Source organism: Notamacropus eugenii, chromosome 2, assembly GCF_028372415.1.
Source record: "Notamacropus eugenii isolate mMacEug1 chromosome 2, mMacEug1.pri_v2, whole genome shotgun sequence".
Taxonomy (NCBI): Eukaryota; Metazoa; Chordata; class Mammalia; order Diprotodontia; family Macropodidae; genus Notamacropus; species Notamacropus eugenii.
The window spans coordinates 367,462,946-367,607,124 of record NC_092873.1 but is presented as its reverse complement, the minus strand read 5'-3'; the positions used below and the strand labels follow the sequence as shown (position 1 = coordinate 367,607,124).

Sequence of the window (144,179 nt, the reverse complement as noted above, 5' to 3'; positions counted from 1 at the left end):
ACAAAAACAAAATTTGGTTCTTGGTCTCAAGCTCATATGCTCAATAACTTCCCAGTTTGATAGAAACTGCCAAACTTTTTCCTTCCCTGTATAGTCTTATAGAACTCAGGATAATAATCAGACCACAAAGGAGCATAAGAGGAGGACTTCAGTGGAAGAGCTATAGCTAAGAAATAAAGGGAGGAAATGCAGCACAATGTAAAGAATTTTTAATTAGAGAATGGAGGTTCAATCACCAACTCTGCTTTTCAGTAGCTGTGTGTGATACACCTTCTGCAGTAAACCCGCCCCCCCAAAGAAAAACAGTCACTACCTCAAGTTCTGGGATAGCCCTGTGGAGCTGTATTCCCAACACCATAGCTCATATTCCCACTGCAATGCTTCTGGTTAACACTTAGCAGGTAGGCACAGTTAGAGCTTGCAAAGTCATTTATTAGGTTGGTGTTATTTTTTAAAAGCAGTAGCTACAAAATACCTATTCCCTGACCCCCAATCAGAAGCACTATCTCCCATAAATATGTACGCATGTATGTACGTATGTGTTGTCCATGAGAAGAATAGACTCGAATTTAGAGAACTATGGTAGTGAGTGGGTTCATATAGGATACATTTATGACAAAGCTAATCCATAATTCCTAGTACTACAGGTTCTAGAAGTCCTTTCTTTCCTCATGGAGTCCTAACACAGCTTTCCTGGAAGACAAGGTCTCCTCTGGATGGTTTGCTTTCCAGGTTTCTCAGTGTCTGCTTCTTACCATAGTTCGCCATCTTCTTTGTTGCCAAGAGTCTCATTACTCAAAAACCACTTCCTCTCTTGAGTGATTGAATATGTTCTATATATGCCTGTCTGTCTGCAATGTGCATCTCCAGTCTCTCAACTGTGTCTTGAAATCTCTTGAACCAAACTCTCAAAAATCTAGGTGGAGTGACTGTGCCTCTGCTGTTGAGTGTTATGGATTATGGGGGAAGAGAAGAAAGAAATTCATTCCCTCTCACTCCACAAAGTTCAGGTGTCTGCACTCTCACTGTCAAATTGTAGAAATTCCTCAATGACTTGGTTTTCTTTTTTTTTTTTTTTTTGGTCTCCTGGGGTATGGATAATTTGTTTGCTCAGTCAATGCAATTTTTCTTTTCCTGCTTCAATCAGAGAGGTGTTTACACCTCATAAAAGGCATCACCGGATGTGGTCAAATTTTTGTAGTTAGTTTAACACTTTGTTAACACCTTAAAATTAGATTATGGGATTGTGGGGTAGGGTGGGGTGGGAATGATTTCCTTTATGGTTATTTAATATGATTGGACCTCAGTTTCATAATATGTAAAATGACAAATCCAGACTAGATATCCTCTGAGGTATTTGAACTCCAAAGGTATAATCCTATGAATTTTTAAAAAATCAATAGAATAATCATTGTTAATGAAGAAGTTAAAATGAATCTGTAACTGTAAATGTTAAAATGATCAATGAGACTATCCAGGGAGCTCTAAAAACAATTAATTGAAACAATAAATTACTTCAGGAAGGTAGACGGATATGACAAATATCATTTGTATTCTTATATACTACAAATAAAAACTAAGATAAATTAATTTTAAATGCAATAATATTATAAAAATCTAATATTTGCATATTATCAAGACATATGGGAGAGCTTTTAAAAATTATTTCAAAATACTTTTTGACAAATAAAGGAATAATAGGATATTTGGTAGGATAGCACCTATATGTGTTTAGAGTGATTAATATAGTAAAAATGTCAATTCTTCCTAAATTGTTTTATAGAATCTGTTCTGTTCTTACCCATGAGGGCAGATGCATCAGAAAACAAATCTTGAGATGAAGTAAGTTTAGGAGGTTCAGAAGTAATTCACTTTAGAAAAACCTTGAGACAACTGGACTGGGGGCTGGTAGGACTCTGCATTGAGAAAAAGTCTGCAGAAGAGAAAGAAGGCAGGTAGAATCCTTAAAGAAAGAAGTCAAATTTAAGGTAAGTTAAACTGATTGAGGTATTAGGAATAAGAAGAAGGGAATTCATGGAGTATATGAAAAACAAAAGATATATTCTTTACAATAACATCATCAATAACACCCTATATTTGGGCATTCAGTTATCTAGTTACACAACAGACCTATTTAAGGATAATTTCAAGATAATTTTGATGGAAATGAAGGAACAACTGGAGGACTGGCATAATATCACTTGCTCATGGCTACAGTATTTCAATATAATAAAAAAAACAGTCAATACTCTCCAAATTAATTTCTAGATTCTGTCCAGTCCTTGACCAGGAGGACAGGGTCATCCAGGCATCAAAACTTATGGATTCATTTTCATTTTAGGAACAGCATCTGAGGATGCAGAATGACAAGCCCTCTCCCTTTTCTGACATCTTAATGTACTACAGCTGTGTTCTGAGCTGCCTCTGCCAGATTTCATGCAATATCCATCAAAAGACCAATGGACTACTCTAAAAAACTCAATAAAAGTTATATGGAAAAACAAAAGGCAAGGAATGTCAAGGGGAAACTATTAAAATAAGCTGATGAAAAGGGACTTATCATGCCAGAATTCAAAACATATTATACAGCAGCTATTATCAAAATTATCTGATATTGATCCAAAAAAAATTTAAAAAGCAATAGAAGAGATTAGAGATTCCTTAAATAGAAGCAACTGTGCATAAAAAGTTAGTGTTCAATGCAAACCAAGGATATCAGACATCAGGAAAGCATTCCTTCTTCAAAAATAGGTTTTGGAGAGAAGAGACAACATCACTGTAGACTCATAACTTAAACAGTACATTCAAGTAAACTCCAAGGGAATGAATGAATATTTTTAAAATACATATTTAGTTGGGGGTGGGGAGGAAAGGAAGGAAGGAAGAAAGAAAGAAATGCATTTTCATGGTAATATGAAAGTGACCCATAGTTCTCAATGACTATGTCAACAGGACACACATCTTGGTAAGTCTCTTACTAAGCTTAAAAGATTTTGAGGTGGAGAAAAGGCAGAGATTTACCTGAGTGCTCTCAAATTCCCCTCCAAACAACTTTAAAATAATGCCTCAAAAAGAATTCTGGAGTGGTAGGACCAATAAAAGTAGAGGGTGAAACAATTTTCCAGCCCATGATAACTTAGAAGATTGGCAGGAAAGTTCTGTCCCACAGGGATAAGAGTGGAGCACAATTCCAGACAGGTAACACCTGCTCCCTCCATCAAGATAGCAATAGACTTTAGGAGCGACTGAATCAGCAGCAGCAGCAGCTTCGAGAGCTCACAACCTACAGAGGGTAAAGGGGTTGAACAACTGATCAAAAGGATGTTGTAGTGATCCCTGTGCTGGCATTGGCTGAAAGATTCTGTTGCATTGCTCATATGTAGATCTGGGTCACAGTTCTGTGTCTCAGTTCCAGTGTAAGGAGCACTGCCACATCAGAGCGTGTGACCACATGGAAGTAAGGACCAGGGCTACAGTTTCAAAGTTGAAAAATGTGATTGTGATCACTCATAGATGATAGTACAGGCCAGAAGAATAGTAAACACATCTTTCTTTTGATCATACCACCTTGGAAGGACTAAAACCTTCCAGGCCCCCAAAACTAGTTCTGAAAAAAACTACACAAAACCTGAAGTTTGGGACAGTGCCCTCTCCATCCCAGGATCAGAGCCGAACTATAACATCAAATTCAACATCAAGAATTAGGCTGGAAAAATGAGCAAACAGCAACAATAATAAAAATGAACCTGACCAGAGAGAGTTACTGTGGTGACAGGGATGATCAAAACACAAACCCAAAGGAAGACAACAAAGTCAAAACTGCTACATTTAAAGCCTCAGAGAAAACTGTGAGTTGATTTCAGGCCTAAGAAGAATTTCTAGGAGAGCACAAAAAGGATTTTAAAAATCAAATAAAAGAAGTAAAGGAAAAATGGGAAAAGAAATGAAAGTGATACAAGAAAATTATTTTTAAAAAAGAGTCAACAGCATGGTAAAGGAGGCATAAAAATACTGAAGAAAATAACACCTTAAAAATAGATCAAATGATAAAAGAGGGACAAAAATCCACTGAAGAGAAAAACTCTTTAAAAAGCAGAACTGGTCAAATGGGGAGGAAATGTACAAAAATTCACTGAAGGAAAGAACTCTTTAAAAAGTAGAATTGGTCAAATGGAAAAGGAGGTTCAAAAGCTCACTGAAGGAAATAATTACTTAAAAATTAGAATTGCACAAGTGGAAGTTAATGACTCCATGAGACATCAAGAAACAATTTAAAAAATCAAAAGAATGAAAAAAATAAAAGAAAATGTGAAATATTTCATTGGAAAATCAACTGACCTGGAAAATAGATTGAAGAGAGATAATTTAAGAATTAGTTCACTGCCTATAAGTCATGTTAAAAAAAGGAAACTCAACATCATATTTCAAGAAATCATCAAGGAAAATTTTCATGACGTTCTAGAACAAGAAGGTAAAATAGAAATTGAAAGAATCCACCTTGTTGGTTTTAGAAAATCATGGAAACATTTACATGAAAAAATGTAGAACCAAAAGAGCAGACCCAAGAGATTGCTGTGCACAGTAACAGCAATAATGTGCTATGATCAACTTTGAATGACTTAGCTATTCTCAGCAATACAATAATCCAAGATAATTCAAAAAGACTTGTGATGAAAAATCCACCAGATTAAAGTATACTTTTCAAATTTTCTTTATTTTTCTTGTTTGTTTTTAGTCTGCTTTCTTTCACAATATGAATAATATGGAAAATATGTTTTCATGACTGCCTATGTATAATCTATTTCAAATTGTTTGCCTTCCAAAGGAGAAGAGAGGAGAAGGAAGGAGAGAATTTGGAACTTAACATTTTTTAAAATGGTTAAAAATATTTTACATAACTGGGAAAATATTTTTTCAAAAAGATTTTGAGTGTATCTCCAGCAAAACAAAGCCCATGTTAATCAGTTGACTGAGGCCATGGGGGACATGGCCAATCATTAGGGAACATCATTCACTTGTCTCTCAAGATATCTTACCCACATGCAACATATTCACATAGAGCTCACCTCCATTTTGACCTTCATGGTTCTTACTTGAATTACTAGTGTAAAGCATGGAAGCAGTAAGTGTTTTGTCAAGCTCACTGAACCTTAAAGAATGAGGTTTTTGTTCTACCTTTGAAACATATCCTTAAGAATATCCTCATTAACTTCACATTGAGGTAGCTCTAATACAAGTTCTTAAATTTTTTTGCCTTGTTTCCTGTACTCCTTTGTCAATTTGAAGACTATGAACCTCTTCTCAGAATGATGTCTGTAAGTGCATAAAACAAAATACATAGGAGCACAGAGGAAACCAATTACATTGAAAGCAAGTTAATAATTATGAAAAGCAACAAAAAGTTCAGAGACCTCAAATTAAAAATCTCTACCTTAATGGATATAGGGAGCATCTTTATCCTAAGTACTTGTTTCCCCACTGACACTTCAATGAGCATGGTTAAATGCATCCTGACTTTCAGAGGTTATTGGATTACCAGAATGCCAATCTGAGCCACACTGTTGGATTTAAGCTTTAGAAAAAGGAACAGACAAATCTGGCAAGAATATGAGATGAAGATCTGAAATTAGGAGAAGAGCTAAATAAAAATAGGAGTCTGTAGACCAGAGGCATTTGATAAATGAGCATTTGCTTATCTTTCCTGGAACCAGGTCTCTATAGTCATTTTCATCTTATTTCTAAACCATACTATCTAACTTGTGACTCCCTTCTTTTCCTCCCTCTTATAGCAATATTTTATGTGTTTTCTTCCCCCATTAAATGTAAACTTCTTGAGTGCAGAGATTGTCTTGCTTGTTTTCATTTGTATTCCTATATATATATTCCTGTCTAAAACAGAGTCTGTCTAAGTGCTCAAATGTGCTGTCATTCATTCATTCAAACTTGGGTCCCAGGAAGGGGACAGTTCTTCCATAGGAAGGGAAGCCTACTCTTATGAGTAGCTTTCTCAATCCTTCCCTTCACTAAGCTCAGAGATGGCAGAAGCCAGAGGTGAGGCAGAATGTTGAAAACATTTAAACCAACTTGGAAAAACAGAAGTTCCACTAAAGTTTCTAGACCCAGCTATCTGGAGAGAAGATAAAAAGTTCCTCTCAAGTTGTTAAACAAACCTCTTAGAGAGAACAGGACCAAACGTTTCTCCCTTTGAATCAAGCTAGGGATGCTAAGAGGCAAAGCAGTGGAGAGTGTACATTGCAGATGTGATAGACAACCTATGCAAAGCTATTCTTTGTTCTTCATTTTCAGAGAGGACTAATGACATCACAAGGTGATTTTTGAGTTACACACAAATTGGACTTAAATGAGACTTTGTCGTCATTGGTTAGTTGTTTTATTTTTCATCTATGTCTGACCCTTTGTGAGATCATTTGGAGTTTTCTTGGCAAAGATACTAGAATGGTTTGCCATTTTTGTCTCCAGCTCATTTTACAGTTGAGGAAACTGAGGCAAATAGGGTAAGTGACTTGCCCAAGGTCACACAACTAGTAAGTGTCTGAGGGCAGATTTGAACGCAGGAATTGAGTTCTCTAACTCCAGGTCAGGTACTCTATTCATTTTAACACCTTGCTGTCCTTAGACTAAAATTGATCAGTATAAATCTCACAACTAGAGGAGCACCAAAAGCCTGGATGTGGAAAAGCAACTTGATCTGTTTTGGTTTTGTTTTTTTTTTTTTTGACACCAAGTTTCTCTGATAAAGACTTCATTTCTCAAGGGTATAGGGAATGTATGGGGAACTGAGTCAAATTTATAAAAATTATAAGAAATTTCCCAGTTGATAAATAATCAAAGGAAGTTTCTTTTTTCTGAAACAGGAAGTTAAGAAATTAAATATTTATAGTCATTTGAAAAAATGCTTTAAATCACTACTCATTAGGGGTGGAGCCAAAATGGCTCATAAGAGTCATTAGAAAGATGACCTACTCTAGCTCTCCCTCCGTAGCCCATAAAGTACCTGTAAAAAATGACTCTATACAAATTCTGGAGCAGCAGAAGCCACAAAGAGCAGAGTGAAAGAGATTTCCAGCCCAAGACAGCCTGAAAGGCTGACAGAAAAGATCTATTGCACTAGGCGGAGCGTAGCCCAGCTTTGACCAAGTGGCACAGACAGGACTGGGGCAGGTTTAAGAGCACCAAATCACAGGTAGAAGCTGTGGTTCCCAGATTTCTGAACCCACAAATACCAAAGACAACTCCAAAGGTCAGTGAGAAAGCTCTTTCACCTGGGTGAGAGGAGAGTGAAGTCTGGCCCCAGTCCCAGCTACAGGGCAATAGCAGTCACTGAGACAGCATCATCTACTTTTGGAGGCCTCAGCATAAAGACTCTGGGGGAATCAAGCAGCTGACCTGCATCTCAGTTCTAAGTGGTGGTCCTGGGGTAAGGAGGAGTACTGGAGTGGTGTAGCTGGTGGAGGCTCTAGAGAGGGAATCCTACTCACAGACCCTGGGCAGAAAAGAATGGTTGTGGTTGCTCCCAGATCAGAGTACAGGCCAGGAGAGGAGCAAACTCCTCTCCCTTGATTGTGCCACCTTGAAGGAACTGAGAACTTACAGGTCTCTGGAATATACCCTCCTCTCAACGAATGACTCAAAAGTCAAGTAACTGACTGGTAAAATGCTCCCCCAAAAGGGGGAAAAATAAGACTATAGAGGGTTACTGTCTTGGTGAACAGGTATTTTTTTCCATTCTTTCAGATGAGGAAGAACAAAGTATACCATCAGAGGAAGACATAAAGGTCATGGTTTCTACATCCAAAATCTCCAAAAAAATATCCAATGATCTCAGGCCATGGAAGAGTTCAAAAAATATTTTGAAAATCAAGTAAGAGCGGTGGATGAAAAATTGGGAAGAGAAATGAGAGTGATACAAGAAAATCGTGAAAAGCGAGTCAACTATTTGCTAAAGGAGACCCCAAAACTGCTGAAACCTTTAAAAATAGACTAACCCAAATGGCAAAAGAGGTCCAAAAAGTCAATGAGGGAGAAGAATGCTTTAAAAAGAAGAATTAGTCAAATGAAAAAGGTGATTCAAAAGCTTACTGAAGAAAATAGTTCTTTAAAAATTAGAATGGAGCAGATGGAAGCTAATGACTTTGTGAGAATCTAAGAAATTATAAAATAAATCTAAAAGAATGAAAAAATAGAAGACAATGTGAAATATCTCAGTGGAAAAGCAACTGACCTGGAAAATAGATCCAGGATAGATAATTTAAAAATTATTGGTCTACCCTAAAACCATGACCAAAAAAGAGCCTAAACATCATCTTCTAACAATTATAATGGAAAACTGTCCTGATATCCTAGAACCAGAGGGTAAAATAGAAATGGAAGGAATTCACTGACCACCTCCTGAAAGAGATCTCAAAAGAAAACTCCTAGGAATATTGTAGCCAAAGTCCAGAGTTCCCAGGTCATGGAGAAAATATTACAAGCAGCTGGAAAGAAACAATTCAAGTACTATGGAAATATAATCAGGATAACATAGGATTTAGCAGCTTCTACACTAAGAGATCAAAGGGCTTAGAATATGATATTCCAGAGGTCAAAGGAGATAGGATTAAAACCAAGAATCACCTACCCAGCCAAACTGAGTATAATACTTCAGGGGGAAAAAATGGAATTTCAATGAAATAGAGGACTTCCAAGCATTCTTGTTGAAAAGACCAGAGCTGAATAGAAAATTTGACTTTCAAATACAAGAATCAAGAGAAACATGAAAAGGTAAGCAAGAAAGAGAAGCCTTAAGGAACTCATTAAAGTTAAACTGTTTACATTCCTACATGGAAAGGTGTTGTTTGTATCTCATGAGACTTTTTCAGTATTAGGGTAGTTACAGGGAATACACACACACACACATGTGTGTGTGTGTGTAGGTGTATGGGCATGTATGTATATGTATATTGTATATGTGTAGGTATGTATATGCATATGTGTGTATGTGTGTGTGTAAATACATACACAGACAGAGGGCACAAGGTGAGCTGAATGTGAAAGGAGAATACTTAATAAAAAATGAAATTTACTGTTTAATGGAATGTACTACGAGTAAGAGAAAGGGAGAAGTAGAATGCAGCAAATCATCTCAAATACAAGAGGGAAGAGCTGCAAAAATGGAGGGGTAGAGGGGGGAGATGAAAGGAAATTGAGCTTTTGTCTCATGGGATTCCCTCCCTTAAGGAGGGAATGACACATTTTATTGGATACGGAAATCTATTTTACCCTGCAGGAACGCAAAGTGAAAGGGGATAGGAGAGAAAAGATAATAGAAGGGACAGCAAATTGGGGAAAGGGATAATCAGAAGGAAACCCTGTTGTGGGAGGAAAGGTCAAGGGAGAGAATGGAATAAATGAAGGGCAGGAAAGGACAGAGGGAAATGTGGTTAGTCTTTTACAGCATAAATATTATGGAAGTGCTTTGCATTGTTACACATGTATGACCTATATTGAATTGCTTGTTTTCTCAATGAGGGTCGGTGTGGAGGGAGGGAAAGTATATGAAATTCAAAGCTTTAAGAATGATTGTTAAAAATTGTTTTAGCATACAACTGGAAATTAAGCTATACAGGCAATGGAGTATAGAAATCTATTTTGCCTTACAGGAAAATAGAGGGGAAGGGGGATGGAAGAAGAGTGGTAATAGAAGGGAGGATAGATTGGAGGAAGGGGTGGATGGGGTGCATGCTGTCCTGGGGTGGGGGATGGGGAGAGATGGGGAGAAAATTTTGAATTCAAATTCTTGTAGAAATGAATGTTAAGAACTGAAAAATAAATAAATTATATACTTAAAATTACAAAAAAAATGTCACTACTAATTAGAAAAAATGCAAAGTAGAATAATTCTGAGGTACCAACTCATATCTATCAGATTAGCTAATTTAACAAAAAAGAAAAAAGAAAAATTTTGGAGTTGCTGTGGAAAAATAGGGACACTAATGCACTGTTCGTAGAGTTGTGAGCTGATCCAACCATACTGGAGAGCAGTTTGGAACTATGTTAAAGGGCTTTAAAACTGTGTATACCCTTTGAACCTACAGTACCTGAATACTAGATACTAGATATTACTAGGTCTGTATCATAAAGAGATAAAATAAAAGGAAAAGGATCTACATGCACAAAGGTATTTATAGCCATACTGGAAACTGAGAGAATGTCCATTAATTGAGGAATGGCTGAACAAGTTGCAGTATATGATTATGATGGAATACTCTTGTGCTATAAGAAATGATGAGCAGAATGCTCTGAGAAAAACCTAGGAAGACTTACATGGACTGATTAAAGTAAAATGAGCAGGACCAGGAGAACATTGTTTACAGTAATAGCAATATTTTATGAATAATCAACTGAGAACAACTCAGCTACTTGAATCATATACAATGATTCGAGACAATTCTGAAGGACTTATGATGAAAAATGCTATCCACCTCCAGAGCAAGAACTGATGGAGGATGAATGAAAATTGAAGCATACTTTTTTTTTTTTTTTACTATCTTTAATGTTCTTGAGAGAGGAGTTATTCAAGTTTTCTTTTGCAACATGGCTAATATGGAAATGTTTCACATGACTATATATATATAACCTGTATTCAATGGTTTGCCTTTTAAACTTTAAATTTCATAATTTTGAGATGTTTGTTTACACATAATTGAGAAAAAATAAAATAAAAATTAAATGTAAAGGAAAAACATTTTTAAGTATTTCAAAAATATATAGTGCTTATATTTTTTTCTCTTAACACATTCATTAACATTTACCAGCAAACAAACACATGAAAACAAAATATATACAAAGCAAATGCATGGTAATTTTAAGGATAGTAACAAGTGGAAAGAGAAAAAAGGATCAGGCAAGATTTCCTATAGGAAGCAATGCTGAGCTGAGCTTCAAGTGAAGCTAGCGGTGCTAAGAGGCAGAGTAGAGAAGAGTGTGCATTCCAGGTATGACGGATAACTTATGTAAAGGTACGGAGACAAGAGATGGAATATTCGTCTGTGGAGAAATAAGCTAAATGCTGATGTTGTTAAAGAAAATGCTGGATGGAGACACAAGGCAAAGATAATTTATGAGAAGCCCCCAAGATTGAAACTGGTCTGTACAAACCCAGGAGTCCATGAAGAATTAAACAACTTTGCTTGTTAGTACCATTTTCCTACATTTTCCTAATGCCCCACAGTTGCTGGACTCCCCCCAGAAGAGACATATACTTAGGTTTTATAAAAGAGCCCACTCTTCATCCTCTAGTGAGTCCCACATCCCTCCCCCACATTATCTAATCAAATATTCAACCACCAAATGAGATAAACAAGCTAGTCATGCAAAAATAAAATTGTAAATGAGTATCAAAAAATTTCCTATGCTCTTCAATAATGAAAGAAAAATGCAAATACAGTAAAAATAACTTTGTGATGCTATTTCAAGCCTATCCACTGGCAGAAAAATAATTACAAGTGACAGAATTCAATGTTGATGGTGAACTTGAAAACTGGTAAAAACTTCTCAGAAAAGAGTTTGATAGTACACAATTAATAAGCATGTTAAGCTAATCATACCCTTTGATTCAATGGCTCTGGTGTTTGTAGCCTGCCCTGAGAAAGTAACTAAAGGGGAAGAAATGTCTTTAATACTTCAAAGAGCTAGAATTCTTTCTAAAAGATGAATTCTTGAAGTATGGAGTTACATGAAATGTCACACATAGACTGGGGGGTGGGGGGAGTCCTCCTTTTCTATATTCACATAAACTGGATCTAGCTCTAAGGGTAGTTAACCCTAAAGAAAAGGAACCAAGCTTTTATTCTTACTCTCTGACTCATTATGACCCCACCCAGGAATTCTAGGGAAAGCCATCCAAAGCTCAAGTATGACTTATACCTAGGATATACTTTTATCCTGTAAAAGGATATCCATTATAGCATAGCTATTTCCCACACAAATGATAAAAAAATGCATGAACAAATACTTTAAAAATATGAAACAATAATGAAAATAACTTTTCAAGACTGCTCAACAAATATTTCACATTCACCTTAGAATGATCATCACTGTCCCATGAGCTTGTGAGTCTAGGTATTCTGGCCATCCAGGGATGACTTGGACCTTTGCAGACTTATTAGCTACAGTGTCCTCCTGCTGGTGTCAGTCATCTACCCTAGGAAATTATTGCAGCTTCTGCAATTGCCTTCCTATGGGCAACCAGATTAATAGTTTCCAACCTCCAGAAAAGTCCATTTCTCAGAATCCCTATGTATAAGGAAGCAAACAAACAAGCAAAGTAGAAGAATCAGCCAGATTTTTTGTTTAGGTCCAAGTTCAGTCTTGCCAAGGCATACAGGTGTTCTTATTGCCATGTGCATACAGTCACCAAGGAAGGGGAACCTCAGCCAACACTATGCTGCTGGTGACCTTCTCCTATTTGTTCACTACTTTTAGACCTAATATTTGGCTATTTGCCAGCTCACCTACCATTATTCATCTACTATAGATTACCTATTTTGCAATATGCACGGCTTTTGCCCATCTCAATTTGTTTTGCCCTCAAATATTTTATCTATCTTGATTTCTGTTGCTTATCTGATAGACACTGGCAAAATTCTTGCATTTCATGAATGTCTGGTGTCTTCAAGCTACTGTCATCCACAACCTGATAACTCTTCACCATGTCATCAGTGACCACCATGAATTAGACTCATTTATATATGACCCAGGCACAAATTGGAGCTCTGATTTATGACATATGTGAAACAAGAAGAGACAACTGGCTTTTGGGGCCAGAATACCCTACTTGGGGTCCCAGTTTTGCCATTTGCAAGTTATGTGTCTTTGAGCAAGTCCACTTCTCTGGATCTGTTTCCTTATCTAGAACAGGGCTTCTTAAACATTTTCCACTCATGACCCCTTTTTGCCTGAGAAATTTTTAAGTGACTCTGGGTATATAGGTATATAAAACAGGTATTCAAATCAAACATTTACTGATAATAAATCATAAAGAAATTTATTTTAAAACAATTTTTGGTATACATATAATTGTACCATTTATTCAAGACTAAAGCCAATTTGTATACTGAGATAGATGTGCTTGCTCATTTGCAAGTAAATACTTTTCATTGACAGTAACAAATTTCTCAAAATTTATTTATTCTCAAAATTTATCTTTAATTGAAGATTTGAAGAGTCATTCAAAATATTCCTTTGGTTTATTACAGTATGAGGCATGCTTGGTATTAAGATATCATTTTAGTTTGGCTGGTTTCATGCTCTCTGCAGATGAAACTTCAATTCAAATTAAACAAAGGTTTTTCCACACCATCATCATTATTGGAAGCAAATCCATATTGCAAAAATGATTTGACATATTTTCTTTTTCTTGACAATTTAGGTGTACTACAACCTGGTAGAAGACTCTGCTGCATTGTCATCAGTATTTTTACCTCTTCTATCTAAATTTAGCCACTAATACACAACCAAAAATATTTTGTCCTAAAATATAAATAAATATTGCTAATTTCTCAAATAAATACTAGGTTTAGTTTATGAAATTACATTTGTGCTTAATTTTAAAAATTGATACTCACATTTACATATACATACAATGGTGATAGTTGAGAAACACTATTAAATGGCCTTTGTCTTTACTTGTTGCAATTAAACACTTATGTTTCTGTAAAAGAAGGAGATAACAGCAATTTTTGAAATCAATCATTCTAACACAATACAATGCAAAGATATGTTAATCTGATACTTGGTTGGTTGGTTATTTGGTTGTACACATTGATGATAAGGTTGTCACATGCATTGCCAGCGCTAGCTCAGTGTTTGGGAGTCTCTGAAGGAAAGTACGGGAGAGAGTAGAGAAGACTGACTACTAAACTGAAGGTCTGCAGAGCCATTGTGCTGACCTCATTGTTGTATACCTGTGAAATCTGGATAGTATACCAATGCCATGCCAGGAAAGTGAATTACTTCCATTTGAATTATCTTGGGAAGATTCTGAAGGTCACCTGGAAGGATAAGGTGCCAGACACTGAGGTCCTTACTTAAACTTAACTGCCAAGCATTCACTCTACTTCAGAGAGCACAACTTGGATAGGCTGGCCATGTTGTTTGATTGCAAAACGTACACTTGCTAAAAAGACTATTTTATGGAGAACTCACATAGGGCAAGCAGTGACATAGTAGTCAGAAGAAGAGATACAGGAACACTCTCAAGGTCTCTCTCCAAAACTTTGGAATTGATTGTGTGACATGGGAAACGCTGGCACAGGACCACTCAGCATGGCATGCTCACATCAGAGAAAGTGCTGTGCTCTATTAGCAAAGCAGAATTGAAACAGCTCAAAGGAAACTTGATATGCATAAATTTGGAGTATCTACCCCAAATGTTCACACGGACTATTTGTAGAATATCCCAAGCTCATATTGGTCTAATAAACCACAGAAATGACTCTAGTATAGTGATATCATTTTCATCTTCTTTGAGAACAAAGGACAACAACCAACCAATCAATAAATTATGTTTCTACAAGAGCAGAAAACGTTCTACGTACAATAAAAACACTGTAATTCATAGCGTATAATATTCTCGAATCTGAGCTGATATGTTTCTGTCAATGTTTGTGGGTGTTGCATGTGGGGTGTGACAGCATGCACAGTGCAAAGTGCACATGTTGTGTGTTCACAACCAATGCTCTAGTGAAGTTGTGAGATGCGTCACGGGCAAGTGCTGCGAGAAACACTTCATATCTGTTATACGTCTGATTTTGAATTAATTTTTAGTGGTTACATGTTCAGAAACCTTTCACTGCTGACAAATTTTTTGGATTCCCCATATTCAGTTGTGAGATTCCATATAGAGATCTAGTTTAAAAAACTCTGACCTAAAATATGAGGGGACCAGACTATAGGATTTCTAAGATTCCCCAACCCAGAGAATGCAATACATAAGGAAACTGGGAATATAACATCAAGTCAACAAAAAAGAAACTCCATTTGCAATGACTATATCCCATGCTTGGAGCATTTTCCCTTCTCACCTCTAACTCCTACCTTCCCTAGATTCCTCCTACCTTCTGCAGTTGTGTTTTCCTGGTGCTCCCACTTTCCTATCCCAATCAGTCCCTTCTCTCTGAGATTACCTTCAAGTTACACTGTATATATCATCTCCCCCATTTGAATGTGAATTCTTTGAGAGAAAAGATTGTGGTTTTAATTTTTTTCGTTTTTGATTTATTTTTTGAGGAAGAGGAGGTATCCACAGCATTTGGAATAGTAATTGGTACATAGTAAGTAATTAATAAATGCTTGTTGACTTCATGACAGGTAAAAAGGAAGGAAATGACCACTCCCTGACTTTCCATACCAAGTCACATTCCTTTGTGTTTAAGACTTTGAAAGTTTACCTTTCTCTTTGCAAAGTAGGCTTTTTGTTCTATCCAGAATTGAATTTTCCCTTTGTTTTTGGTTTAGGAGTCAAGAAGGCCCCCCCCCCCCAAATCCTGGACAGATTTCACCCAACGTACAAGAGAAGTGACTTTTTAAGTAACCATCAGACAACCCAGCAATGGCATTGCAGAAATCAAAACATAGTTCCTTTTGTGTTCATATGGCCTTAAATGTTACACAGTGTCTATTCACTAACATGTGGTGCTATGGAAAAGGCAACATTGGGAAGCATAATCCATGGTTTTATGGCCTTGTTGCATGAGTGTAGGAGGATGTGGCTCAGACTGATTTGATATATTACATGCTATTTGTCATTTTATACTTTATTGATTTTATGATGCTTTCTATTTTAAGTTATTTTAAAAAATAATAATAACTCTGAAATGAAATAGCAAATGCTAAATAATGTGAAAGGAGGTTTGCTGGGGTTGGGAATTTGTGAGCATTAACTCAAATAATTTGAAACTGAAATATGCTTTAAAAGCTTGAGAGTATATAAGGAGGCTCTACTTGCCATGGCCAGGGATTGCCTAAAGAAATCATAGGCCATTTCTAAAGCATGGGGGAAGGGGAGGGAGGAGAGGAGAGAATCAAACTTTCATATTTCTCTTCAACCATAAAGTCCAAAAACCTATGTGATGACTTCTGGCTAAGTGACAGATTGGTGAAGTGAATCCACATGGTCAGAGGAGAGACTCATTGGGACCTTTGTTATAAACCCAGCAGTCTAGTTTCAGCCTAAAGCCTATGTGTTTCCTGCCCTATTAGAGGTCCATACAATCAAATGCCTGATGATAATGCTGACAGCTCCTGAAAGCAGTTCCCTCAAGAAAGAATACTGCCAAGCCTGCTCCAAGCACCATGAAGTCTCTGACTGGGCCCCTGTGTGTTATTTTCATTTCAAGAGGAACACTAAATAGCTGGATAATTTCTAACTGGGTCATCTGATAAGTCCATCTTTAAAGTGTGGTTTAGAAAAGTTACTCCAGGTCACTTGTCCAGCAGACTGTACTGACCTCCTTGTTCTCCATCCTTCTTGCAGCTCTTGCTCTTGTTAAAACTCGATCTTTTACCAGGAAATTCACTCAGACAGGGAAGTTCATTTGAGGTTAAAACTGTAAAGTGGCCAATTATCTTTCATTCATTGGTTGCATATGATCTTTAGCCCAAACTCTGGAAATAAGCACAGCATTTTGCAAAAATCTCTGCTCCAAAGCTAATGTTTTGGAAAGAAAAACAGCATATTGGGAATAAATTACATGGTCTTTAATCCATTTTAGTATTATTGCCTGTTAACACACCATGTAGCTTGCCAACACATGAGAAAGGTACAGTTTTTTAGCAACCAGCTTTCTGATTTGCTGAATTTATAGCATCTATGTCATATCCTTGAACTGAATAGGATCAGAAAGTACAACAGCCTAGGGTATTCAGCCTCCCTGGCAAGATGACCCAAAGGAAATCAGCAATCACATGGCTATGATTTCAGTTTGGTAACATCGCAGACCTTTAAGAACAGGGTCAGGTCATGTGGACATTGATCACAGATTAAGAGCTGGAAAAGATTTTAGAGATCATCCAGTTCAAGCTTTTCATTTTACAAATGAAGGAACTGAGCCTCAGATAAATAAGTAACTTTTTTAAGGTCATAGAATTTAGATTTAAAGTAGGAAAGTCAGACATTTATTAAGCACCTACTGTATGTGCCAGGCACTGTACTAAGTTCTGGGCATACATAAAGAGGCAAAAGACTGTACTTGCCTTCAAAGAGCTCACTCACAGTCTAGAGTGAGAGGCAACAAGCAAGTATGTCCAAACAAGCAATACACTGGATAAATAGGAAACAAACGTAAAGAAAACACTAGAATTAAGAGGGTTTGAGGAAGATTTCCTGTAGAAGATGGCATTTTAACTATTGAATAGAGAAATTTAAATTAAAACAATTCTGAGGTATCACCGCACACTGATCAGATTGACTATATGATAAAAAAGGAAAATGATGGATATTGGAGGGGATGTGGAAAAACTGGGATGCTAATGTACTATTGGTGGAGTTGTAAAGATCCAACCATTTCAGAGAGTAATTTGGAACTATAAAAACTATAAAACTGTGCATATCCTTTGATTCAGCAATACCACTGCTGGTTCTGCATCCCAAAGACATCCAAAAAAAGGGGAAAGGACCTATTTGTACAAGAATATTTATAGCAGTTCTTTTTTGTGGTGTTTAAGAATTGGAAATCGAAGGGAAGACCATCAATTGAGGAATGGCTAAACAAGCTATGATATATCATTGTAATGGGATATTATTGTGCTATAAGAAATGAGAAGCAGGATGATTTTTTAAAAAAGAAACTGGAAAAGACTTACATGAACTGATGCATAGTGAAGTAAACAGGACCAGGAGAACATTGTACACAGTAACAGCAATATTGTTTGATGAAGAGTGACTCAGCTATTCTCAACAATGCAATAATCCAAGACAATCTGAAAGGACTTGTGGTGAAGCATACTATTCACCTCCAGAGAAAGAACTCATATTGTTTGAATACAGACTGAAGCATACTATTTTTCACTTTCTTTCTTGCATTTTTTTCTTTTGAGTCTTCTTGTACAAAATGACTAATATGGAAATGTTTTACATAATTACACATGTATAACCTGTATCTAATTGCTTACTATCTCAGGGAAGGGGGTAGGGAAAGGAGGAAAGGATAGAATTTGGAACTCAAAACTGCAAATAAAAATGTTAATACAAAAAAGAAAGTAATAAATTTAAATATGGGGGGGGGGAAAGATGGGATTTTAAATAGGATGTGAAGGAAACCAGGAGGCAGAGATGAGGAGTAAGAGTATTCCAGGCATGGGGAACAGTCGACAAAAATGCCCAGAGCTGAGGTATGGAGTGTGTTGTTTGTGGAACATCAAAGAGGTCACTGTCACTGGACTGCAGAATATGTGGTGGGGAATAAAGTATAAAGACTGGAGAAGGTGGGGCTGAGTTAAGAAGGGCTTTGAACACCAAATGGAGGATTTTGTATTTGATCCTGGAGGTAATAGGGAGCCCCTATGGGCAAGGGAAGAAGGGGGGAGGTGGAAGGTGACAGGATTGGACCTGTGCTTTAGGAAATTTACATTAAAGACAGACTGGAGGATGGATTACAGTAAGAAAAGACCTGAGGCAGGCAGAGGCAGCAAGCAGCCAAAGTCAGAGTCAGAGGGAGAGATTGGGCATATCTGAGAAATTGAGCAAAGGTGAAATCAATAGAGTTTTGTTGTTGTTGTTAGATGTGAGAAGGGAGAAATAGTGAGAAATTTAGAGTGGTATGTAGATTGTGAGGGTGGGGAACTAGAAGGATGGTGGTGTCCTTGACAGTACTAAGGAAATTTGAAAGAGGTTTTAGGTGGAAAGATTGTAAATTTAAGTAATGGACATGTTGAATATAAGATGCCTATTAGACATCCAATTGGAGATGTCTGAAGGACAAGTAAAGACGTAAGACTGAAGAACTGGAAAGGATCAGCTCATTGAGTTTCTTTCCTTCTGTAGATGAGAAAACTGAGGCTCAAAGAAGTTAAACAACTTGCCTAAAGTCAGACAGATGATAACAGAGGAAGGCTTTGAACTCAGGTCCTCAGATTCCAAAATCAGAAATCTCTCCACTGAGCCATGCCACTCCCTCTAGAAGAGCAAAGCTCCAGCTTAAAAATGACTTTGTTTTGTTCCTGAGGTGCTAAATGTGTTTGTAATGTCTCCCCTCCCTTCCTCCTCCTGCTGCTGCCACCTCCACCACCCTCCTTTTAATGGAGTGGAAGGGAAATAGGAAATAGGGTGGAGAGGGAAGGAGATTTTTAGTAAAGTTAATGAAAGTGAGAAGTAGGGAGAGAGAGGCAGGAAAGAGCAGAACCAGGTTCACATTTAGCCCTTCTACATATGCATACAAGGGTAGATCCCAGAATGAAGGGTGAGAGCCTGCTGTCTGAGAAAAAAATTGTTGTGAATTCTGTGAATCCTTCTGCAGCCTCTTTTGGTCATTCACCATTGCCTCGGGAGAGCAGTCATTAATGATGAAAGGACAAGTGGACAATATTGTTGTTAAGTTGATTTAGTCACCTCTGACTTCATGACCCTGTATAGTTGTTGTTTGTTCGTTCGTTTGTTTTTTTGGCAAAGATACTGGACTGGTTTGCCATTTCCTTCTCCAGTGGATTAAGACAGAGGTTAAGAGGTTAAGAGCTAAGCAAGTGCCTAGCTAGTGAGGCCATTTTTGAACTCAAATCTTCCTGACTCCAGGCTCAGAACTCCATCCACCAAGACTTTTAGCTATCTCCAAGTGGACAATACAAAAGAGAAATTAAAAAAAAAAGATTCAGCCTTGCCTTTTAGTGACTTTGAGTCTAAAAAAAAGGACAGACTTTGATGATAAAACAAACTTTTTTGGCACATTTGAATAGGACAAATGGAGCAATAGAAAGAATGCTGAATTTGAAATCAGAGTATTTGAGTTCAATACCTTCTTCTGTCACTTTTTACCCTCATGATATTGGGTAAGTTATTCAACTTCTCTGAATCATAATTATCTCGTATGTAAAATGAAGGGTGACCTCTAAGCTTCCTTGATCCTGTTATCTTGTACAGTGTGTTGTAGGGCAGATATAGAAACCATATTTTGGTGCTGAGTTCTTTCTGGGTTTGTTTAAAAGGATCTCCAATATATTTTTAGGTAAAGAAGGTGTTAAGAAGTCTTCCTTTAACCTGAAAACAAGGCACAGAAGAGTATAAAGGGCATATCGATTTACAAAGTCAAAACTCCTCTGACTCAGAAAAAAGAACATTGATGGAGTAAACAAATATTTTTGTTTCTGTCTCTGCATCACCAAAACTGAGCATAGTGCTTGACGTAAAATAGATGCTTAATCAATGTTGATCAAGTTTAATTAAATTGCATTCTATCTGTACAAGGGCAATAATAATAATACATTGAAAAAATAACAGAGCTGGAATCAAAGGCTCTTTTGAATTCTGGCTCTTATTACCACTTCTTACCTATGAAATCTTGGCTCCATTATTTCCTTCTGCTGGCCAGTTTCTTCATCTATAAAAGTAAGAGGACTGGATTAGATTTTCTCTAATGTCCTTTCCAGTTGTAAGACCTCACAGAGTTATGGGGAGGGAGGCACTCCATAAAGGGCCCCATAAATGGAAATTACTCTCCAGATCACAGGCTTTAAAGGGAAGGGGACATAAAAGATCATTTAGCTGTCCCACACAGGTAAAGTGACTTACCTAGGGTCATATGTAGTAATAAGTAGCAGAGATTCAAGTCCAGGGCCTCTGATTCCAGATCCAGTATTCTTTTCATTCTTTTTCTGGGTTGATAGGTAAAGAGAACAGCATAACATGATTTCTATATTCACTTTCAACTCTGAAATCTTGTGGGTCTGTTTCTAAGTAGACCTAGGTCTGACCTTACCTCCCTAACAGTCATCGTGACCCCAGCCTCACTCCCTCTGCAAATATCACAAGGTATCATTTTGGGGAAGATAACTTCATATAAATTTGGCCAATAGCTGACCTATGGCCCAAAGACAGCAGGGTTATCAGGTATTACCTCAGCTCTCCAGAGCTAACCAGAGCCAGAGAAGGGTCCTTTTCCCAGGACACGCCTCCACCCACCTCCCTCCTGCTGAGCACTCACTTTGGAAAGATGCCTAGTCTCCAGTGTGGGACTTGAACCTTTGGCCTTCAGGCCAGAGGCAACAGAGCTACCAGCTGAGTGACACTAACCTATTTCCTGATTTGGGAATGAAATGGAGCCAAAGGTATGTGAGGCATTTCTTTTCTCTCCACCTAGCCTTGCCTCAGTAGGACCAGCAGAAGCAAATGTGCCCTCCCACAAGGAAGATTGGTGCCCTTCAAAGGAAGGGAAGGTATTTAGCTTGTTTGTTTTGATTTGCACAGCAGTTCTACATACCATGATATATACATACCATGTATGTATATTTGTATGTATATATGTGGAGAGTGAGAGAGAAAGCAAGAACGAGAGAGAAAGAGAGAGAGAGAGAGACAAAGAGAGAAAGAGAGAACAGTTGTTATAAGTAGAGAACAAGAATTTGAACCAGATCCTCTGAACTACAAATTCATCACTCTTTTCACTGAAAAAAATTATAAGCTTACTATTATATTACATACATAATATATGTTACTATTATAAACTTATAAACTTACTACTCCTAGACACTACATTGCTTACAATTATTTTGTACACTACATCGGTTACAATTATCTTGAGTATTGATTCCACTTGATGGTGCTGATAGAGAGGAAGAGTTCTTGTCTACTTTGTATCCTCTTGAAAGTCAGTTTAACAGTGTTCCTGCACTCCATTTGTAGCTTTTCTTTCTCCCCTATTCAACACTCCCTTCAAAATTGGTGACTTCAAATTCAATCATGAAAATAAATCCACACAGGGAATTTTAAACTATTTATTAAAATGAAATCTTTGATTTCAAACATCCTGAAATCAAGATAGCTGGGAGATACACCATATTGAATAGGCCTAAAGCATGTCATAACCTTTGTATTCGAGAATATGTCGGTCCTTTCCATTCAGTGCCAAGGTCCTATTAAAAATACAAATAAAAATAGGAGTCTGGCTGTGGTGACTCTGAAATAATATATACATCAGAGGTATTAAACATACAGCCCACAGGCCACATGGGGCCCTTCAACGTTTCCAAATGCTGCCAGAAGCAGATTTGAATGCAACTGGGAAATGTTTAACCAAATGAACATAAAACATAGACAATTTTAAATTTAAATCAATATATAGCCTAAACAAATCCTTTTGTATATATTAGTGGCCCCTATTTCTATTTGAGTTTGACACTACTAAACTACATTCATGTTGTTATTTGAGTGTTATTAATCTATTATAAGAATGGCTCCCAACCTACCATTTGTTTTCTCCCTTAAACATCATTCCTCAGGCCAGATAAGCTGGGTTGTATGGGCCCATACTATGGGATGGAAACAATCTCCCATAGAATTCCATTGAAAGAGCTGAATGATTATCCTTATTTTATGCAAGGAGCTAACTGAGACTCCGGGAGTTTGAATAACCTGCCCAAGATTACACATCTAGTTAGTAACAGAACCAAGGCTTGGATATTAGTCTTGATTCGGCCAAGTGTACTGTTTTAGTTTTTTTTTTTGGAGGCAATTGGGTGACTTGCCTAGGGTGACACATCTAGTAAGTGTCTGAGGTCAGATTTGAACTCAGGTTCTTCTGACTCTGGGGTCCATGCTCTATCCACTGTGCCATCTAGCTGCTCAGATTCAGTCAAGCATTCTAAGATAGTTTCACTAAAACTGTTTGAGCTGGTGCAAAAAAATGGCTGATGTTTAGAGAATGCTGTAAAGTTTCCAAAATGTTTTTCTTACAACATCCCAATGAGGTATGTGGTTCCCGATTTTACAGCTAACAAACTTGAGGCCTAGCACAGTTAAATGATATATATATATATATATATATATATATATATAGCTTGGCATCAGGGCTGGTATCAGAGCCTAAGTTTCCTAAATCAAAACTCTAGGTCCCTAAAGGTCAGTTATACATTCTCCTCATGATAAAAAGCTAATTTCCTTGATTCCTTTGGGACTCTGGCTTTTGGCTATTCAACTTATCACTTAGCCCTAGACCCCCACATAAAACATAAAGCACTCTTAACTCCCTAAACAACCTCATTTCTAGCAGAGAGTATCAGAACTTTAAGCCAAAACATTACCTAGTTCTTGGCAGGCTCTGGAGAGAACTTGTGGTCACAAGACCACCATGCAGGACTCTCACAGCTGAATGTGAGCATTCTGCTTATTCAAGCTGCAATACCATCCAATATTTTGGAGCCATTCTACTCATGTTCCAGCTGGATCAGGGAAATCAAGCTGTCTGTCCAGCTGGGTTTTCATTATTTTTATTTGAAAGTCTGAATCATCAACCGGCATCACTCTCCAGCCAGGTGGCCTGTTAGGATTCAACGTCAATGTCTGGCTCTTTGGCAGAAGAGTGAGTCAAAGGTACCTCTGAGAAATTCTAGGAAGGTTGCATATTTCCTCAGTTTTCAGGCAGTCCCCATCTTGAGTTATGTCATCTTTACATGACAAAGTAGAGGAAGATATTTCCTACTAATAACTGATTTAAAACACTGTGGAAACCAGTTGAAGGTTTTGGAAACAATCTATATGCCCAGCAATTGAAAAATAACTGAATAAGTTACATTATGCTGGTGTAAAGGAATATTATGGTGCCATAAAGAATGATACAAGCATACAAGGAAATATGGAAAGACCTATATGAAGTGAGGCAAAGTAAAATTAGAAGAGTTAGAATTGTAGACAGACTGTTTATAAAAAAGAAAGAAAAAGAAAAGAAGGAAGAAAAGAAAGAAAGAAAGAAAGAATAAAAAGAGAAGAGTGAGGGAGAAGAGAAGAGATAGGAAACAGAGAGAGAGAGAGAGAGAGAGAGAGAGAGAGAACCCATAGTTAGCAGAACTTGACAGACTGGGAAAAAAAACACCATGGAACAAAAACATCTCTTTGCTTACTGATTATTCATTCATTCCACTTTGTTAGCTTCTAAGGGTTTTCTGTTAATTGTGTGTGCTTGGTTAATTTTTGTTGTTGTTGACAGCTATTAAATTTATATTTTTTAAAGAGTTAGAAGTCATTCAGAGGGCTGCAAGGAATGCCAGGACAGGCTAGAGACTGACTTCACAAATCAGTCAATATTTTTTGAACACTTAAACATATATGAGTTCCTGGAGACAGGGAAATCTAAAGCTTGATCCCTGCCCTTTCAGTGTTTGTTTTCCAGTTGGAGAAATAAGACAAGAACATGAAAAAAGAAAAATAATAATGTCAGGCAGTATATGATAAGTGCTAGATGAGAAACACTTAGGTGTTAAGAATTCAGAGGAGGAAGAGATCAGCATGAACTTGGATAGTCAGGGAAGCCTTTGTACAGGAAGTGAGAATTGTTCTGGGAACTGGAGGAAGGACAGGACTTTGCTGAGCCATGAGGAGGTTGGAGTGTCTTCAAGGGAGGTAAGCTTGAGTAAAGGTTTGGAGTCAGGAGGACACTTACTTACTCTCTGCAGATGATAAGTAGGCCTATTTGGCTGGAATGGGCAGTTTGTGGTGAGGGCAATGGATTGGTGATGAATGATTTGCTCATTGTAGCCGCAGCCAGATATTGCACTTTCCGATAGAGAATAGTATTGACAAAAAAGCATACACAGAGATCCAAACAAGCCTCTGTCTAGTCTTCTTAGAAGAAGAGTGATAGAAATTAAATGTAACAAGATGGATTATCCAGTGAGGGCTCTGTGCTAGAAACATGTACCATTCTCCCTGACTATTGAAAACCCCCATGAGGGGAGTGACGAACCTGATTCTGAATGTGTGCGGTGATATGCAATGGGGAGAGTCCTGTCCCAATGAAGAGCATGGGTAAATAGTCTGTGACTGTTTTCTGTTGGCTTTGTGTAGTAACAAATGGCCTTTTGTTTGGCTGCAGAGCTGAAATAGTACATAAAAAATACTGTAGCAGGGAAATTCACTTTCTTCTGCCCATGAAGTATAAAGTTGGTCCTCAATTTATCACCTTTATGCAGATAATTCTCAGACCTACTTATCCAACCCTACCCTCTCTTCTGACTTCAATTCCACATCTCCAGCTTCTTACTGAACATCTCAAACTGAATATTCTGTAGATATCTTACATTCACCATGTCCAAAACTAGACCTCCAAATCCTCCCTCTTCTGAACATTTTTATTGTGATCTGTAATGTTAATGTAAGGTCAATGGGTAGGAGGGGAAGAGTTAGAGACCTTCTGCCCCATTAATAAGTTTCAATACCTTTTATTAATTTCTATTGAGGCACTGGATCAGAGGGTTGGACCCTCCAACTCTGACAAACATATAAATACTCTGAGGTGAAGTTTTCCTTAGGGGTTTACTCCTTGGAAATATTTGTTTGGTCAGATAAGATTCTGGGTAGCCACTAAGGAAACCCCAGGCTTTGAAAATCCAGATGTTGGTGCTTCTCTCTCTGGTAACTATGTATGTATACAATGGTTAAATAGCTGAATCTCTCTGCTGATCTGTGATGTATGTATTGTTTATGGTCAGACAGTTGGATGCCCTGCCTGTTGGTCTTTCTATTTGTAAGTTCTGCTCTTAAATTCTGTTTGTATTTTCCCTGAGGTTCAGGGTGCTGACCTTTTTCTCTGAACTAAGTAAACAATATATGTGCTTGACTGAAATAGATTATTGACCCCCCAAAGTTGCTTTCCTTTTAGAAAAGCAGATCTAAGAACCTGTACAGCAGGCCCTCTTGTGTTACATTATCCTTGCAGTTACATTGTCAAGGACACCATTATACTCCCCTACACCTTGCCATCCTCAACTCTCTCCTATCTCTCATCTCAAGCCCCTACCCCCATATCAAAACTGTTGCCAAGGCTTGTCAATTTTACCTTCAATAACATCTCTCACATGGGCCCCCTTCTTTCCTGTGACACTGCCAACACCCTGGTCCAGACCTTCATCGCCTCTTTCCTGGACTATTGCTATAGCCTCCTTGCCACAAATTTCTCCCACTCCAGCCCATCCACCACTCAGCTATAAAAGTGATCTTCCTAAAACACAGGTCACTCCCTACTCCATAAACTTCAGTGGTTCCCTATTACTTACAGAATTAAGTAGAAAATCCTTTGTTTGACATTCAAAGTCCTTCATAATTTGACTTCTTCCTACCTTTCCATTCTTACACTTTATTCTCCTCCTCATATTATAAAATCCAGTGACTCTGGCCCCCTTATTGTTCCTCAAATAAGATTCTCTTCCAACTCCATCCCTTTGTACTGGCCATCTCCTAGCCCTGGAATTCTCTTTCCTCTTCCCTTCTTCCTGACTTCCCTGGATTGTTCAAGTCTCAGGTGAAATTCCACCTTCTGCAAGAAACTTTTCCCAGACTTTCTTAGGACATGTGTCTTCCCTCTGAGTTCTTCCCTCTCTCTCCCATTTGCCATGTATATTATGATATATGTATATGTATTTGTATGCATATATATATGTACATGTACATACATATACATACACACATGTATTCCCTGTTCATAGTTGTTTGCATGTCTCTTCTATTAGACATTACCCTCCTTGAGGGTAGAGACTGTTTTTTACCTTTCTTTATATTCCATGTTTATCAGTGCTTAGCATATTTGTTTTATTAATAAATAATTTATTTAAAATGCTTGTTGAATGACTAATTAGGGAAATGATCTCACCCCATACCATCAGGCTGGTTCACATACTTCTGATCTCCTAGACCAATCAGTGTCTGGGATGGGGTCTTCTGTTTGTGCCTTCACTCCTGAGATCTTGGAAGTTAGAAGAGCCACTAGAGATGTAAGCCTAGGAAGGAGTCATGCTTCCGTGAAGTTTGAATTCAGTCAAAGGGCCACACTTGAGGACCTAGAGGACTACATGTGGACTCAAGACCACAGGCCCCCCACCCCTGGAATAGAGGGACATATCTGGGTACTCAATTTTCCCCACATGTTCACAACTACAGGATTCTCTTGTTCACCAAGATCTGCACTTTCTCCTTCTTGCTTAACCCCTGTCTGATTATGTTTCTCTGCCTAGTCACTCTGTCTCTCTCCATCTCCTTCTCTCTTCCGATTCTCTTCCTCTACTATCTGTCTCTCTTTGTCTCTGTCTCTATCTCTTTCTCTTTCCTCTACCTCCCTAACAGGGTCTCTAGGACCAAAGTTCTTCCTCAATCTTAAAGTACCCTTTAGAAATGAGCCTTTACTTTTATTGAGTAGGGTGAATCAAGTAATTTCAATTCGAACATTCTTTGTTAACCAAAATCTAGTACAACTAGGTGTTAATGACAAAAATAAAGGAATCTCTGCCCTTGGGGAGCTTACATCTTAATGTTTATAATAAATGTTATCTTTAAGAGGCCTTATGTCATCATGTGTCTCTAACTTTTAGGAATCCCAGTCCAGCACCACTTCAGGGTCCCACTGGCTGAGGAGAGCTTCAACCAACCATTCCTATATTCTACCCATTTGCAGTTGATGAGTTTTGCAACTATAAAGACTAACTGAAAAATGTACCATCCTGCTTAACAATGACAATAATGACAGCTAGCATTCATAGAGTGTTTTAAGATTTGCAAAGCAGCTTATGTATATTATCTTATTTGATCCTGAAAATGACTCTGGGAGGTAGGTGCTACTATTAGCTCCATTTTGCAGATGATAAAACTAAGGCAGATAGAGACTACTTGGGATTGGGTCATAGCAACTTGTCAAGGGTCATAGAGCCAATAAGTGTCTGAGGTAGGATTTGAACACAGGTGTCTCCTCCCTCGATGTCCAGCACTCTATCTAACCTACCACCTAGCTATGACTTATGGGATATTCTGTGATTCACTAGCCACTTCACTGTGAGACTTCATAAATGGATATTTGTAGTCTGGGAACCCTAAGTACAGAGTGATACAAGTGAACTCTACCCAGTAACTTTTCCATTAACAGTGAGGAGGAGGTTTAAGTTTATTATTAATACAGGATACATTCTGACCTGGGGAGTATAAGGGAGCAGAATTGAGGAGACTCATGATGCTAAGAGGAAATAGGCTAGAAATCAAAGGAAACCACACCACCCGCTTCCCTCATCAAAGTTTGTACTTTGCCCTTGTGACCAAGTCACATACAATGAGTTCAGAGCCATGCAAAATTGTGGCATTGCTGGTGCCCTGGGTTCTGCTTAGAGAAAGGCCACAGACAGTTTGTGTAATCTAGAAATCTCAGAACTGAACTCATTGGTTCATTCATGTGCTGATCACCCACTATGTGCGAGGCATTGAATACATATATGAAGACTAGAATGTAATTGATCAAACATTAAGCAACTACCACATACAGGTGACTGAGTGTGCTCAATCCTGGGGATCCAGATAGGAATAACATAGAGTTTATTCTCAGGGTTCACAATCTAATGGAGTTAAGTAAAGTGGGAGAAATAATTTAAGTGCAGTGGAGAAGTCTAAGAAAAATGCCATGAAAATTTGGGGAGATGGATCATTTTCAAAGGAATGGTGGAAATTGATAAAGAAGAATCATAGGATCATAGATTTAAAGCTGGAAGGGACTATACACACCATCAAGTCCAATGACCTCATGTTATAGGAAATGGAGGCACAGAGTCATACAGCTAATACCTATCTAAGGTAGGATTTGAACCCAGACCTTTCTAATTCCAAATTCAATGCTCAATCCAGTCTACCAAGATTCCACTAACATGAGGAATATCCCAATCAAATCAGAATTTATTAAAACATATAATGGTAACATGAAACAATGGAAAGAGTCTGATTGAGAATTAGGGGACCCAGGTCTAGTGCCAGCTCTGACACAAACTAGCTGAGTGACCTTGGACAAGTTATTTCTTTCTGGGTCTCAGTTTTATTCTTTCAAGATTAGCCAGAGCCAATAGCAAACTGGTTAGAAGTTGCCAAGAGATAAAAGTACTCTAGGAAGAAAGAAAAGAGCTTTGAGATCCTATGGTACCAGAAGCATGCGTTTACTTTACTCTCATTACCCTCTAAAGATGCTGTGTCTATCTGGGGGAAACTGTGCCCTGGGTTTGAGTTAATTGTATCTACTGAGTACTGTAAATATGAAACATATGGGAGTCAGGGCAGGGGGGGAGCGCTAGCCTACAGATTATCCCTTGAAAAATCAACATAATAGCTGCCCTCTGGAGAAGTAAGACAGAGGCAGCATTATAGGAAAAGAAAACTTTCCTAACAATTAGAGTTATCCAAGTGGGAATGCCTTTACTGGAGGTCATCAATGAAACAATAGATGGCCACTTGTTAGGAATATTGTAGAAAAGATACTTGTTCAGACACGGGTTGGACGTGATGGTCCAATTCTATAACTAGAAGACCTCCAAGGTATCTGAGAGAGTCTCAGACTCTATGGCATTAAAGTCAGTCTATTTAACTTGAGCATATCCTTACAGTGAATCATGGGCTGTTGACCTCAAAGGTAAGACTTCGTCATTACTGATATGAACTGGAGTGTACAAAAGTTAAGGGATGTACTCAGGATCACACAGATATAAATGAGCAGCAAAGACAGGAATCAAATCTGGGTTCCCTGGTTCCAAATCTACCATTGTCTACTACACTGTATCATATTGCCTCCTAAGTAGTTTTATCTCCATATATCACTACCAACTAACGTACCACCACCATATTGCAAATAAAGCCCCTCCTTAACAATATGCATAATTTAGCAAACTAAATCAGGATATTGACCATGTCTGAAAATGCACGTTTCCATCTGAACTTCTAGTCCATCACAAATCTGCCAAAGAGTAGATAAAATGTTTCATCCTCTGTCTTGAAATCTTGTTTGAAATCACTGTTTCAGATCAGATCAAAGCTCTGGACTCCTTCAAAGTTGTTTCCTTCACATGTCATTATTTTTTGGTTATCTTTCAAATTTTCTCCAGGCTTTGTGTGCATATATACATTTATGCATGTGTGCACATTTATGCATATTTTGCATACGTATATATGCTTATTGTACATGTATACATGTGTGTTGACACATTTGTAGATATATTCACATGTGTATCTATAATATAAAATGTGTACGTGTGTGTTTATATACATGTGTACACATACACATGTCTGTATATTCATGTGCATGTGTGTTCTAAATCTAACAAAGGCATTCTCTATACATACATGTACGTGTATATGCACATGTGAATGTGTGCATATTCACATAACACATGTGTGTAGTATATATACTCTACATAGTATATTACATATGATGTGATATAACAGAACATAATATACATATATAATGCAAGTATATGCCTATAAATACATATACATACACACACACTTCTTAAAGAAATAGAAAGAGAGACAGAGGGAGAGGGTATGTCACATGGTAAGAGCTTGCCTCGAAATCAGGAATTTCTGGGACAAGGTCCCACCACTGACACATTCCAACTTTGTGACCCTGGGTAAGTCATTTAAACTGTCAGTACTCTAGGCAATTCTCTAATACCAAGATTTGTAGAGAAAGTGGCAATCTGCCTTGGTAGAGAGAGTTTCCTCACCTGGGATTTCACTATGCTCTATGAAATCATAGGTCCATTCCCTATCTTTATGTACTTAATTTTAAAAAGCTATACATGATAGAAGTCCACAATTTCTTATACAATCTTCATTCTTGTTCTTTGTAAAACAAAATGTTTGCTGATTATTAAATTCTCATTTAAAAAAGAAATAAATGAACTACTCTGTCTTGCTGTGGCTTTGTTTCTCCTAGAACACACGTCCAATTCATAGATGCTCCCCCCTCCAAATGCTGCTGACCTCTGTAACTCTTCTGCACATGTGACTTGTCAGGCCTTGGACTGGGCTCTCAGATGATCCTCTCCTCCCCCTCAATTTGCCTGCCCTTTTCGGTCTTGCAGCCTCCAAGCATCCCTGCAAACTCCACGGGTTACTGCACAATACCCAGGTCACCCTGATAAATATTGACCTTGTATAAATTTCACGGGTGAGGCAGACGATGGTTCTCAGGGCAACTTGCACAGAAATCCCCCTTTATGCAAAGTTATAAATCAGTTATGAATAGAGTCCCACATGTTTGATGAATAAGTCTCTTGGATTCCAATGATGACTGATTCTTGAGTATTTTTTTTTCGGAGCTGTAGTGCAAAACTTAATTCAAGCAGGCAGTCACCCTCCCCCAAGCTACAATGTCTTTCTGTTGCTGAGTAAGGTGAGAAGCCCATAATAGGATTTCAAATGTAAACATATCATGTCTTAAAACAAACAACACTCGGTGTCATTGCATATTTATACCTCGAATGAACCTGACCTGGAGGAAAGCCCCCAGAAACCTCTAATGTTATGTTCACTTAACTTGAGGATTTAGGTGCTCGCTGGTAGAGAGAAGTGAGGGTGTTAGGGACTAGAGGTGTGGAATCCATTTTCTCTAACCACATTTTAATCAACTCTGGTTTCATTTGGAAAATTGTGTTATTCCACAAAGAAGGGTCTGTGTTGGGGGGGAGAGATTGGAACAAAGGACACAAGGAGGCTATTGGGGGTGAGAGTGCTGTCAAATGAACAATGAGAACTTTTAACCTTACAGGGTTTCACAGAATCTCAGAGCTGGAAGGAATTTTTTGTGTTTTACTAGTGTTTTTTTCTTTTTTCTAAATCATAGGCATATCACTCAACTCTCCTCCCTATAGACTTCTCTCTTGTAACACATAAGTGCAATCAGGCAAAGCAAATCGTTATCTCAGCCATGTCTGAAAAAGGTATAGCGGATTCCACATCTGTAGATCAGCATGTCTCTATTGAAAAAAAAGAGATATAGTTTATTATCAGTCTTATGAGAACATGATGATAAATGCATTGATCCCCAGTCTTCCAATGTTACTTTTCTTTAAATCAGTGTAGAGTGCACAATTTTCTGTTGGTTCTGATCATTTCTGTTCCTGCATCAATTTAAATGCAAGTTCCCAGCTTTCTCCAAATGCTTTGAGGTCAGCTGGGTGGTACAGTGGATAGAGTGTTGGGCATGGAGTTAGGAAGACCTGCATTCAAATTTGGCCTCAGACACTTACTAGCCATATGACCTTGCACAAGTCACTTTAACCTCTATTTGCTTCCATATCTTCATCTGTAAAATGGGAATAACCATAGAACCTACCTCCTGGATTGGTTGTGAGGGTCCAATGAAATAATAACTGTAAAGTGCTCACAGTGCCTAGCACGTGGTAAACCCTATGTAAATGTAAACTATTACTCTTATTTTATAGCCATGATATTCTTCCATTACATTCATGTAACACAATTTGTAATACAATTAGATCATTCCCTAATTGATTGGGAACCCACTTTGTTTCCATTTCTTTGCCTCCAGGCATACCAAAAAGTGCAGCTATAAACATGTCTTCTTTGGGGTATAGGTCTAGTAAAAGTACCATGGGACACTTCAGAAGACATATAGGCCAAATCATAACTGACCAAGGATGAATTCTATAAGAATCTCGTCTTTGAAAGCATCCTCAGAAGCCATCGGTTTGAATTCATGAACAAGTATCTGCTCAACATATTGGAAAAATCATCACAGCCTCTGCTTGGAGAACTTCAGTAAAGGAAAATCCAGTACCCCTCATGACACTGAACATTCCATGTTAGCATGGCTCTAAAGCTTAGGAAGTATTTCCTTACATCAAGCCTAAGTCTGCTTTTCTGTCACTTTCACCCATTGCTCCTGGTTCTGTCCTCTATGGCCAAGAACAAATCCGGTTCTCTTCTGTGTGAAGACCTGAAGACACAGTTATCCCATTATTTTTCACTAAGAAAACTAGGGAGATGGGTACAAGAAAAATTCAGAAGTCAGTCTAGTTTCTTTGATTGAATCTGGAAATTTTCAAAAGAGGAATATGATATGGGAGCCACCTGAAAAATAAACAATGACACATTCCTCATGCTTTCCTATTCACTTCTTGACTTTTGCTCATGTCCTTCCCGCTAAAGAGCCAAAATGCCCCTCTTTCTTGTCTTCTCTCCAAGTGTCTTCCTGATAACAAACCCAGTGTTCTATTTACTGTGCCACCTAGCTGCCTAAATGCTCCTTAATGCTTTATAGCTAATAATGATAAACCAAATGCTTACTGAAGTGGACAGTTCTTAGTACTCCTAAGGGCTTCCCTTTACCTCTGATATCTCAGACATCCAAAGACAGAAAGAGCTTGGAGGCAGGTGATCCTACAACTCAAGGCAAAAGGCTAGGGTCATCTATTTGCTCATGCATTAATTCAACACATTTATTAAGTACCTACTATATATCGATTATTGTGCTGGGTGGTATTCTGAGAAGTCAAATATGAAAAGTGAAAAAGTTCCTAACTTCAACAAGCATATATTCTGACAGATATAATATTTACCCAGTCAAGTAAGTACAGGGTAATTTGAAAGTGCTAAAAACTAGGAAGATCAGGAAGAATGTGGGTGGTGACAACTGATTTAAAAAAAAACTTTACTCTCACAAACAACAATTTTTTCCTATTTCTCAAAAATATGCAAATATTTATTTATTTCAGGTCATATAAAATAGGCCACTACATATATTTGTGATAGAAATAGAATATATTAGCTTTCATAATTCTGGAGAGACTCATCTGAAGAAACACCATAACAAACAATGCAACTGTTGGCTTCACTGTGATGTAAAGAATCTGTCATTTTTATCACAAAGGAATTACCTGTATGGAAATACCTTCTGTCAACACAGACTACAATCCATGACACGTTAGATGGGTCCTAAATAGCTTCCAGAAACATTTAGAACTTATATAACTAGGTGATACAGTGGATAGAGTGCTGGGCCTGGAGTCATGAGTTCAAATCTGACTTCACACACTTAATAACTGTGTGACCTTACACAAATGCCATTTAACCCTTTTGTCTCAGTTTCCTCATCTGTAAAATGAATTAAAGAAGAAAATGGCAAAACATTCCAGTATCTTTGCTAAGAAAACCCCAAATGGGGTCACAAAGAGTCAGGCATGACTGAAACAACTCAACAAAAAAAAATGACCATTTCCTCAAATATGTTGTTTGATCATGAAGACTCTGACAGTAAGCTTCTTGAGGGTAGGCACTGTTTCAGTTTTGTCCTTGTATCCCCAAAGCCTAGCAAAGTGCAAGGTAGGTGTAATAGGTCCTCAACAAATGCTTGTTAATTGATTGGTTAACTTAACAATAAATAATGAGAATTTGTACAATACTTTAAGGTTTGCAAAGCACTTTATATACATTATCTTGCTTGATCTTCACAACTTTGTGAGCTAATTGCTATTATTATCTCTACTTTATTGTTGTTTAGGAGTTCTAGTCATGTTTGACTCTAGGAGTAGTTGCCATTTCCTTCTCCATTTCAGAATAAGAAACTAAGGCTGAGAAGAGTTAAGTAATTTCCCCAGAATCACACAACTAGTAAGTGTCTGAGGCAGGATTTAAACTCAGGTCTCCCTGGTTCTAATCCCAGTACTCTATTTCCTGAATACTGTTCAAAACTAAGAACAGGAAACCTTTGGATGAAATTTCATTAAATGACAGAAGAGAGTGAGTAAATAAAATCATATTTTAACACAGACACCTACCTGCACAGGTCAAAGTAAGTTATCAAGGCAATTTGCAAAACTGTCTTCTCATACTCTGCTAACATTCTAGATCAGTCTCTTGTTTGCTACTTAGGATTTGAGTATTTGCCCCAGGCAGAACTGTACATGTCCTTCTGGAAAATTAGAAAACAGAAAAAAAATTGGAAAACAGAAAGAGAACAGAAAATTAGAAAACTTGTTAAACCTTTGATGCCATAACAACCTTATCCTATCTAAGGTACAAACCAAGCGGGGAGATAAAGGAAGAAGAACCATGAGTAGGAGTTTACATTTAGCACACAATTTGGTTGCCCAACCAGCATACTGCATCTACCTCACATCTTCCCTTTCCTGAACTATTACATTAGCTTTTTAATTCATGCCCTTCATCTCCTCGTTTCTCTCCATTCCATTCATCATACAACTACCAAAATAATTTTCTGAAAGTGTAGGTCTGATCATGACACTAATCTCCTATTGAAAAATGGCTCTTGGCCTTATTATAGTTGTACCAATTTTCTATTTTCTTATATATAAGCTTTTTACCAGTTATATTTGATGTGATAATTTTTCCCACTTCACAATTTTTTTAAAAAAATTCTACCTCCAATGGTTTTATCTCTGCAAAATTTTGTTAATTTTATGTGATCGAGATGACTCTTCAACATTTTTTTTGATTAAGAATCTCCCCCTAGGGCAGGATAGGATTGAGGGAAATATAGTTAGTCTTTCACAACATGACTATTATGGAAGTCTTTTCCATAACTACACATGTGTAGGCTATATTGAATTGTTTGCCTTCTCTGTGGGGATGGATGGGGAGGGAGGAAGAGAGAGAAGTTGGAACTCAAAGTTTTAGGAACAAATGTTGAGAATTGTTTTTGCATGCAACTGGGAAATAAGAAATACAGGTAATGGAGTATAGAAATCTATCTTGCCCCACAAGAAAAGAGAGAAGATGGAGATAAGGGAAGGGAGGGGTGTGATAGAAGGGAGGGCAGACTGGGGGAAAGGGCAATCAGAATACATGGTGTCTTGGGGTGGGGAGGAGGAGAGAGATGGGGAGAAAATTTGAAACTCAAAATCTTGTGGAAATGAAAGTTGAAAACTAAACATAAATTAATTAATTAGTAAAAGGAAAAGAAAAAAAGAAAAAGAAAGAAGAATATCAAGCAGAAAAAGAAAAAGTCATTTAAAGAGCTAAAAAAAAAAAAAAAGAATTCTCTCCCTATAGCAAAAAAAAAAAAAAAGAAAAATGGAAATTGTAGGGATGCCCATCAATTGGGGAATGGCTGAACAAGTTGTGGTATATGAATGTAATGTTCTATAATGTTCTACCGGGTAGAACATTATAGAACAATGTTCTATTGTTCTATAAGAAATGATGAGTAGGTGGATTCCAGAAAAACATGGGAAGACTTCCGTGAACTGATGCTGAGTGAAGGGAGAAGAACCAGGAGAACATTGTACACAGTAACAGCAACATTGTGCACTGACCAGCTTTCATAGATTGGCTCTTCTCAGCAATGCAATGATCTAAGACAATTCCAAGGGACTTATGATGGAAAATGTTGTCCACATCCAGAGAAAGAAAAATGAAGTCTGCATATAGATGGAAGCATACTATTTTCTCTTTTGCTGTTGTTTTTTTTCTTGTGGTGTTTCCTTTTTGTTCTGATTCTTCTTTCATGACTAATGTGGAAAGAGGTTTAATATGATTGAACATGTAGATCCTATATCAGATTGCATGCTGTCTTGGAGGAAAGAGAAAAAATATTAGAACTCAAAATCTTGTAAAAGTGAATGTTGAGAACTATCTTTGCATGTAATTGGAAAAAATATAAAATACTATTAAATATATGGTGAAAAAACTCTCCCTTTAGCTATATAGGGGGAGAATTTTCTTCTGATTTTTAAATGGTATGTCTTTTTATTCAGATTGTCCATCTATTTTGAAGCTATTGCTGGGTGTGATATAAATTGTTGCTCTAAAAATCTAATTTGTGTCAAACTATTTTTTCCCCAATAATTCCTGTCAAAAAAGGGAAGCTTTATCCCAATAATGTTTTGTTCTTGGCTTTATCAAGCACTGGACTACTATTTCTGATTTTTTTTCTGTTTTTTTGCTTACTTCATCTGTGCCATTGATGTACTTAAAAAATTTTAACTAGTACCAAATAGTTTTGATGATTACAGTTATGAAAGCTAGATACTTGATTTACTTAATTGTGCTTCCAAAATGACTGACATCCCCACAAAGTCAGTTTTGTCAGTAGACTGGCAATGCTAACACAAGCAAACTATGGGGAAAGGTTTTGCCATGGGGAAAAAAGTGCTATTTTTGACACTCTTTGTGGTGGTCAAAAACTGGAAATCAAGGGGATGCCCATCAACTAGGGAATGGCTGAATAAATTGTGGTACATGAATGTAATGAAATACTAATGTGCTGTAAGAAATGATGAGCAGGAAGACTTCAGAGAGCCCTGAAAAGACTTAAATGAACTGATGCTGAGCAAAAGAAGCAGACACAGGAGAACTTTATACACAGCAACAACCACAGTGTGCAAGAATTTTTTCTGGTAGACTTAGAACTTCATTGAAATGCAAGGACTTAAAAAATTCCCAGTGGTCTCTTAAGGCAAAATGCCTTCCACATTCAGAGGAAGAACTATGGTATACAATCACAGAATGTAGCAGATCATTTTCTTTTGTATTATATTTTGGTTTGCTTTATGATTTCTCCTATTCCTTTTAATTCTTCTATGCAACATGACTAAGGTGAAAATGCATTTAATAGGAATGCATGTGTAGAACCTATACAAAACTGTAGGTTGTCTCAGGGAGGGAGTGGGAAGGTAGGGGAGAAATGGGGGAGGAAGGGGGAAAAATCTAAGTTATGTGGAAGTGATTGTAGAACACCTAAAACAAATAAAATAATAATAATAATAAAGTACTATCTTTGATCAGGACAATGAGAAGCACCTAATTAACTTGCAGCACTTATTCTGATAGTGTTGAAATTTGGTCACTGTGTACCCCCTTCTAAAATTCACTAAGCTCCTTTATATTTCCTGTCTCAACACTGCAGCGTGCCCATTCATGTATCAACTCTATACCACTCCCAATTTATGCTTTGACTCCCCCAAAAACTGCAAATAAAAAAATTATAATATAAATACAACCATATGATGAAAAATGGCAGAACAGAATATTTCTACACTTGTAAGAGTCTGAGTTCTTCATCAGCTATATTATGAGGTTAAAGGAAGGAAAATTTAATGAGATCTGACAAGAAGTCATCTCAAAAAAATTCAAAATTATCAAAAGGACCACTGGAAATATGAATTTAAATTCACTAACATTAAAAATGAGCCTTACCAAATCTATATATTGTACCCTGAAGTATTAACTAATGAGAGTATGAAGCCATTATGATTATTGCAACATTTAAAAACTAATCTTTAATTAGCAAAATGAAATTCTCTCACCTAAAATATCTCATATCTGCACACTTAAAAAGCTTAGAGACAGAATTTTCTGTAAAAAAAAAATTATCCTATTTTTAGTGAGTTTTGAATGCATTTGTTAAAAGTTTAAAAATACAACACCTTCTGATTAGTTTGTAAGAATACTAACAATTTATTAAGCACCTGCTAGAAGGGGTCAGACACTGTGCTAGACGCTGAGGATGCAAATACAGTGAATGAAAAAATTCCCTCTTGCATGATATTTGTGTTGACATTACGAAATATGGAAATTCACTAGCTGAATTTCAACAAAACTTCTTCACATAATCTCAGAATGGCTTTGAAAAATGAGTACTATGATTTAATAAGTTCAATCAATGATGCGTTTCCTCCATCTGTGTCTACATGCCTTTACGAGCTGTCTTTTAAATCTATGACAATCATTAAAAATCAAATACAAACTTAGAACTAGAGTTTTGAATTCCTGAATCACAAAGTACTAAACCAAGATTTTCAGAAATAATAAAACATATTCATCCATGTTATTTTCCCTAAAATATTACTATTGATAATAATTTTAGTGAGCCAAAAATGCTTTTGTATCATCAATAAGAAAAATTATTTTAAAAATATTGTTTATTTCATCATCACTTCATCCTTTTAAAATTTCTGGGTTTTGTACATTTTATAATAGGTATAATATATTAGCAGAATGGCATATTTTATAATTTGTAAAAATATTACCTATCTTAGGGGTGCATGCTCAAAATTTTTATTGACAAGAACACAAGATCAAAAAATTTTAGAGGCCACTTGTCTGTGGCTCCTTTAAGCATGATGCATTTGTAAGGAGGTGGGGGGCTTGAGAGATCAGACATGTCTACTGCTGCCTTACTGACTGAGTTTCACAGACTAGGTCTGCCTCATCAGGGGAGTACGACTGATACCCCATGGCTAGACTCTCATCAGAGGGGTCTGTTTTGTCATTCTGGAGTTATTAGATTCCAGACGTATATATATAAAACTGCCAACTTTCTATGATGTTTCTCTGGATGTTATACTTGGAGTTTCTTTATGTTGTATTGTGTATTCCCTCCATCTGCATTCTGACATTTGCTTTCAATATTTCTGGGCAGTTTTTTTACATGATTTCTTGAAGTATAACCTTTGGGTTTTCTTTTTCATGTTTTCATGGAATACTTCTAATCCTCAAATTATTTTTTATATCATATCTTCAAGTTTAGTCTTTGTTTTATATAGCTCTCATGTGTTTTTCCAAACTTGTTTTTTTCTTTAAACTTTGTTCCATTAGTTTCCTACTGCCTCTGCATTTTTGTGCTTCAAGTTTTAAAAAACCCGCTGTTAAAAAGTATCTCTGCCTTTTGTACTATTTTCTAGTTTCCTGTTAGATTTTTCTGATTTCTTTAAAAATTCTGATTACACTATCAAAAGACAAAATTTTGAAGTAACAAGGAAAAAAACCTTTCCTATTTAAAGGAGAATAAAATCAAAGAGCATAGGATTACCCTATATTTACAATAAATCTAAGGAAATATAGAATATTACATTCTGAGAAGCTATACATATATATATATGCACATATACATAAATATATGTATATGTGTGTATATGGTGTCACCCAAAGTAGCATAACCTACAACTTTTGAGCATAAGCATTAAAGAAACTAATTACTTATTTAACAAAAGATAAGATTCAAATCATCATTTTATAAGAATTCCAAGTTGAACAGGATATTCAGCACACAAATTAACCAAATAGGATAAAAGTAAATGCTTTTAGATAGCAATTAAAGAGTAAGAAATAAAATGTGCATCTTCATGTGTTTAGGGCTAAACAAGACAAGGAATGTGGGATGAGGGGTCTTTACAATGGCTTAATTTTCTTTGGGAAAAAAAAAACTCTCATCTAGTTTAAGGTAATATGCCATGGTAAAGAGAACATCCTTAGACTATAGACTCTGAAGAACAAAAGTCATAATGGGAAAAATTAGAAGGAAATTAAATGAAAAAATAAATCAATGCTTTAAGGGCAAAATCTCATTTTCTCATTAACAAATCAACATTATAGATTTTAAGATCATACAAATGACTTCAAATACATTGTAGGGCAAAGAAAGGATGAGTAAGCAGGGAAAAACTCATGAAGACTTAAGAGGAGAGGTAATGAGAAGCTTTGAGATTCTCCCCAAAACCTTTGGGGTAGTGAGAGAGTAAAGAGGAAATACCAGTTGGCAGATTCCAGAAATAGGACTGGGAAATGTATAATACCAGCAGAAAAAGAGTAACATGACTATATTGTAAGACCAACTCAGAGAGATAGGAGTGGGTGAAACAAATTTTGTAATAAATTCTGCTGGGAGACAATAGTAGAAATTAGTCATTTCAAGAAATCAGCCTCTACAAAACAGATCCATAAGTCTTGGTACCAACTCCTCCCTAGGAGAAAGGAGGTAAGGCTCAAGGAGTGTAACATGAAGAAAAAAGGAGGGGATAAATGATGAGAAGAAAGACAACGAACTAGATACCCAGTCCCTCTCATCTCTCTCCCTCCCTATAAGTTATAAAACATTTCCTACTGTATCCTGCTGCATTTGTGGAAAATGAATATTTCTGAGCATAATTTCTAGTCACTTAAAAGTGAAAAGCAAAAAAAGAGGCTGTACGAAAACTACTCAAAACAACATCCTTGAATGAGAAGAGTGGGTAAGTTAGGGGAGCAGGAGGGAAGAGAAAGGAGGACTGGGTTACATATAACACTTTTATCGAAAACCAAAAAAGGAAGGACAAACTAAAGCAGAAAATTAAAAGCACAGCAGTCATGAAGGATGCAGTATACGCCTCGTATTTTCTGGAGACAAGGAAAGGAAAAGATTTGCTGGGACAGAAGAGGTCTTAACCTATCCTGGGAATAGACTTTCCTTTGGGGCACTTTCAAAAGGTCAGCTCAGGGGCTCTTAACCTAGTTCTTAAACTCCAAGGGTTTTTTAGATTTCAAAAGGTCTGTGGTCCTGGATAGGGAAAATTATACCTTTATTTTATTAACCTTGAACTGAAATTTAGCAATGTCTTCAATCATACAATAAACATTTTGAGAAGGGATCCACAGGATTTATCAGACTGCCAAAGGGGCATGTTACTTGGCGAAACTCTCTTTTGTTGTTGTTCAATTGTGTCTGATTCTACATGCCCCCATTTGGGAGTTTCTTGGCAAAGATATTGGAGTGGTTTGCCATTTTCTTTCTCCAACACAGTATACAGATGAGATGGAATTAAAAATATGCTTGCCAAAAAGACTACTTTATGGAGAACTTGCATGGGGCAGGCGATCACATGGTGGCCAAAAGAAACGATACAAGGACACTCTCAAGGTCTCTCTCAAGAGCTTTGGATTTGACTGTGCAACATGAGAGACACTGCCACAGGACCACTCAGCATGGCATGCCCACATAAGAAAAGGTGTTGTGTTCTTTGAGCAAAGCAGAACTGAGACAGTACAAAGTAAACGCAGGATGCACAAATTTGGGATATCCACCCCAAATATTCATATGGACTATCTGTGCCCAACCTGTGGTAGAGCATTCCGAGCTCGTATTGGTCTGATTGGCCACAGTCAGACACACTGAAATTTCACTTTACAATGGTGATGTCATTTTGGTCCTCTTCAAAGACAAAGGACAACAACCAACCAATACAGATGAGAAAACTGAGACAAACAGGGTTAAGTGAGTTGACCAAGATCACACAGTTAGTAAGTGTCTGAAGCTGGATTTGAACTCAGGTCTTCATTCCAGGACTGGCACTTTATCCACTGCAGTACCTAGCTGCCCTTCTTAAGCGCTCCTAGGTTAACTAAAAGCTAGATCCTATAACTGTAGTAGCAGTAGGCATAAAAGTCCAGCTCTGGTCATTGTGTCCATAGCCAAAAAAGGAAGGGAAGAAGAGGAACACCAGGAGTAATGGACTGTTTAACAGATAATTATTTACTCTTTCGATATTATATTGTGGCTTGCTCTCTCAATTTTTCTCTTCCTGGCTATTGCTAATTTACTGATGTTGCATTTGAGGGTTCTTAGATTTGGGGATGTGGAGATTTGGGGTGGGAGAAGTTTTGTATCAGGTTATCTTTCACAATGCCCTCTTCCCAACATCCTCACTTGCAATCTTATTCCTATGGGAACAAATGGTTTTTAAATTAATCATTTTCTTTTGTTGTTTTGGTATTATCATCTTAATTTATAATTTTACTTTCCCTCCCTTTGTGTTCTACCATAGAACCATTATTTCTGAGACAGAGACAGAGAGACACACAGAGAGAGAGACAGAGAGAGAGAGAGAGGGAGAGAGAGACAGAGAGAGACAGAGACACAGACAGAGAGAGAGAGAGACAGAGAGAGAGACAGAGAGAGAGACAGAGAGAGAGACAGAGATGGAGAGAGAGACAGAGATGGAGAGAGAGAAAGAGAGAGAGAGAGAGAAAGAGAGAGAGAGAGAGACAGAGAGAGAGATGGAGAGAGAGAGAGATGGAGAGAGAGACAAACTAAAAAACCAGAGGATCCAATGGTCTGCTCAGTATCCAAAGCTACCGTTCTGTAGTTCTGTAAGGAATCTTGATGGGTGGGCCTGCCATGCCAGAATGACTCATTAAAAGGAACCACAAAGAGCTCAACTTGTCACTTGACAACTTGTCTCAATAGTGACCCATCTTGCAATCCCTGGTTAGTGGCCACATAACCACCAAACCACTGTTCTGGGTTTTGTTTTTCCCTTTCGTCTGCCCAGTCAGCATATGTCAATTTGACTTGGACCAGAATCACATGCCCTGATTAAGCCCTTTGGATCTGTTGCCTCAATTTCCCCCTGAGTTTTCTGCTCTCCACCAGACATCCTGGTAATGAAACAGCTAGTAAACTTTGTTCCTTTGTGGTTTCAGCCCCAGTCCCAGCTGTTAGGAATGCTTACCCAGCTGGCCCCAATTACCATCTTGCCATGGCTCTCTTTCTTCTGAGTCCAGTGCCCTCTTCTAGTCAGAATCACCCCCTCACTTCCTACTTCCTCTCACTGGGTTTTGATGATATAGTCAGAAGAACTCTGGAGTACATCTCCAGAAACTCTAAAGTGGTAGGTATAACACGAGTGTTCTGCTCCCCTCTCTATGAGAGAGATTTGGACTAAAAGATCATAGATTTAAGAGTTGGAAGCCATCAGAAGCCATATAGTTCAACCCTCACATTTAACAGATGAGAAAATGACTCAGAAAGTGATTGACAAGCCCAAGGTCACACAGAGTGAGAACTAGAAGAGATATGTGATCACCTAGTCCATAGGACTAACTTTACCAATAAAAAAAAACAAAAAAACAAGCTATAGAGAAATGACTTACTTGCCTGAGCCATACAAGTAATGTGATAGAGATGAGTTTTAAACCGGTCTTTTTTTTAACTTTTTTTTTAACTATACCACAGTCCCTTCTAAAGATAATATGTCTAAGATCTTCCAGTTCTAACATTTTGTGGTTCCATGACTTGGGGAAATAGGTGGCATTGCGTCTCAAAAAGAGCATATGACAAGAGGGTGACTGGTTCCATAGATGGTTGGCAATGGGAAAGATTTGCTTTCCTATGTTATGGGCCATATACCCAAAATGACATGTTTTTGACAAAGGATTAGAATTTACCCCAGGAAAAGAGGGAAGAATATGTTTAGATGTAGACTTACTGACTTTATCAAGATAGTTGTAATCTGAATTTTAGGCAGTCCTGTGGTGCAGGTGATAGAACCCTGGGCCTGGAATCAGGGAGTTGTTGTTAAGTCATATCCAACTTTCCATGACCCCCTTTGGGGTATTCTTGGCAAAGATACTGGAATGTTTTGGCGTTCCCTTCTTCAACTCATTTTACGAATGAGGAAAATAGGGTTAAGTGACTTTCCCCAGGGTCACACAGTTAGTAAGTATCTGTGACCAGATTTGAACCAGATTTGAGTTTTCCTGATTCTAAGACTAGGGCTCAAGCCACTGAGCCGCTTAGCTGCCCCAGAATCAGGGAGACGAGTTGAAATCTGGCCTCTAATACTTATTAGCTGTGAGACCCTAAGTAAATCTCTTAATTTCTCTCTCTGTCTCAACTTCTGCATCTATAAAATGGGGGTAATTGTAGTACCTACTTCTCAGGGTTGATGTGAGGATAAAATGAGATGATATTTGTAAGATGCTTTGCAAACCTTAAAGAGTTATATAAATGTTTGCGATAGCGATGATGGTGATGATGGTGATGATGAAGAAAAGGGGATAGAGAGAAGTGCAAAACAATATATTACAGAGGATGTGGGTAACTTAGATGAAGCAGAGGAAAAGGTGTTCAGTTATTTTCTGGTACAGAAATAAGAAACTGAGTCAGGAACAATCTTAAGGAAGGGTTTCTCACCTTTTTTGTGTCACAGACCCTTTTTGGCAATCCTATGGGCCCCTTCTCAGAATAATGCTTTTAAATCCATAAAATAATATGCATAAGATTATAAAGAAATCAAGTATATCAAAATCTAGTTATGAAAACATTGTTAAATCCCAGTTAGGAACCCCTAGTCTGTGGTCTTGTATGTAAGATTATAAAGAAATCAAGCATATCAAAATCTAGTTATGAAAACATTGTTAAATCCCAGTTAGGAACCCCTAGTCTGTGGTCTTGTATGTTTATCCATATAAAAAACACAGGGAACATAGAAAACAAACACATAGCAATCAATACATCAAGGATCTTGGATTTTGTAGGCTTGGCAACTCATTTTGCCAATACAGGTGTCAACCTGCCTGTAATTTCAAAGGTAAATCTGAAAATTGTTTGGAGATGTTAAGTAAATTTTCTAGGGCTGCATATCCAGTTAGAGCATTGATCAGCAGGGGATCACACTTGATTTCAGTGAGAAAAGGTATAACAAATGAAACATTACACTTTTTGATATATTTCACTATCAGGGGAATGCCATAGGGCCTCACATATAAATGTGGAAATGTTTTTACTCTGACTTTTCAGTTTTAAAATCAAGAGTTCATGCACACACACACACACACACACACACACACACACACACACACACACACCACAGTAGTAGGAAACCTCTAAATGAATGATTATAAATTCTTTGCCAGAGCTCACTCTTTAAAATGTGGAGACAGCAATCAAAAGAGTTTAACAAGAAAGAGATCTGGATTCAGTTCCCCCAACCCCTACTTCTGACATTAACTAGTTATGTGATCATAAGCAATCCTATTAACCTGTCTGATGTTTAGTTTCCTCCTTTGTGAAACAAACATAATGTTATCTATAGTAACTACCTCACAAATAATTGCCATAAGCATCAAATGAGATCATTCAATCAAAAAACTTTAGTGTTAGACCTGGAGTCAGGAAGACATCCTCCTGAATTCAAATCTAGCCTCAGTTACTAGCTCTGTGACCCTGAGCGAGTCACTTAACCCTGTTGACCTCAGTTTCCTCATCTATAAAATGGATAAGGAAATGGCAAACTATTCCAGTATCTTTTCCAAGAAAACCCCAAATGGGGTCACAAAGGTGGACATGAATAAACCATAAAGAGCACTGAAGTTAAGTGACTTCTCCAGAGTCACACAGTCAATATATGTCAAAGGTGTGACTTGAACCTAGTTCTTACTGGCTCTGTATCCATCGATCCTAATTCTTTTTATTTTATATAGGTGAAAACATAAATGGAATGCTGACAAAAATCTGTAGGTAAAACAAAGCTGGGAGATTAGTTATGCTAGTAAAGCAAAATTCAGAATTATGAGGTATATTTAAGGAAGCAACTTACATGAAATAGACCTTGGAAGGAGTTAGTTGACTGCATAAAATAGGAGACAAAAATGTGACCCATCTGCTTATATATGTCAACAGTGTGATGTGGCTGCTAAAATAAAGTACTCAAATTAATTAAATTGATGTAAGCTTACTGTCCATTATTATGTGAAGTGAGCATCCCTCTCTACCTGTGCTGGTCAGATCACTTCTAGAGTGCGTATTCAGTTCTGAGAGCCACATTCTAAGGGTACCGTTGACCAACTAGAGCAAATCCATATGGACACCTGAGAATTTATTGTTTGTCCTTCCTTTTGAAGAGGACCGATGACATCACAGAGTAATATACTGATGTGCATGATTTGGGTTTAAGTGAGGCAAAGCTCCACAGTCGTAAGCCTCACTCTCTTCAGAGTCATCAAAGCCAAGTGGCAAGATAAAAGTCAAGATGACTGATAATAGACCAGAATGTAGTGAATGGCCTTGTCATCTTTGATGTCTGACCAAACTCTCAACTGCGCCACAGTGCCTGCTTCAGCTCCCTTCATGGATGTTGGAACATATTGTTCTCATCTGCCCATTCTTCTGGAGGAAATCTTCACATGCTTGAGGTTGACGTCCCCCCAACTCATTGAGGTGTTTGAGGTCTGTTGGTTACCCTCAACTGCTTTAGCCTATCTGCCATGACAATTTTTAGCAGTGTGTGGCCATTTCACATGCTACAGCTTCTTGGAACCACAGGTAAAAGTTGGGTGAATCAGGTAGACACCAAAGGTGGATAAACAGCCCTGAAAAGGGCTCAGAAAGCCCTCACAGCAGAAGTGCCATTCTTCCCTGAACAAGTAAAAATACATGAATAACTATGGTGTACATACAAAGGAGATGTTCAGGCAAAGTGATATGAGAAGTTGAGAGAGATCAGTTTCACCTGGATGGGGGAAGGGTTTAGGAAAGGCTTCGTGGAGATTTGAATTGGGCCTGAGATTTCTAGATTTAACTCATTACCTTACACCTGACCCTCCAATTAATTCTGTACTTCCATCCTCTGACTATTGAAAGATACAGCATGCTATAGGGGATAAGGGAATTATATAGCTGAGTTAGCAGCATACCTGTCTATAACACGCAGAGGCTCTACATGTTTTAAAATCTCCCTTTCTCCCCCCAATCATTTTAGTGTCTATAGATGAGTGCAGATGACTCTTGTAGTTACCCCTTATGCCTAACAGTCCAAATAGGGGAAGTTGCTGGTTACTTTCTCTGGAGGTTATCAGGATCCTTTAATTACAGTGCATCAACCCAGGCTTCCTTGGGCCAAGTACCTCTGCTTTCGAAACTCTCCCCCAGGCCACCTCGCCCAATGATGTCAGATGGGCTCAGCCCTCCCCTCTCACAAGATGATGATGCGCAAGGGGAAACCAAAGCTATCCTCACTCAGGAAACATCTGGCTGCTCCTCTAGTCCTCAAGCAGGGTCAATCACTGGCTGTTTTATAAGTTAGTGGAACAGAAAACTATGGGAAGACATGGAGGTACTGGGATTACTCAATCGAGCAGACAAGCCATAAAATGAGCAGCAGTGTGAGGAAATCGCCTCTCTGGCCAGCCATCTCCAGGGACCTGGGCATGGTTGCAGTGCAGTCACATTTCCTAGCCTGTAATGGAAAATGAATGCTGTTTACAAAGCTTAAAGTAACTGAAATGGGAAAATGAGCCAGGCCTTGGTGGGAGGAGGGGGAGAAGGAATCCCACTTGAAGACTTTCCACAGTTTAGTAATTATTCAATATCAGGTCTGTAGTGCAGGCTTCTAGTGATGAAGATTATTTATGTCCCCCCACCATGAAATGCTATATTCGTGGGTGAGCTGAGTCTCCAGTCACTTAAAAACAGAGCTCGCTTTTCAGAAGCTATTTGAGACAAAATAAAAGTCACCATCTCTCTTCCAATAGGGAAAAATGTCCCATGGGCCAACACTCTGAGAAGGGAGCTTTTCTCCAGTTGGCAGTGGTAATGCCAGCTTTAAAAAGGCACTAAATTTGAGGCAGGAAGACTTGAGTTCAAATTCTGACTCTAACACTTGTTAGCCATGCGTGCATGGGCAAAACACTACCACTATGCGCCTTAATTATCTCATCTGCAAAACGGGAAGGTTGGATGAGATCGCCTCTGAAACAGACTTTTGACCCAATGTCCCCATACCCCCAATAGATTGGTCTGTGGATAGATTTCAGGAGATAGATACACAAACTTGCACAGAAAAAAAATTCATCTTTATTTTCATCTACCTTAAACTGAAAGTTAGCATTTCTTTCCATTATGAAGGAAATTCTTTCTTTCTTCTCTAGGTTTTGCTCCAGACTTTTCTCTCCACTGTACTCGTAGCCTCTTGTGTGGAAAGATGCCTTTGCCTCAATATACCGGGGCTTTTTCTCCCCAGAGGATCCCTCCACCTTGAAGCCTTCTCATCCTGAAAGATCCCTCAACCCTTGCAGTCACTGCCTCTGATTGGTCAGATCCTTCCTGAACTTCCATTCTTGAGGAAGGTCTCAGGCCAGTCATGGTCACTCGTTTGCTCCCCTCCAGCCTCTATTCCTGGCTGTTCAGACTTCTGCAGGCGCCACTCCCTTCCTCACCTACATTTTAACTTCCTTTATGTGCTGGGGTTTTTTTCCCCTTTAGAAGCTCCTTGAAGGCAGGGATTGTCTTTCATTTTGTTTCTATTTGTATTCTCAGCACAGAGTCTGATACATAGTAAGCACTTAATAAAAGTCTATTGACTTGGTTTGTTGGCTTAAAATTGTTGGCAACCAAGCATTCTTCTAAGAATAGGTATGGAGGTTTGCCAGCCTGCCAAAAGAGGCATTTCATATAAAACCTCTTAATCTCTTCCAGTTCTAAGTCTGTGATGCTCTGTGATGTTCTAAGGCCTCCTTTGTGCTCTGAGTCCTATGTGTGTTCTTCCTTTGTTGACGAAGAAGACTATGCCATCATCAGAGAAATGATGACATGACTTGCACTTGACTTTGTGTTGAGTGAGGGAGAGCTGTGCAGGTCACCAGCCTCAGTTCTCCTCCAGAGTCATCTCAATCCAGTGACTAGATATTCATCAGAATGACTGGAGATGACCCAGGATGAGGCAATTGGCTTAAGTGACTTGCCGAAGGTCACGCAGCTAGTGAGTGTCAAGTGTCTGAGGTGATATTTGAACTCAGGTCCTCCTGTCTCCTGCCCCGGTGCTCTATCCAAATAATTTAGCCCTCAATCCTTCTGCCTTAGAATTTGTGTGTGTGTGTGTGTGTGTGTGTGTGTGTGTGTATGTGTAAGTTGTTAATCATTTTAAGTTCTGATTTGAAGACTGATGCCCCCAAAGACTAGCATTAAAGCTGAATGCTTCTTCTTTAGTGTTGACCTCACAATTCACTCTCAGGTATACAAGATGGATGGATAATGCTATCACCTGCAACAAAGGATTTACAATTTCTAAGTTGAAAGAAAATGTCAGAATGAATATTTTCATTTGGTATTGCTTTGTGGTTGAAGTTGCAAGTTTAGAAAAAGATGGCAATGATTTTGTTTTTTGTTCCTTTTTAAATCTTCTTGGTACTTTCACAGGCTGTGATTCAGGTTTCTGACAGTCCCTTGTATATCCATGTCCTTGAGGAAAATGGCTGATGTACAGTTTTAAAGAACCTCAGAAAGCCTTGAGTCCAATTCTCCCATTTAAATGATAATGAAACAAAGACTGAGACAGGTAAGACAGAATGGTGTCTGGTGTTGAGCAGGGGTTTTAAACTTTTTATATATCATGGACTCCCTTTGGTGGTCTGGTGAAGCCAGAGTCTCAGGACCTGGAGTATCAGACATAATGGAAACAACTCAGCAACCACAACACCAGCTATGATCACATAACGTTGACAACATTTTTCATCAATATATACTCATATAGCTAGTGTGGTTGCTTTTAAGTCATTTCCAAGACTCCTTGGTGCTGTTTAGGGTTTTAGTGGCAAAGATACTGGAGTGATTTGCCATTTCCTTCTCCAGCTCATTTTATAGGTGAAGAACTGAGGTCAACAGGGTTAAGTGACTTGCCAAGGTTCATACAATTAGTAAGTATCTGAGGTCATATTTGACTCCAGTTCAGCACTCTATCCGTTGCACCATTTAACTTCTACAATATGCAGTTTCCTCATCTGCAAATCAGAAGTAATCCTAACTGTAATACACATGATTGCGGTAAGATTCTAAATGTGAAAAATTAGACCACTGATTTCAGGAAATCCCAGCTAAAGAAACTACCTAGAACAAAGGCATCAAACTCACTGCCTTCCCAAGTGGAGTGCAAACTAAATTAAAATGTAATTGGGAAATGCTTAACAAAATAAATAACAATGCAATATAGATAATGTTAAGTTGTGGTTTTCTAATTCAATATGCAACAGGGAGGGTTTCCATCTCTATCTGATGCCTTTGTTCTAGAGAGATGAACAGTTACAGGACTTGCCCAGAGACAAACAGAAAATATGTCAGGAGTAGCATTTGATCTCAGGCTTTCCTGGCTCCAAGGATCACTCTCTATCCATTGTATTAGGCTACTTCTTGGATATACATCATATGTAAAGTGCTTTGCAATCTTCACAGTTTTACAAAAAGATTAGTTATTATTATTATTAATTATTAAATGCTCAGGGGTGTGCTGGAACTAATTGTGAACTTTTCAGTGTGAGCATTTATACTTCAAAATCAACAAATTCCACATTTCAAGACTTGATTTATTGATGTATTAATTGTCTAGGCGGAAGGCTATGGAGAAAATAATAATGTAGATTAAACTTAAAAATGTGTCCTGTGTACATTTTTTTTCAGGCAGTCAGTTGTTAAATATTCACCAGCACATACCTAGACTTATCCAAAGTTACATAGGTGGTAAGCAGCAGATCCAGGCTCCATGATCCCCAAATTTAGCATGTATTGGTGGCACTTGGGAATATTTTCCAATGGCATAGTAGAAAATTGGACTTTTTCCCTTTGTGATCCTGACTTCTCATTCATGCCTGAGAAAGCCTCTCTGTTAGTCAAGTGAGGACCATTTCTGAAGAACATGAGGTATTGCTCTTCTCCTTAAAACTAACTCCAGCACCATGGCTGAAATAAACTCAGTTTAGCATTGTCAACATAAATATTGTCCAAGGAAGAAGAGAGAGGAATCCCTTTGAAACAATTTACTAGATTCAAGACAGCTATTCATTAATTAGGCTGCTTCATCTGCCTTAGCTGGTGAAAGTACTGATGGGAAAGAGGACACTAAATCATCTGTCCACCTGAAATCTCATCCACCACTAGGTTTTAGTGATTCTTCTATCATAAACATAAAGGTATTACTGCCATTAATATGGAACAGAATTAATAGACTGACCTTAGAGAGGAAGCAGGAGGTTTCCTGGAATAAAGGAATAGATAATAAAGGAAAGAATGGAGAGACAAAAGCTCATTGCATATTTCATGTTCACAACCTCCCTACTGCCCCAGAAGCCAACAGCGTCCTTGTTTACAAACAAAATCCTGGCTTTACTGCAGTCTGGAACCAATAGATAGAATTCTTATTCTTACTCATATTGGGCTACTGAGCAGAGATATAACTAATGAAAGATAAACGGAGCTTCATCCTAGGGCATCAATATGGAAAGGGGCATGTTTTCTCCCCTGAGCACCCAATCCAAATGTCCCTGGCTCATTACGGATAGTTTGGGCTCTGCTAAATACCTACAGTTCACATTAGGCAACTAGGTGGATCCATGGATAGAACCTTAAATTACGAATCATGGAAACCTGGGTTCAAATCCAAACTCAAGACACATACTAGTGTGACCTTGATTAAATGGTCCAGCCTCTGTTTGTGTTTCTTCATCTGTAAAATGGGGATAACAATATCTACCTCCCATGATTGTTTTGAGGGTGAAATGAGATAATTTTGTAAAGTACTTTGCAAACTTCAGAGTTTCCTAGAGGCAGATAGGGTGGCACAGTGGATAATGGATCTAGGAAGATGTGAGTTCAAATTCAGCCTCAGACACTAGCTATGTGACCTTGGACAAGTCACTTACCTGTTGACTGCCTCAGTTTCCTTGATTGTAAAATGTGGGTTATAGCACCTGCATCACAGGGTTGTTGTGTTGATCAAATGAAAGATTTGAAAAGCATGTTGTACAGCACCTAGTACATATGCTTTTCCCTTCCTGTTCCCTTTCCTCTTACCCCACACTTTCATTTTCCCTATTCACTTCCTACTTCAAAGAACCTTAATCTCTGCATCTGAATGGCTGATCTCTCAAGGAAGGTTTGACTCTGATTCCCTGGAGTGAGAAATTTAAGAACTCCATCCAGATTTTATCTGTTGTAGGCCAGGAGTGTTACTATTCCCTGGCCCCACCCACAGTTTTAAACTTGTGTCTTGCATTCTTATGTCTAAAGTGTAAGTCAGGGATTTGCCTGACTCCATCTTCTGAAGAGACCCTTGTGATTACCATTCTGCTTCTCACAAAACTTCATGATGTCAAGCATCAAATGGAGCCAATATCAATGGTCCAGAGAAGACCATTAGTTACTAGCAATTTTTGCTTAAGGCACATTTTCTTCTCTTGCAGTCATGGCTCATCTCTTCCATCTATCGTCTCTTTCTATTCCCATGGCCACCATCTTAGTTCAGGCATACATCACCCTTTCCTTGGTGTATTGCAATAAACTTCTAATTGGTCTCCTAGCATCCAGCCTTATGACCAAATACAAAATAATAATCATGGAATCACAGGCTGAAGACACAATGTGTTTGTTAAAAGCTAGCATAGTAATTGTTGCTTACCATAATGACTAAGCTGAAAAAGAGGTTAAATATCTTCCACTCATGAGAGGGAAGTAGAAAGTACATTTTATGGAGGGAATAATTATATGAAATATTTAAACACAGGAATAAGATTCAGTTTTCTGGTATATTCACTTATATGAAATGTCATTTAAATGTTTTGCTTTCTCTCCCAGGCTACCATGTAAGCTCCTTCAAGGGCAGAGGCTCTAAATTATGCATTGTTGTATCGCTCAAAGTGCTTGGACCTATGGGAAGGAAGCAAAACATAGCTGATGGGCTTCTGGTCTCAGGCTCAAGAGACCTAAGTTTGGATTTCAGTTATTTTGGTGCAGTTAGGTGGTGCAATGGATAGAGCACTGGTCCTAGAGTCAGGAGGACCTAAGTTCAAATCCAGTCTCAGACATTTACTAACTATATAAATCAATGCAAGTCCCTTAATATTGATTGCCTCATCACCACCCCAAAAACCTCCACAAAACCAATAATTTCAATTATTCCACTAACTACAACAGGACATTGATCAAGGTCTTCCTTCTCTATTTCCGCCTCATCTGAACAATGTAGGATCTTGGACCAGATGATGTCTAAGTTCCTTTTGTAACTCTAATACCTGTTGGTACTTCATAATAGGTACTCAATGGTATGTTGATTTGATCTGGAGCTCTTCCTTCTCTATGTGTTCTAGATGAATGAGGTATCACTTGATTGATGAGATACCAATACCTTTCCCTTGCAGAATATAGACTTCAGTAGTTTTAACTACTAGGAAGGTAAGTGGCAGAGTGGATAGAGCCTAGAGTCAGGAAGACTCATCTCTCTGAGTTCAAATCTAGCCTCAGACACTTACTAGCTGTGTGACCCTGGGCAAGTCATTTAACCTTGCTTGCCTCAGTTTCCTCATTTGTAAAATGAGAAGGAAATGGGAAACCAACTACAGTCTCTTTGCCAAGAGCATCCTGGGTCATCTCCAGTGGTCCTGATGAATATCAGGCCACTGGACCCAGATGGCTCAGGATAAGAAAGTGAGGTTGGTGACCTTACACAGCCCTCCCTCACCCAAATTAAAGTCAACTGCAAGTCATGCCATCATCTTGAGGTAATGGTCCTCTTCGAGAACAAGGGACAAACACAACCTTTGCCAAGAAAACACCAAATGGGGCCATGAAGATTCAGACTGAAATGACTGAAAAACAACTGGTCACAGTTTCATCTGGTCAAAGTCCTAAAGATGTTAGGAATTCAAAAACACTGCCATTTATTGACAAACTTTTACCATTGCCTTGGATAAGTAGGCAAATTGTTTAGCATGTTTAATAAGTGTCCTAAGTTTGGTATAGCAGGAGAAAACCATTGAACTCAGGTCAGGAGATAAAGGATCTAGTCCTGGCAAGGCCAAATAATAGTAGCCACTGGATTCATTTCCTAGAATTATAGACTGAGAATTGAATAGGACCTCCAAAGTCATCTATACCAATCCCTTCCCCATTTTACAGGTGAGGAAAAGGAGGCCCCATTAGGATGTAAACTCCTTGAGGGCAGAGTCTATCTTTCTTTCTTCTTGTATTTATATTCCCAGCACTTCTTAGCAGAGTTCTGTAAGTGTTTTGTAAATACTCCATTGGCTTGTTTATATGACTTGTTGTGTTGTGTTTGTCCTTCATTTTCAAAGAGGGCCATGCCATCAGAGAAATGATGACATGACTTGCAGTTGACTTTGATTTGAGTGAGGGAAGACTATACAAAGTCCCCGGCCTAACTTTCTCCTCCTGAGCTGGACATCTGGGGTCCAGTGACAAGGTATTTTTTCAGGATGACTGGAGATGGCCCAGGATGCAATGGGAGACCCTGGCCTTTTCAGGTACCTGATATGAATTGTACAAGGTTACAGAGGTGAAAGGTGGTATAGACAGGATTTGAATCACATGTCTTCCGACTCTAAATCCAAACCACTTTACACTCTACCATTCTCTCTAATCTTTGGCTGAAGAACATGATTTCTGAGATTTCTTCTAGTTCCGATGTTCTGCCATTCCATTATTCTATGACTGCATGTATGGATACATACATGGAGATAAATAATGTAGGTTAGATTAGGTAAACCATCTATCAAGCACTTACTATGCACCAGGCACTGGGGACAAAAATATGAGCAAAATATGGCCAAAAATAGACTCCCTTCCCTCAAAGAGTTTATACTGTAATAGAGGAAGATGATGGGATAGAGAAAAAATGTACCTATCAAGGAGCAAAGGGTAACTAGGTGGCACCATAGTGCATAGAGTGCTAGGCTTGGAGTTAGAAAGATTTATCTTGAGTTCAAATTTGGCCTCAAACACTTACTAGCTAAGTGACCCTGGGCAAGTCATTTAACTCTGTTTGCCTCAGTTTCCTCAACTGTAAAATGAGTTGGAGAAGGAAATGGCAAACCACTCCAGTATCTTTGCCAAGAAAACACCAAATGAGGTCACAAAGAGTCAGACACAATTGGAAAAAAAATGACTAAACAAAAATGAAGGGACAAGATGGAAAAGTAGTCTGGAAAAAGTAGCAGGCAAGAGGTGAGCATGGTTGGCATGGGCATTTCCTCAAAGGGAGATTTCAAGAATGAATTAAACATCTTCCTGAGTTAAAATACAGTCTTAGACACTAACCCTGTGACCCTGGACAAGTCACTTATCCCTGTTTGCCTCAGTTTCCTCATCTGTAAAATAAGCTAAAAAAGGAAATGGCAAACTACTCTAATGTGTTTGCCAACAAAATCCCAAATGGGGTCACAAAGAGTCAGACATGACTGAAAATGACTAAACAATTCTTTAGAAGTTTATGTTGAACAGAAATCTGGGCTCCCATAACTTTCACTCATTGTTCCTTAATTCTACCCTCCAGGACCAAGGGAGCAAGTTTAATCCCTTTTCTATATGTTAGCCTTTCACAATATTTTTGAAAGCCATTTTTTTGAAAACCATTCTCTTGTCCCCCTTTAAGCCTTTTCTCAAGGTTAAAAGCACCAGTTGCTTAAATCAGTTTTTGCATAGCAAGATACTGATTCTCACCACCATCCTGCTCATCCCACTATAGATGCCAGGACTAAATACAATATTCCAAGTGTAATCTGACCGGAGAAAGAGTGCAACAAGATCTACAAATACCACCTCACCCTTTATCATGGACATAGCATATTTTGACATCCTGAGATTACATCACCTTTCTTGCTGTTGCATCTCACCATTGACTTATACTTACAGTTACAAGAGCCTCTCATTCTTACTAAATGTGAACTGGTTTCTAGTTGTATCTCCCTCATCCTAGTTTGTAGAATTGATTTTTTGAACTCAAACATAAAGATTTACATTTTTCATCTTTACTTTTCTTCCTGTTAGCTTCTATTGTTCTAACCTGATCAGATCTTTAGGGATTCAGGTTCTGTCATACAATGTCATCCAAATATAAGCCACTAGACGGAGCAGTGAATAAAATGGTGAGGCTGGAGTCAGGAAAAGCTTGGTTCAAATCTTGCTTACCAGCCTGGGCATGTCATTTAACCTCTATCTGTCTCAGTTTCCTCTGGGGATAAAAATAGCACCTTGCCTCCCCTGGTTGTTATGAGGATCAAATGAGATGACACGAGTAAAGCACTTCATAAACTTAGAAGTACCGGATAGATGGTGACTATTTTTATCATCCAGTGGATTTGTGATCTCTCTTAGTTTTGTGTTATCCGCAGATTTGCTCATTGTGCTAAGTAACATAGTAGATAAAGAAGTGGGCCTGGACTCAGGAAAAAATTGAATTAAAATCTATCCTTGAATACTTACTAGCTTTGTGACCCTAAGAAAATTACTTACTCGCTATCTGCCTCAGTTTCCTCATCAGTAAAATGAAGATAATCACAGTAAGTATTTCCCAGAGATGGTGTGAAGATAAAATGAGGTGATATTTATAAAGTGCTTAGCAAACATTGAAGCACTACATAACTACCAGCTATTAACATCATCATCAGTGGCAGCCACAGCCATTACTCAAGTTATTGTCAAAAATGTTGACCAGAATCAGAGAAAGGAAAGTGCATCCCTCTAAGCAACACCCTCCAACTTGACTTGAGTTTCCTTGTCAGCATACTCAATCATTGGAGCAGAGAAGTCACACAGTGGATGGAATATTGGGCCTGGAGTCAGGAAGGCTCATCTTCCTGAACTCAAATCTAACCTTAAATGTGACCTTGGGCAAGTCACTTAACCCTGCTTGCCTCAGTTTCCTCATCTGTAAAATGATCTGGAAAAGGAAATGGCAAACCACTCCAATATCCTTGCAAAGAAAACCTCAAATAGGTTCACAAAGAGTCAGACATGACTTGACATCAAGTTTAAGGATTAATTTTGTCAAATGTCTTGTGGAAATCCAAGTGTCCAATTTTTCCTGAATCTACCAGACTTATTTTTAACAAATAATGGCTCAGAGTGATCAATACTCTATTTTGTAATCAGTGTGAACATCCAGAAATTGACAGCAAATTCACTGGTCTATAATCTGAATTATCCATCTTCCTTCCCCTTTGTGAAAATGAAGACATTTGCCTGTCTCCAATTCCTTGGCACTTTAAACTCTTTGTTGGGTTACACAATAGCTGGTCTATCCCATCTGTCTATTCATATGGTCACCATCTTAGTTCAGGCATACATGACCCTTTGCCCAATCCATTGCAATAACTGGTCTATTGTGACAAATTCTAATTAGCCTCCCAGCATCCAGCCTTTCTCCTATCCAATCTATCTTCTACAACAAACACGATGTTCAAAAACTAATGTTTTGTGATTTATCAGAATCTCCATCAGAGCTGGAAAGCTGGAGGTAAAGATCATCTATTGCCCAGAAGGAGCTACTTACATTTCCTATTCATCCCCCTCAACTATGCCATTCCTCATCCTGAGGCTATTTCTGGCCTTTGTGGACTAGGAATAAAGCATGGAAAAACAAGGAATGGAGGTTTCTGGCATATAAAGTCATCCTACATAGGTACCAAACACATGGTATGTCTGTATTAATCTCTACTTTTTCTAATTCTTCTTTTTGTATCACCAACCTAGCAAACACCAACAAGCATAAATCTTTCAGACATGAGAATTACACTTGCAGTCCTGGATTGTTACCTCTTCTGGAACAATGAGAGAATTCCAGGCTTTCAGTTGATTTTTCTGGTCTGGGAACCAGAGAGAGGGAGAAACACATAGGCCAGGACTCCTGCTGTGAGATAGGAACATTTGAAAGGGAAGTGACCCTCTCCTGGAACTCCCTAGTTCCAAGGCAGGCATAAATGCTGGCTGGTTGTGTTATATAAATAGCTGTCCTGAGATGGGGGGAGGGGGAGAAATTTTTAGTACCATCGGTCATGTTGTGATAGAATTTATCATTAAACCATGGAATCAGCCCTGATATGGTGTTGGCTGAACCCAAGACTCCCTACCCCTATTCTCATGAAAGCAAAACAGAAGCTCTGGCACAATTCTCAGGTACTTTTGGAAATATTACCGATTAACATCTATGGGTTCTAAGACTCTCCAGCCTAAAATAAATGGGAGTCTGAAGCACCTAGAATCTATAGAATAAAAGATTCCCAAGGGGGCTAATACTACATGAGCTCACAGGGAATAAACACTTTAGCAAATAGAGTGGTGCAGTGGAGAGAACACTGAATTCAAATTCCAATTCTGCCACTCATCATCTGGGAGGGCTTTGTCATGTCATTTAAATTCTCTCTGGGCCTCCATTTCCTCACTTGCCAAATGACAGTCTCAGAAGAGAAGTCTGTAAGGTTACATCCAATTCTAAATCCTCTAATCCTTTGAGTTTAATGTTCCCGCCTCAACTGGTTTGACCTCCTAGATCAGTGTTATTTGTGCATTTCTCTCAAATATTCATGAAACTCTAGAAAGTTAGAAGGTCAGCAAACCAGATTAAAGAGGATGTGGGATACAGTGAGCAGGCTGCATTCAAATTCCATCTCTATCGCTGCATGGCCTTGGTCAAGTCTCTTAATTGTTCTGGGTCTAATGGTCTAATCCGCTGGATGAAGAAAGGTGGCTAGATGGCGTAGAAGATAGAGGTGCCAGAGCTAGAGTCAAGGATTTGTCTTTGTGGGTTCAAATCTGGCCTTAGACACTTACTGTGTGGCCCTGGGCAAGTCACTTAACCCTATTTACCCTCATTTTCTCATCTGTAAAATGAACTGGAGAAGAAAATGGCAAACCCTTTCAGTATCATTGCCAAGAAAACCCCAAATGGGGTCACAGAGAGTCGAACACAACCAGAGAGATAACATGAAGAGAGATGAAGGTCACTGAGGCTAAGGATCCTTAAAATCAAGGTTATGTTTAGATTTTTTTTTAATTTTCAGTGTGAACATTTACACCTCAGAAATAGGCAAACACTACAAATCTTGGTTTGCTGTTTTCGTCATTGTCTATGCTTAACAAAGAAATGTTAATAAATGCAGATTAAACTTAACTGTATGTTGTACATGGTTTTTTGTTTGTTTGATTTTTGCAGGGAGGGGGAGGGGCAGTTAAGCATTTCCTGGCCTTCTCCTGCTTAGAGTTCTAATCCAATGGTCCAATGAAAGACAAAGAATAATATATAGAGGGAGTATAGGAGGCAGTGTGATAGAGTGAAAATACTATGGGCATTGGAGTCAGACACCCACAAGTCTATGCAAGTTAATTAACACTAATTAATACCATAAATAACATTAATTAGCATTACTAACATTAATTGGCATTACTTTTCTTAAGTGTAAAATGAAAGGGTTGGATTGATTAGCTGGCCTTTGAGATCTTTTCCAGGTTTCCATCAATGATTGTATGAGCCAATGAATAACAAGAGAAAATCAGCACTTAAAATAAAGAGCACCGCATTTGGAGTCCAAGATCCTAGATTCAAATTTTGGTTCTGTTATTAATTTAGTATGAATTATCTTAGGCAAAACAGATTTCTTCTCCAGGCTGACTTCCTTCTGTGTGAAATGAAGAAGAAAGGATATGAGTATTTACTAAGAACCTACTATGTGCTAGGCCAGGGGTGGGGAACCTGCAGCCTCAAGGCTACATGTGGCCCTCTAGGCCCCCAAGTGTGGCCCTTTGATTGCATCCAAACTTCACAGAACAAATCCCCTTAATAAAAGGACTTGGACTCAGTCAAAAAGCTGCACCCAAGGACCTAGAAGGCCACATGCATCCTCGAGGCTACAATTTCCTCAGCCCTGTGCTAGGCTAAGTGCTTGGCAAATATCTCATTTGATTTCCACAGTAACCCTGAGAAATAGGTATTATTGTCCCTATCTTACAGTTGAGGAAACTGAGGGATTGTTCTTTGCTTATTTCAGTTGCGTCTGACTCTTTGCCACCCCATTTTGGGATTTTCTTGGCAAAAATACTGGAGTGGTTTGTCATTTCCTACTCCAGTTCATTTTACAGATAAGGAAACTAAGGCAAACAGGGCTAAGTGACTTGCCCAGGGTCACTCAGCTAATAAATGTCTGGGGCTGGAGTTGAACTCACAAAGATGAGTCCTCCTGACTTTAGGATCAGCATCTAACCCCTTCACTACCCAACCTCCCATAAACTGAGACATCGGATTTGCCTAGGGTTATGCAGCTAGTGTTTGACATCAGAGTTAAACTCAGGTCTTCCTGACTCCAGGCCCAGTGCCTTCCAGTTGCCTCTGAAGGATTACATTCAATGACTTCTGGGATCTCTATCCATTCTAAATCCTAAAATCTTTGACCCTCTCATTAAAAAAACACCTTGGCACTGAAGTATAGTCCCTGAAGTACCAGTCACATTTTTGTGTCTCTGGCCTCTCCTAGTAGGATCCCATCCCCCTCCCACATGAAGTCATGACTCAACTGAGGTTCTTTGGAATATGAAAGATAAAACTTCCCTTAGTCAAGATATACAAATGCATGTTTAAAATCCATGTCTTCATTCATATTATAAGGATTTCTGGCCCTTCTTTGTCAGAATATGGTACTCAGTTTATAGCTTTAGTGAATTTATTTTTATAGTTTATACTTATAAGTGTTCATGTTGCCTTCCCCATTGGAATGTAAGCTCCTTTAGGGGAGACATTGATATATTTTGTATAGTCTTTGTTTCCCCAGATCCTGGCCCCAGGCCTTGCACATGCTAAGTACGAAAAATACATACTTGTTGATCAACTCATTGTCATCTTTCTGGAGATGCCCTTTGGGGAAGACTTATATGAAGTGAAACAAACAAAACAACGAACAATATTGACCATGGCTAGAATAATAAAAAGGATGCCAGTAGAACTATTATCACAGTAGAAATCCGATTATTTTCAATAAACCATCGCAGTCTTGCAGAACTGGGGACAACCCACTTCTTTCTACAGAGACCTAGAAGTTCAGGAGTATGAAATATTGATTATATCCCTCAAGTAAAGAAGGTCTCTCTATCAGATAATTTATAACTTTTTATACAAAAGTGGGTTCAATGGTGGAGGGGTATGTATGAGCATGGAAATTAAGTGGAGATAATAGAGTGAATTAAGTGAAAATAATAGACAACAATAAAACTAAGGAAATAATTTAAAAATGAAAAACAAATAAAACAATGAGATAACTTATATTGTTTCCTGCAAGGTGATTTTCTCTTCAAAAGCCCCCAAGTCCATAGCCTTATATGGCACATGAAATCTCTCACTGACCTAGATGGGATCTTCCATTGAGACATCATTTTTTCCAAGTGAAAAAAAAAGGGCTAGCCACATTGCAGAATAATCAATCAGTATTTATTAAGTGCCTACTATGTGCCAAATACTGAGCTAAGTGTTGAACATGCTTTTGATTCTATTTATAAGAAACTTGCTCATGAGTAGAATCAGATTTTGGGAATCATAATGTGTGAGTAATGAGCCTTGTAGATAAAATCAACTTTACTCAAGGTGCACAGATACCAGGCTTTTAAATCATTGATTCGAAGTAGTTCTTTGGAATGCAATTAACTCAACTCCCTTTCTGGGTCCTGCAGCCTCACCTAATGGTCAAATTATTGGATGAGTGAGTTCATTCATGTAGAGCGATCCACGTCGATAAAAGCAAGAGCAAAAAGTTACTCTCAGAAAAAGGGCAGGTGTTTTTGTTTGCTTATTGTTTATTTGTTTTAATTCAAACTTCAAAGAATCAACTCCTTTTCACACAGAAGAAACACACAAGCTGAAGTACTGTGGCAGTCTGCATCCTGTAATTCTGAATGCAGACAATCCTGGATTTTTATGGCGACAATCAGGATTCTGTACTATCATGTGCTAGGTTGATATTGCCCTGAGAAAATCACTAAAGCTGCTGCTATCTTTCCTTATTCTGGTATGGTTCTGATGGGAACCAACTTTGAGGCACAGGTTAGTCAAATCAGAATTCAAAAGGCTTTCTTGTGAGAGGAAGAGCAGTGAACTCTGGTAGGTTTCCTGAGATAAAAAAGCTTAACACCAGCTAAGTCATAGATCTAACTGGTCCTAAAGGTAAGCTAAGTGGTCATCCCCTAGACTCCAGAAGTATCCTCAGAGATGACCACCTGTAAGGACACATCAGCAGAATTCAGTGTAGGGGATAGATTTATGGGATCCCTAGCTAGGGAGTGTCAGTTACGGGCAGTAACAGTAGCATACACTCTGGAAGACCAGGCAGAGTTTCCATAGAAGAATTCTGGAGAAGTAGAAGGGTAGGAACAGGGAGAGAAATCTATAAAATATGGAGAGTTGAAGTACTGCTTTGACACCATAAGAAGATCTCAAACCTTCCCAAGAGGGAATGAGACTGTATGAGACAAAGTGGATTGACAGGCTCAAATCCTCTCCTAAGCCAGTTTTCAGAACAATAAGTATCCTGGTCCAGGTTGGCCACCCTCCAGTGCAAGGAAAGCCAATCTTGAATGAAATGAATCTTCCCCCAGCTCTTATGTGTTCAGCAAGAAGCTACCTCCTGAGACAGGGGTTGGTGTGGATACTGGGGTTTTTTTTCGTTTCTGATTTGTTTTCTTCCTTTCTAACTGGCACAATAGACCAATTGTGTTCCCTAGTAAGGACTTTCCTTTTGAAATATAAACAAGCAGAGTTTTCCTGATCTGACCTAGATTCAACTGCGGGAGAGGGGAATTGTTGCTAGGGTGGGGAGAGTGGGAAAGGAAGTCAGTATTGTAAATCAGGCGTAACACTAGCATGAATAGGGAAGACATGCTGGAGAGTGCTTTCAGTTCTCTGGAAGAGAAGGAAAATAGCCAAGGCTGATTTGGTGTCACCAGGACCTGACCACTCAATAGCGTCCATTTCCATGGACACTCTAGCTACCTCTTATGTTTTCTTATGGTAGTTTTTACAGGCCTTCGTGATATCGTTGAAGAAGTTTGGAACTCCACTCTGTAAAAGAAAATTAAACTCATCAATTTCACATTCTCACACAACAAGCTTAATTTCCCATAGAATTCCTCTGATTTTTATAAAGAGCCCCAAAGACTACATAAAGCAAAAATTCCCAATAGGACCCTAGGGGGATTTCAACAGAACACAGTTACAGAATACGGTAAAAGTACAATGGTAAGATCATAGACTTGGAGTCAGAGTACCCTGATTGGAATCACTGCTCTCTTACTTACTATTGTGTGACAGCAGACAAAACAAAAACTCTCAGAGCTTCTAATTCCTCATCTTTAAAATGGTAGAACTGAGTTGGATAACTTATAAGATCCCTTCCAGCTCCAAGTTTATGACCCTATAGTCCTAAGGATAAAACTCTATAGGTGAAACTTCAAAAGGAAGCAACACACGATGAAACTCTGGGCAAACTGGTCTATTAGCCAAGTATTATAGGGACTGTCCTGTCTGTCTTGGCATCAATCTGCTGGCTAAAGGCGTCATCCAATTGCTTCTAAAAAGTATATTTTGAAAAGTATGACTATTTCCACCACACTGTTATGATTTTTGTTATGATTACTCTTTCAAATTGGATTACTAATGCTAGTGATTTTCCTAATGTTGAACAGTATTCACATATCCAGTTTAAGTAAACTTTTATTATAGTGAGGGTTTTTTTCTTGTTTTGCTTTGAGGAAGTTGGATATATCCTATTGTCTTCTTGCTATAATTTTATTAAACATTTCTACAAAAAAAAATCATTAGTAGTACTGGTCTATAGGCAATGATTTCAAAGTATGTCCAGGGACCCTGGGGGGCCCCCAAGAGCCTTTAAGGGTGATTGTGAGGATGATTATTTTCATAATAATACAAAGTTGCTTTAACTTTCAAATATGGTAAATATCAATGACTATAACCCACATGAACAAAGGCTTTCAGGGTCCTCAGTTTGTAGGAATGTAAAAGAGTCTCAAGTCCAAAAAGTTTAAGAACCACTGGTCTAAATAATCTTTCTGCTTTATCTCTTCTAAGTTTATGTATTAGGACCATAATTGTTTCATAGAAAAAAGGCTGGAGATATCACCAATTGGTAATTATTAGTACTTTCTAAGTTATTGAGAATAAATTTGTAACATATCTATTGACGGTTTATGATAGAATTTATTTGTTAAAATATCTGTACAACAGTTCTACTGTACTCAACTCTCCCTCCCACACCTTCTAGAAAGCTTAATTATAGCTTATTCAATTTCGCTTTCTGAAACTGGGCTGTTTAAGATCTCAGTTTCTGATTTTGCTAATTTGAAAATTTTATATTGTTGTTAGTAATCTATTTTCTTTAAATTCTTGGTTTTGTGAGCATAAAATTATATATATATGGTTCCATTGTTATTTTAATTTTTATTGTGATTTTATGCCAAGTCAATTTTTATTTTATTACTTAGATTTTATTCTTTTTGAATTATATTAGCTAAAGGTTTGTTGATTTTGTTAGTACAGCTGTGTGTGTGTACATATGTATACTTATATACATATACGCTATTTATGTTACTTATATTTATGTATACTTACATACATATGTGTTTTCCTATTCTTTTTTAAAAATCAAAGCTATTTTAATTTTGAATTTTTTTATATTTTGTTGTTACATTGCCTTTCTTGCTATATCACTCTCCTTCCCCATTCCTGAGACTCATCCCATATAACAAACATTTAAAAGAAAAAGAGAGAAAAAAACAGCAAAGCTAATCAATACATCAAAAAAATCCTCAAAAACAAATTCTACCATAAATATTTCTACATATATGGAGACTTCTTTTTTAATCTATTAACTCCTGAGGAATATGCCTAGTAAAGGAATATCTGGAACAAAATATGTGAGCATTTTAATCACTTTTTTCCATAATGCAAAATTGTTTTTCAAAACTGTTCTACCTATTAACAACCTCACCAACAATGTATTAGTGTATCTATATTCCCACAACTCATCCAACTCTGATTATGTCCATCTTGTGTCACCTTTGACAGTTGAGTATGAGGTGAAACCTCAGGCTTTCTTATTTCATTTCTTTTTATTATTAAAGATTTGGATCATTCCTTCATATGGTTTTTGACAGTTTGCAATTCTTCTTTTGAAAACTGTTTTATCCCTTCACCATTTATCTATTGGGGAATGGTCCTTGGATACACACATACACACACACACACATGTTTTTCTATATATGTATGTAGGTAAACATTATAATATCTATTCAAATGGATATATGACTTTTATATTAAAGATTATGCCAGAAAAATAAACAGAAGTGAAGCAGGTCACATGCCTTTCACAATTATGAGTGGGTAACATACTCTTAATCAAACAAGGGATAGAGGCAGCTGCATTGCTAAGTCTCCACGTTGATCTTTATGTTTTGTCTGTATTCCCTAGACTAATTAATGTTTTTGTTTTTTTTACAGAGGATGTAATTGCCATTGCTGCCTTTCTACATTTATTTGCAGTATGTATGTGCCATAATAAATTGTCAGGTTTTTTGTAAATGTTCCAAGTGGCATAGAGAAAAACATATTCTTCTACCATCTCCTTTAAAAGACATCCTAAGTCATTTAGATTAGTTTCTCCAGAAAATTTGCTGAATTCTAAATTTTCCCTTTTGTTTATTTTTTCTGTTAGATTTGTCCAAATCTGAGGGGGGGGGGATGGAGAAGAAAGTGGGAGGAGGGGGAAGGAGGGAGGGAGAGAGAGGAAGGAAGGGAGAAAGAAAGACAGAGAGAGACAGACAGAGAGAGATGGAGATAGAGAATCAAAGTCTCCTACTATTACTATGTTCTTGTTTATATCTTCTTGTAATTTAATGTGTTGTTACATCCCATCCTTCAACCCTGAGTACATGCCTAGTGATGCCCTAAATGAGTTTGGCCCTGATTTTGGTCTCACAAAAGCAGCAGCAGCAGGGACTACCTTTTTCTTATTTGTATCCCTGGCACTTATCGCAGCACCTGGCACATAGTAGTCATTTAGTAAATGTTCTTTTTAGTTTAATTGTATGTGAGCTGCCCTAGTGCAAATACACACACACATACTCCATACATACACTACAGTAATCACCAACTTGTACTCTGACCCTAGTAACAAGGGACACCTTCAGAGAAAGGTCTCCCTGGATTGAACATGACCAGTTTTCTCGAGTTTCAAAGACTGAGTGCTTGATGAACATTTTCCCTCCAGCATCTTAGAGGCTCACCTTTGCTGCCCAGTTGATAAGCCAGGATGGAATCATGCCTCCAGGGTTATCATAGTAGATCATGGAAACTGAGTGGGGAAGGGGGGAAAGGGGAAGGAAGTAAAAAGAACAATTGAGAAAGGCAAGAAAAATACAGAAAAGTACAGAAACAAAAACCTGTGATATGACTATCCAAAATGGGCACTGATAGGTACAAAAGAAAGAAACATCTAGGGATGGAGATTACTCTCCAATAGTCTTTTTTTTTTCCAAATTTATTCTTTATAAATGGAATCACAATCCACAAGACCTAGATTCAAGTTTCACCTCTGACACATACTGGCATGTGGCCCTGGACAAATCACTTCATCTCTCCATGCTACCAGGTAATTCTCTAAGACTTTAAGTTTCAAAACAGATGAAGAAATGCAGACCTATATTGGTAGAGGGAGATTCCTCAAGGGAAGGTCCCTCCACCAATAAAACCACAGATTCAATCACCTCCCCTTACCCCACTCCCAAAACAAACAACCAACAAAAAAAATTATTAGGTCAGTCTAGTATGGACCTATGATTTCATTAGTGTTATTTCATTATGTCTAAGCTTCTGACAACAAAGTTGGTCAAGACTAATCTGAAACGCAGTCCTAGAGAGGGGCCTCAGACACCAAGAAGCAAAGGAACTTGCCCCGGCCAGTATGATTCAGACACAGGACTTAAACCCAAGTCTCCATGATGTCAAAGCCAGCCCTCTCCAGCCCTTAAACCATGCATACATACATGCATACAAAGAAAGATAGGTGGATAGATACATAGATAACATGTGTGTATATATGGGTATATGTTTATACACCCATATATATAAATTATATGTGTATATATGTATGTGCATATATATGAATTACATTGTGTATAGGTAAACATATATGTGTGTGTGTGTGTGTGTGTATATATATATATATATACATATATATGTGCAGATAAATATATAGATACACAGAGATATAAATATAACCAAAGACAGATCAATATTGATTGCTGCTATTGCTCAGTCATTTCAGTCATGTCCAACTGTTTGTGCTGCATTTCAGGTTTTCTTGGCAAAGATACTAAAGTACCCAGATCATTTCCCAGATGCGAAAACTGAGGCAAAGAGGGTTAAGTGACTTACCCAGGGTCACACAGCTAGTAAGTGTCTGAGGTCAAACTTGAACTCAGAGGATGAACTCAGAAGGAGTTTTCCTGACTCCAGGACCAGTGCTCTATCCGCCTAGCTGCCTGATAGATACAGATACATACAAAATTATATTTCAGTATAATTGATTTCCTTTATTATCCTATGTATTTTATTTTATGCATTTAGAAACATCATACTGAGAAGGGTTCTACAAGCTTCATCAGACAATCAAAAGGGTCCATGATACAAAAAAGGTTAATAATCTCTGTATTCAACCATACTGTAATCAATATTATAATCAATCCATAACATTTTGGAAAATCTAACATAACCTTAATTCATATCCTCTTAATAGCTTTATCTTCACTCTGGAACCTAAGGAATGATGCTCAAATAAAAGGAAACAAATCTAGCCTGCGTCTTTAGCGTAGACCATGATGGAGCTAAAGTCTGTTGGCTATGTGATAGAGCAGCAAAAAAAAAGAAAAAAAAGTAGACCTTGTTTCAGAGACCTTGAGTCTGAATTCTAGCAACATTAATTACTGCTTGTGAGACCCTGGAGAAGTCATTTTATTTTTGTAGGTTTCAGTTTTCTACTCTGTACAAAAAAGTTTCACTAGATCAGGTCTACTTGACTCCAGGCCTAGTGCTCTATCTACTGTACCACCTAGCTGCCTTCCTGAGTTCAAATCTGGCCTCAGATACTTACTAGATATAAATGACTAGATGTCATTTAACCCTGTTTGCCTCAGTTTCAAAATCTGTAAAATGAAATGGGGAAAGAAATGGTAAACTATTCCAGTATCTTTGCCAAGAAAACCCTAAATGAGGTCACAAAGAGTCAGACAAGATGGAAACAACTAAAAAACTGCAACAAAGTTTTAAAGCCAAGTTTAGTTGTCAACTTTTAAAAAATTAAACTTCAGCTGTATTTTCAATTGTTTAATGAATAAAAGTAATGTCCTTTATCGCTATTTCATAAATGTTCATCCAAAAAAAATAAAATTCCCTGAGTATATATCCTAATGATATGTGATGCATATTTATAAATGTCCTGTATCTCTTGGTAGAAGATGGTAGACTAGGGTGCAGAAAAAGGCATACATTTTCAGACATGTCCAATTGTAACGTTAATGAGATTATACTAATGGTTGTTAAAGACCTCACCAGGAGTCTATTAAGGGAAGTTTTCATTAATTTCTCATGAAGCACTGGATCAGCAAGAGCTGTGATGCCATTGGGCTCTGAAAAGTGCATATATATACTCTGAGTGAGGTTTTGCTTTGGGGCTTACTCTTTGGAAGAAGCTTCAAGATGAGACTCTGGGTAGCCATTAAGAAGCCCCCCAACTTTGTAAACCCAGATATTAGTGCTTCTCTCTCTGGTAAATATGTATGTATGTAATGGTCAGACAGTTGAATCTGTCTCTTGATCTGTGTTGTACGTATTGCTTATGGTTAGACAGTTAGAAGCCCTATCTGTTGGTCTTTATTTCTCTGCTTGTAATTTCTCTGTTGGTATATGTGGTTAAAGAAGATTGTTGACCCCTCAAAAGCTGCTTTCCTTTTAGAAAAGCAGATCTAAGAACCTGGACTAGTAGGTCATTCTAAGCATGCTACGGTGCTTGCTGTTACACTAACGTGTTTATTTGCTTTGTTTTGCTATGTAGAGAGAAAGAGAGATGTGTGAAAGAGGGATGAAGGATATCAATAAAACATATAAAATACATTTTTTCTTTTTTTTATCTTTTTCTTATTCTTATTGTATATTTTAAGTTCATTTAAAAAAAAAAGAAAACTTCAAAAAGACCAGAAATGGCCAGATCTTGTGCAAGAGTCAGAAAATGCCAGAACATGTTATAATAGCTAAAGTACCAGCCCTAAAGTCAGTTACACCTGGATTCAAATACTATTTAAATGAGATAACATGTGCAGTACCTTAGGGTGCTATATAAATTGTAGCTATGATCTCTGAAGCTTATTAGCTTTTTAATCAAGTCATTTAGACTCGTACAACTCTAAAACATATCTAGTAAATTAGGAATGGGTGGAAATCAGAATTGTGAGAATTTCCACATCAAAGAAAAATCACAACTCAATGATATATTCACCTACTTATAAGAAGAGAATTTAACATTTCCATGGGTTCAGAAACGTTTCTGAGTTTCTTAGGGGTTGGTTCCTTTTCATGTACTTTTTGTATTTGAAAGATGGCATGACATAGTATAGTATATAGGAGGCTAGCTTCAGAGTTAGAAAGAGTTGGATTTAAGTCCTACCCCTTGACACATCAGTTAATAAACATTTTAAAAGTGACTAATGTGTGATGTGTGTCCATGGACAGAATCACTCAATACCTCCAAGGCAATCTCTAGGACTCTAGACTATAAATGACTTGCCTATCTGTGTCACTAAAGAGAATTCACTACACCGATGAAATCATAGTTCTAGACCAAACAAGAAAAGGTGTTTGGAAAGTACTGTAGTGTTCCAAGGTTTTGTTTTTCTTTGTTTTTCAATTGGGGTGCAAGTGGGAGGATGAGAAGGTAGACTTCTGTTAAATCAAAAAATATATTTTTAATAGAAAGTCCTGTAAGCTTTGCCCTATTTCAGTTCATCACAAGGGCATAACAAGGGAACAAATGCTTCATTCTAACACTAAACAAATCAACTGTTGCCACATGAAAGATGCAAGTTTTTACCTTTGCACCCCTCCTTGCCATCACTTTCAATCACAAGGCTTTGCCTGTAGTCACTGACTCGGACGATACCATTTTTCTCTGGAATTTCAGGTACAGAGAAGCTCTTAGCCAATATCACATGTACTGTTCGTCCATTTAAATCCAGGTCTCTCCGGTCCCGAACATACACATACTGTGTCCCAGGTTAAGGAGAGAATAATCTCCAGTTTTATAAATACATGAGAATGGAAAATCAGTAGACAAGACTCAGGCTTTCTGAATTTCTACATAGTAAACCCATGAGGGCAAGAGATCATGTCACTGGCCTGTAATTATTCTCTGTACCCCTCATTTGGTGCTTGGCCCAAAGACCTAAGAAAAGAATGAGCCTTAAAGGTTAATCTAGTCTAACCACTTCATTTTTCATATGAGTTGGCAGAGACTTAGAGGGGGAAATATTTCACCCAAAGACACACTGAAGACAGTAACAGAGTTGAGATCCGAACCAAGGTCTTTGGACCCCAAAGCTAGTGAATTTTGATGTTCCAGACGTGGTTCTTCATATTAATTACCGTTCTACTTTTACATCTTGTCTCCCCAAATAGAGTGTAAGCTGTTCCATGGCAAGAATGGTATCTCATTCTTTTTTCTTTTTCTTTTTAAGCCCTTGCCCAGTACTCTACACATAAATGGTTTGTTGGTAGTGGTCATTTTTCAGTCCTGTCTGACTCTCCATTACCCCAGTTTGGGCTTTCTTGGCAAAGATACTAAAGTGGTTTGCCATTTCCTTCTCTATCTTATTTTACAGATGAGGAAACTGAGGCAAACAGGGTTAAGTAGCTTGCTCAAGGTCACACAGGTAGTAAGTGTCTACAGATTTGAACTCATGAAGTTGAGTCTTCCTGACCAAGCTGGGTGCTCTATCTATTGCACCACCTAGCTGCCCAGCACATAGCAGGTCCTCAAAAACCATTTACTGATGATATTTTTAATTGTAGGTAAGGATTGACATTAGGAAGAACTTCTCCTTCCTCAGTGTCATCTGATAATATTCACTCACCTTCATCCCACATATCCAATATGTTGTCAAATCTTATCATTTTTATCTCTACAATATTTCTTACATGGATCACCTTCTGTTCATCTACACAGCTACCACCCTACTTCAGTCACATTGCCTCTCACCTAGTCTATCACTATAGCCTTCTAATCAATCTCCTTGCCCTAAGTATCTTTCCACTATAATCAAACCCTCACTTAGCTACTAAAGTGATTTTCTAAGAGCATAGCTCCGACCATGTTAACTCCATAGCCACCACTCACACTCACTCAATACCTATGGCTTCCAGTTATCCCCATATTCAAATACGAAAATCCCTTGTTTGACATTGAAAGTTTTCCTTAACCTGGCTCCTTTCTATCTTTCCAGGCTTCTTACACTTGATGCCCCATATGGGTCTCAACCCTTCTGATATTCATTTGACTCTAAGGCTTACCAATTAAATTTGGAACAATCCAACTATACCAGCATATTTCCTCCATCTCCCATCTCTGTGTATTTACAGTAGGTGTTTCCCATGATAAAAATGTTTTCCTTCATCTTCACCTCCTAGCTTCCCTGGTATCCTTCAAGACTCAACTCAAATCCCAACTTCCACAAGAAGCCTTTCCCAGTGCTCTCCCCACCTCTAGTCCAGTATCTTTCCTCTGAGATTACAATGCAATATAGATATTTTACATGTACAGTTACTTGCATGTTGTCTCCTATCTTAAAATATAAGCTCCTTGAAAGCAGAGCCTGTGACTTTGTCTTTCTTTGTAAACTTAGAACCTGGAAAACAATAAGCATTTAATAATTGCTTGTTGATTCCCTCATCTAGGTAACAGTGAATAAAGTAGCGGGCCTGAGGTCAGGAAGTCTCAAATTTAAATAAGCCTCAGACACTTACTAGCTGTGTACTTCTGGGCAAGTCACTTAATCCCTCTGCCTTGGTTTCCCCAACTACAAAATAGGGATCATAAGCATTGTTGTCATGTTTCACTGCTGTATGACTTTGTGATACCATTTGGGATTTTCTTGGCAAAGATACCAGAGTAGCTTGCCATTTCTTTCACCAGCTCATTTTACAGATGAGGAAACTGAAGCAAACGAGGTTAAGTGTTTTGCCCAGGGTCATATAGTTAGTAAGTGTCTGAAGCTGGATTTGAACTCAGGAAGGTAAGTCTTCCCAGCTCACTATGCACTATGGCGCCACCTAGTTGCCCTAGTAATCATAATAGCACCTCCCTGGCAGAGCTGTTATGAGGATCAAATGAAATAATATTTGTAAAACACTTGCCACAGTGTTTGGCACATGTCAGGTGTATAGTAAATGCTAATCGCCCTCCTCTGTACCTTTCCAAAGCCCCAACCATCAATGACTGCGTCCTATACAGACAGAAAAATTTATGAATGGAAAAAACTGATTTTCTATCTTCATTCCCTTTTTATTCAGCAAGAATGAGAATTTGTAGGGTAGCTTGCCACTGATGACATAGAATTTCAGTGCACCCTCTTTTGTCCATTCATTCATTCATGAAGGCTCTTACTGAGGAAGTGCCCTACCCGTAAGCCTTTAGGGGAAGTGCCAAGAGGTAGCTGACAACCAGTAATTCCTGTTTCACAAGGTCAGCGTGAGGACTGAATGAGATAATCAATGTAAAGGGCACCTTCTAGCTTTTGTCTTTGTATTCCTAGTGCCTTTCATAGTGCCTTTGTACGTTGCAGGTGGTTATCCACTGCTTATTGCATGGAATTATGATGAGAATGATACCTGCCCTTGAAAAGTTTATAGTTTATGCCAGGGAGACAAGACATACACACAATTAATAGTAAACAATTTTATCCAGTAATAGGAGCACTAGATTTGAAATCAGAAGACCTGGGTTTGAATGCTGTTCTGATCTCCCACCGCTTTTTTTAATGTGTCCTCAGAAAAGTCACTTTACCTCTTGGTGCCTCAGTTTCCTCATCTGTAAAATGAAAATACCCATCTAACAAGGTTGTAGTGAGGATCAAATAGAGATAGCATAGGCAAAGAGTTGTATAAAGTAAAAAGTTTAAATAAATGTCATCTCTCATTCAGTTGGCATTTAAAGCAATTGCAACCCAGCTCCAAACTACCATCTCAGTCTTACTATATGACTCCCCTCTCCTCACAGCCAAAGTAGCCTACTAGCTGTTCCTCACACATGATTTCCTATCTCCCATCTCTGTGACTTTGCACAGGTTGCCCCCCATGCCTCCTTTTCTCTGCCCATGAATGCCTTTAAAGTTCAGCTCAAGCAACACCTTTTTAAATGAAGTATTTCCTTATCCTTTTAGCTATTAATATCTTCCCAAAGCTATAGACGAAAATACCTTATAATTATTTTGTATACATTTACATACTGATATATACACATGTATGTACACACACACAAGACTCAGAGAATGTTTCATTTTGTGCTTGTGTCTAGTACCTAGCATGGTACCTGGCATAGAACATGTACTTAAAACTTGCTTGTTTATTCACCGATCAACATCATTGTCACTCAGGACAAAATTCAATTCATTTTCTAAGCACCTGCTATAGACAAGGTACCATTTCAGATGGTAAATATGCAAGAGACATCCTTTCTGATGTACCCATAAGTACAAGCAGAATCTTTTGCCCACTCTTAGGAGCTTTGCACACTCTAATTGTTGAATGTCGAACAAATGAATGAATGAATGAATAAATGCTGAGGGAACACAAAGGAAAGAACCAAGCAGAGTGGAAAGGGCATGAATCCCATGAGAAGGCTTCTTAGAAACCAATCCTAATTATTATCCTGAAGCTGAGGGTACAGATCTTCTGGGTTGGTAGCACGTCATTTGCTGAATTTTCCAGACACATGACTTATAACAGTTTCAGCAGAGGCATCCTCAATACAACATATGCAATGCCAAACATTTATTAAATGCCTTCTATGTGAAAGGAAGGGCAGCTAGGTAACTCAGCGGATAGAGCACTTGACCTGGAGTCAGGAGGACTTGAGTTCAAATCTGGCCTCGGACACTTACTAGCTATGTAACCTTAGGCAAGTCACTTAGCCTCTGTTTGTCTTAATCCACTGAAGAAGGAAATGGTAAACCATTCCAGTATCTTTGCCAAGAAAATTCCACGGACAATATTGATATGATATCGTCCACAGATTCACAAAGAGTCAGACACCACTGAATGACTGAACAACAAATGTGAGAAATCAGGATAGTATGAGAGATCTTTTTTGGGGAGGCACCTGTGATTTTGTTGCCATAGAAAACTCCCAGTTAAGGAAATTCTCCACCAAAAGCAAATCATCAGTTATTCAGGAACCTATGGTCTCAAAGGACTGTCGCTGGTCATAGAACAATTTAAATGACTTGCACAACGTCACCACTCAGGATGGGGGGGGGCACTTGAAGCCAAGCCAACTCTGTACACTAAGTCATTTTGCTGGATTGTAGAAAGACAAAAACAAAAGTTTCTGTTTTCCAAGGTTTTAGAATCTGCCTTTCAAGAAGGATGGAAAGAAATGTTATCTATACCTGAGAAGTTCCCAAAGTCACAACAGCATCTGATGATTCCAGAAGAACTCACAAACAGCTCACAAATGAGGTTGTTTGGCAGTTCTGTTTAAAAGGATACATCTCTGTTGCACATGGGAAAGGGATAATTCACTTCCCAGTAGACAACCATCTTCCCTTGGATCTTGGTTTCATAGAGTTCTGTGAGATAGCAAAGGAAGAAAACAAATTAAGAATACTCTGGCCTCATTTCTCAATTGACAGCTGTATAAAAGTTGATATTATAAGCCTTAAGAACACAGAGACCTTAGAAATCTCCTAGTTCAAATCCCTCCCTTGAGAGAAAATGAAAGTGAGGTTCACAGAAATGAAAGGATTTGTCCAAGGTCATACAACTACTGTGTGGTAGGAGTCCAAATTCAAACTCAAGTCTTCTGACTCCAAATATAGTACATTACACAGTATAATAAATAATATAAGAGAAAAGCATTCAAATGCTAGGACCATCTCTTGGAGAAGGTATACTAGTAACTATTGAGGTGAGGGTATGCCCTAGAGATCTCAAAAGTCTCTTCCAACACTAATCAATGATCTATGGCTGTGGAACTCTAGAAAGCACTAAATCAATTACATCATAAGAAAAGATACCACAAGAGAACAGATAGTAATGAAAATGAAATGGGGTTTGGAGGGTGGGGGAGAAGAAAAGAAATTAGCCTAAAAACAAAGTATGCACAAGTTATTTAATTTCTCAGAACCCAATATAGTCTCTCTAAGACTTATATGGTAGATGAATTTCTGATATGGCTTATAGTAGATGTTTAATAAATATCTATTCATTCGGTGACAGAGGGAATGTTCACACTGAAATTTCTCCATACCAGTGAAATCAGAGGTACAGACCATCCTCACTACCCTTCTCCTATCCCTACCCCCAATCCCCCACCAAAAAATTTAAGATTTGGCCATCTTTGATGCTGCAAACCCACTTTTCAACCTAGGATACTGTTTCAGCTACGGAAAACTAAAATTGTATTTGTTATGGTTTTTTTTCCTTTTTTAAAAACGTCACAATTTCCACCAGAGGTCACCAGAGTATCAGTGTTTTTACTTTAGGGAGTTTTCCTCCTCTTCAGTTTCAAACATTTCTTAACAGTCTTTCACTTTCGTATAAAAGCCTGCCATCTTTGGATGAGGACAGTTAGTGAATACTTTCAAGTGGGCATGTTCACGGGCAGTTCGGTTTTGCTGACAAAATAATGAGTGACTCTCCTGTAGCTGAGAGCCTGAGTGCCAAGCAAAGGCCCCCAGAGTTCCAGAGAGATAAGGCCAGATAGATGTTGAGCTGGAAACATAAAGAATGACATTCTCCCATTGCAACAAAGCTCATCAGAACCAGAATCATTATCCCCACATTTCAAGAGACTACAGATGGTTCCACAAAAGCTGAGGTCCAGAGGACTATGGGGAGAGGAAGCATAGTGCCTGGGGTTTATATTTATATTTGCCTTTTCTCAAAGCTGAGCGGTGTGTTCCTTCCCAAGGCAGGGGACTGAGATGTCAAGCAATCCACAATCATTTGAAAATAGTAGCAGTAACAGTAATAATAACTAACATTGCTACAGCACTTACTATATGGCAAGCATTGTGCTAAGCACCTTACAGTTATCTCATTTGATCCTCACAACCACCCTGCTAGGAATCCTTATTTTGTAAATGAGGAAGCTGAGACAAGCAGAGGTTAAAGTAACCTGTCCAGGGTCACACAAGCAGTTAAGAGTATTCACTAGAAAAATTAAGTATAGCCAACAGTTTGATTACTCATGCAAGAAGCATTTATTACGTAACTACTGCATGTAGACTATTGAGCTAGATGGTGGCTTTGACAGGAGAAAGAGTAGGTAGAGATAGATATTAGATTCCTGTTTTCAGGGATCTTAAGTTCAGGAGCTGAAAATTTTTTTAAGGAAATATGATTCAAACAGAAAGCTCTAATAAACCATGTTACATGGTAAGCATATAATAGTTAAATGTGAGACTTTGTTGGGTTGGTTTTGTTTGTTTTTGTTTTTGTTTGGACAAAACCTGAGATTTTAGTAGTATTTAGAACTATCCACTAGGAAACTCCTCTCTACCAATGTAGATGAACATAAGCATTGCAATCTTAGAGAATTTTCTAGGGGCACACAGAGGTTAAGTGACTCATCCAGGGTCACACAGCATGTATGTGTCAGAAGCAAGACTTGAACCTGGCTTCAAGTTTAGCTCACTATCCATTATACCAACCCTTCCCAAATTTGCCATCTGTTCAAAAACTCCTTTATAGGGGCCTAGAGGAACTTGGGGGTTATTTGAAGGAAAAGATAAAAAGGTATCTTTTTGGCATGGAACGAGAGAGGAAGCTGCTGAAAAATGAACAAGGTTGCACCGAGATCATATAGTGTTTTGGTAATGGAGGAAAGGAGGAGAGAATAAAGCAGGGGAATAGACCAGCTACCACACAGAGTGAAGGACCTTAAAAGACCTTGCATGAGGAAAGGTTATCTTTGAAGAAGGTAGAACATCAACAGATAAAAGTGGGAGAGGAGAAAGGAATATGCAATATGCTTTGAAGAAACTTAAGTAGGTCTTTGTGGATGAAGAATAATTTACTTGTCTTCAACATTTTGGGGAGAGCCTCGGATATACAAGCATGTATCTTTTTAGAGTATAAGCTTCTTGAAAGGAAGGTCCAAGTTGTCAACAGAACCAAAGTTCTGTTGGATGACTTAGGTGAGTTGGATGAATTGGATGAGACCTCAGAAGCAATGTAATCACAGGATCAGAGACTCAGAGCTGGGAGAGACCTCAGAGGTCTCTAGTACCCCCCCCCCCCCAACACCTCATTTTACCTAAGGGGAAACTGAGGCTCAAAGTAGTTAAATGACTTGCCCAAGATCATACAGGTAATGATAGCATTGGGGTAATATATATATATCCCACTCAGAAAACTAAAAAGCCAAATTTGGAATAAGCAAATTACCCAAATAAGTTCGACTTCCCATTACCTGGACACCAGTTAAAATCAGTTGCATTTTGACACCAAAATATCCAGCTGATTGAGGCCAGTCTGTATTTTTCTCTATTCACTTCCTCATTTCAATATTTTAGAATCCATTATTTCAACAAGCTACACCAACTATGAATCCCATTCTCTCTGAACCTGAGTAGAATCATGAATTTTTAAATTTAAATGGAATGTGCTGGAGGAGACCCATTTTACTGATGCATGGTTGAAAATGAGAGAAATGACAAGAATTCCACTATTACTTACATGGAGTTCTTTGTATATTGATTCAATTAAAATTGGCAACTTTTTAAGAACTGTTATGGGATAGAGGGGGGGAAAAAAGACAGCTTTGGTCATTATACATTCCAGAGACTAGAAACTGGTTGTTCCTTAAATTCAATTGAATAAACGTGTTTTGAGACTTTACTTTGTGCAGGTCACAACCTCTCAGGATCTCCCATGCCAGGCAACTTTCTAAGACTTTAAGTCACAGGAGAGATGCAAACTGTCTTCGGTTGAGGAAACTACCTTTCCCCAGAGGTCTTTAGACCAGTGAAATCTCAGATCCTCTCCCTGTCCCTGTCTCTTTGTGTGAGGCACCACTCTTCACTCTGAAGACACAGAGTTTCTCTGTTTTCAGAGAACTTTCATTCTAAGAGATGTGATGTGACCCTAAACATAATTATATGCATACTTATTTTGAGAAGAGAGATGAAAGTAACAATTACTGGGGTTCCAAAAAGCTGCCCAAAAGAAGAGGCCCCTGAGCTGAACCTTGAAGGAACCTAAGGATTCTCAGTGGCAGAGGGAGTACATTACAGTCATAAAGTGGGGTACAAACCCATGCAAAGGCATGGAGATAGAGATGGGGAGCACTAAGTTCTAGAAGTATCAATTAAGCTGGCAAATACAGTATGGGAAAGGGAATATCCATTCATCATGCCTCACTCTCACTCCATGGTGTCCTTCATCTGTTCATAACTGATACATCTCCTTTTTTAATCAGACACCTAGCCTTATGTAACTCTAAAAGCACTAATACATAATATGAGCTGTTATTATTGCTATTAATTACTACACTGATTTCCCAAAAATCAGTTCTTTGAGAATAAGTATTTATTCTGTTCAGGCAGTTGAGTGACAATAGAGAAATCAATGTGCTTGGAGTCAGGAAGACCTGAGTTCAAATCCAATCTTAGACATTTGCTAGCTGTGTGGTCTTGGGCAAGTCACTTAACCTTTGCCTCAGTTTCTTCACCTGTAAAATGAGGAATAACATAGCACCTACTTCATAGGGTTGTGTTGAGGATGAAATGAGTTGATATTTGTAAAGTGCTTAGCATAGTACTGCCTCATAGTAGGTACTTAATAAGCGCTTGTTGTAGTACCAATGTGATACCCACAGAGCCTCTATGGATATGCATGCATATTTCCAGGGTAATTTGCAAAATATAAACACTTCTTCAAAGATGAAACCAAGACATTTATTTAAACAACAGAAATCCATCATAGTAATAAAGAAATCTATACACATTATCAATGCAGAGAGCACAGCCATCCCCACTCCTTCCCTTATCAGGCTTCCCCACAAACAAGCTCCCTTAGGCAAAATCACTCCCTCTCTCACTCACACTAGATGCTCTGCTCTACCTCCTCTCTTTCTCAGCTCCACCTCATTCTCTCTTCCTGCTCCACCCATTCAGCAAGCTCTTCCCATCATGGACTTCACGTGACTCAAGCTATAGGCTGGGCCAGAGCTCAAAGTTATCAAGGGGCAGGGAAAATCTTCAAATTCCCTTACCATTACACTTGTCTGTAACATTGATTTAGATCACTGAATGCTTAAAGTAGGAAGGAAGCCTAAGGATCATCTGGTCCAATCCATCTAGTCTGATAAACAAGGTAGTGTAGTACAATGGAAAGATTAATAGTCATTTAATATCCTTTGGAGATTTTCTCCACCTGCAGAGCTATCTCCAAAAGGGCATTACATTCAGAAGAACTGGGCCAGATTCCTGCCTCTGCTCCTTACTACCTGTCACCTTTCCAGGCCTCAGTCTTCCTATGTATAATGCAAACCAGATGAGCTCAAAGTTCCCCACCAGCTCTAAATCTGTGATCCCATGTATCTTCTCAGCAATATCCTTATAGGATATTGTTGGCTATTTTTTTGTGCACATGTTGAAGGTAAAGTGGGATGGTGGGAAGGAATCTGGATATGGAGTCAAGATGCCAGGATTCAAAAATACTACTCTACTCTATTCTACTATACTCCTCTACTACTCCTGGTCACCCATGTGACTCAGGCAAGTCACTTAATTAGCTGTTACTCCAGCAAGGCAATCCTTTTACTCCTCTGAATTAATGTAATCATCCTAATGGATTCTCTATACCATTTATTCACATCAACTGTTCAGAACCTTTTCTTTTCAAGCCTCCTCCACCTACTTCTTATTTCACTAAGAAAATGAAGGTCATGAACCATGACTTTCTGCTTCATTCACTCTCATCTCACATTCATCTGACATCAATCATTTCATTCTACTTTTCTCTTTACTCCAGTTTCTGAGGAGGAATTGGTCCTTCTCCTTGCTGAGTCCAACCCTTCTATATGAATCCTTGATCCTCTCCTCCCATCTTCTCCAGCAGATTGCTCCTCCAATTATCATCCTACTCACTCAGTAATCTCTAGTCTACATCTGCTAGTTCTTTTCCTGCTATCTACAAACAAGCCTATCCTCAAAAAAAAAAAAAAAATCCTCACTAGATCCTACTAACCCCATTAACTACTAACCTTTATTTCTTGTTTACTCTCCCAGCTAAGCTCCTTGAAAAACTCATTTATGCTCAGTGGCTCCACTTTTCTCAGTTTCTTCTAAATCTTCTTCACTCTGCTTCTGATCTCTTATTTAATGAAATTGATTCTCTCAAAAGTTACCAGCCATCTCTTCATTGCCTAATCCAGTGGTGGGGAATCTATGACCTCAAGGCCACATATGACCTTCTAGGTTCTCAAGTGCGGTCCTTTGACTGAATCCAAACTTCACAGAACAAATCTCTTTAATAAAAGGATTTGTTCTGTAAGACTTGGTCTCAGCCAAAAGGCTGCCCCAAAGACCTAGAAGGCCACATGTGACCTTCAGGACTCAGGTTCCCCACTCCTGGCTCTAATCTATTGGCTAATCTATTTCTGTCCTCTTCTTTTTTGAACTCACTGCTATACTTAATATTGTTGATTACCTTCTTCTAGATACACTCTCCTTTCTGGATTTTATGATGCTTCTCTCTCCTGATTCTCTTCTTACCTGTTTCTGATTGTTCCTTCTCAAGTTCTTTTGCTGGCTCTTCACTCATATTATGCTCATTAACTGTGGCTCTATCCTAGGGTTCTGGTTTTAATCCCATTCTCTCTTCTCTCTATATCATCTCATTTGATTATCACATCAATCTCCATGAGTTCAATAATCACTTCTATGGGGATGATTCCCACATATCTTGCCCTAACATCTCTATTAAATTCTAGTTTGAAATTACAACCTTTCTGCTGAACAAGTCACAATGAATATCCCATAGCCATCTCAAATGCAACCAGTCCAAAAGAGAATTCATTATTTTCTTCCCTTAAACCTTCCTTTCTCTTTGTAATTGAATTTTATTTCTTTCAATCAATTAAAATCTGCCCTTTCTCCCTTCTTGAGAAGGAAAGAAGAACTCAACCTCGGTTACAAACATGTATAGTCAAGAAAAACAAATTCCCAAACTGGTCATGTCCAAACAGGTCTCAATCTGACTCAGAGTCCATCACCTCTCTTTCAGGAAGTGGGTAGTATGTTTCATCACGAGTCCTCTGGAATTATGGTTGGTCATCATAATGATCAGAGAAACTCTCCCCTCTTCTAAATGTCTCCATTACTGTTGAGAGTAACATCAGACTTTAAGATACCCAAGGTTCACAAACTTGGCAACGTCCTTGATTCCCCACTCTTTCTCATCCTTTCTTGTCATTTAATCACTTGTCAAAAATCTTATCACTTGTATCTCTACCACATCTCCTGCATACGTATCCTTCTCTTTCCTCATACAGGCACCCCTCTAATCCAGTTCTTCATCACCTCCTGCATGGACCACAGCAATAGTATCCTACTTGGTCTCCCTACCTCGCCTTTCCCTCCTCTAATCCATCTTTCACACTACTACTAAAGCCATCTTCCTAAAGTTCTGGTCTAATCATGTCACTCTCCGGCTCAATAAACTCCAGTGACTTCCTGGATCAAATTTAAATTTTTCATTATTATATTTAAGTCCTTTGACAACCTGAACCATTGCTACCTTTCCAGTTATTTAACACATTATTACCCTCCAAACATTTTATGATCCAGTCTTATTGGCTTCCATTCTGTGTATTGTATATGTGTGTGTATGTATATATGTATAAACATATATATACATACCTATATGTATGTATGAATATATGTATATATTCTGTCTCTACATCTTTGCCTGACTATTTATCACCTGTGCCTGAAATCTTCTCCTGTCTCACATATGTCTCTGAGAATCCCTAGCTTTCTTTAAGACTCAGCTCAAGCACCAGATTCTAAAGGAGGCTTTTTCAGATCCCTGCTGAGGCTCCTACCTTCCCTTCTAAAATAACCTTGCTTCTACTTTGTATATGTCAAATAAAGCTATTGCATATCTGCACCTTTTGTTTCCTGTGTTACAATGTAAGTTTCTTTGTGAACAGTAACCGTTTTTCAGATTTTTGTCTTTGTATCTCCAGCACTTAACACACTGTCTGGTACATCATATGTGTTTAATAAATACTTGTTGATTAATTAATTGATTGAAATGGGTTTTAAAGATGGGATAGGGACAGTCTTCACCTAAATAAAAAAAATAGTCACTTATCCTTAAAAAAATAAAAAAAGTAAGTGAAGGTAAGAGCCAAGATGGTGGAATACAGGCAGCAATTGCTTCAAAGACAGAGTAACTACACACTCAGTTGCATATAGAAATTCATCTTACCTAACAGGGAAACAGGAGGGAAAGGGGATAAGAGAATGGAAGGGGATGATAGAAGGGAGAGTATATTAAGGGAGATGAGAAGAAAAACAGACTTTTGAGGAAGGACAGGATAAAGAGAGAGATAGACAGACAGTGGGGGAGAATCATGCATGGGAAGAAAAACTGGATGGAGGGAAATACATAGTAATCATGACTGCAAATGTGAATGAGTTGAACTCACCTATAAAACAGAAATATATAGCAGAATGGATTAGAAAACAGAATGGCACAATATGCTTTTTTACAAGAAATACACATGAAACAGAAAGACACACACAAAGTAAAAATAAGGGACTGGAGCAGAATCAACTGTGCTTCAGCTGAGTCAAAAAAAGGTAAGGGGAGGAATCATGATCTCAGACAAAATAAAAAAAATAGAGCTAATTAAAAGAGATAAGAATGAAAACTACATTTTGCTGCAAGATACCATTGGCAATGAGGTAATCTCTATAACAAACATATATGCACCAAATAGTATAGCATTCAATTCTGAAAGGAAAAGTTAAATGATTTACAGAAAGAAACAGTAAAACTATACTACTAGGAGACCTCAATTTTCCTTTCTCCCAGTATTAAATAAATCTAAACAAAAATTTTTAAAAGGAAGTTAAGTAGATGGATTTTAGAAAAGTCAGATATGATAGATTTTTGGAGAAAATTGAATAGAAAGAGAAAGGAGAACCCCTTTATGCCAGGTGTACATGACACCTTCATAAAAACTGACTGTATGGTACGGCTTTAAAACCTTACAAACAAATGCAGAAAAGCAGAAATTTTAAATATATCCTTTTCAGATCATACTGGAATAAAAATTAAATTCAATAAAGGGCCTTTGAAGTATAGTTTAAAAATTCATTGAAAACTAAATAATCTAATGCTAAAGAATGACCAGGTAAAAAAAGAAATCATAGAAACAATCAATAATTTCATTAAAAAGAAGTATAATGAAAGAACATACCAAATTTTGTGGGATGCAGCCAAAGCAGTACTTAGGGGAAAATTTATATTTCTAAATACTTAAATTTAAAAAACAGAGAAAGAGCAAATCAATGCTTTGGGCATGCAGTTTAAAAAAAAACTAGAAAATTCCTCAACTAAACAGCAAATTGGAAGTCCGAAAAATAAAAAAAGTAAAAAATGAACTAACAAATAAAATTAGGAGCTAGCTTTATGAAAGAAACAAAAACAATAGAAAAGGATCAAAATTGCAGTGACCCAGTGAGCACTGAACACAGGCACAGTTAATACATATAGAATGCAATTTATTACCAATAATGATTTGTAGAACAGGTTTCAACAAAAACGCTGAGCAGAAAAGAAAAAGATTAGCCATTCAAGAAGAATGAAAGAAAAGAGAAAGAAATCCTGGGCTATGTTGCTATACACAAAATAATTAAAGCCTCCACTATATAGCCTATATACTCTATGGAAAATATGCAGAAGGATATGGGCAAGAGTCATTCTGAATGAGAGGGACTGGAAAGGGTGTTATGTGCTCTGATGGAGGGAGTACCCACCTCAATGAGATCACAAATCCATTAAAGTAACTTCATAAAATCACAGGACCATGGATGTGGAGCTGTAAGGGATCCCTAGCACTTGGCACAATGGAAGGCACATAACAAGTGTTTGTTGATAAATGTTTGTTTATTGAAATAGGTCTGGAAAAGAATTTAAAGTTATGTAGGAAAACCATCTGGTCCAATCCTCTCATTTGACAGATGAGAAAACTTGAGGTACAAAAAGGCTAAGCATTTGCCCAGGCTCACATCTGATGTGGGATTTGAGTTCAAGTTTTCCTGACTCCAATTCAAGGCTGTGTCTACTGGTTTCTTATCTATTTTTCTTCTCCAAATGTGTCTGAATGTAAAGCATGAACAGAGAGACAGACACAGAGAAAAAGAGAGAGAGAGAGGAAGAGAGAGAGAGAGGAAGAGAGAGAGAGAGAGAGAGAGAGAGAGAGGAAGAGAGAGAGAGAAGATGAAAGGAGTAATTTGCAAGTATTAAATGGAGACCTAATGAAAGGTACCTTTCAGTCTATCATCTTCCATTCAAGAATTTGAATTTTAAAAAATGTTTAAGAGTTCAAAATATCCTATTATGATTTGGGTTGAAATTATGTGGTTTTTGAGCTAATAGCAAATCGCCTTATCTGATCTAATGCCTTAAGATATTTCAAAACTGTTACCCCATCTCACAGTGACTCTTACAACCTGAGAATCATGGAACAAGAACATACTTTTAAATCTTGCCATGTTTGGAAACACACAAGCTACACAAGAGGGTTGTACCAAACGTTCATAGCTTCCTCCATGCCTCTGACTCTTCAATTGTTGGGAAAAAATCACCTACACAATTACTGAACAATACAATGCTCACCCTGGACCAACACCAAACAAATGGAAGGACCCTGGGTCAGGAATATGGACAGTGTACAAGTGTGCCCTGACTCTTCAACAAACTTGCCACGTGAAAATCCAGATTTGAGGAATATGAATCAGAGGGAAACTTACTTGTTTATAGAAAGCTTCACTATGGCTTTCCTTTATGTAGGAAGCTACATAGAGGACCTAAAATTTAATCCAATTTCTATACAAAAGCAGTCTTATATCCATAATTTCTATGTAGGAAAGGAAAGGGAGGGGAAGAAAAAGGAAAGAAAATGAAAAGAGAAAGAAGAGAAGAGGCACTGTGAATATGAGAACTCTGTTTTCTTTTGTCTTTCAATTTCTAGCCCCAAAAACAACACTTTGCAGGTATTGGGTGCTCAGAAATGCTTATTGGATTGAATTCCTCAAAAGGAATCCAGATTACAACATGGGATGTTCCTGTTTCCTCCCTAATTCCATGCCCCTTCTCTCCTTTCCTTTCCTATCCCTTAATAACCAACATGCCTTCAGAGAAGACATACTCATGTTTTAATATAAATTTAAGTCAGACAAAGATAAATTTACAACTATACCTCACCCCTCAAAAATCAAATATGCTGTATTCCCTGGGCAAATGTAAGTAGTTCTTAGATTTATCTGTCATCGTATATATGTATACACAGAAAACTTGCTTCCATTGGCATGGTTAATTAAGACTAAACTATCTGGGGGAGTGGTTTTAAAATAAACTGAATACTCTACTCACCTTTAACATATGAATCCCATTGCTTTCTGTATTTCAAGTCCATATAGACATCTGCACACAGGGCTGGAGAGCAATTCTTGATATTACCAAAGGCTTTATACTCATAAAGTTGAGTTTGCTGTTATAAGCAGACAGACAAAATAAATGAGCAAACTGCCACTATCAAAATGCTTCCTACCTAGTATGGTGCCACACACCTGTGATCCCTGATACTGGGGAAGCTGAAGCTGACGGATCATATGAGTTCAGAAGTTCTGAGCAATAGTGTATCTGGTGTTCAAACTAAGTCCATTATGGTGAGTACCCCAAAGTCAGTGGCTAGGAGAGGAATGTTGCTACCAGGGTGACTCAGAAGAGGCAGACATCAGAAACAGATCTGCTCAAATCCTCCATGCCAATGAGCTGTGGTACCAGATCTGTAAATGGCCAAAGAATATCCAACTGCTGAAATAGGAACTCAATCTAGGTGGGGAAAGCTTCCCAAACCAATGAAAGGCCTTCTAAGTGGATAGGAAGCAAGTAGAAGGAAACGTAATACAGGTGAATGTGAAACGGATGAGAACACCACTTTATTTTACACAAGTCCAAATCCTACCATTCTACATCAGGTTCTCTGGACTTCCAGTTGTACTCTTTGGCAGTGAAGTCCAAAATGTTGGCTTCAAATCATTCAAACGAGTTTTGTTATTGAGAGAGTTTAGAGTACCAATATTTTATCTTCTTTGGGGCAACAATCAATAAATCAATCAATATTAAGTGTCTACTATGTGCCAGGCATTATGCTAAGTGCTAGGGATTCAAAAAGAGGCAAAAGATAGTTTCTCCCATCAAAGAGCTTATAATCTAAGGTGAGGAGAAAAAGCTAGCATTTATTTAGCAATTACTATGTGCTAGGCACTGTTTTAAAACACTTTACAAATATAAACACATTTAATCCTTAAAACAACCCTGGAAGATAGGTGTTATTATTATCCTCATTTTACAGCTGAGGAAACCAAGACAAACAAAGGTTAAGTGACTTGCCCAGGATCACACAGCTGTGCCTAAATCCAGATTTGAACTCAGGGCTTCTTGACTCCAGTTCCAAAGCTCTATCTATCCACTTCTACCTAGCTAGAAAAAAAAAAGAGTCTTCAGGATTCCTATATTTAGTCATAGTGTTTTGTGGGCTGTATCTGTCAATGTCCTGATCCTGAGTCCAGCATATTGTACTTTCTATTTAATATCCTATAGTTCTCAGTCTCTCTCTTGCTGACATCCTCGTGGCTTTACGCTTCCAACTTACAGAAACCTAATCTTCATGCAAAAGCACATACTAGCAGGCCATGTTGTTTGCAGATGCTGACATTTAGTGGATGAGGCAGGGAGAAACAGTGTAATTGAACTCCTTCAATAAGAAGGCAGGGTAATGTACTGGAAAGCACAAGAGTGGGAGGCAGGAGATCTGGATTCTAACAAATAGCTTTGGAGCCTAGGGCAAATCAATTTCCCTCTTGGAGTTCCAGCTTCATTATTTTTTTAATGAGATGGTTTGGATTAGTGCAGTGATTCTGAGTCTTCAGATAATGGACCCCTGTGGGACCTCAGAATTATTACAACAGATTCTTACATCCATATGTAGCACCCTTGCTCTGAACCACCTCCCCAAACTTGCAATCACAGGTTATATCACGTAAGGGAATGTCTATCCTAGGGTCAGGGTACTCTCTGGGTCTTCACATATGAAATTATAGTGCTTAAGCCCAATGAATGTATTTACCTTCAATAGTTAAGAAGATGTAATTAGCTCAAGCAAACATGAATTTCTAGAAACAGAGTAGTTAGAATAGTAGCTAAAGAAAATTTTATTATACAGGCTTTCTTGAAATGGAAATTTATTGTTTTGAATCCTCTCTTATGCTCTGCTGTATACATGACATTTTTTTCTTATTTTATATTTAAGTTTTAATATTTAAGTTTATCATGTTTCTTTTACCTTTCTTATGTATTTAAGTATTAGTATTTAAATCTAAAATAAAAAGATTTTAAAAATCAAGAAAAATTTTTTTTAATTTAAATTTAAAAAAAAAAAAGAACATATCCATGAATCTGGGGTATACACCCCCCCTAATATATGTTAAAGACAAAGTGCTGAATTCTATTGATAGAGGAAATACCTCATTAGTTTCCCAGTTAGAATATAAGCTTATTGGGAATAGGACTTGGTTCTTTCATTTTTTCCAAATGTAAAATTTAGTGCCTAGCATACTGCTTGGAACATAAGCATTTAATGAATATTTGTTGGTTGATTTACTGATTGATTTAGAGCTCCCCAATTTAATAAAATCACAGGTCTGGTTTAAAAAATAGTTTTGCAAAGCACTTTATTTGAATTATTTCATTTAGCCCTCATCAGAATCCTGTGAAGTGGGTATTACTATTATTGCCACTTGGTATATGAGGAAACTGAGGCTCTGAAAGGTTAAGCAACTGGACCAGGGACCTGCACGTGGTTAGTGTCTTCAATAGGATTTGAACTCAGGGCTTCCCGATTGCAAATCTAGCTATCTAACCTGCCTGTCAATCTACTTTTTAAAACACAATCCCTGCCTATCAGAATACAAAATACAATCAAGAGGCAGATATATGTACAGGAAACAGAATTAAGAATTCTTAGATATGTGTGTGTGTGTGTGTGTGTGTGTGTATGTATGTGTGTGTGTGAATAAATAGTATGGGTGTGTGTTAAATACATGCATATAAGCCTAGATCAATATCAATACTGATATTATAGATGATATAGATAAACATGCACAAGTACCATTGGATATAGAGTCCACAAAACTTTCAATTATACCACCACTGAAACAGAGAAAACTCTCTTTAGAGCAGTGGCTCTCAACCTGTGGGGCACTGACCATTCTCCACCAGCGCACACACACACACACACACACACACACACACACACACACACACACATCCCTCAGATTTCTTGTGCAGGGTCAAGGAAACCATCTGTGTGCCAAACATTTGTCACTATACATCTCCTCAATCAATAGAGACTAATTGTTTAACTATTGGAGGAGAGAAAGGCATGTAGATCTTTAAAGTTTTTGCTGTTTAAAAGCAATCTTTATCCTTCAAAGACCTCTGTTCCAGCAAGTATGTTCTTAGCAGGGGAACAATGTTCAGTCTAACATCTAACTCTTCCTGGCCGTGCCTCTGACTTTCTAGATTTCAACACCATGATTCAGCTGCAGGCTTACCCTGGAATATCCCTCTGCTGCACCCACCCCCCTTTTCCTTCATCATTATTGAGTTCTTCCCTGAGTTCTCCACTTTGGAGAGGGGCCTAAGGTGGTTGGCCGACCTTCAGTCTCCTCTGGGCAGATATTTTGGACTTCAACACCATGCATTACCCCCAGTTACCTTCACTCTCACTCCCTACCATCCCCTTTGCAATTCCTTTTCATTATTATTTTCCCCCATTAGATTATAAGCTCTTGCAGGGTAGGGACTTTCTTTTGGCTTATACTCATTTCTCCTACACTTAGCACAGTGCCTGGCACCTCATAAATGCTAGTTGTCTGCCTTTAATACCTCTGCAGTACCTTGTATACATGCATAAACATGGCTAACTGAGAGTTAGCAAAGTCTAGGTTTAAAAGCACTAATTAAGTGACTTGTCCAGAGTCACACAGCCGTAGTACATGTCAACAGTGGGACTTGAATCAGTCTTTTTTTTTAATTCATTAGATCACAACACTTCTCAATAAAAAAGATAGTTTCCGTTTACTTCTCTCATCTTCATGCACAATGGGACCACTCACAAATGTAGCATATTAAAAAGCTAGGTGTACAGTAGATAGAGGACCAACCTGAGTTCAAATTCAGCCTCAGATACTTACTAGTTCTGTGAACCTGGGCAAGTCACTTAACCCTAATTGCCTCCCCCCACAAAAAAAAAATATTATTTGGTATGAAGTGAAATATCCTTATTCTATCTAAAACACTAAAAGACAGTACTGCTTATTTAATTTGTAATGGTGACTTAGCAATTACTTAGAGAAATTGTATTGCTAGGTTTACACATGATAGTTCTGAAAGGGAGCCAATTCAGGAAAAGTTAACACTTTCTCATAAATGTAATTTGGCTTGATTTTGGCATTCACAACTCCTCACCTTACAAATAATCCTCTGTAGCTCCCAGAAAGAAGAAAATTTCCTTCTATTTCAAGGATTTATCTGCATTTATGTTAATGGTGAATCACACTTCTCTACTCCTGCAAATGGTCCAGGAAACCTTAATTGAATTTCCTTGGTCTTAGAACATCTCTTTTCTATTCCACTAGCGGGACAAGAGTCATCTTTATTATTCTCTTTTGGAGCTTTTCCAAGTTTCTAGAGTCTTGGACAACTAAAAGATACACAGAACAGAAAGCTAAGTGTCTCCGGGCTTAAAAGAAGCAGCTGTAATTAAGGACCTTAATCCAATCCTTGCCATAGAGCAGTGGGCCCCAAACTTCAAGGTCTAGTTACACCCAATTCAATACTTGGGATCTACAAATACCTTTCTGTTTATTCTTTCTCTAAGGAGTGTCAGCCAAAAATATTATGGTCTTCTACCATAATATTCCCATCCCCCACAGCCCTTCTATCACTAAGGCCACAATTTTATAAAAACATGACAAAGAACTGGAAATTGTACCGATGCCCATCAATTAGGGAATGACTGACCATGGATATGATTGTGATGGAATACTCTTCTGTAAAAAATGATGAGCTTGATGATCTTAGAAAATCATGGAAAGACTTACAGGAAATGAAGAGTGAAATGAGAAGAACCAAAAGAACACTGTAACAGCAATATTGTTTTAAGAATGACTTTGAGTAAATAAATCATTTTGATTATTATAAATACCAAACTCAACTACAAGGGACATATGAAGAAAGATGCTATCTATATCCAGAGAAAGAAATGATAAAGAGAAGTGTGTATAGAATAATTGTGTGTGTGTGTGTGTGCGTGTGTCTGTGTGCATCTATTTGTGTCTAATGGTAGCCATCTCTAGGGCAGGGGTGGAGGGAAGAAAAAAGGGGGAAAATTTACATGATTATTGTATTTTTTTCTTTTCTCTTTTTAAATTTTATTTCTTTTCAGTGTTCTACAATCATTTCCATATATCTTAGATTTTTCCCCTCCCTCCCCCCTTCCCCCCTACATCCCCACTCCCTCCCTGAGACAGCATACAGTTTTGCATAGGTTCTACATATGCATTCCTTTTAAATACATTTTCACCTTAGTCATGTTGCATAGAAGAATTAAAATGAATAGGAGAAATCATAAAACAAACCAAAACATAATACAAAAGAAAATGATCTGCTTCATTCTGTGATCGAATTCCATAGTTCTTTCCCTGGATGTGGAAAGCATTTTGCCTTAAGAGACCATTGGGAATTATTTAAGTCCTTGCATTGCAATGAAGTACTAAGTCTACCAGAAAAATTCCTCGCACACTGTGGTTGTTGCTGTGTACAAAGTTCTCCTGGTTCTGCTCCTTTCACTCAGCATCTGTTCATATAAATCTTTTCAGGCCTCTCTGAAGTCTTCCTGTTCATCACTTCTTATAGCATAAGAGTATTCCATTACATTCATATTCCAAAATTTATTCCTCTAAAATTTATTCAAGGGTATTTTGTACCCTTGATTTGATTATTGTATGTTTAAAAAGAACAGCAAGTTGTACATAATAGATTTGCAGATTCATATGCAATCAACTTTTTTATTATACAATATTATGGAAATGCTTGTTTTATTCCATAAGTTAAAAATAAAATAAACTAAGGGGAGAAAAAAATGAGTGTTAAATGGTTTTTATATCTAATTGCATTATTCCTGTCATTCCTTTTAAATATACAACAAAGTTATCATGTAATTTTTTTTCTTTTTTTTCTTCCTTCCTCCCCACCCTAGAGATGGCCACCATTATATACAACTTATTCAACCATTCTCCAGTTTAAGGACATCCCTTCAATTTCCAATTCTTTGCCACCACAAAACTATAAATATAAATATTTTTATACATATAGGACCTTTTCCTTTTTCTTTGATCTCTTTGGCAAACAGTCTTGATAGTGGTATTGCTTGGGTCAAACTGTATGCGCAGTTTTATAGCCCTTTGGGTATAGTTCCACATTGCTCTCCAGAATGGTTGAATCAATTCAAAACTCCACTAAGAGTACATCAGTGTCCCAATTTTTTCACATCCCCTCCTTTTTCTGTCATATTAGCCAATCTGATAGGTTTGAGGTGGTACCTCTGAGAACAACAAAAATAAAACATAAACACATTCACATCTCACAGGTTTGTTCTGAGGATTAATTAAAGTGCTTGGCAAGCCCCTAATGAAACTCTGTAAATTCTAATAAGTTTGAATTATTATTCAAATATTCAGGGATATATTTACGGAGACTTTGCTTTCTTTAAACTAACCCATTCCCATTTGTGCCATTTCTGTGAAAAGAAGGGGGGGAAAGTTTCTCCTGATCCAAGGATTGTTCCCAGTAACTGGAAGCACTGAGCATTCTGAGCCTGCAATCAGCAATAAGGTGACTGGTTGGCCAAGAACACCCATCCACATCAACCCTCATCCCCATCCTCATTGTTCCCACTTGCTCACCTCTACCACCATCCCCAGCCAGTTTTATGAGAACTGATCTCTATCCTGCTACGTCTGAATGCCAATCCTTCCAAATAGTATAAATCTCTGGGAAATGCGTCAGCAAAGTGATCAACCCTCCACCCCCAAGACACACACAAGAAACAGACCACCCTGATAAAATGTACAGATGGTCATTAAGGTCTTGGTTTATTTCCCATGGGAGAGAAATCTTCCCCACCCACCCCACTTTATCCCAACGTCATCATTCCCAGGAACCTGAGTGATCAAGCTGTCTTTTTAATTTGTTTATTCCTCTCAGGAAAGAAAATCTTGAAGGAAATGGAACCTCTCCAGATAAGAGCAATAGTGGGAAGGAAAGTGACTTACTCCGAGAACTCAGACTGTTTATCATTATTCAGGCTAATGAAGGGGCCAGGGAAGTGAATAACCGAAGAACAATGAGTAATCTGCAAATCATTTCTAATTGTTGTTAGAATGCATTATATTATAGGAAAGGGGCAAATTTATCTTTATTAAAATCTGTATATATTTCCTACTTAAATTAGTGCTCATTGAGAAGAACTGTGGCCTAATGCATAGAGAGTTGGCCTAGAAGCCAGGAATACCAGGTCTCAAAACCTGTGTAAACCTGGGCTACACACTCCTCCTATGATCTAGGCAATAAGTCACAGAAAAGGGATACTAGTCAGAAGAATTTATGTACCTGGGAATTCCCCATACAATGAAATGCAAGGTTTAGCCTCTAACCCTATACTTATCCCTGGGAACTAATAAAGGCAAAGGAGCCCAGAAAAATACTGGGTGGTAGGGAAGAAGGAAGCCAGGCTGGGCTTAAACACATCCATTAGGTGACTAATCCTTATTGAGAAAACTAAGAGCTGTTGAATGCCAAATATGTCAAAGCTAAATGCTGAACAGAATGATAGTTTTACCTTGCAAAAGAGCAAACTATAGTTTTGCATGACTTTTTCTACTCTAGGCTTTGCTGCCCCCAAATTCATCTTTGCAAGAGCCTCATCATTTGAATTACTGTCAAGACAGCCCACACAAATGCAAATGGCTTTTCTCATGAATATTTTCCTCCTCAGTGGCCTTGAATTTTTAGGCCAACTACATGGGAGAGATAGAACCAGTCCTTGGGAAAATGTTGTTTTCTCCCCTCACATCTTGGATTAAAGTAATAAAAGAAGGATGGAAACAGGATTTAGCCAGTGTCTGAATGATACTAGACATCTGGATTTTTTAAAGAGGAAAAAATCCAAACTTTATTCACATATTTCACAAAAGACAGCATCCAATATTTCCTAAATAGAAAAGACAGATTACTGGATTGAATTTTAAACTTTTCATGGAAATAACTGTTATAATATTAATACAGCCCAAAGCCACAGTCAAATTTTTTACTGCACCTCATTGTTCTAATTTATCCTTTTTCTTCTCTGCAAGGAAAAATTGTCACCTTAACTCATCTGAGGAGGGTTCATCCTGAAATAACAACTAATTGAGACCATTAAGGAGCTGTACTTGAAAGAAAGAGGACACTTCTGATTTCAAATGCTATTATTTCTTCAAATGCCTTGTAAATTTTTTTCATTTAACAAGCACCTCTCCTCAACACCCCTCACATTAAAAAAAAATCTTCTACCAGTCTCTTGAAAGATCTGTTTCCTTTTCAGTCTAAAAAACTGAAAAATTCAGCCCTGCAAAATTCTTAAAAGGAGCCATTTTTTACATCCTGAGCCAGCTGGATTCAGTAGTTTGGCTAAATAATTAGCAACTGCTTCAACAATGACAACCAAGTACTCTCAAAGTCTGAGAGTACTTGGTAGTCTGAGAGTACAACAAGAATTTTAGAAATTGTAAATCAGAGAAGGCAACAGTGAAATAACCTTTTAATCCAAAGACCACTGATAAGAAAGAATAATTTTGAGAGGTTTCCACTGATAACTTAAATCATACTTTGAGAAGGAGAAAAAGTCTCTATTGTACATATACATCTTATATATGTGTATATACACTCATACATGTTTTACATATATACATGGGTGTGGTCAAATATAGGTGTGTATATATGTGTAAAGTAGGGGCAAGACCTGAGATCAGGATGTATGTATATATGCATATACATATATACATGCACACATACATCTAACATAGCTATCCTATTCCCATATCTAGTCCCCATTCCACATGTACACATACACATATGTGTTTATGTGTGTTTTATATGTATGTATGTGTATATGTGTAAACACACAAGTATACACATACATGTGGAATAGGGACTGGACCTGGGATTTCATTGATATAGGGAGCTCTGAGGTGAGGAAACTCCTTCTACCAAGACAGGCTGGCACTTTCTCTGTGACTTTTACTCTTAAAGACTTGCCTAAAACATTGAGAGGTCAAGTAACTTGCTAAGGGTTACATGATCAGTCCATGTCAAAGGTAGAACTTGAACTCAAATCCTCCTGGCTTCAAGGCCAGAGCTCTTTCCACTGCACCATGCTGCTGTGTCTGTTTTTCTGTCTGTCCTGTTTGTCTCTGTGTCTGTCTATCTGTCTCTGTCTGTATCTCTATCTCTATACCCCTTTCTGTGTGTCTCTCTGGATTTCTGCCTGTGTGTGTCTCTCATAGATAGACAGACAGATAGATGATAGATAGATAGATAGATAGATAGATAGATAGATAGATAGATAGATAGGGATGGAGGGATAGAAAGAGACAGAGAGAGAGAGATAGGAAGGAAGGAAGGAAGGAAGGAAGGAAGGAAGGAAGGAAGGAAGGAAGGAAGGAAGGAAGGAAGAAAGAGAAAAAAAGAAAGATGTAGGTGTATATATAGATATGTAGATAGATATATAGGTGTATATATACACAAAAGTGTATATATAATACATGCAAATATATACACACACATGTGTAACTGAGTCTGACACATTTCCAAAGTTCCTGGAATGGCATCTTCTCCAGGAAGAGTTCAGAAACTTACTTTAAGGAGTCTTACTATGTGGAATGGAAATACTTTGGAGAAATCTAAGCATAGCCAGATGTTCTATAACTATTCCTAGCAGGTCACCTGTGCTATGAAGGCTCTTTGGTTGGCTGTGAAGGCATTTAAAAGACTTTAGTAGGCATACATCATCTCTCTTCACCCCATTCATCTCAGAACATTCTTGAGGTGACTCCCTTGCTTCAATGAAGGATAATACTGTGAAGAAAGAGGGCATGTAGCCCTGCAAAAGGGTTTCAGTCCTTTGCCTCTGCCATTTTTTTTCCTGCTTTAGGTAAAGGTGATTAGTCTGGAGGTCCAGAGAATGAGGCAAGAATTCTGGAAGCTGGAATCCTGGCCAGGTTTTGCAGCCAGCCTACCTCTGATGCCCCAAGGAGAAAGGAGTGATCTTTGGGACCCAGGTCACTGGAAGCTAAAAGAAGGATTCACTTGGAAGTCAGGCCATATCTGAATGTTAACTTCAACATCTAGGACTGATATTATACAAGAAATGGGCTATGAATAAGTCAGAGAGGTATTGGGGAAAATATCTGTGTGTTCTTAACCTATCTTTGAAGTAAATATTCCTTTATAAAAGCTAATTCATCTTAAATGGTTAAATGGAACCGAGGCTCTAGTCACTAGTCCCTAATTGTGTGAGGGATGAGGGGAACATGAGGTGCGTGAATTGATGGCAATAGAGAAGAAAGACACACACAAACTTATTAGGGAATTCAAAAGAGGGGGAATGTAGCTTGCCTGGCTCTCAAGGAATGAGACAAAGCATACTCACAATATATTCAGATATATACATATACACACACACATACATACACACATAAATGAATGCATAACCCTGATGTACACCCTCACAGCCATCAAAGTAGCCAAGATGCTAAAAGACAGAAAAAGCTCATTGTTGGAGAATCTATGAAAAGATAAACTTGCTAATTCATTACTGATAAAGCCATAAATAGGTCTAACTATTCTGGAAATCAGTTTCTAATTATGCAAAAAGTTCCTGAACCTCATCATTGGACTAAATATGCCAAGACAGTAACTGACAGAGCAAGATCCATGTATACAAAAATGTTCATAGCAGCAGTTTGTAATAACAAAATTTAAAATACAAAATATGTGCTTACTAACTGGGGACTGGTACATTCAGGAATGTAACTGTACAATAAGAAAGGGAGGGATGGGGAATTCAAAGAAACATTACTAACTTGTACAAAGTGATACAGAATGAAGAAAGTAGAACCCAAAATGACTGTTACAATGTAAATAAATAAACATGGAAAGGCAAACAAACAAACAAAAACCTTTGGTAAACCCCAGTGGTTAGTGTTTTGTATTCTACAGAAAAGTTAAATGATCTATCTCTGGGGTTAATAATCAGTAATTTAACTGGTTAGGCTTGGGTGGGGGTGGGCTGTACTTTGAAAATGACTTAATTTGGGTCACTGGATTCAGATGGCTCTGCAGGAGAAGTGAGGCTGGTGACCTTGCATAGCCCTCCCTCACTCAAAACAAAGTGCACGTCATGTCATCATTTCTCTGATGGCATGGTCTTCTTCGGCAACGAAGGATGAACACAACCCTGTGACTAGACTCAGCTCTTCCTCACCTGTCTGTCTACCTCTCCCCTTCCTTCTCCTGTCCAAAGGAAGGTAAATTTGGATGGCCAAAAGATGCCCAGTTTGACTTGGGTTTTACTGGCTAGTTTCCCTTCCTTTCCCTTCCCCTTAAACCTACTGCATTGTGAAGCTCAGACATCATGGGGCCCCTGCCCTTTGCCTAAAGACTCTCTGCTGGACCCTCCTGGCTTAAAAGTGATTATCAATAGTAACTGTTGCCGTTTTCCTCCCAGTCTGAAGTCTTTCTTTTCTTTGTCTCATTAAAGGGAACTTGCCCTGGCTACTTCTTAAACAGGCCTATTCAATGAATGGGCCTTACCTCACCCTAAGTGAGTACCTTAATAGACTCTGGCCTAAAAGGGACAATGTCTCGCAGTGCATCCTGGGCCATCTCCAGCCATCCTGATGAATATCTGGTCACTGGATTCAGATGGCTCTGGAGAAGAAGTGAGGCTGGTGACCTTGCACAACCTTCCCTCACTCAAAACAAAAGCAAGTGCAAGTCATGTCATCATTTCTCTGATGCCATGGTCTTCTTCAGCAACAAAGGACAAACACAACAACAATCTGGGTATTTGTTGGGAAATGTCTGTTGTTCCTAGACAAAAATGTATCATCACTTTTTAAAACCACACATACCCCAAGAAAAAAGAGTAATACTTAAATAGCTATCAACTATTCTTACTACATTTCAATAAATCAGTCAATAAATGTTAAACACCTACTATGTGCCATCAACTGCACTAAGTGCTGGGGATACCAAACGAGGCAAAAGATAGTCCTTATCCCCAAGGAGTTTACAATCTAATGGAGGAGACAATGTACAAATATATAAAAGGCAAGCTACATACAGGAAATAATTAAAAGAAAAATAGCACTTGAATTAAGAAGGGTTAGGGAAAGCTTCCTGTAGAAGGCAGAATTTTAGTTGGAATTTACAGGAAACCAGGAAGGTCAGTAATCTGAACAGGGGGGAGAGAGAGCCCTCCAGGCCTGGGGGACATGCAGAGAAAATGCTAAGAGCCAAGAGATGGAGTGTCTTGGTTTCAGAAAAGGAAGGAAGCAAAAGTCCCTGAATTGAAGAATACATATTGGGGAGTATGGCAAGTCAGGCACGCTACCCTCTGAGAGCTTTTGAATTCCCTAATAAGTTTGTGTGTATCTCTCTTCTCTATTGCCATCAATTCAAGCACCTACTGGTCATGTTCCCCTCATCCCTGGAATGATAGGGGGAGACTTGGTTATGAATAGCATTGAAGGCCAAACAGAGCATTTTATATTTGCTCCTAGAGGCAACGGGAAGGATAATGGATTTGGGGAGGGAGAGGGTAGTGACATGACTGGATCTGTATTTTGGGAAAATTATTTTAGTGACTAAATGGAGAACAAGATTGGAGGAGGGAGAATCTTGAAGCAGGCAGACCTACTGGCATATTTTTTGATAATCAAAGTATGAGGTGAAGACCTGCACTAGAGTGGTGACAGTGTTAGGGGAGAGAAGGGGGCATATTTGAGAGATGTTGCAAGTGTGAAATATGTAAGCCTTGGCAACAACTTGGACATGGGGGTGGGGGGGAAGAAATAGTGATGAGTTCAGGATAACTCCTAGATTGCAAGCCAGAGGGATTGGGAAGGTGATATCGTCCTCTACTGTAAAAAGGAAGGGTTTAGGCCAGGGAAAAGATAAAGTCTGTTTTGGAAATACTGAGTTGAAGATGTCTACTGGACATCCAGTTTGAAATGTCTGAAAGGCAGTTGGAGATGTGAGGTTGGGGGGTCAGCAGAGAGATTGGGGCAGGACAGGAGACTTGAGAATCATCCACATAGAGATGGTAAATAAAATCCATGGGAACTGATGAGATCATCAAGCGAAATAGTATAAATGGAGAAGATAAAAATGCCTGGGACAGAACATTGAGAGGCACTTACATGAATATTTGCTGAGTTAGAGAACCCTCCTATGTCTCTGTGTTCCATAGGATTGTAATTTTTTCAAAGGATGTAATATTTACTTTGAATCTTGGGATCAAAACAATAATATGTTGCTCCTAGGACAGTATTTGAAGCTCTCTAAAGAGCCCCATGCAATCACATGTCATGTGTCCAGCTATTTAGAGAAAGCTTTTAAAATGAGTTGTTATTTTTACCTAATGATAACTGAAATTCTGCCAGAGCCTAATTGTTCTTTCCCTTGCAATTAATCAGCAAATATGTTTTATATACTTCCCCTGAGCAAGGCACTGTATTAAGGCACTGAAAAGATACAAAGATTGGTAAAACTGCTGATCACTGCCCAGAAGGCACTTAGAATGTCATTGAGAAGGGAAAGCATGAATAGGCTATTCTCAGTTTATAGGTGGATTGGATTTTAAAAGCTCATTTGTAAATTGGTTGTTTGGAACAGAGAGAAAATATTTTTCCAAAGAAAGAATGTCACACAGTGACTCCTACAAAGTATGCTAAAAATATGGATAAGGACTGACCTGTGATTTTATGGACACAGGAACCATGAACTACCATTGTAGATCCTCACCTTCTCTGTAGTTTAAGTCTTAAGAGCTGCCTGGCAGATTTCAGAAAAACCTGGGAAGACTTGCATAACTGATACAAACTGAAGTGAACAGAACCAGGAAAACATTGTACACAGTATCAGTAATATAATGCAATAATCAGCTATGATCGACTTAGCTCTTCTCAACAATACAAAAATCCATGACAATTTCGAAAGACTTATGATGGAAAATACTATCCATATCCAGAGAAAGAACTTATTGGTTCCATCTTCTCCCTTCTTCCCAGCTTCAAGGCCAGCTCTCTATCCACTAGTAGGGGCATGAGGAACTTGTGGCCTCAAGGCCACATGTGGTCTTCTAGGTCCTCAAGTGTAACTCAAGTTTAGATTCAGTCAAATACATATATGTCTGATGGGTTAGAGAACCCTCCTATGTCTCTGTGTTTTGATAGGATTATAATTCTTTCAAAGGATATAATATTTACTTTGACTCTTAGGATAAAAACAATAATATGTTGCTCCTAGGACAGCACCTGAAGCTCTCTAAGAAAGGATATAATTTAAATCTAGTGTGGCTTCATGAAGAATGGTCATGAAAGACTAACTCCATTTCTTTTTTGTTATTTTCTCCAACTGGGTGTCTCTCTGTCTTACCCAGAATGAATGTACAGTTGACACTGAAAGGTCCAACCCCAATAATAATCAGCAGGGAGCAAGTTAAAGTTTCCATTTTTCCAGTCTGGGCCCATTTATTTGTCCCTCTTTTGTATCCTCATTCCTCTCTGCTTCAAGGAATTCACCATATTAATGATAAACAGTACAGACACCTTATTGCCTTTAGTCCTGTGGCAACTCAAAATTCCCAACGTCAAGTGATTCACTAGCCTTCCCAGATGCAAGGACTAAATGTGTATATTGTGACAATCTGCTTCTTTTCATTTTTCACAGCATCACTTTGCTGGTAGATCAGAGAAATACTACAGATATTATGTACCTAGATTTTAGAGGCAGTCTTTCAGTGTATATTGGTTTTTAACATGGAAGGATATGAGCCAAGATGACAGAGCATTTAAAGTACAGATAAGTGAATCTGGAAATAGTGAAATGTGTGTGTGTGTGTGTGTGTGTGTGTGTGTGTGTGTGTGTGTGTGTGTGTACATTCAATCAACAAACACTTATTATTGGGCAGCTAGGCGGTTCAGTGAATAAAGTGCCAGTTCTGGAGTCAAGGAAGACTCATCTTCATGACTTCAGATATGGTCTTAGATTAGGACTTAGTAACTGTGTGATCCTGGGCAAGTTACTTTTCTCTTCACCCTATACCAACCATGTCCCCCAATTGAAAAAGCCATTTCCCTTCTTCTCAAATTATCCTAAAGCACTCTCTCATTTGACTCCACTTTACATTATCTTGCTATACACATATCTATAGAATGCCATCCTTTTCTGTTAAATAAGAAAAAGACCCACACAGGGGTAATAAAGGATCAATTCCTTAAATGAAAGAACTGCTTAGTGTTTATCTTTGTCCTCTCAACAGCTAGCACAATCCCTGGAAGATAATCAATAAAACAATGGACATTTATTAAGCAACTTTTAGCTGTCATTCATTTTGCTAAGCTCAGATACAAAGAAAAACATAAATGAAATAACCTCTGCCCTCAAGGAATGTGAATTTAAGTAGACAATTAATAACTGGATGTTGAATTGAATTTCCATGAAATTGAAAAACGAAAAACTTATCTGTAGAAAAATAAAATAATTGACAAAGGAAAATCAGTTTTAACCAGGACTCCCTATTAACTTCAGTTAAAAGTATTAAAAATATCCTCTAAGATATCAGGAAAATAATTCTTCCCTCTAGTAACAATCAGGGGCTTACCAATGTTTCTAGAGGAGAAAAATCCCCTTTCTAATGCTCTAGGTCTAGAGCTGCAAGCAACCTCAGAGCCTATCTACTGTCCATACACTTCATTTTAGAGATGAGAAAATGGAGACTCAGGGGAGTTAAATCATACAAGTGGTAAGCAGCCAGGGCCCAAATTCAAGTCCTCTAATGAATCAGAAGCTCCCCAAGAACCACCTTCCTCATCTATAAAATGAACATAGTAGTCCTTGTTTGGGGAATTGTATATGAATGCTGTCATAGCTACTGGTTTTGAGTTTTGTTGAGGGTGATTGATCATTTGGTGATGGTGGGGCCCTGAAAATGAGCTATAAAGTTTTTTCACTGGTTTCTTGGATATTGTTTTTACCCTATTTGCAACTGTAGGACATTAATATTGCTAAAAAAAATTGGTGATCAGCATAAACTGATGAATATTATTTTTAATCTAGAATTGGAATTAGAAATAATAATTTTACCATATTTGAAATTAGAATTGCAAATATTACTTTTACTCTATTTTCAATCAGAATTGGAAATACTGCTTTTATCCTATTTGGATTGGAATTAATGCAGTTAAATATGGTTGGGCTATAATATAAACAGATGGATTAGGATCTGGTTGCTAGCTGAGCTAACTGTACCTTCTATCTCTGACTTGTTTAATGGAATAAATAAAAGGTCCTGAAATAACAACATCTTCAATAACTCAAATTATAGCATCAAATAGTTTTTAAATGATAATATTGCCATTTTGCTGATGAAGAAACTAAGGATGAGGGAGTGGAGCCAAGATGATGGAGTCAAAGCGAGGACCTGCTAGAGCTCTCCCTCTCAAACTCCTCAAAAAACCTGTAAAAAATGACTCTAAACAAATTCTAGAGCAACAGACGCCACAAAATGACAGACTGAAGCAAATTTTCAGCCTGAGAGAATCTAGAAATCAATTTGAAGGGTCTATAGCACCAGGCTGGAAGCAGAGTGCAGTTTGGAGTCATGGAAAGAGCTGCAGCAGGCCTTAGGGGACTGAATCTCTGGTGGCTGCTGCAGTTTCCAGACTTCTCAACCCAAAAACACTAAAGACAGCTTCCAAGGTCAGTGGGAAGGGTCTTTCACCTAGTTGAGAGGGGAGTATGGTCTGGTCCCAGCCCTAGCCCCAAGGGGTGGGAACCACCGCTGAGGTGGAGGCTGCTTCTGGAGCCTTCCACACAACAAAGAGTTCAAAAGCCAAGTAATTGACTGGGAAAATGAGCAAAAGGGGAAAAAGAAACAGACAAGAGATTCTTACTTTCAGGATGAAGAGCTATTTTCTTACATCACTGATGACAAGGAAGATCAAAATGTATAACCAGAAGAAGACAGCAAAGCCAAAGCTCCTGCATCCAAAGCCTCCAAGAAAAATATGAATTAGTCTCACATCATACAAGAGTACAAAAAGGATTTTGAAAGTCAAGTAAGAGAAGTAGGGGAAAAATTGGGAAAAGGAATGAGAGTGGTGAGAGAAAATCACGAAAAATGAGTCAACAGCTTGCTAAAGGAGACCCCAAAAAATGCTGAAGAAAATAACACCTTTAAAATTAGACAACCCAAATAGCAAAAGAGATCCAAAAAGCCAATAAGGAAAAGACTGTCTTAAAAAGCAGAGTGGGCCAAATGGAAAAGAGGTTTAAAAGTTCACTGAAGAAAATGATTCCTTCAAAATTAGAATGGAGCAAATGGAAGCTAATGACTTAATGAGAAATCAAGAAGTTATAAAGCAAAATGAAAAAAATGAAAAATAGAAGACAATATGAAATATGTCATTGGAAAAACTGCTGACCTAGAAAATGGATCCAGAAGAGAAAATTATTAAATTATTGGACTACCTGAAAGCCACAATCAAAAAACGAGCCTAGACATCATCTTTCAAGAAATTATCAAGGAAAACTGCTCTGACATTCTAGAAGCAGAGGGTAAAATAGAAATGGAAAGAATCTACTGATCACCTCCTAAAAGAGATCCCAAAAGGACAACTCCTAAGAATATTGTAACCAAATTCTAGGGGTCCCAGGTCAAGGAGAAAATATTATAAGCAGCCAGAAAGAAATAACTCAAGTATTGTGAAAAAATCCAATCAGGATAACACAAGATTTAGTAACTTCTACACTAAGGGATCAGAGGGCTTAGAATAGGATATTTCAGAGGTCAAAGGAGATAGGATTAGAACCAAGAATCACCTACTCAGCAAAACTGAGTATAATACTTCAGGGGGAAAAAATGGGTCATTCAATGAAATAGAGGACTTCTAAGCATTCTTGTTGAAAAGACAAGAGCTGAATAGAAAATTTGACTTTCAAATGTAAGAGTCAAGAGAAAGCATGAAAAGGTAAACAGGAAAGAGAAACCATAAGGGACTTATTAAAGTTGAACTGTTTACAGTCCTGCACGGAAAGATGATATTTGTAACTCATGAGACTTTTTAGTATTAGGATAGTTGGAGGGAATATAAATATGTGTGTGTGTGTATGTGTATGTACATATATATATATATATGGAGAGAGAGAGAGAGAGAGAGAGAGAGAGAGAGAGAGAGAGAGAGAGAGAGAGGCAGAGGCCATAGGATGAGCTGAATATGAAGGGATGATATTTGAAAAAGAAAATTAATTAATGAGAGGAATGTAGTAGGAGAAATAGAAAGGGAGAGGTAGAATGTCGTAAATCATTTCACATAAAAGAGGCAAGGAAGAGCTTTTACAATGGAGGGGAAGAAGGGGAAGATGAGAAGGAATAAGTAAGCCTTCCTTTAATCAGATTTGACTTCAGGAGGGAATAACATACATATTCAATTGGGTATGGAAGTTTATCTTACCCTACTTAATAGTAAGCACCCCAACATACACAGGGCTGGGGGGGGGGGGGGCGGTGCGAGGCTGCTATCACAGGTTCTTAGATCTGCATTTAAAAAGGAAAGGCAACTTTTGAGGAGTTAACAATCACTTAATCAAGCACATGTATCATTCCTTTAATCAATCACATATATCATTCACTTAGTTCGGGGAGTCAGCACCTTGAACTTCAGAGAAAGTTCCTCTGTCTGACTATAATCAACACATATATCACAAATCAACAGACAAGTCCAACTGTCTGACCACAGTTACCAGAGAGGGAAGCACCAACCTCCGGGTTTTCAAAGCCAAGGGGGGCTGCTTTGTGGCTTCCCAAAGTCTCTCATCTGGCATACAAACCTTTCAGAGATTAAGCCCCAAAGTAAAACCTCACCCTCAGAGTATTTATACGCTTTTCAGAGCCAGAGGGCATGACACTATGACCCAGTGACTCAACAGAAAAAACAAAAGGTACTTTGGACCCTTCTACAAAACAACTCCCCTAATCAAACTTCCCTCAATTGGCAGACTCAACAATGAGTGAGAAAGATCCTCCTTGATCAAATTATTCAGAGCATTATACTTCTTAGTGTAAACACAAAGATCCTACTTTGCTTGCCCTCACACCCTACAGGAAAGTAGGGGGGAATAAGAGGATAAGAGAGGGTGATTAATAGAAGGGACAACAGTTTAGGGGACGGGGTAATTAGAAGCAAACACTTTAGTAGAGGGACAGGTCAAAGGAGAGAATGAAGTGGATGGGGGGCAGGACAGGATAGAGGAAAATATAGTCTTTCACAACATGACTGTTATGAAAGTGTTTTGCATGACTACACATGTATAATCTATATTGAATTGTTTGCCTTCTCAGTAAGGGTGGATGAGGAAGAGGGGAGGGGAGAGAATGTGGAACTCAAAGCTTTAAAAATGACTGTTAAAAATTGTTTTTACATGCTACTAGGAAATAAGATATATAGGCAATGGGGTATACAAAGCTATCTTACCCTATAGGAAAATAGAAGGGAAGGGGATGCGTGGGAGGGGTGGTGTGAGGTGATAGAAGGGAGGGCAGACTGGAGGAAAGGGTAATCAGAATACATGCTGTCCTGGGGTGGAGGTAGGGGGAAGATGGGGAGAAAATTTGAAATTCAAAATTTTGTGGAAGTGAATATTGAAAATTGAAAATAAGTTAAATTTAAAAAAGAAACTGAGGATCAGAGATGTTTGCCCATACTATCTATGTGTACTAGTAAATATCTGAGCCTAGTTTTAAATACAGGTCTCCTGACATCAAGTCCGACTCATGTTCCATTATACCATACAACATGTTTCATACACCATGTTTCATTATACAATGCCTCTCATTTGTATTTAGCATGTTGCAGTCTGAAAAGCTCTTAAAATATGTTATCTCATTTGTTACTCAGGACCACTCTGGGACCTATATCTCAATAGAAGTGATGTCAAAACAACAAAGCATTTATTAAAGGCTTACTATGTGACCCTAGAGGGGTAAAAATGGGAAGGATATTTTGTTTTTAGTTTATTATTTTTATTTCTCAAGTACTTTTTAAAAATTAATCTCTCTTCCAGTATTCCCTTTCCCAATTGAGCAAATTTTAAAAAAAGAAAGAAAAACACAGAAAAACAAATTGTTCAATACTTATCTACATAGTCTGCAAAAAACAAAGTCTCATATTAGCTATGACCAAAAATGCTAAGTTGAACACCTCCTAGCAAATCAGTTTCATCTTCACTCATTCTTTTGGACTTGTGGTTTATCATTACATTGATCAAATTTCTAAAGTTTTGCAAAGGTGTTTTTCTCTTACATATTGTTATCATTATATAAACTTCTCCAAGTTCTGCTTACTTTACTCTGCATCAATTCATAAAAATCTTCTGTTCTGTTGAAACTTCACATTTCATCATTAATTAAGGTACAATAATATCCCATTATATTCATACACTATACTTTGTTTAGTCATTCTATAGCAGGCCATCCTCTTTATATCTAATTTTTATTATCATGAAAAGAGTTGCTATAAATATTTATGAACATATAGATCCTTTTCCTCTTTCTTTGATCTCTTTGGAGTAAAAACCTGCTACTGGTATACTGCACTTGGGTCAAAGGATACGCACAGCTTGGTAACTTTCTGGGTTTAGTTCCAAATTGCTTTCTAGAAGAGCTGATCCAATTCAGGTCCTCAAGAGTACACTAGATAGGATACCTGTTTTCCCAACCCCCTCCTAAAGCTATCATTTTGAATTGCAAAGGATCTTGGAGATTGTCTAATTCAACCTTCCAGTTTTATAGATGGAGAAATTAGGAGGAAGAGATGAGAGATGTCTTACCTAAGATTACACAGGTAAATGATTAGCAAAGCTAGAACCCAAGTCTTCTGAGTTTCCACTACACCACCCTGCCATTTCCAACTCTACAGTACCTCTCCTCATCCCTTCAGCTAATCTCTCTACCTAAATTTCAGAAGTGCAAGCAACTGAGAGGGTGCCTATAAGCACCAGTGGCCAATTCGAGTGCAAAGAAAGTCACAGGACTACCGTGTAGTCTACTGTAGTAGTAATAGACTATTAGAGCTAGAAGGGCCCTTTAAGTTACTGAAAAAACTGGACTCTTACTTTATGAAAGAGGAAGCTGCGGCCTGGGGGAAAAATGATTTACCTAAGATCACAAAGATGGTTACCTTTATCAGGAGAGAGGAATAGGCTATAACCCATCTCCCCCGCCCGCACACACACAGCCCTCTCTTCAGTCTCTGTTCAATCTCTATCCCCATCCAGTCACTCCCTGGGTAACTCTCCCGCCGCCCTCCCCCATCACAGTCAAACAGGACTTTGAGTCTTGCACTTTTTGCCATATCCATATATAAATGACACATCTCTGCTCAGGTTAGCCGCCTAGCCCTGTCTCCCTGACCAATCAACGCCCGCCCTCCACTTTCTTACCTGGTCCACTGTCAGGGTCTCAGACTCTCCCCGCCCCCGCCCCTACCTCGTCTAGCAGCCTGTAGACTCTAAAGTCTTCTGACTCCACCAGTATCTCCCAGCCCCCGCTTGCCCAAGCCGGGGCCTCCAGCTCAGCGCAGGCCTTCCGGAATTCCTCCTCCGAGAAGTGTTCCGCCTTCTCCATCCCGTCAGTGTGCAGCCGGGGCCCCAGGTAGGAGGGAAACGGGAGGGAGGAGCCTGTGCGGAGGGAGGGAGACCGGGAGCTGAGGGGGCCTCAGCTGCTGAGGGGCGATCAGCTGCTGAGGGGCGATCAGCTGCTGAGGGGCGGGGCTGAGAAGGGGAGAGCTGAGAAGAGTCCATGGGGGAGGGCCTAGGGAGGAACCTGGGAGGGACCGAAATGGCCGGGGGAAGGCGGGGAGAGGGAAGGTTGAAAGAGCAGAGAATGAGGAAGGGCCTGAGTTGAAAAGAGTGGGCCGAACATAGAAGAGGAAATTACTTGGGGGGTTGGGGGATGTTAGTAGAAGGAGCAGTAATGATTATTAGTGTTAATGATGATAATAGCTAGCATTTATATAGTGTCTAAAGTTTGCAAAGCATTTTACAACTATTATCTCCTTTTAGCTTCCCAACCACCCTGGGAGGTAGGTGTTTTTATTTTCTCCATTTTGCAGATGAGGAAACTGAAGTTATCAAAGGCTGAACTGCACAGAGGCACACTCATCTGCTATCTGAGGCTATATTTGAACTCAGGTTTTCCTGATTCTAGGTCTAATGCTCTATCCATTATGCCATGGATAGGAGAAAAGGATGAAGAGACAGAGAAAGGGAGAGGGCTGGAGGGAGGAATAGAAAGACCGAAAGAGGAGAAATATGAGAGAAAAAGAGAAAGGGCAGAGAAGAGGGAGAGAGAGAATGAAGCTAGAGATACGGAAGAGAACATATAGAAAAGGAATGGATGGAAACGGTAGGGATGAACAGGGAGAAGGCAAGAGTGGGGAATGGACAAGAGGAAGGAGAAAGAATGAAGAAAGTGGAAGGAAAAATAGAAAAATGAATGGGAAATAGGGGGAAATGAGGTCAGAGAAAGAAGAGAAAGTCAAGGGGAAGAGCAGAGAATAAGGAGTAGGGAGAAAGAAGGATAGAAAGCTAGGTGGGAAGTAGAGGAGAAAACAACTGAGGAAAAGAAGTAGGGAAGAAAGGATAGTGGTGAGAAAGTAAAATGGAAAAAAGAGGAGCTGGGACCAAGGAGAAAGGGGAGTATTAAAAGAGGAAGGAACCAAGTGTGGCAAAGAAAGAATGGAAGGATCAGAGAATGGGAAAGAGAAATAAGATCAAGTGTTAGGGAGAGGAAGGACAGTGAAAATGAAAAAGAAAATGAATGTGGGACAGAGAGGAAAGAGGAATAAAGAATGGAAGAGGAAGAAAGGAGGGATAGGAAGATGAATGATGGAAGAGGGAATAGATAAAAAGGGAGAATAGAGGGATGGGAAAGATGAGCAAAGAAAATAATGGAGAGGTGGAAAGATAATGAGGAAGTGAGAATGAGAAGGGTTAGAGAAAGGGAAAGTTTAGGGAAAGAAAGAAAATGAGTCTTAGAGGAAGAGCAAGGAGTAGGATTTGAGAAAGGAAGAGGAAAGAGAAATACTGAAGAGGAATGAACAGAAAGAGAAGAGAGAGTAGAAGGAAGAGGAGAGTGTATGCTGAGAAAACATCAGAGCAGTAACAGATAGATGAAGGAGGATGGAAAGTTACTGAGTGGAAAGAAAAGAGAAGAGGAAGGTCTAGGGAGGACAGGGCACAAAAGGAGGAGCGAGAAAATGAAGGCAGTCTAGAGGGAGAAGAGTAGTGAAAGAGAAAACCTGGCATAATCCCTCCTTTGCCACCTTCTTTTCCTTCTCTCTTCATGAATTGATATCTACCATGGGAGGGAGAGATTAGAGAGTGTCTCAAAGCATATTAGATAGGGCAGAATCAATCTTTGCATCAAACATCTCACAATGGTAGAGTAGAAAGAGTGCTAGCTCTGAAGTCAGAAGACCTCTGAAGTCTGAAGTCACAAGATTTTATTCCAATCCCACCTCCAACCCTTATTACCTGTGTGGACAATCTACTTAACATACTTGGGTCTCAGTAAAATGAAAGGTTTGACCAGATGGTCTCTAAACTCCATTCTAGTTCTAAAGCAATCATTCCATGATCTCTGATAATGTTATGTTGTCCAAGACACATAGGGAAATAACACAAATGTGTGTGTGTGTGTGTGTGTGTGTGTCTAATTCCTCAATGGAGAAGTGGTCAGTGGGGGATATGGACAAAAGATCTAAAAAGAATAAAAACCTTTACAACAACATGAAAGATTGCTCCATATTACTTATCTCTAATCTCTAAGTTATACTTAAGACCCACCTAACTGGCAGAGATAATAAAAGATGGATTTTAGAAATACATGGAAAGACTTGCACAAAATAATGGAGAGCAAAATGAGCAGGACCAAGAGATCACTGTATACAGTAACAGCAATATTGTTTTAAGAGTGACTTTAAGTGAATAAGTTATTTTGTCTATTAAAAATATCCAAAGTCACTATTAAGGACATATGAAGAAAGATACTATCTGCATCCAGAAGAAGAACTGATAAATCAAAGTATGTATAGAATAATTGTGTGTGTGTGTGTGTGTGTGTGTGTGTGTGACATACTGAGTTTAAGATGTCTACTGGACATTCAGTTTGAGATATCTGAAAGTGAAGTTGGGGGTCAGCAGAGAGACTGGGGCTGGACAGGCAGACTTGAAAATCATCGATGTAGAGATGGTAAATAAGTCCATGGGAACTGATGAGATCATGAAGCAAAAAAGTATTGAGGGAGAAAAGTGCCCAGGACAGAACTCTGAGAGGCACTTATGTATACATCTGATGGATTAGAGAACCCTCCTATGTCTCTCTGTTGTGATAGGATTGTAATTTTTTCAAAGGATGTAATATTTACTTTGAATCTTAGGATCAAAACAATAATATGTTGCCCCTAGGACAGTACTTGAAGCTCTCTAAAGAGCCCCATGCAGTCACATGTCATGTGTTCAGCTGTTGGAGAAAGCTTTTAAAGTGAGTTGTTATTTTTACCTATGACAAATACATACTAATGATAACTGAAGTTCTGCCAGAGCCTAACTGTTCTTTTCCTTGCAATTAATCAACAAATATGTTTTATATACTTCCCCTGGGCAAGGCAATGTGTTAAGGCTCTGAAAAAAATACAAACATTAGTAAAACATTGCTAATCGCTGCCCAGAAGGCACTTAGAATGTGGTTGAGAAGGGAAAACATGAATAGGCTATTCTCAGTTTATAGATGGGTTGGATTTTAAAAGTTCATTTGCAAATTGGTTGTTTGGAACAAAGAGAAAACATCTTTCTAAAGAAAGAGTATCACACACAGTGGTTGGGTTCTCAAAATAACCCACACAATAGTCTTTTTTAACTTACAGTAAAGTCATTACACAACAGGAGAAGAAATAGGAAATAACTCAATTTGGCATATATGTATTAAGTACCTACTAAATATGCTGAAAATAGGGATAGAGACTGATCTATTTATCATATGTTATATATTATACACACATATGTTTATATATGCACACATATGCATACATGAATATACATATGCATATGCATGCGCACACATATTTGTTTCTATGTGTGTATGTATATATATATGTATATATATATATATTTTTTTTTACACAGTAATTTCTGACTCATTTGGTTTTTCATTTTTGACTTGTTTTTATTTGGTCTAGTTGGGGAGAAGCAGAGTTCTTTTTTTCTCATTTTTCTTCTCTGATTAAACTGGCACATTCTGAATCTGCTTAAGCACAGAAGACAACTAAGATAAACCCCCAACCAATAACTTTCATTGTTTTATTATAAGGTTGGTGGCATCTTTTGTTCTAAAGCTATTGTCTGGTTTTCATCAAAAGTGTTTCTGTTAAAAAATTTAAAGCACTCACAAGCAAATTCATAGTTATAGTATGAATAAACTATATTTTCAAGTAAAACTAATTTCATGAATAAAACAAATAATAGGCAATACATTTGTCTTTTACTAAACAAAGGTGCCTCAAATCTGTAATAGTTTATTGTGCACTTTCCCTAAAACAATCCTGTAAGGAAAGTAGGGCAACCATTTTACAGATGAGGAAACTGAGGCCCATAGTTACAGAAGTAATGTTAGAATTGGAATGTATTTTTTTAAAGTTCTATTTATATTTTGTTTTTACATTATAAATATTCACAGATTATTCTTATCTTGTGAGAGGTCACCTCAACCAAGTAAAACAAGTAAAACTAACAACTTAGTGATCTTGTACTATTCCACACCTGTAGCAATCTCAGTTCCATTTTTAATTTTTTTAATTAACAGAAACCTATTATTAATGTCTATTACCTCCTACTCCATTGGGGTTAATACATATATTACATAATGTATATAATAACATATAATATAATAATTATATAACATAAATATATAATATAATGATATGTATTATATATATACATATCTCATTTAACGAATTTGCATAATCAAGAAAACAAATTCCTTCATTTCTCTATTGATTGCTCTCTCCGCCTTGAAACACTCTTCTCTCTAGGGTTTTAGGATACCATTCTCTCCTGGTTTTCCTTCTATGTATCTGACTGTTCCTTCTCTGCCTCCTTTGCTGGATCCTCTTTCAGATTGTACCTCTAGAAGTCCCTTAGGGTTCTGTTCTGTGTCCTCTTTTCTTCTCCCTCTTTGCTGCTTCATTGAATCAGCTCCCATGAATTTAATTCACTTCTCTATGTTGATGATTCTCAAGTCTATCTTGCTAGTCCCATCCTCTCCTCTGACCTCCAATCCTCTCATATCCAATTGCTTTCATACATCTCAAACTGGATTCCAGTAGATATTTTAAACTGTCCAAAACAGAACTTAGTACTTTTCCCTCTAAGCCTTTTCCTTTTACTGTAGAAGACAGTGGCATCTTCCTATCCCCTCAGGCTTGCAACCTAGAAGTCATCCTGGATTTCTCACTATCTCTTACCCCCATATCCAAGCTATTGCCAAGGCCTTCAGATTTTCCCTTTGCAACATCTCTTGAATATGCCCCCTTTTCTCCTCTGACACTGTCACCATTCTAGTGCAGGTTCACTGCAATCTAGTGCAGTGCCTTGATTGCTGTAAATACCTGCTGATGGGTCTGCCTCCTTCAAGACTCTCCCTATTTCAATCTATCTTCCATTCAGTCACTAAGGTAATTTTCCTAATACTCTAATGTGATCATGTCACACAGACCCCAACCCCCCAACACACACACACACACACACACACTCAATAAACTGCTGTGTCTTCCTATTCCTTCCAGGAACAAATACAAAATTCAAAAACAAAAAAAATGTTTGACATTTGAAGTCGTTTTTAACTTAGCCACTCTTACCTTTCCAATATTCTTACACCTTGCTCCCCAACACATTACACTCTTTAATTCAGCGACACTGCGCCTGCTCACTATTTCACAAACAATATACTCCATTTCATGGCTCTGGGCATTTTTTCTGGCTGTCTAGAATGTTCTCCTTCCTCCACTCTGACTACTGACCTCCCTGACTTCCTTGAAGTCCAAATAAAATCCCACCTTCTCAAGGAAGCCTTCTCTTACCCCTCTTAATTCTAATACTTTCCTTCTTTTAATCATTTCCTATTTAGCCTGTATATAGCTTACTTTGTATGGATCTGTTTGCATGTTGTCCCCTCCATTAGACTGTAAGCTCCTTGAGAGTAGGGTCTTTCTTTTGCCTCTTTTTGTAACCCCAGCACTTAGCATAGTACCTGGTACACAGTAGGTACTTAATAAATGTTGATTGATTGGCACATTGGGTGGAACCACTGAATATGTAAAGACATGGACAGCAGTGCCCCATGATGAAAAGGTATTTATGGGTTGTAAGCCATCATTGGAGGAAATGTACCCATTTATGAGATCACAGCTTTTACCAGAGAATTTCACAAAGGACATCATATTTTCAATCTAAAATACAGTGTTTTAAAGGAGACTTCATGAATCTGTATTTTAGAGCCTTTAAGATGAGCATGGTTAATGATTATGCTTTGGTACTTTTTTGGATTCATGATATCATCTACTAGTACAGGTTGACTCACAGTACCTTCTTATCCTTTCTAATTCTTACCCACACAGTCTCACAAATTCTGAGTAGGATCCAGAAATTGCCCTTGAGGTCTTTCATCCTTATCATACTTTATGGACACAAGTGCAATAAAGTTGCGTATATATGGTTCTTCTTGCTATCTTATATTTGATTGGGTCATCTCCTTTTCAGATCATAGAATACAGAATCTCTGAATTGGCAACCCATACAGTGGCATATTTACCTATCTCCAACTGACCTTTCTAGTCTAAGCCCCTAATTTTAATCAACCTCTCTGCTTGGTTTTGTCTTTTGAAAACATCTTGCCTTCTCCAGGATAAGCTGATCACCTGAAATCTCATCACTATGTAGACTAGGTTTTTCATACTCAAAATCCTCTTAACTCCTTCAGTGCCTCTCTTCTCTGATCAGAAAGCTGGAGGGTAAAGCAATAAACCCCTCCTCAAACCTTTATAAAGGCTTCAGAACTTTCAGCTGGTGGCACAATGGGTAAAGCACAGGCCTAGAGACAGGAAAACTTATCTAGTAGCTTTCACATACCAGTTGAGTGACCCTGGGCAAGTCACTTAATCCTGTTTGCCTCAGTTTCCTCATTTGCAAAATGAACTGGAGAAGGAAAGGACAAACCACTCCAATATCTTTGCAAAGGAAACCCCAAATGGGGTCACAAAGAGCTGGACATAAGTAAAAAATGACTGAACAACAGAACTTTCAGAACTTTCCAGGTAACTCCCTATTATCCATTAATAGTCCTATTTGGTTTTGACTCTACAGAGCATCATGCTCCTGGGTCATATACCTTCTGGTGTCCGTTTCCCCACCCCCATTGCTTTTCAGATTCCTTTCCTGTGCTGTTTTCTGTCACTAGATTATAAGTTTTTTGAGGCCAGGGACTGTCTTTCTTTTTCTTATTTGCATTCCCAGAACTTGGCACAGAGACTGGCACCACAGTAGGTGTTTAATAAGTGTTTACTGAATTGAATTGGATGGCATTATATACGTTCCTCTCTTTCATGTCATCTATGGTCCAGCCAAACTATCCCCTTTCCTTAGATTTTATACTCCATCTCATATCACTCTGCCTTTGGACAAGCTATTCCCCATGCTAGGAATTCACTCCTTTCTCATATCTGCCTCTTAGAAGCCTTAGTTCTCTTAAAATTTAAATTTCACATTCTGCATGAGGTCTTCCTTAAGTCCCTCCAAATTATCTTTTGCTTATTTTGTGTAAATCCTATGCATGTTTAGATATACACATTCTCATCTAAAAGAACAGAAACTCCTGGAGGGTGGGGCCTGTTTAATTTCTTTCCTCTTCATCTGAAGTCATAGCAAAGAAGGAGGGAATTGAGGGCAATAATTAAAAGGATTTATCAGGTACAGAATGTGGTGTACATAAAAAAGGAGAGTTACCATGGGTGACATCCTTCCTTCCTTTCTTTTCTCTGTCTCCTTCTTTGCTTCCTTCCTTCATTTCTTCCTCCCTTCTTCCTTCCTTCCTTCTTTCTTTCCTTCCTTCCTTTCCTTCTTTCTTTTAAAAATTGGAGCCAACATACTCCATTGAGAAGGAGGGGGATACAAGGTTGTCTAAGAGGTTTGAAATGTGATAAGAAGGCTCTGACTTGCAGTGGTAGAGAGAACTGGAGTTCTCCATACTAATCAAATTACAGTTCAGTCCCTATCCCAATATATCAAAACAGCTTAAAAACTTAGAAGGAAGCACAAAAAATGCAGAGTAGCTTTGAAAATGATGTGCAGAATTTATTATAAAAAATTTGAAATGGAAATTCATTGCTTTATATTAAATCCTTTTTATGTATATACATGGAAATGTTCTTTTTTTGTTATTTTCATTTCTTTATATTTAAGTTCATAATTGATGAAAAACATTTAAAAAGCTAATTAAGATTGTAAAAAAAAAACACTTAAGTTAATAAAAGAAAGTTAAAGCCCATGGCTAATATGGAAATATATTTTGCATGACTTCATATATTAAAAAAAACCCTTCAAAGCATACTTTTCACTCAAGACTCATTCTAGACATAGGTAGCCCTTAACCAGTCTGTAGGTACACCCCAAACACTGTGTTGGTTGAGACAATGCAGGTATCTAGTCTCTCTATATATGAAGATAATCTGAAAATGAATGATAAATATTAACTGGAGGGATTAGGAAAGTCTTCTGCAAAAAGGGGGACTTGAGTTGAGTACTAAAGGGAGTAAGGGAAATAATGGGTGGAGTTAGGGGACAGAGTTTTCCAATCATTACAAAGGCAAGGACTGTTGTGTTCCAAGAACTCCAAGTAGGTCAGTGTAGCTGGATCATAGAGTACTTGGAAGGGTTGAATGTCAGTTGGTTGGAAAGGTTAGCCCATTGGAGTTGTGCTTTCTGTAGTATGTTTGCCAAAAAAGACTATTTTATGGAGAAATCACAAAGGGCAAGCGCTCTCATGTTGGTCAGAAGAAGAGATACAAGGACATTCAGGCAGCTAGGTGGTACAGTGGATAGAGCACCAGTGCAGGAGTCAGGAGGACCTGAGTTCAAATCTCCACTCAGACACTTGACACTCACTAGCTGTGTGACTTTGGGCAAGTCACTTAACCCCAATTGCCTCATTCTGGGTCACCTCCAATCATTCTGATGAATATCTGGCCACTGAATTCAGAGGGCTCTGGAGGAGAAGTGAGTCTAGTGACCTGCACAGCCCTCCCTCACTCAAAACAAAGTCAAGTGCAAGTCATGTCATCACTTCTCTGATGGCATGGTCTTCTTCAGCAATGAAGGACAAACACTCCCTGTCAGCCACTACCAATAGGCACAAGTCAATGTTCTCCCTCTTCTTTACTACTCAAAGACACTGATTTTCTGCTGCAAGTCCTGTTGTTGGCATCATCCTCGAATCCTGCTTTCTCACTGGCTAGCCTGTCTGGCCTCTAGTTTGCTGTCATTAACAGTAAAGCAATGGAGGACAAGGAAGGATCTGGCATGGAGACAGATGCTTTCACCTCCAGTTCCTCCCTTTCCACTCCTGAATCCTGACCCATCCTGTGAGATTTGGACCCAGTGTCATTTTCTCTCCATCCCTTTGGCTTTTTGCATATTCAGTCAAAGTTTTATGAGAACACTTGACCAGAAACATGAGATCACCCAATGGAGACATGGATTTGTACTTATTACAACAATGTAATATACTTATGACAACAATATTTTTGAAATCCAGTATGAATAACTGAACTGTTTAAAATAGTCTATCTAATTTAAGCCCTCTAAACCATAGCTTACTTGACTGAAAAATATGGATATCTGGAATTGGTATATTGTATTAAGGCTTTCAAATTAATTTACAAATGTTATCACAACAGTTTTGTGAGGTAGTTACTATTACCTCCATTTTAGAGATAAGGCAACTGTAGCTGAAATAGGTTAAATGACTGGTCCAGATTCCAACATGCGGTTAGTAAGTGTCAGTGTCAGCATTAGGCCTTCCAAACTACAAGCCTAACAATATGCTCTGAATCACCTAGTTCTCAGAAGGAAAAAAAAGAGCTGTCAAAGTACTTTTCAAATATAGGCTTCTATATTGGATTTAGAAAGTAGGTTTTATTCCAAAAATACTGATTTTTCAATTTTCTAGGATTAAGGAACCAAAAAGAAAAACCTGGAAATAAACCATGGCAAATAATTAATGTATGGCTGAATAAACTACAATTTATAAATATAATGAAATATTATTGGGCCATAAGAAATGACAAAAGAGGCAATGTAGTAAGTAAATAGAAAGCTCATCTCTGAGTCAGAAAAACCTGTATTTCAATCCTACCTTTAAGATATACTGAGTGTGTAATATTAACCTCTCAACAATCCCATGCAAGTTCTCACTACTGAGTTACAGAACAGTTGACAATTTGCATTAGTTAATGGAGTTTCCTTTCCAGGGAAATCCCTAACAAGATGAAATTACTGGTCAAAGAAAAGAAAAAAGAAAATAAAACAAGAAGAGAGGAAGTGAAGGGAGGGAGAGAGGAAGAGAAAATAAAGACAGCAAAGACAGAAATGAAGTGATACAGACTGAAGGAAGCAAAAACAAAGCAAAAACACTAAAAGTAGCAATATGAGTGGCAAAATCCAAAAAATAGAACCATACAGAATGGAACATCGAAGAAAATAGGATTTTTTTGTTATTATACACATTTATTTTTTTAACTAAATGCTGAAAGTTTACAGTTTCATGCATAATCTTTTTGGTGGTGGTGGGGGTTGTAATGTGTATTTTTGTTTATTGACTGTTGCTATTTATGCCTTCAGTTTTTCATACACTACAGGAGAGAAAACAGCTCAGTATTTCATCAGTGTTTCAAGAATCCCTTTTTAGCCAGAGGCACCATGACATTGTGGCTAAAGAGTTTGGCTTGGAAACCAGGAAGTCTGGATTCAAGTCTATTCTCTGACATTCTCTGGCTGTTTGTGCCTGTGCTCTGGGAAACCCTCTAAGACTATAGTTGCAGAAAAGGTCTTGAGCTGCATTGAGGTAAAAGGAATTCCTACAAGGAAGTAAGAGGACTAGTCTCTATCTCCTTGTCATTGGAGCTAAAAGCAAATCTAAGTGTCAGTGTCTACGAGACACCAACCATCTTGATTAAAATGAGAAATAACATGGAATGGTATGTAGACCAAATATTTGTCTCAACGACTGAATTTTTCACTTTTTATCTAGATGCTCCACATTGTAGATTAATTACTCCTGACTTGACTTTATAGCAAGCTTTGTATCTCTAGTTTTTTCAATGGGGTCATAATAAATTCTCAAGGCAAGATTCATTTTGGTTCACTTACATTTTTATTTTACTCATTTCAGTATTTGTGGAGCATCTATTGGGCATTCAATGCTGTGCGAGAATATGGGTGGTGATAGGAGAAAAAGATTGAGTTCCCATCTATCACCCCCAAGGAGTTTCCATTTATGAATAAAGAGACAAAGCATACATTCAATGAAAATAGGACCATAGGAACATTGGATTGTATTCATTTATTGATAAAGGGACAAAGCATAGACTCAAGGAACATAAGTATTATGGAGCTGGCATTGAAAGGGACTTTGGAGGCCAGCTAATTAAACCTTTTCATTTTACAAATGAGGAAAGTAGGACCTAGAAAGTTTATGGCTATGTTCATACTGGACATACCAGTAAAGTCCACTGACTAAAGTCCAAATCGATCACTATTTCCATGTTCCCTCTCTGTTAAATAACACTTAGCACTCTTAGAAGTAAGGCAGAAATTCATTAGAATCTTAGATTATGAGGGTTGGAAGGGATGATATTGTTCAATCCCTTCATTTGACTTAGGCAAAGAGAAATAGCCCCTTCATTGCATATAGGATCTGAAGAATGCCCAGGCTGTTAAAGGTTCAAGCTGACTGAGAATCACTGGTGCTATCTTGGACTGTATTAAATATTCATGATAAGGTGAAATGAGACCATTGGTTATGAAATTTCAGTGCCAGGAAAGGATGCATCAATGACTTTGCATATTCCAAAGGATATTTTGTGGGAAATAAACTATATATAAAACAGGAGATCAAAAGCTTGGATTGCAACCTTGTTTGATTCCTGGAAGAGACTGGCAAATAAGGCCCATCCATTTCCAGTCAGGGAATTCCAATGATGAGCAGAAAGATATTATATTACCCAACGCCCTTCTGCTTCAGTAACTAAAGGTCTCAGGGGATAGGAGTTCAGAGCAGGGCACTGCACCACGAAGATCTTGAGTTATACTCTGGTGGTGACACCTGGCCTAGGGCAACTTGCCCTTTCATCTTAATAAGCATAAATGCCAACAGTCTTATTCTGAAATGCTTGAGTCATCTTAGAAGTCTGGGGAGAAGGCCAGACTTCCTAAGTGACTTTCTCATGAATGTGAAATATACCCTGAGTGTCTTCAATGGACCTAACTCAGGGCTACTACCACTGCCCCAAAAAAGAAGTTCCCCAGGTTTCTGGCCAAATCTCATTAAGGTCATGTCTCTGTAATGAGAATTTATGTGGAGCTCATAAAAATGTAAGTGAACCAAAATGAATCTTGCCTTGAGAATTTATTATGACCCCAATGAAAAAACTAGAGATACAAAGCTTGCTATAAATTTCAGTAAATTTCAGATACTTCAAGGAACTGCCATTTCATGGGCTCTCTCCCACAATATAGTTCACAGCTTCTTTTAATGGTCTTCAAGAGTTACCATGGTTGAAAAATAATGATGCTTTGACAACCTGCCGAGGAGTCTGTCTAAACTTAGTTAGGCTGGAACTGATGCGATGGAAACATATGTAGATCTCTCAGAGTTTATGCTCTACAGGCCTGACCCTAGAGAATCCTCTACTCAGTAATGAAGAATCAGAAGAGCACTCCAGTAGAAAGTAAGCCTTAAATCATTAAATATACACTCAGTGTTATTACTGGCGGTGTCAGAAGTGTGGGAAATGCCAATGATGCTGATAATAGCCAAACGTTATTTAGCACTTTAATGTGGGCAAGGATTTTTGCACTTCTCTCATTGGATCCTCACAATAATAGCCCTGCAAAGTAGGTACTAGTATACGCCCATTTTGCAGACAAAGATTCTGAGGCTCAGAAAGGTTAAGTGACTTTAATAGTTATGATTAGTTAGCACCGGAAACAGAATGGCACCTCCTTGACAACTTATTGTCTTAAAGCAGGAAGTTTGTTTGTTTTTTGTTTTTACTTTTTTTGTGTCATAGACCCCATGGGCAGTCTGTGGACCTCTTCTCAGAATAATGTTTGTTGTCTACATTCAAAAATTAAGGAAAATCTAAATCCATTAGAGGTTAGTGAAAACAAAGATTTTTTTTTCTTATTCAAGTTCAGAGACTCTCCAAAAGCGATCCACAGCCTCCTTGAGGATCCATGGACTCCAAGTCTAAACTATCTCTCTAAAAGAGTTGCCTCAGTCACAAAAACTGACTTTTCCAGGTTATATAACTAGAATATGTCAAAACTGAAACTTGAATACAGACCTTCCCTTCTCTGAGGACACTTTGCTATCCATTATTCCCATGCTGCCTCTCAGATCTCTTCTGACTCTGCATATCCACTCACCCCATAATGCTACTCTGACAAAACACCAATAGGATGCATTAAACCAGAGGTCTCATACTCCCTATTATCAAGTACTTAAAATATACCTTAAAGTACATCATCATCATCATCATCATTCTCATCATCATCATCAAGTTTTAAAATTTCTAGGTCATTCTCACTTCCTTTCTCAAGAAATTCAGTACCTGGCACACAATCTTCTTCTCCATCTAAATCCTTGAGTTTCTACTAGGGAAATGCAATATATGTATTGATTCTAAGTGATTCTCTGCCTTGTGCCCTACAGTTGATCTTTCCCTTCCTTTCCCTTCCCTTCCCTTCCTTTCTCTTCCTTCCTTCATTTTTTCTTTCTCCCTTTGTAAGCAGAAAATCTAGCCTCCTAAATTTTTGTGTTTTTCTTCTTTTGAAAAATATTTATCTTTATTTATATAAGCATTTATAATCCATTCAACTACCTCTCCAAACAATTTTTAAAGAGGAAAAATTTGAAAGTGAAAATGGCAGCATATAGGTCATAGCACATTAAAAAGTTCCCTGGCTAAGGAACTGCATAAAACTGGGTTCAGATAAGTCCCTGCTCTGCCACTGAATAGCTCTGTGACTAGAGGCAACTCACGTGGTCTATCTGACCTTTAATGTGTGTTCATCCTTCATTGCTGAAGAAGACCATGCCATCAGAGAAATGATGACATGACTTGCACTTGTCTTTGTTTTGAGTGAGGGAGGGCTGTGCAGGTCACCAGCCTCACTTCTCCTCCAGAGCCATCTGAATCCAGTGACCCAGATATTCATCAGGATGACTGGAGATGACCCAGGATGAGACAGTTGGGGTTAATTGACTTGCCCAAAATCACACAGCTAGTGAATGTCAAGTGTCTGAGTTGAGATTTGAACTCAGATCTTCCTGACTGCTGCACTGGTGCTCTATCCACTGTACCACCTAGCTGCCCCCTGACCTTTAGTACTGACAACAGTAAAAAAAGGATACTTAGCCTTTGTATTACTTCCCTCATACATTGTTATGTGACATAATCATGTAACAATATGGATGCCAAAAGAACAAGTACTCCAGGTAAATAGGAAGGGGAATGAATGCAGGCTAGAAATTTCAGGGAAAGCTTCATGGAAGAGACAAGATTTGGAATGAGAAAAAAACAGTCTTCCCAGTCATTGCTTAAGACATATCACTACAAGACACAGAAGAATGAAAGACCAGGAAATTAATTAAAAGGGTTAGTTGCCAAACCCTTTATGTGTTATAGTGTCTTAACATCTAAGTGAGGGAAAGATATAGGGGAAAAAAGAGCTATAGAACAATAGCGTTAATGACTACTAAAATTTTAACTAAAAAAAAAAGTCATTCATTATGACCACATATTTATACACATGATGAATAAAAATGTCTCAATTCAGAAAAAAACACAAAATTACTGAGGCTTCTAGGTTGTTCAGTGAATAGAGTGTTGAACTGGAAATCAAAAAGACCTGAGTTCAAACTCTCCCTGAGACACTTAGTAGCTCTGTGACTCTAGACAACTCATGAAATTTCTTTCTGCCTCAGTTTCCTCATTAGTAAAATAAAGATAATAACAACATCTACCTCCCAGGGTTGTTGTTAGAGAGAAAAAAATGAGATATTTATTAAATGCTTTGCAAGTCTTAAAATGCTATATAAATATTAGCTATAATTATTATTGGTTAATTACATTAAAAACAAACAAAAAAACACGATTATCTCACTACAGAAAAGAAGAAAATTTTTGACAAAGTACAAAACTTGATAGGCAAAAAAGAAAAAAAATTAAGCCCTATAATGTAGGGCTTTTATATAGAGGAATTTTTTAATATGTTAAAAAAAATCTACCTAAAATTACAAGTAAACATTACATGCAATAGTGGTACACTAGAAATGTTCTCAGCAAATACAGTAGTAAAATAAAAATGTCCCCTTCCCCCATTATTATTTGATATAGTTCTAGAAATGCTAGCAATAGCAATAAGATAAAAAAAAAAAAGAAAGGCATTAAAGATAATAAGTTAAAACTATCCTATTTGCTGAAGGCTTACTTACAAAATTATAGGGAAAAAACAAAGAAATTCACTCACACAATTAACCACTGCTATCCTATTTGTGCTAACACAATTAACTCTCAATTATTTTCTTTTGTGCAGTAAAATAAACTTGCTAAAACAATGGCATTTTCTATTTTAATTAAAAAACCCAGGAGACAATAATATGAAATTCCATTCAAAATAACTACAAAATGCATAAAATAATTAAGAATCAATATACTAAAATTTGCTTAATATTTGTATAGATTCTATTATTAAATGCTTCTTAAAGATATAAAAAATAGTTTAGACATCTGGAGAATTGTCCAACGCTAAGAGCTGGGCCATACGTGTATAATAAAAATGACACTCTTACCAAAGCTAATTTGTATATTGATGTAACTTGATGTTAAAGTAAAAGTAAACTCCAAAGGGATGCTTTACAGAGTCATATAAAATAAGAGGAAAATTTGTTTGGAGGAACAAAAGATCTAGAACTTTAAGGGAAATTATGGGAAAAAAAAGATAGAGATGAAAGGGAAATAGCACTTCCAGATCTCAAAGTACATTACAAAGAAGCAATCATCAAAATCATTTGAAGCATAGTTTAAAAACAGGAAAGTAGATCAATAAAACAGATTAGACTAGAGGGAATCAGAAATAATGGGACTCAATAACACAGTGTTTAATAAATTCCAAAACATAATTCACCTAGAAAATAACTCCATATTTGAATTTTTTAAACTAGCTGAGAAAATTGTAAAGCAATCTTACAGAAGTTAGACCTGAACTATATTGCACAATCTTATACCATATTGCACAATATCTAGTGAATTAGGCCACAAGCACATATTTTAGATACACTCAGCAGTGGGGAAGAGAAAAAGAATATCTTATACCATAGTACACAATAAATTCAAAGTGAACATGTGAACTGAATATTAAAGATCACAAAACTAAAAAAACAGAGGAGAAATATACCATATATATTTTCGTACTTTGAACAAGAGATGGATTCTTAACCATATAAGAGGTAGAGACAATTGCAAAATATAAAGTAGATAATCTTGATTATGTGAAAATGAAAAGTTTTATACAAACAAAACTGTGTATCTAAGAAAACAAGGGAAGTAATTGACTGGGGGGGAAATCTTTGCATTACATATCGCTGATATCTCTGATACCTAGCATATACAGACAACTGTCAGAAGTGTGTATATACATAAATAAATATAAACAAAATCCATTTCCCAGCACATGGTTAAAAGATGTGAACAAACAATTCTCAAGAGAATAATTACAAACTATTAACAACTATATGAATGGATGCTCCAAATTGCTGATAACAAGAGAAATGGGAATGAAAAAACTTTGAGATTTCACCTCACTCCCAGCAAATTGTCAAAGATGCTGAAAAACAAGAATAGTCAATGTTGGAAAGCTTGTGGAAAGTCCAGTACACTAAGGCATTGTTGATGAAGATGTGAATTGGCTAACCATTCTGGAAGGCAATTTAGAAGTAGGCAAATAAAATGACGAAAATGTCTGTACTCTTTGATTCAGTAATTCTGTCAAGTAGTTGACAAAAAGAAAGGCTCTCTCTCCTTGTGTGAATATATGTACTTCTATATGACATACATATATGTATACATGGGCATCTATGTATGTGTATATGTCATATGTCAGCACTTTTACATGGTAGCAAAGACTTGCAAATAAAGGAGATGCCCATTGATTTGAGAATGGCTAAATAGATTGTGGTAGATGAATATAATGGAATGTTACTATACTATAAGTAATGACAAACATGATGATCACAAAGACTTGTAGAAAGACTGCATGAACTGATGCAAAATAAAGCAGTCAAGAAACAACATATACAGTAAGTACAACAATATAGATATAAAGAGTAAAAACACTAAAACAATAAAAATTGAATGTTGTGAAATTAAAAGAACAAACTTGACTTCTACAAAGAGACAGAAGACATCTTCCTTTGCTCTACTGCAGAAGTCAAGGTTTAATAGTATGAAACACTGCCTATGATGCCAGACTTTATCTAGTGTTGATTGGCTTTGCTAAATTCTTTCTCTTCTTTCTCCTTTTCTTCCTTAAAATTGAATGTTGTGAAATTAAAAGAATAAACTTGACTTCTAAAAAGAGCCAGAAGATATCTCCCTTTGCTCTACTGCAGAAGTCAAGGTTTATTAGTATGAAACACTGCATATGATGCCAGACTTTATCTGGTGTTGATTGGCTTTGCTAAATTCTTTCTCTTCTTTTTCCTTTTCTTCCTTAAAATTGAATGTTGTGAAATTAAAAGAACAAACTTGACTTCTAAAAGGAGACAGAAGACATCTCCCTTTGCTCTACTGCAGAAGTCAAGGTTTATTAGTATGAAACACTGCCTATGATGCCAGACTTTATCTAGTGTTGATTGGTTTTGCGAAATTCTTTCTCTTCTTTTTCCTTTTCTTTCCTTTAAAAATTATTTGTTATAACAGATGCCTTTAATGGAGAGGGAATAAGGAGAGATAGAAGAGGAAATTTAAGTATGTGAAAACAACAACAAATCTATTTTTAAAAAATAAAAAACAATTTTTAAAAAGAACAGATTTCATTTGCCCATGCAATAGAACGTAGCAAACAGTAGAGGGGGTGACAAGAGCTGGGTAAAGATGCTGGTACTGAGCAAAGCTGTGTGTTGTTCCTAACAAAAAAGTTGATCTTTCTAATGACTTACTTATCTAAGGAAAAAAATGAGTATGATTCCTGATTCCAAAGATTTGAAATGATTGACAATCAGAAATCCAGAGAATCAAAAAGACTTTTTAAAAGTTGTTGCTAGGTTCCATTGTGGCCCTGAAAAAATACATTTTGAACAAGAAGTTATATACAAATGAATGACTTTGACCTTTGGGCAGTATATCACTGAAGTGAATGCTATGAGTCTGAAACTCTTTGTCCAGTTGAAAGATTTAAGTCCCTTTCCAAAGCTAGTTATTTCAAAAAATGTACTGCCAGATTTCTTAATTATAGATGATTGGATCTGAAAGAGACCTTAGTGATTATCTCAAACAATACAGGTGAGGAAATCAAGGATAAAGGAAGAAAAAATGACAAGTCCCAGGCCACATAGCTAGTTAAGATACAGAACTAGGGCTGGAATGAGCTTTCCTCAGTCCAAGTGCCATTCACATTATATGACAGCTACTTCCTAGTACTGCCCAACAGTTTGGAGCTCATCATAACAGGATTTGACCTCCATAATTTAAATCTCTGAATACCAAGTTCATTACTTAGAGTCATATACCTCCTAGATAGCTTCTATTTTAAAATACATATTTATAACATATCACCAATTTTTTTGTCATCAGCATTTGTGATTCTTAGTCATAGGTGAGAAAGTTCCCTCTGATGTGTACCCCAGCAACATTCTTGCAGCTTACAGTCTTTAAAGCTGCTGGAAAGACTGAAAAATTTAACAACTGATCTTAGATAACAAAACCAATATGTATCCCTTCAAAGTACTACCTCAGGTTCTCTCTCATTCCCACTCTGCACCCAAATAATATACAATCCCATAGCTTAGAGTAAGAAGGGACCTTAGATTTTTTTAGACCAAAAATCCACAAACTCCTCCCTGATGTAAATTGATAATATAGATTTGAGTTTAGCTGGAGCATCCTGAGGAAGGGAATCAAGAAGGTGAAGGCCTTGAGTTCTTACAAAATGAGTATCAGCTGAAGGAACTGGGGATGTTTAGCCAAGAGAAGAAAAATTTAAGAAACAAGGTAGTGGTCTCTCAAGTATTTGAAGGAATGTCACTAGAAAAAGGAACTACACTAGTTCTATAAGATCCCCTAGGGCCAAATTGAGAGCAAAAGATGGAAATCACAGAGAATAATCTAAGCTTGACATAAAGGGAAATTTCCTAACATTGAGAACCATTTCAGAATGTAGTGGGGTGCTTTGTTAGGTCTTAAGTGACCTCTTATTGGAAGTTTTTAAGCAAAGATTGGATGACCATTTGTTGAGTATGCAACTGCAAGGATACTTTTTTGAATATAAGTTAATTTTTTTTTAAAAGAGGTAAATTTTCAGCTAATTTGAAAAAAGCAACGTGACTTAAGACCTGAGGGAGGAGGTGTTCTACACAGCACATCAAATCAAAGCAGCCCCAAAAAGGAATACAAAATGTCACCTATACATCACTAGAGGATCAATTGTCTTACCAAGGAAATGTTGTTCACTTGTTGCTTGTAAACGATTTCCCAGAGCTGACTTTGTAGTCATAGGAGACTTGGTTTACCATTGGGATCATCCATGTGTCCGTGTACGTGTGTGTTTGTGTTTAATTCAGTCATCAAAATCATAGCATCACAGATTCAGAGCTAGAAGGGGGTTTAGAAAACAGTAAAACCCTGGATCCTCAGACTACAAATCCAGTGCTCTCTCCACTAAAACACAGCACCTCTGGAACCAGAAGTGATTACTACAGAACAGGACAATTATTTAAGGATGGATGTGAGGGGCCATAAGGAAATTTAGTTTCCACATGACAAGAGCACACCCTCTTGGCAGCTTCCAAGAGAGATAAGGTGCTTCTCTATTGTTCAAATTTTCTTTCCCTGGTACAGTGCCAGTGCCCACTCCCCATTCCCCAAACATCTCAGACTTTGGCTTCCCTGATATCATGGACTTTCATCAGGTGGGTGGCTTACAGATCTCACAGCCTCTAAGTTAAGGTTCTTGAAGGATTCCCCAAAGCTATAGAGACACTGGTTATAGCAGTGCGTTTAACCAGGAGCCTGGGCCTGGCATATTCTGCCATTCATCTAATGAGCTTTAACATCACTGCAAAGATGGTACATTGAGTAGAGAATGCTGTAATGAATCAGGGATGAGGACTAGGCTTATGTTTCGTTAATATAGGAGACTCAGAGATGAGGAAATCCCCCCTACTAATGCAGGTCTATAACTTATAGTCTTAGAGAATCACCTAGAGTGCTGAGAAGGTTAAATCATTGTGTCCAGGGTTGTACAGTCAGTGTGTGGGGACTGTTTCATTCATTTTATTTACATCCCCAGCACCTTGCACAGTGTCCACCACATAGTAGGCCAGGGTTTGGACTTGAACCTTCATCTTCCTAGCTCCAAGGGCAGCTTGATTTTCACCATACAGTACTTCTCAAACATTTTTGTCTTAGGAACCTTTACAATCTTTTTTTTTTTAATATTATTTTAATTTATTTAATTTTTTTCCCTGAAAACACTTTGTACTCTTAAACATTATTAAGGACTCCCCTAAGAATTTTTGCTCATATAGATTGCTGGTTATTAACATTTGCTGTATAAGAAGCTAAAACATCATACTACAATTGTGAAAATAGTTGTGACTTTGTAGTATACTCTGCATGGGTTTCAGGGACCCCCAAGGGACCCTCCATCACACTTTGAGAACTACTGTACAATGTTATCCTGCTATTGAAGATGAGGAAACTATTGGGAAATGGAATCTCAATCAATCAATCAATCAATCAGCAGTCATTTATGAAGCACTAATTATGTGCTGGGTACTGTACTAAGCCCTGGAGATACAAAGAAAAAAATGAAAACTGCCTTAAGAGGCACACAGGGGACTCAGCGGATAGACCTCCTCAGAAACTTATTAGTTATGGGACCCCAGAAAAACCACCTAATCTTTGTTTACCTCAGTTCACTCATCAGGAAAATGGAGGAAATGTTGTAGGATCAAACGAGGCAGTAAGTGTAATGAGCTCAGCAAAGTGCCAGGCACATCGTTAAGTACTATGTAAGTATTACCTATTCTTATTGAAACAGTTACTACCTTCAAGGAGATTATATTCTATCAGGGAAACAATGTGTATACATATACACAAGGTATAAAATACACAGATACAAAATATATACAAAGTGCACTCAAGGTCACTTCTTGGGTGGGGGCAGAAGGGAATTTTCATTGAAAGAATGAAGCAATTACTCATTCTGAGCCTATGAACAAACTCCAAGGATACAAAGGATCAGAAAGACCAGTGCTTCTAATAATGGGCTTTAGGAAAGCATCAGCTCTACTCTCTTGAGTGATATGCAGATGCCTTGTGACCGTAACTGGATAAAAATGAATGAATGCTCAAATTAACAGCTACGATCACAGATGCTTACGCATCCACTGATTGCTTTCCTTCATATTTACACAGACCTGTGATTTCAGTGGTCTAAGGAGGTCCTGGTAGGAAAGTGCCTCCACCAATGCATATCTATGCCTCTTCTACAACTTAGAGTCTTGGAGAGTTGTTGATGCATTGATGGGGTTTTTTTCTTAATGGGATAAGTTATAGCTCTCTAGGTGGCCATATTTGCTACTTTTTCAGATTAGGTTATCTGAATTTTCTGATAATTGAAGTTTAAATTGGAGCAAAATCCATGAGCTTTGGAGGTGGAAAGGACCTTAAAAATCATTAAGTCTAGTCCCCCTGTTTGTTTGTTTTCCAGCAGAAAACACTGAAGTACAGGAAAGGGAAGTAACTTCCTCAAGACCAACCAGAACATCAGTAATGAGTGGGACTCCAACTCATTTTCCCTATTTGATTTTCTTTTCTACTTCTGGGGTTTAAGAAGAGAAACATTCAGCCTTGCTCTTTTAGTATATCCAAATTTTAACTCCATCTCTCTAGATTCATAATAATGCCTAACATTTACATAATATTTTAAGATTTGCAATCTACTTTATGTATATAATCTCATTTGATCCTTGCAACAACCCTGAGAAGTAGGATCTAATTTTTCCCCATTTTTCAGATGAAAAAAACTGAGGTATAGATAAATTCAGTGTCTCGTCCGGAGTCACACAGGTTCTTCATGTCTGAGACAGGGTTCAAACTCAGGCTTTCCTAACTCCAACTCCAGTGTTGTGTCCAGTATACCAGCTGAGAGAGGAAGCATGCTGCAGTGGAATGAAGACTTGTTTTGACATCAGGGGCCCTAGATTCAAGTCCCTGCTTTGCTATTTAATACCCATGTGGTCTCAGGAAAGTTATAAACTCATTAGGTCTCATTTTTCTTTATCTAGAAAATAAAGAACTCAGGTTAGATGATGTGAAAGTTCTCTTCCATCTCTCATTCTATGATCCTGTGGAATTACAATAAAGTTAGGAAGGACAGTTTATTTAAACTGTTTAATCAGGAACTATATCCCTGATGCATTAATACTTATTGTTCAGTCTTTTTTCAGTCATGTCTGATTCTTTGTGACCCCATTTGGGATTTTCTTGCCAAAGATAGTAGTTGACCATTTCCTTCTCCTGCTCACTTTATAGGTGAGGAAACTGAGGCAAATAGTAAAGTGATCTGCCCAGGGTCACACAGCTAGTAAGTGTCTGAGACCAGATTTGAACTTAGGAAGATGAGTCTTCCTGACTCCAGGCTTGGCATTTTACCCACTGCACTACCTTGCACATTAAGAGTTCTTAAAGAAGTGGAAATTCTGTTCCATTCAAGACACAGAGTTCAGGGGGAGGGAGAAAATAATTCTCCCAAATTGTTGTATCCATCAAACTGGAAGGAGGCCAGTCATTTTCTGAATTCGATAATTAACTGAGTACAAATGGCCAACTGGCACTGGAACATTTCTGAGCTGACCTGATGTTCTTTAGCTCCCAGTCATTATAGAAACAGCTCGCACTTTTCTTTTTTTCTGTGGTCATACATTATCTTGAGATCATCAGTTTTTTAAAGTTTAGAAGAACAATAATGCTAGCTTCCTGTATAGTTTTCTTAAGTAAACAAACAGGAGACAACAAGGTGCAGTCTCCTTTCTGCAGGATTTAAAGATTCAATCTAAGACAACCAAGTCCCTTGAATTGTTTCAAGGACTGAGTCCAGAAGATAAACACCTCTATTCATACATAAGTCTACTGTAGTGTGGCCAACATTTAGTTTCCTACTACCTACTCTATGGACATTGAAGTCTGTCTAAATAGGTGAAGCCATCCTTCTAAACATTTTCTTGAGCTTCTTATAATCTCAACAAATATTTGTGTGCAGAAGTTTCTGTGGGAAGGACAATGCTTGTTTTCCCAACTGAAGTAATACTTTGAGTTACAAAGTTTCACTTATTTTGAGCATTTCATAAACTATGTGGAATCATAACTGAGCAGTGCTCATTCAGAACCACATCCATATTTTGTGTATGTAGCATATGACTCTATTCTGCATGATCTATAATATTCTGATGATCCTAGAAAATGTTATGAAAATACTAGGTCATTGTCTGCCTGAGACTAAGCATCTTGGTATTTGAAAACACTTCACCTGGATAAATAACCAAGTTTATTTTTCCATTTTTATTTCATCATGGTACAGTGGAAATCTCAATGGACTTGGAGAAAGGAGAGAGCAGGATTTGAATCCAACTTTTAACACTCAAAACATTTCAGAGATGGATTTCAGTAACCATTGAGTCCAACTCAAGCTAACATATTTACTAGCTGTTTGACCATGGCAAACACTTTATGTCTAAGGCCCTCAGCTCTTCCCCAGTTATATAGATCCCCAATAATAAAATGGGAAATGATAGTAACTGTAATGCCTGCTTTACAGGGTGGTCATATTAAATGAGGCAGCATATAAATAAGATTTTAGAAAGTAGAGTAATCATCATCATCATCGAGAAGAATAACTTTTCAACCTGGAAAGTAGAAGATGTATGGTAGGAGAAGCAGGTGGGAAGGAATGCTACCTATCTTTGAGAATTTGAAGGGCAGCAATGTGGAGGAGGGGTGGGACTTGGTCTGCTTGTCTTAAGAAGGTAGAACTAGGGGAATTGTGTGTAAATTTCAGAGAGTAAAATCTAGAGTTGATATATGGGGGGAAATTCCTAATCAGAGTTATCCTAAAACCTATTTTAAAAACAGAAATTAGGTCACTAGAATAGACTAAATGAACAAGAAACTGAAGGAATTGAAAACAATGGCCAGAGTCTGATAAATACAAGGACATAAATTACTGGAGGGAAGCAGTCCCTTTTTGATAAGAACTGCTGAGAAAACTGGAAAAGAGTTTGACAGAAATTAGTTTTATAACAATATCTTATGTTATATACTAAAATATGTTGAAACCGATATGTTATCTATATAGAAAAGGTCACTTCATAGCAAAAATAGAAATTCATTCATTTTCTTCCTTCATTCTTTCCATCCTTCCTTTCTTTTTTCTTTCTTTTCTCCCTCCCTTCCTCCCTTCCTTACTTTCTTCTTTCTTTCCTTTCTTTTTCTTTTTTCCTTCCTTCCTTCCTTCCTTCCTTCCTTCCTTCCTTCCTTCCTTCCTTCCTTCCTTCCTTCCTTCCTTCCTTCCTTCCTTCCTTCCTTCCTTCCTTCCTACCTTCCACACAGCTGGAGGATGTTCTAAATCCAGTATTCTAAATTCCAACTAGCTATCCACAAAAACACCAGAACCTAACCAGCATGCATGGGCACCTTACCATTTATGAACCACCCTCTTTCTGTTTTCCAACTCTTGTTCTTGGAACAATTTTAATTATTGTTTCTGTTGTTAATTATCAAGTTAATATTAGCAGGTAAAGAGATAAAACTATCCCCATTTACTGATGATATAATGACTTACTTAGAAAATCCTAGGAAATCTGCAAAGATACTACTCAAGACAGCTTATAACTTCAACAAAATTTCAGTCTACAGAATAAATGCTCAAATCAATTACCATTGCAAATGAGGAAAGTATGGCAATCTCCCACATTGTGGCTTCGCTGACATGTCCTATGAATATAAGCTCTTTTCCTTCCTTACAGCTCCTCTATATAGGCTATATGACCCTGGGAAATTCACTTAACCCCTGACTGCCTCCGTTTCCTCAACTTTAAAATGAGGATCATTGAACCTTTCTCACAGGATTAGTAGGAAAGTAATTAGTAAAAAGTAATTAGTGAAGCTTAGCCTGCCATAGAAATGCTTAATTCAGCCTTCCCCAACCCCTTCGAATATAATTTCCAACAGGACAGAGAATGTCTCATTTTTATATTTTTATCCCTAGTTCCTAGAACAGTGCCAGGTATATAACAGGCACTAAATAAATGCTTTTTTGATTGATCATTTGAGCATAGATTATCTGTGACACAGTGTGCTAGGCCCTGAGAATACAAAGAAAGGAATTCAAAATCTCTGCTCACATAGAATTTAAATGCTCCTGAGTCAATAAATACGAACACATAAATTCATGGAAGATAATTTGAGGAAAAAGAATGCTAACTTGGGGGAAATCAATTATTTAAACAATCAAAAAACATTTTTTAAACACTGGTCAACTGTGAATGACTTAGCTTTTCAGATCAATACAATGATCCAACACAATTCCAAAGGACTTATGATGAAAAATACTTTCCACCTCCAGAGAGAGAATAGATAGAGCCTGAGTGCAGAGAATTATGCCTGAACATAATTTTTTCACTTACTTTATTTTTCTTGATTTTTTCTTTATGAAATGACTAATATGGAATATATTTTGCATGGTTTTACATGTATGGTTGATTTCACATTTCTTGCCTTCTTAATGGGTAGGAGAGGTATTGAAGGGAGGGAGAGAATTCGGAATTCAAATATTTTTAAATTAATCTTTAAAATAAACAATAATTTAAAAATAAAAATGGAAATTGTAATTGGGAAATGTTTAGCAAAATAAATAACAAGTACAAAGCAAACAAACAAACACATGGGTTCAAGTCTTGGCAGAGCTATATAACTAAGGAAGAATAATCAGAACTTTGCCCCAGAGCATCAGAGCAGCAAAAATTTAACACATACCCTCATTCAGAAGCAGAAACTACTGGCAAATGGTTGGCATTGTTAACCCCGATTGCCCTCTCTATCTCCCAAAAAAATAAATAAAAGGATGTTTGGTTCAAGTTTATGAAGCATATTAGGCTGTTTGACCATGGACAAGTCACTTAATCTCTAAGTGTTCCAGACAACTTTTTAAGGCTAGAAATCATAAATAAGAAACTCGTCTATGAGTGTTGAAATTTCCCACCCATGGTAGTTCTCCCCTCCACAATGAAATCATAGACGTTAGCCTAAAGAAAGAAAAAAATGGCATTACCCACCTCAGAAGGTTATTATAAGAAAAATGGGTTTGAAACCTTCACAAAAAGTACCTATTGTTCTTGGTATTTTGAGATCACTGCCCTTAGAAACATAAAAATGAGATGAAAATATCCTTTAAGAATAATAACAAATTGGCTGATAGGCTAGAATAGATATGTGAGGCCCCAATTATATTCCAAGCCACCTTCTGAAATACATCTACCTTCAGAGTACAAATTCAGACATACTTTTAAAAGAAACCTGGAAAGGGAAAACTGGCAAAACTTCAGGATCCAATGGAACCCACTTGAACTGGATGAAGACTGGACTAGAAATTGTGCCATGGTTGGATGCCCTGGGGGATCCTTCAGAACTGCAGAAATATTGCCAAATCAACCACATTACATGAAAATGTACTGAAAGTAAATATGGACAAGTAATCCAATGCATATGGAGATGCTTTGGGCAAAATGCAAAATGTGAGCATTCATGAGGGAAAATGTTGCAGCCCCCAAACTGTGGTGAACATAACCACAAAATCAAAACATTCCAGTCTCCCAGCCTAGAACTAGAACCCACTGCCTCTTGTAAAGGTAAACAGAAGTCTTAGCATCACATGAATTTTTGCAATAGATTTTCCTTTATTTCATTAAGTATTTTCCAAATACATGCAAAAAAACTAACATCAATTTAAAAAAAAATTTCAGTGCCAAATTTTTCCCCTCCAGTCTGCCCTTCCTGTACCTCTTGAGAAGGCAAGCAATATGGTATTGATTATACATGTGAAGCCATACAAAATATATTTCCATATCAGCCATGTAGCCAAAGGAAACACACATACAAACAAATCAAGAAAAATAAAGAAAGTAAATAGCATTTGCTTTATTCTGCAATCACAGTTAATCAGTTGTCTCTCTGGAAGTGGATAGTATTTTTCATCATGAGACTTTAGGAACTGTCTTGGATCATTGCCTTGATCAGAGTAGCAAAGTGTTTTACAGTTGATCATCCTTACAATATTACTCCTACTGAGTACAGTGTCCTCCTGGTTCTGTTCACTTCATTTTACATCAGTTCACATAAGTCTTCCTAGGTTTATCTGAAACAATTCTATTCATCATTTCTTATAGCACAATAGTATTCCATCACAATCCTATACCACAACTTGTTCAGCCATTCCTCAATTGATGGGAATCCCTTCAATTTCCATTTCTTTGCCATATATGTTTCTTTTAATGCTGTGCTGAAAGGATGACACCCCCTCCCCCAGTATCCTTCTATTCAAATTTTGTTGGCTCCAACAGGACATGGCTTATACCTACCTCCTGACAGAGAAAGGATGGATCAAATATGCAGACCAAAACATATGTCTTTTGGGATATGGCCAATGCGTGGATTTGCTGTGCATGACTATGCATATATTAAAAGTCTTTGATTTTTCCTTTCCTTTCCTGTGGGAGGGGAGAAGTTGTGGAGATAGAAAAGAAATGCTTAGTAATTGAAAATATTGATAAAAATGAAAAATACAAGGCCCCATGTAATGTTTTCTTGGTTTAAAGACATTTCCAAGTTGATGAGGTGCCAAATCAATTCAATTAAACTCAAATCAAGAATCATATAGTAAGCATCTACTCTGCATAATGTAACTCTTCTGCCTTCACAATACCTTTGGGGAGAGTCCAAATTTTCTTAGTTTCTCATCTATGTTTTTCTTCAATATTATGAAAAGTATATGATTGCATCCTTGCAGATGCTAAGATCCCACAGAAGCACATAGCAACTCTTCCATGTCTTTTCAATTTGTGTGATTTTTGGCCATGTTTTCCTATAAATCTTCCTTAGTGGATAGGCCCAGAAGGCCTTTTCTCTTCCTCTTTAAGTATTTCAGGATATCAATGTGCCAATAAGACCTGCCTATCTCTTGTCCTTGGTTTTTCCACATATGGGGTCTGCCATTTTCTTTAGTCATATTTACCCCTTGAAGTTCTTGTACACATGGCTTTGTTGGTAACATTCTGTAGCATGTGTCTGTTCCACATTTATCTTTTTTGTATCCTTTTAGTTATCTGCAGTTTTTATTTTTCTAAGATAGTGATGCTTCAAGATTTACAACCATGTATTTAAGTATTCCTTCCTTCAATTCTCCCTCCTTTCCTTTTTCCCTCTCTCTCACTCTTCTTTTCTCCCTCCCTTCTTCTCTTCCTTCTTCCTTCCTCCTCTCCCTCTTTCCTTCTACCCTCCTTTCCTCTTCATCCTTTCCTCCCTTTGTTCCTTCCCTTCTTCCTTCCTTCTTTCTTTTTTTTCTTCCTTCCTTCTCTGCTATCAATAAGCATTTAGCAAGGTCCTACTATGTGGGAGGAACAGTTCTAGACCTTAAGAAAACAAAAATAAAAACTGAACAGTCCTTGTTCTCAAAAAGTTTACCTTCTATTAGACAGAAAACAATATATACACAAATGAGACTGTATAGATGGGAAAGAAATAGAGTTTTGATGTAGTTAATAACTCAGGACCATCCATATTTAAAGTGAAAGAAATGCTCTTCCTCTGAGTAATATGGTGAGGAGGAGCTTTGGGGGAAAGCTATTTTACCCATATCATGGTGAAATTCTAATGATACCCCTTGGTTAGTGACTTGAGAGGCAAACCATACTGCATTCCTTGGCTAGATAATTTATTTAGTGACACTCTCTTTTTTGTAGGCTTAAGGGAGGCAACACAAAATCCAATTCAGAGTATTTACACTACTATAGTGTCCTAAGCATCACCACTTGTTTGCAGTGTGTTAAATACAATTCACACAAAATAAATACATTCTGGTATAGTCAAAAGAGTATTGGGCAGGCAGTTGGGAAAGATAATTCTAGAACTAGTTCTGCTACTTATTAATTATAGCCTTTTAGGCAAGTCATTTCAGCGATGGATTTGGGAAAGAATGCTGAACTTGGAGTCAGTTAATCTAGTCTTGGCTCTGACTCTACTACTGCCTACTAGCAATACAGTTCTGAGCAAATTATTTCATTTACCATCCTGAACCCCAGTTTTCCCATCTGTAAGTTGGAGGTTATAGATTTAGAATAGGAGGGACCTTAACAATCAGCTAGCCTGGTGTTTTTTAGGTAGCTAAAGTACATTTAGCTCAGTGTATAGAACATAGGACTTGGAGTCAAGGAGATCTGAGTTTAAATCTTACCTCAAATTACTTTCATGATCTTGGAAAAAGGGGATAATAATAGCCCCTACCTCCCAGAGTTGTTAGGAGAATAATATGAGATGACATACAAAGCTCTTTTCAAATTTTAAAGTCACATATCAATATTATCTGCTGTTTTACAGATGGGAGAACTAGGATCCAGAGAGGGAATAAAATTGGCCCATAGTCACTTAGATGGGAATAACAGAACTGGGTTTCAAACCCAAGTCTCTCATTCTGAATCTTCACCCTTTCCACTTAGCTAATGCTAATGCTATACATTCTTATTCTCTCAAAGAGTTCTTGTGAGCATCAAATAAGGTAGTATATTTCAATCAGTAAACATTTATTAATCACCTACCATGGGCCAGACTCTAGTGATGCTAAGACATAAGTGAAATATTCCTAGTCCTAAGGGTTTACAAAGCACTGTATATATATATTAACTCATTTGATCCTCACAACAATCCTGGGAATGGGTAGGGGGGTATCATTATTATCTCCAAATGAGGAAAGGAGAGACTTGTCTAGGGTTACACAGTTAGAAAATGCCTGAGGCAGAAGACAAACTCAGGTCTTCCTGACTCCAAAACCCCATTGTCTATCCACTGTACCACGCAGTTGCCTCTCATAAAGCGACTAAGATCAAGGGAGGTAAGTGAATTATTTAAGGTCATTTATATCCGAAGAGAGGGGATGTAAATTTCCTCTGAATCCAGAGTCAATATTCTTTTCATCACACTACACTGCCTCTCTACTGAAGTATAAGCTGTTATTGAAATCATTAGCTTTGGGGTTTTTTACTGCTATCATTATTTATGTCTGTCATGTCATAATCTCAATGACATTTATTTCTCACTTCAACTGTCTTTTATGGGACTGTCTTTTATTTTTCTTTGTATCTCTAGTGCGTAGCACAGTACCTGGCACATAGTAGGTGCTTGATAAATATTAATTGACCAATACATATTTATTTAGGGGGGAAGGGCATGTGGTTTGAAAGCACTGAGTCCTTCATTCTAGTCAATCACTCACAGAATTTAAGTTTCAGATTCTGAAGAGAAAACTTTGAAAATGAAAACCAGAGGGAGGATAAGAATTACTCAAAGGACAGCAAAGCACAAAAGGAAGCAACTTTTCCAAATGCAGAAGAGTTGGACTATATCGACAGAGAGGCTGGGCAAAATTCAGCTGTGAGGCAATGATTGGGGATTTCCTTTCACCACATTTTCTCTGGTCCCTTAATTGTTTTAAACTTTGCTGAGTACTTTGTTTACAATCCCTAGTCCAGGGATTTGCATCCCCTGCTCCTGTTTGTGCTATCCAAGAGTCAGTCTCAGTTCCATTCTGCCTGGAGCAAGGTAAGGATTTTCTTTCTGTTCTGCTCTGTGATCGGAAGCTCTGACACAGAAAAGGAGTGTGTGTGTGTGTGTGTGTGTGTGTGTGTGTGTGTGTGTGTGTGTATGTGCATGTGTGTGTATACGCCTGTGTGTGGCAAATGACTAAGGAACCCATCCATTTAACCTGATCATTGATGGAGGCTGGCTACAGAGAACTAGGGACAATCAGAAAAGTTTCTAAAGCCAAAGAATTCTCTTTTGAGACATGTGCTTTGAAGAGTTTGTTCAGAGAGCTCATTTTTTGCCAGAGATTTCCATCTCATTTTCAAAAAAAAAAAAAAGGATGCAGCATACTGATGATTTTATTTTTAAAGCACAATCAAATTTTGGAGGTGAAGTATCTTTTCTTATGAATGTCCTTTGTAAGATCTGTATTTCATTTGTTTTAAATTTTTGGTCTTGCTGGGAGTAGGAAACATTAAGAGACAGCTAACATTGCTAAGCAGGAATTCTTATTTTGAACTCTGGAGTCTGTAAAGACTAAAAAGAGAATATGTTTTGCTGGTTGAGAGATAGCTTTCCTTAAGGGGATCTCTGAGTGATCATGTCTCTTTGGGCTTTTTTTCAGGCTGTCTCTGCCTGCTCTCTTCCAAACATGAAGGTTGGAGCAATCTACATTTTGTCTCCAAGAAGGACTTTTACAGCTGTTTCCCCACTTTCAAATTTCTAACTGAGCTTGAGCTCTCAGCACAGTAGGGGGAAGGGGATAAGATTGTTAGTGAGGGAAAAGATTGCCAGAGAGTGAAAGAGAAATCAAAAGACTGAAGTGAGCCTTTGTAAGAGAGAGATCACAGATATCCCTCTCTTCATTAGTCTTCTCCACCAGTGGCCACCTACCTACTCACCACCACCACCACTCTGACACCCATTCTCTCTGCCTATCTTAGCAGGTTGATTGCTTTTCTACCCCTTTTATCTCATACATTGTAGCTACTAGGAAGCCAGAGCAATAGCAGGCTGGTGTCCAACCTTATGGAAGCAGGGGGTTTGGTGTGGAATAAGGGATGGGTAAGGTAAGGGTAAGAGACTGTTGTGTGCAAAGGTGTCATGCAAGCTGATAAAGCATACAGGGAACACTTCAAATAAGGTCCCACCTTCTACTGACAAGGCACTCAGGTCTATCTCAATGAATGGTTTTTCCTACTCTTATTATCACTTCCCAAAACAAATGATGATACTTTTGAGATTTAGTGACAGAATATGTATGTGTGCATACACACATATATACACATGTATGTGTGTACGTATGTGTGTAGACATGTATGTATATGTGTATATTTCACATATATGCAGCAATAGGCAGGAATGGATGTAGTGTTGGATTTAGAGGTAGGAAGACCTGGGACTTTCACCACAGATATTTGTTAGGTCTATTACACTGGGCAAGTGTCTCAGGTTCATCAAGAAAATGAAGGAGTTGGGCTCGAGGCCTCCTAAGACCCCTTCCAGTTCTATGTCTATGATCCTAAGATCTCTGGAAGGGGTGGGAGAATGTCAAATACCAAGAGCCTACAATAGTCATTGATCATCTGTGGATAACTCCCCTTGTATTCCCCACTTACTTTGTAAAAGGCAGAAAAAGACTCAGGACACTCCAGTTATTCTTATTCACCCCAGTCATGTAGCTGACCTCTCCATCAGGCAGTTAAGCAGGGTGCTGAACTCTTCCACTTTTATTGTACACTTACACAATTCACAGGTCCTGATTTTTCAACCTCATTGTAAAAATAAAGGAGTAATCCTTCCATTCCCCTCTACTTCCACCCTCCTACACATACACACACATTTATTTGTGCTTCTTTTTTGACAAATGAGAAAATGTAATTGTTAAACAGGGAGCAACAATGTCCTTTTCCAGAATGTAGGTTAGATGCCCAAATGACTTGAAATGTCACCTTTACCCTGCCCTTGTTCCCCTACCTCCATTCCATGTTTACTAATGCAAGTGAATAAGGGAAAAATCTATTTTGCAATTCTATTACAACATGTGGATTTGTTGAATTGAGATGATCAACCTGCTGAGTTACTAGAAAATGCATGCATTTCACTAAAACAAGAACTGTCATGGGATTTTAAAACTGGGAACAGATTAGGAAAAATTTGTACAATAAGTTCCTAGTATATTTGCCATTTAAAATAAAAACTCATCGTAACAATCTAGCACTAGTAATTTTTCAAGATTCTTAAAGATGAGAATCCTAAATGACAGCTCTGTCTTGCATGTGGAAGCTTATACATGCAGAAAAGTTTGGAAAAGATGAAAGAAAAGCCATCAGCATTCTCATTTGACAGCCATGAATTTCTTATCTGCAATGCCAGGGTGCCCTTCATTTACCTAAGCATTGATGCAGGCTGGGAGTAACCGTGTTTAATTAGCAGTAGCTCAAAGTCAACATTTTGTGCCATTGGAAATCCATTGCCCCTATCTTCCTCCCCTCCCCCATCCCCAAGATTAACTTGCTCTGAATTCAGCTTTCTACAGAACTCCTGTGCTCCTGGCCTATTCACACCCATGCAGAAGAGGAAGGCTGGAAAAGCTTAGGAACATAAATCTTTTTTTTTTTTCTGGTTCGTAAGGTTAACCCAGCTGCCTGGTGGCTTCCCAGCTGTTCCTGCTGTCGATAATAATTTCCATCCCTTGGCTGGCCTCTGGGAGCTTCCCCCAGAGCCGCCCTCAGCCAGGTCTATAGAAGCACTGACTCAAGGGTATTTAAACCTTTCAGTTCTCCTGGAAACCCTTGGGGCAAAGGAGGAGGCTGCAATGGGGGCCCTAAGCTGGAAGCCTAAGGGGGAAAACATGAGTAATGAAAGTCAGGATCCACATGTAGTCAACTCGATGAGAGAAATCAAAGTAAAAGCTGTGTCCTTTCTCTAGGGACCTAAGCAAATGATTCTGACACTTACCATGTCAGAGCTGGGAAGGGCTAAAACTTGGAATCTGCTGGCAAGGAAAAGGAAAAAAAAATGACGGGGAGGGAAGAGGAGGAGGGGAGAGGGAGGGGATAAAAAGAGAGGGAGGAAGGGAGAGAAGAGCTTTTGCTCTTTTTGATGTTGGAGGCACAGGGTGTTAGAGGCAGAGGGCAAGAGGAAAGAGCTCCAGAGTCCTGAAGCTGAGTGGGTTGTTTTGTATTTTTCATTTGTTTTATTTTGTTTGTTTGTTTTACTTTCTCCCCTACAGTTTCTTTTCCCATTTATCTTTTCAAGGAGGCCCCTTAGCCAAGGCACATTTACCAGTGGGATTAGGAGAGCTGCTGCTGCCTTCTTTTTCTCAAGTTGACAGAAGAGATTCAAAGAGATGAGACTTACTCTTTCTTCCCTAAGAGATCACGCTGAGTTTGATGTCAATGGATTTCCTTTGTCTGAGGTAGGTATACTAACTCGAGCATGGATTTTGTCTATAGTTTTTGTTCCATCCCACAATTTTTAGTGGTATTTCCCATCTGTCCCACTCCCCACCTCCCCACACACATCCCACTTTAGAGTTTCAGGTAGCCTCAATTTTGATTGGTAGTCTCTACTGGGCAACTGCAGGGTCTGCGAAATGCTCTTTGTTGTGCCTGAAATAGGTACAAATACTTCATTAGGTAGTTGTAGCAAAATGTTGGAGAAACTTCCTTCCCAGAGGATATCTGATTTCTAGGACCTGGGCAGAGACTGTGAAAACTGCTTTGTTTTGATTTTATTCTTAGTGGATATTGGAAATATCCAGAGTATCATTCAGTGTGAAGTGTTTCTGTCAGACAGCCCTAAGTCTTTTGTAAAGTTCTACAAGGGGTTGAAATGTATGTCTTAAGTCCTTCTGGCTGTCTGTTTCTCAAAACTGAGAGGAAGTGACTAACAAGCCTGAATAACAGGCAAGAATTTCATCAAACTGCATTTTTGTGTCTAAGTTAGGAGATTTTCAGTACGTTTTCAGGTTTGACTTCATTTTCAAAAGGAGCATTTCAATAAGGTTAAGTCAGGAGAATTGGAATGCCAAATCTTACTGAAAATTAGCTCTGTGAATATATGTGCATGCCTGCGTGTGTGTGTGTGTGTGTGTGTGTGTGTTTTACAGGTAGCCTAAAGGATGTTCTCTTACTTTGATAGAAATTGTGATTTGGTAACTCAGTGCTGTATCTTTCAATCAACATGACCCAACAAGCAATTTTTTTGGAGGGGGGAAGGCAAGGCAGTTGAGGTTAAGTGACTTGTACAAAGTCACACAGCTAGTGAGGGTCAAGTGTCAGTCAACAAGCATTTATTAAGCACCTGCTATGTGCAGGACACTGTGTTAAGTACTGGGAATGTAAAGGCAAAATGGGATAGGAGGATGTTGTGAAAGAACAGTCCCCTACCCTCAATTCACTTTAGGAGAAATTCAGCTCCTATTGTGATAGGCATTAGGGTTGCAAAGATGAAAATGAAACAGCCTCTGCCCACAAGGAGTTTATAATCCATTGAGGGAAATAACATATACACACATAAATTTGTACTAAATGTATACAAAATAATTGGGGGGGGGGTATTAGAATAGGGGTATATTAATAAAAGTCTAGGTAGGTGGTAACTCTTAAGTTTGCATTCTGCTGGGGTGATGAAACATGTAAACAGAGAAGCATATCCATGATAATTTAAAGGGGAAAGGGAGCAAACACTAACAATTAGGGGGAATATGAATCAACTGAAAATCAGTTTTACTTTAAATTTTAAGAAAAAGTGAAGATGGATCACTCTGCAATACCACCTTTCTTCCCTCCTCTTCCTACTCTCTCCAGCACATGATACTTTTTATTTCTTTGTTTAAGGATTGAAAGCCTCTAGGTCAATTTGGATTGTAAAATATATACTCATTAAAACTAAAACCTTGTAACACGTCCCTCCACAAGAGGTGCCTTGGAAGGTACCTTTATATGAAAGAGTGAAGCAGTAACTTCAGAAACAAATGTGCCTTTCCTCTATTAACTAGATGACAGCTAATAGAGGAGTCACAGTCCAAGTTTCTCCTGTTTTATTGGCTCTGCCCCCATTGACAATCACTTTTGTCAATGGATCATCTTTTAAAGAATTCATGTTATGTAGTCACAACATCAGCTTAGAGTTACTGTCAGAGGTATCTGTTTAAAATGCTCCCTCCCCTTGCACTGATGACATTTTAATTCTGGATTCAGTTCTTTCTGTTCTGTTTCAAGGGGGAAAGCAGCAATAGAGCATAACAGAAGAGCTAGTAAAATGTTTGTAGACCTCCTGGGTCTATTAAACACAGTAAAATGCTTCCTGGTTTTTATAACCCCTCTTTCTTCAGTTCCGTTGGCCTCATCTGCCAGC

The 144,179-nt window shown here is 37.9% G+C and overlaps 1 protein-coding gene and 1 long non-coding RNA gene across 3 annotated transcripts; both read right to left on the bottom strand.

Moving 5' to 3' along the window:
* Positions 1–10,784: 10,784 nt before the first annotated feature.
* Positions 10,785–17,999, bottom strand: LOC140528695 (uncharacterized). The gene is made up of 3 exons (XR_011975271.1): positions 16,509–17,999; positions 13,626–13,711; positions 10,785–12,294 (listed from the first exon to the last, which is right to left on the bottom strand). It is a non-coding gene; the product is annotated as an uncharacterized lncRNA (long non-coding RNA).
* Positions 18,000–62,100: 44,101 nt separating this feature from the next.
* Positions 62,101–108,139, bottom strand: PCTP (phosphatidylcholine transfer protein). 2 transcript variants are annotated; one of them, XR_011975269.1, is made up of 7 exons: positions 107,840–108,139; positions 86,275–86,392; positions 75,148–75,227; positions 70,478–70,649; positions 67,771–67,877; positions 66,621–66,688; positions 62,101–63,381 (listed from the first exon to the last, which is right to left on the bottom strand). XR_011975269.1 is itself a non-coding variant. In XM_072646754.1 (6 exons), the coding sequence occupies exons 1-6, from the start codon at positions 107,975–107,977 to the stop codon at positions 63,316–63,318; spliced, it is 642 nt and encodes a 213-aa protein (XP_072502855.1). In that variant the 5' UTR covers positions 107,978–108,138; the 3' UTR covers positions 62,101–63,315. The 2 variants fall into 2 exon arrangements, 1 of the variants encoding a protein (XP_072502855.1); XM_072646754.1 differs by lacking the exon at positions 67,771–67,877 and having other exon boundaries at positions 107,840–108,138.
* Between the last annotated feature and the right edge of the window lie 36,040 nt (positions 108,140–144,179).

What these genes read in the sequence shown, in the direction of transcription:
- PCTP (XM_072646754.1), bottom strand. Translation starts at nt 107,977, where the DNA reads ATGGAGAAGGCGGAACACTTCTCGGAGGAGGAATTCCGGAAGGCCTGC. An exon ending in TTCCCATGTGCAACAGAGAT is followed by an intron (nt 70,650 to 75,147) that starts GTATCCTTTTAA and finishes CCTGGGACACAG; the next exon opens with TATGTGTATGTTCGGGACCG. An exon ending in TTATCAACTGGGCAGCAAAG is followed by an intron (nt 63,382 to 66,620) that starts GTGAGCCTCTAA and finishes TTTCTTTTACAG; the next exon opens with AGTGGAGTTCCAAACTTCTT.